Genomic DNA, 144,179 nt, shown 5'->3' with positions numbered 1-144,179 from the left:
AGAGACCTCCCAGGAAAGAGACTTGGGAGTACTGGTCGACAAGTCAATGAAGCCATCTGCGCAATGCGTGGCGGTGGCGAAAAGGGCAAACAGAATGCTAGGAATGATTAAGAAGGGGATCACGAACAGATCGAAGGTTATCATGCCGCTGTACCGGGCCATGGTATGTCCTCACCTGGAATACTGCGTCTAGCATTGGTCGCCATACATGAAGAAGGCCACAGTACTATTCAAAAGAGTCCAGAGTAGAGCAACTAAAATGGTTAAGGGGCTAGAGGAGTTGCTGTACAGTGAGAGATTAGAGAAACTGGGCTTCGTCTCCCTTGAAAAGAGGAGACTGAGAGGGGACATGATCAAAACATTCACGATAATGAAGGGAATAGACTTAGTAGATAAAGACAGGTTGTTCACCCTCTCCAAGGTAGAGAGAACGAGAGGACACTCTAAAGTTAAAAGGGGATAGACTCCGTACAAACGTAAGGAATGCAACTCAAATAAAGCAAGTTTCAAGGATTGTAGCATATATCAGAAAAGATCTTCCCAAGTTGGTGAAGAATGGGCCTGTTGGGTTCATAAAACTGTTAGGAAGCAGATTAATTATTCCTCTATTCACTGAGAAGATTACACAGAGAATCTGTCACCAGATTTCTTTTTACCAGCATGTCAAGTGCTGGTAGAACCTATTTCTACCATTTCTTCACCAGAGGGATTAGTAGCTAGAGTATTGGCAAGAGCTGAAGGGAAAAGAGTCCCCATATGAGTGTTAAATCTGAGCAGCAAAATGGTGCAACTCCATCCCAGAGCTAGAATAGAAGAAATAGCATCACTGGAAAATGTGGAACACTTGTCAGAAGTAAAGATAAATTTGCAAGAAAGAGATTCTGGAATAGTGCTGACTTCAGTGAAAGAGGAAGGAGCAGAGAGAGGTAATCCCATACCTAAACTAAGAGTGCTGTGGGAGAATCTCTCTGTCCTCCAATCAGAGGAGCTGAAAGAGAAAGGAAGAGAGAGATAACCCCATCCCTAGACTAACAGTGCTGTGGGAGAATCTCTCTGTACTCCAATCAGAGGAACTGAAAGAGGAAGTGTTGCAGGGGTGGCTGCAGGAGGGATGCCCTATCCCTCCTCCCGCAATCCCACCCCACCCAAACTCCAGCTAACATCCCCAGTAGGAGGGATGCCCAATTCATCCAGCCGCCACCCCCCACAACACATCTACCAAGCAAATTACCTTATCCATCTAATATTAATTAGCAAAATGCTGAAACCAACTACCACTTACACAACGATTTTGTGACCACTATCACTATTTTTCTACCAAGACAAGGAGCCAACCCTGAAGTAACTGAATGACAATTGTAAAAATCAACTTCTAAACGGTCTAATACAACTCCTGGGACAAAACAAAGAGCCAACAATGACCTACTTCTATTTGTAACTACAACCTAAGGGGCTCATAATTACTTCATTTAATATCAATTTAATTACTTCATTTAATTTCAGGTGGACAGCTCAGAAACTCAATTCTGATATCTTCCTACCTCTCCTGACCCAGCCACCTCCTCTCATCGGCTGACCAAAATGGGACTCGGGCGTGGGAGAGCACTCTGCCCTTCCCCCCACCACTATTAGTCACTGAGCCAGTTGGAAGGCCCAGCAACTCAAGTTTGAACACTTCCTGCCTTCTCCTGACCCTGCAACCCTATTCCATCGACGGACCGAGAAGGGACTCGAGAGTGGGAATGTACTCCGCCCTTCCCCACCGCTGCTAATTGCCAAGCCTTCTCCAAACCCTGCAACCCTCTTCCATCGACAGACCAAGATGGGACTCGGGTGCAGGAGGGCACTCCACCTCTACCCACCAATACAATGGTCGCCACACTTAACACCACCATGAAAACCACACCACCAAAATATCCACAAGCAATCCTACTAATAACACTGCTCCTAACCAACTGGAAAGCAACTGCAAACAACATCTCTCCAATACCAACTATAGCAAATTCCAAGGAAATTACCCAACCAACCTGGCATCTCACAATAGACAGAAACTCTTTTTTTTTTAATATTCTTTATTCATTTTTAAAATTACATTAAGTGTTACATAGATTCAATCACATTAACAATACATATATCACTTACAGACTATCATTTGCACATTACTTAAAATCTTATCACTCCCCCTTCCCTCCCTCCCTACCATAAAATCCAGTAATATATAATATGTATAGACAGAAACTCAAACCATCAGACTCACACACACCAACCCGCCCCACAATCAACAAGAAGAAAACCAACAAACCCATACAAGATCACTCATATACCCAAAAACAACTCACCAACAGACTACACCACTCTCAAATGTTCATATGTGAACTTCAGAGCCATAGGCCCCAAAACAGAACGCATAAAAAACTGGACAGAAGAAGACAACCTAGACTGCCTTTTTCTCACAAAAACCTGGCTTACCTCTGACTCGGACCCCAGAATAACTGAAGTTTGCCCAAAGAGCCACAAGTTAACAATAATCTGCAGTGAAAATAAAAGAGGAGGAGGAATTGCCATCACAGCCAGAAACACCATAAACCTAAAAATACAAGACAAAACAACCAACCCATACATGGATTTACTAGCCTGTCAACTTTCAAGCACATCACTCAAAGGAACTCTAACATGCATACTCTGCTACATAACCCCAAATAACTGGAACACAGCAAAAACAATATTTGAAGAATTCATATATCGAAACTCACTAACGACAACTTACAACCTAATCCTAGGAGACCTCAACCTTCACGTCGAGAACCAATCCTGCAAACATGTAGAAACCTCACTATCATACCTCGAGGCCTTAACATATAAAATCCTAGATCCTCAAACCACACACGAAAAAGGACACCAACTCGACATTGCAGCGTACATGTCCCAACAACCCACACAACCAGAGATCCAAACATCAAATGGAAAATGGAACCGTTCCCTATGGTCTGATCACTATTCATACTCCTTCGAAATCAATTAGACCAATAACAAAAGCATTCCAATTAATCAAAAAATAACTTACAACTCACGCAAACATATCAATCCCATATTCTGGACAAAAGCAGACACCATAATCCAATACTACACACCCAAAAACTTCATCTCATAATGGAACCATCTAAGTACTGCAACCCTGGATGAACTAACCCCAGAAAAACCCAAAACCAAAATCCACAGAAAATCATACAAGTGGTTTGACAACGAACTACTCCAATTCAAAAGGCAATGCAAACAACTAGAAAGAAAATGGAGAAAAAGCAGCCAAGAATCATAAAAACAGCATGGAAAATAATGAACCAAAAATACAAGCAAAAACTGAAAGAAAAAAGAAAACAGCAAAACCCCAACCTTAACAAACCTAGTAATAAACTTGATATCATACCCCATTCAACCCACACTAAAACTTCTTGGAGTTCTGATCGATAGAGGCTGTACCATGCAACCACAAATCAACAAAGTAATAAAAAAATCATTCGTGACTATGAGAAACCTAAGACAAATCCAAAAATTCTTCAACAGGAAACAATTCCAACTTTTGGTACAATCTATTATCCTTGGACTAATAGACTACTGCAACATACTATACCTCCCCTGCCCAGCAACCATGATAAAGCAATTACAAACAATATAAAATACAGCCCTAAGACTCATCTACTCATTGAAAAAATATGATCACATTAAAGACTCACACTGGCTCCCAATACAAGCAAGAATACACTTCAAATTCTACTGCCCACTATACAAAGCTATTAATGGAGAAAGCCCAACCTACTGGAAGAACCGACTAACCCAATCCACCTCAACCAGGCACAGGAGAACCCACTCACTATTCACACACCCACCAACAAAAAATGTCAAAAGAGGAAAACTTTATGACAACCTAATGGCCACCAAAGCAGCTAAACTAGACAAACAAATCACCAATCTGCTATCTACGACCACAAACTACAAAATCTTCAAAAAAGAAATTAAAACCCTACTCTTCAAAAAACACATAAAACCTGTTTAACACGATTAGTTCCTTCCCTAACTCCACCTACCACACACTCCACCCATATCTAATCTAAAATGTTTCTAATTATCCAACATGTTACTCCTTAAGTTCTCGACAATTCTTATGTAATTCTTAAGTTCTCAACAATTCTTATGTAATTCTTATGTAATGCTTACGACAATTCTCATGTAATGTTACAACTCTTGTAACCTTCTGACAACTCATGTGTAATCTGCCTTGAACCGCAAGGTAATGGCGGAATAGAAATCACTAATGTAATGTAATGTAATTACAATTTGGAATAATCTACCTGTTTACATTAGGACTCCTATCAATTACTTAAGGTTTTGTAAAAATTTGAAAACTTTTTTATATGACTTGTAATATTCATGTTATGATAATATTTAATTATTGATTGGTTTTGCATTTTCCCATAGACTTTACAGCTTCTTTGAATGTAAATTGCCTTGAACCTTTTTGGTATAGTGCAATTAATAAGTTGTAACTTTCTGTGTGTCGAATTAGGTATAACTTGTACTGGAAACTTTGCATCGTAAGGACAACCATAGCAAATTGTAACCAGTAAACTGCATATTATCATTAGCCCCCAAGCATGTATCAACGTAGGATAAAAATTTGAATCATAAAGTTGTACAGAAATTATGTATGTTAAACCTGTAATCCATTCTGAGCTCTTTGGGGACAATGGGGTATAAAACAAATTACATAAATAAATATATATATATACATATATATATGTGTACTGTAAATGAAGAAGAAGCCACTATTCTGGATGAATTTGTTAGGAAGCATCATTCAAGAATGACATTAGCCTGGGAAGTGGCTAATCGGACCACTGAGAATAAAGGTCAAGTCTAGAAGAGGTGTTATGATCAGCGTGCAAAAAGGTCCTTACTGAAGAAGGGAGATCGGGTGTTACTAAGGGTTCAGAGATTTGCTGGTCATCATGAAATCCAAGATTTCCGGGAGAATAGGGTATACGTGGTTGATCAAGTAAATGGCCCAGGTGGAAGTAGTCTTTAAAGCTATACCCAAAGAAGGTGGTCTTGTAAAAACAGTACACCAAGACCATGTAAAGTTACTACCCAGTTCTATGTAAGGGTTTCACTCTTTATAAGATTTATCAGATGACCCTGATACAGAGATTGATGTAGGAACTGATGTTGATGAAGACAGTGTGTTATATTTATTGTTAGGTGAGCCTGGTCCTATATTGATCAAGATATTGCTATTCAAATAGTTGAGACAGTAGAAACTGATATGGACACTGAAATATGGCAACTGTTTGCCTTCCTAGGAGTAATTACACACTAAAACTTTTCTCTAGGGCAAACAGAGGGTGTCTCCAAAAATACCTGACAGAAAACTATTATTTGTATTAGTACAGGAAGCGGTGTGTTTGGTCTGTGAGGAAATATTGAATGTGAGCGCTCAATTGAAGATAGTACCATTTAAGTGTGGATAGTAGATGACAGTTGCGGTGGTACACTTAGGAAAGTCAGGATGACATTTGTGTCAGCTGGGAGAAGTGTAAAGAGGTCAACATTATGAGCTCTTTGGGGAGGATGGGATAAATAAATAAATAAATTTATTCAGTGAAGCCATGCACTTGCACTTTGTCTGCTGGTTGCCCTGGTAACCAGGGTAAACATTCCAGATGCTGCAGTTGCTGGTGAGAGTCAGTTGGGAGGGAGCTATGTTAGTGTGTGAAGTCTCTATTAAGTTGTTTTGCTCTCATAGCTGAAATTTGGTTGATTCTTTGAGTGTTCACCTTAAAACATTTTTCTCTAAAAGTTTTAGGGAGACTGTGTGAGGTTTAAGGGAAAGGAATCAGAAAACTGACTGTTGAAAGAGAGGAGTGGCTGAAAGAGCAAACGTGCGATGTTCGGCCTGCTCTTGGATGGCTGTTTATAGAAGAAACAGGGATTTCTAAAATAGAATAAAGTTTCTGAGAAGTGTACATTTGTTCAGAGAAGCTTTGATGGCTGATAGCCTGGTAAAGCTGTTCTAAGCAATGTAAAGCAGTTAGGGCTTACCAGGGAATGGTGCAAGAATCACCAGCTCTCTGATAGGGAAGTACTTTTTTTTTTTTTTTTAATTAATTTGATATAGATAGGCTAGTAGGTATTCTGCTGATATCGTTGCTGGAGGTTACTGACAGTGGTGACCAGAAAGGAGAGACAAAGGTGGCCAACACTCAAGAAAGCTCTGGGAAGAGGAGAAAGCTAAGTGACTGAGACTGGGTTTGAAGAAACTTTAGTTTAGAGAGAGAGAATAATTGCTGAATTGCTTCTTTGGAAATCTGTTAGTATTCTCCGCTAAGATGTAAAATGAGTTCATGTTAGAGAAATGCATGCTTATTTTAATTGGAATTGTTTTGTATGATAATTATTTTTTGTGTATGTTATTTTTGAAATTTTAACAACTCATAAAAATTGTGTGGTAAATATTGCTAAAAAACCAATATGATCTTCTTGTACAACATGCTGGTTGGTGAAATTTGAACTGGGAAATCCTAAAACTCATAACAAAAATTAACACCCCCTCCCCTCCTTTTATCATGCTGCATTAGGGGTTTTATCATTGGCCGCTGCGGTAAAAGTTCCGATGTTCCGATTTGATAAAAGAGAGAAGTCAATTTTTAATACAATGACCGTAGTACCATCTTTCACCACCAGGGTGTTGCCATTAGTTTTATTCATTGACGCTTTCTGGAAGGGTGCACACTATGGGGTTCATAATAATAATAAAAAAATGTCTAAAAAGTGTCCTAAATGGCTACTTGAACGATCAAAAAGCCTGATCGTCCAAGTACCCAAAACCAAAGCTGGTTTTTAGACATATCTAAAAACAGCTTAGGCCTTTCCCCTGCCTCTAAATACACAGAGAGAAAAGAGGCATGTTTAGAGGAGGGGAAAGGACGGGCGGTGGGCAGGAGGTGGGCCGACCTACACCTAGGCGTACAACAGGTATAACCAAAACATTTGACAGGTTGCCTAGTCGGCACTTAGACCTTTTTGACTTAGATGAAGTCAAACCAGGTCTAAGTGCCGAAAAAGGGGCCGCTGGCGCGATCAGTTCAGCAGCCCGGCAACCTACCCACCGCAACCATCATGGCAGGAGAGATGCCTCATCTCCCCTACCGCGATGCGATCACCCCTCTACCCGAACTGCCGCGGCCTGCGGCAGGAGAGATGCCCAATCTCGCCTGCCGCGGGTTATGGCAGTTCGGGTATAGGAGTGATCGCATCGCGGCAGGGGAGATGGCCAATCTCTCCTGCCGTGATGCATCACCCCCCCCCCTGACGATATCGGGGCAAGATGGAGCCCAAGCCCTCTTGCCCCGGCGATCGTGCCCCCCCCGACTCGATATGGCCAGGAGAAAGCCCAAGTTCTCCGGGCCCCAGCACCCCCTCCCTCCGATACAATGAGCCAGGAGAGAGCCCAAGCTCTCCTGGCCCCGGCGACCCCCCCCCCCCCCGACTAACACAATGGGCCAGGAGAGAGCCCAAGCTCTCCTGGCCCCGGCGCCCCCCCCCTCCAATACAACCCCCCTCCCCCCAATGACCGCTCCCCCAGAACCACCGATCGGACCCCCCCCGCCGACCCATGACCCCCCACCCCCACCCCTTCCCCGTACCTGTAAGTTGGCCAGATGAACGGGTGTCAAGCCCGCCCGTCCGGCAGGCCAGCCGGGTCCAGAATGGGGCTGGATTGGCCCAGGTGGCAGAAACCCCGCCCACAGGTGGGGCCTGAGGCACCTGGGCCAATCAAAATAGGCCTGGGAGCCTTAGGCCCCTCCTGTGGGCGGGGCCTTAGGCACATGGGCCCAACCCGGGAGCTTGAGCTCCCTCTTGCCCCGATGTTGTCAGGGGGGTCGCTGTTCAACGGGGCAAGAGGGCTTGGGCTCCCTTTTGTCTGGATCATTGTAAGGGGGGGGGATTCTGTAACTGGTGTTGTTTTTGACAGACACCGGTTACAGAATCCAGCTTTTAGGCGAAGATTGGCTCCTCCTTCGCCTAAAAGCCCTTCTGTTGGACGTTTGGGGCTTAGGCGTTTTTTTGGTTCATTATGGCCAAAAAGTGTAGACGTCATGGGGGTGTACTTGTAGACATAGTGGTGATCTGGGCGTTTAGTAGAGGCAGGCCATAATCAAAACAAGGACGTTTGTTTTGGTTATGGACAATTTCCCTGCTTCTGCTTTGAACGTTTAAGGACTTAGGCAAAAAGGGGACTTAGACGTTTTTTTTTTTATTATGCTCCTCCACGCATGCATATGTGGGTGCCCTCTTTGCAAAAAAAAGTACACATTCTTTTGAAAGAGGGCACATTATTATCAGCAAACAATGAAACATTTTTTCCTGTTCATTTTCATTTGATAATGACATGCCATAATGTTGTTGACATTTCCCATATTGCTGCAAATGAATGCCCATCCCTATCAACAGCAGCACGGTCATCCGAAAGCACTAATGACAGAGCAAAGAAGGAACCACAGCTGTCACTTAGAGATTGACATAGGGACAATTTGTTCCCTGTCCCCGCAGGAACTCAATTTCCCCATCCCATCCCTGAGAGTTTTGTCACTGTCCCTGTCCTTGTCCCATTCCTATAAGCTCTGCCTTAACTGCACAAGCCTTGAACACTGTTGATTTTAAAGTGTTTCAGGCTTGTGCAAATGAGGACAGAGCTTGCAGGAATGGGGCAGGGACTGGGAAAAAAATGTTCTGGATGGGACGAGAAAATGAGTTCCCATGGGGACAGGGAAAAATTTGTCTCCGTCTCATTCTCTACTGTCACTTTGCTGTCCAGCCCTCCATCATTGCACTTATTTCTGCTGAGATATGGGTTTATAGCTTTGGTCCCTTTATACTCTACTACTGGTGCATCTACAACTATGTTAGATCTACTGCCTGCCCCTTCCTTATCCATCTGCAATAAGGGAGATGCAGGCATGTGTTGTATTCTGACTGGTCATATGTCATTGGTCTATTGCATGCTTTTACCCTCTACCTCGGTCAGCCATATTTACAACCAGACATAGCACTGATTGTTCAGGTTGGCAACCAATGAAGCTAGGCAAGGTGCAAGATAAATGACAAGGGGCACCACATAAAAGTAACAGAAATGTGTGAACAATGAATTCATGTGAAGCTTTGAAACATCTAATACTTCTTTTGAAATGATTCCCCTCCTAATGTTTGTGCCACTCCCCATTTATCATCCTTTTTTTATTAATTTTACTTCGATATATTTTAAACAACCTTTCCCTCCCCTACTTTCCTTCCGTTTCATGTACGTTAATCCGAATTCGTCTAGTTTTTTAATATTTGATAAAATATTGCTTTTATTTGCCTATTTTAATTGTCCCTTACAATCTTTTTATATTGTACACTGTCTAGACACTTGTTTTGATAGACGGTATATAAAAAATAAAGAAACTTGAAACTTTTCCTCCCACCTCCCCCATCCCTTTATCTTCCATGCTCGCTATTTCTCATGCCTCTCCTTCCCTCCTAACTCTCTCTTCCTTTCCTCTCTCTCTCTCTCTCACTGCCTATATTATAAATTCTATGTCCTTTTCTGTTTTTATAGATTTAATTCTAAACCAACCAGAAACATCTAGTGCAAATGGCAGTATATCAAACCTCTTTGATAAATAAATGAAATGTAGCAGGTATAGACGCTGTTGTCTCTGGCCACATCTCCTTACCTGGCTAATTGATGCTTGTAGACATGTGACTGATGCTATTTCAGGCAAGTAGCAAGTAGGATAAAGCAATGGCTTTATAAACCCACTAACTAAAGAGTGACGTGGGAACAAAGATTCATCCCCATCCTTTCACTGCCCCAGAAGTGAAATGCATTTTTCATCCCCGTCCCCTCACCATCCCCACATTTTTCATCCCTGTCCCTTCACCGTCCCAGCAGTCTTAATTTTCTTCCCTGCATCATAGGAGTGGCCTAAAGGATCTGACCAATTGGAGTCCTAGGCCACTTAAAGTGCATCCCAGAATGCACTGGGAAATAAGCCTGAGATTCCAGTTGGCCTAGGTGCCTAAAGCCCCTCTTATGGGGGGGTAACATTTATGGGGGCCCTCCCAGTGGGGCCCCTCCTATGGGGTCTTAAGCTCATGGGCCAATCAGGGTCTTAGGTCCCTTCTTGGTGCATCCCACAAACCACTGGGAAGGGTAAGGCCCACCAGTCAGTGGAGGCAGGCCTGCCGCCTGGAGGAAGTAAGCATCCCTCCAGCCGGCCAACTAAAAAAGGTACTGGTGGGGTCCAGGTGGACTTGGGGGGGGGAGAGTCAGGGTGCCGGGAGATGTCTCAGAGGGTGGGGGTTCTGGCAGGAGGGACTGGGCATCCTTCCTGTTGATGATCTTAGTGGGATTTCCAGCAGAAGGGACTGGGCATCCCCCTGCTGATGATCTTTGGGGGGGGGATTCTGGCAGGAGGAACTGGGCATCCCTCCTGCTGATGATCTTGAGGGGGGGGGGAGGGTCCAGCAAGAGGGACTGGGCATCCTTCCTGTCTTGGAGAATTCCGGCAGGAGGGGCTGGGCATCCCTCCTGCTTGGGGATGTATAGGGGTGGTGGCATTCCTCCTGCCGTTGACATTTTGGGGGGGGGGGGCTTTGGAGGTTTCAGCAGGAGGGAGTGGGTATCCCTCCTGCTGGTTATCTTTGCGGGGCGGCAGATGGATTCCCTGCCACGGCCACTAAACTGATCGTGGCAGGGAGATTCCCTTGCCGTGATCAGCTCAGCGACAACCCAATTCCCTAACTGATGCCTGTGACATGGACGTCAGTTAGAGAATCATATTATTAGGCAGGCTTAGGCTTCTGTCTGTGATGATAGATGCAATTCTATATAGGACACTGTGTGCGATTCTCAAAAGTCGCTTAGGTGGCTTATGAGACTGGGTGTCTTATACAGAATCTGGCCCTTTAAGCCTATAGGTGGGAAGGAGTTCTAACTTCTATTTTGATTGAAAAGACATCAATAAAAGTACAGCTTGTGAGGCATGCTGGCCTGGGTTCTATATTGCGCACAGAAAACCAAACACCAAGACCAAGTTGATACGAGCAAAAATTTTCTATCTTACTTTGTGAGCATTTCTTCAGCTACACCATAGACATGCACACATATAAGCACTCACAGGGAAGCTGGAAAGAATTCCATCAGCCATTCTCTGCATACTTTTCCTACTTATTTTCCTATAGTTTATGGTTACTCTAAGTATAATTCAGATACTGGATGTTTAGTGCAGCTTAAAAAGAACACTGCTCCACCCTATTTAAGCACCACTCTTAAAAAAAGGGACAGTATTTCTATAACTGATGGTATTATGCACACTGTATGCAATATAATGTACAGAAAAACAACATATTGAACAGAATAATACAGTATTTGTAGTATTCTGGAAATATATTAAAGTACTTTAATACTTAGCTTGTCAATCCGGTATCTTCCTGTTGGCCATGCAAACATATTCAGCAGCATTAACAAAATTCCTGAGATTACTGTCATAATGGCAAGCTTATATATTGATCTTGTTATATTCATATTTATGTATTTGTATTTCATATTGAATCCATTATGTTCCTATCCTATTTATGTTTTCATATTTTCATGTTGAAAGTTTTAGATTATTTTAATGTTGTGTTATTTGATTTTTAGTCCTTTATTGTCTCTTTTTTTTTTTTTTTTTTTAATTCTTTATTCATTTTAAAACTTTCATCAAGTGTACAAATATTCATAATAAACACAATTAGTCTGAGCACTTGAACATCTTATCATTATAACTTATAAGTAGAAATGTAACCCTCACCCCCACCCTCCCTCAAATCCCTTTATTGTCTCTTGAGGAAGACAATGCTGTCGCCAAAACTTGGATCCTAGTCGGGACCATTTTTATATCACATATCAAGGACTTGCTTTTGGACTTTTGAAAAAACTACTAATAAAAATATATGTAACTGGAAGTTGGTTCAGACATCTTCTGTGCCTCTTATTTTTGTTGTTCTGGTTTTACCCCAAGGCTTGGTACGTTCTTTTTTTTTCTTTTTAGAGGTTACTAGCAACCATAAACCTATCAGTGTTTTTTGTAGGTTGCCAAATATCCACCAAGCTTCAGCTCTGCTAGCCTTTAGTAAGGGGTTAAATTTTACCAAAGATTAGCTATAGCTAATATACAGTAGATAATATGTGTTATCTATATTAGCTGTACCTAATAGAGCTGCAAGCTGAAAACCAGAGATGTCATTGCTGCTCTTTGGAATTTATTTTTTATTTGCTCAGTTATTTAGCCCATCCTCCCAGAGGAGCCCAGAACAGGTTACAAGGTACATTCACAATATGGTCATGACAGAACAGAGATAACATAATTTACAATAAGACATGACAAAATAAAACATATTACACTAGGCAGCTTCTGGTGAAAGTAGGTGGCACAGTTGGCTCTGAATGGCGTTACTGGGTACATGACATTAAGGCGTTGGGTTTGTAAAGAGGAAGGTTTTCAGGGCCTTTCTGAAGCTCCATAGTCCATTTAGTGTTCTAATAGACTAGAGGATGGTGTGCCATAGTCTGGGTATGAAATGCGAGTAGAGTATTTGCGGGCTGTTTAGGTCTTGAGGGAGTGACCAGGAGGCATGGTCAGTTGTTTTTCTCCTTGGGACCTCAGTGGTCACTTTGGGAAATAGATTTGTAGGTTAGTTGTCATATAGTGCGGAATCATTTTGTGGAAGGTTTTGAAAGCGAGGACCAGGACTTTGAAGGCACAACGTTTTTGAATGGGCAGCCAGTGCATGGCTGTTAGTGCAAGGGTAATGTGGTCATGGATGTCTAGGTTTTTCAGGAGGCGGATTGCAACATTTTGCACACTTTAGAGGTGGGAGAGAGTTTTTGCAGTCAGGCCAATTAGTAATGTGTTGCAATAATCAAAGCAGGATAGTACAAAAGTATACAGTAGTTGGGCGAATTTGAGTTCTGAGAAATATGCACGTATGCATTATAGCTGGTGAAGGTAGTAGAAGGAGAATAATACTAGTCTGGATACATGATCCATCAGTGATAACTTTGCGTCGAGAGTTACTCCTAGGCTGCGGACATTATCCTTGGCCATAAGGATGTTTGTGCCCCAGGAAAAGGACAGACGGGCGTATACACAAGGATCTTTGTGGATCCAGAGAAGTTCTGTCTTGTTTAACTGTAACTTGTTCCCGGTCATCTAGGTCTTTATTTCAGTTAAGCATGACTGGAGATTCTTGATTTGTGTGTCTTGGTGTCAGCCAAGGGGGAGGTAGAGTTGTAAGTTGTCTGCAAAAGAATGGATTCTGATTTAATGTTTTTCTGCTATGTCCAGTACTGGTCTGACATAGAGGTTGAAGAGGAGTGGTGATAGTAAGGCTCCCTGAGGCACTCCATGGTGGAGTGGTTTGGGTTTGAATAAGGATTTTCCTAGTAGAACTCTCTGCGATTTGTCATTCAGGAATGAGGAGAACCATCCCTTGCAGTGTCACGGATGCCAATGATTTTTAGCCTAGACAGGAGGAGAGAGTGGTCGATGATGTTGAAGGCGGCACTGAGGTCTAATAGTACCAGCAATGCATTATTTCCCTTATCTAGCATTTTCCAGCAGTCATCTATGATGTCCAGTAACACTGTTTCTGTGCTATGGTGTTTCCTGAAGCATGATTGGAAGTTGGAGAGGGTGACATTTGTCTCCATGAAGTCTTGTAGCTGCGTGAGAACTGTCTTTTCCAATATTTTTGAGATGAATGGGAGATTTGAAACAGGTCTGAAGTTGCTTGGTTTGCCTGGGTCCATGGTTGGTTTTTTCAGGAGTGGTTTTACTACAGTAGATTTCCAGTTCTGTGGAACTACTCCTGTTGTTAGGGACTCATTTATAAAAGATAGGATGGATTCCAGGAATACCTCATTTATATCCAGGAGTGTAGAGGAGGGGCATGGGTCCAGGATCAAGGTTGTGGGGCATATGGAGTTGATTATGGTTTTAAGGTCATCATGGGAGATTGGTTTGAAACTGATCAAGGTTTCTGTCTTGTGTGGCTTGTCATCTTAAGTGATCTCGGGAAAGTTTGGCAGTGCTTTGGCCTCTGAGTCCAGATTTGCACGTAACCGTCCATTGAATCGGGTACAAAACTTAAATTGTAAGCCCTCCAGTATGATGAAAATGCCTACTGTACCAGAATGAAACTTGGCTTAAGCTACTACTGAGAAAGGTGGGATCTAAATCCAAATCAAAAAACCAGTAAGAGGCATACTGTGAAGTGATACAGAGCACTACAAATGTCACCCAGAATCTGAAGAGCAATTCTACCATACCATAATGGCAGTAATATCCGAAAAAGAAAAATGGGGAGACCCAATAATCCACAGTGAAAACAATCCACCGATGAAAACAAAAACAAAAAACTGTGGAAAAATATCCAAAAATCATGTAACAAGGACACACTTATGAAAACACAGCATCAAACACTGCAATGGATACTAAAACATCAATAAATCTACTGGAAAACTAAAGAAGTCAGATTAATAGAGATCCATCCTGCACAGATAATGCTAACAGAAAACCATGTCTCTTTCATATACGCAGAACTCAGACAGAACCTCACACATTATAGAATAACTAACCACAAATTAAAAATAGAAATATATGGAAAATTAAATTGAACCTCCAAGAAGCCATCGTGCAATACCAGAGAAAGAGAAAAAGTGGTGCCTTCCCCCCCCCCCCCCCACGTACTGTGCAAAATATAAAGATAGCAGTCATAAATTTCAAAAATTGTCATATTCCAATCACTACATTAAAAGCTAGCAAATATAAATAAAACAAAACGTGGAAAATATGATGATGCTATTTTATTGGATTAAATATGTAATTCAATTAGCTTTCAGAGGCCAAAATCACTTGTATCTTGTTCTGACAGGAGGAAGGAGGGTTTTCTTTCCAACAGCTAGCCCATTAAAATTATTTCACCTTACTTCCATTTTCTGTATTTAGAAATGTTAACTAGCACACTACTAGCATATTACTTTATCTTATATTAAAATAAAATCCATTGTTTTTACCTTTGTTGTCTGGCCATTTATTTTGTCTAATTGTGTTGGTCCCAGTCTCTGCTTTCTGCTTTCCTCGTTCTCCTTAACTCTGTTTGTCCATTTGTCATTATTTTCTCCTTTTTTCTCCTTTTCTATTCAGCCTTTCCTACTATACAGTACAGTTTTCAATTTCCCCCTAACAGATTAGCAAACAAAGGGATTAAAGCTATTAGTAGTTTGAAACTTCACTAAGGGCTCCTTTTACTAAGGTGCACTAGCGTTTTTAGCACACGCAGGATATTATCGCGCGCTACACCGTGCACTATGCAGCTAGAACTAACGCCAGCTCAATGCTGGCGTTAAGGTCTAGCACGCGCTATTCCACACGTTAATGCCCTAACGCAGATTAGTAAAAGGAGCCCTAACAGATTCTTTGGGATCTTTAATAGGAGTGACAATTATTTGACTTAATTTCATTGGAAAGATACCTTGATTTAGGAGCAGTACAATCCATTCATAGAGCTCTACTAAAAACTTTGAAGAAGCTTTGCTCATGATAGCTGGACTGCAGCTATCTAAAGGGCAATAAAACTGTGAGTACTTCTTATACAATCTTATTAAAGAAGACCAATTTGGTTTGTCGAATGTGATCAATAAGTTTGCTAAACATGAATCATCTTGTTTATTAACTAAATTGCAAGAAAAAGTAACACTTGTCAAATCAGTAACTACTTTAAACAATAACTTTGTGTCTCTCACAGTTGATCCAGTTTGGGCAGAATAATATGTTCTGCGGTTTTTCTTTAGTCATTTTTTATAATCACGGACTAAATCCATTGTTTTTCAACAGCACTTTGTTGATCTTTACACCATGCTCGCTCCATGAGAAACTCTGTTCCCTCAGAATTATATTTATCCCCCCTCCCCCCCCCATCTAAAAGAACAAAACCTAGATGAGTCCATTCCCCATGATTAGGGTCAAAATGACCCTTGTTTTGATCCATCAATTGTTCCATAATCTTGCACCACTTTCAATCATTGCAACTAGGCTGAAATAATGGGTCCCATAGTCTATTTCCCCTATACTTAGCCATATAAATAGCAGTGTTTTATATATTTAAGTGCATAAATGATGTTTAAATCTAGGCAACCTGTAATAAAAAAAAGGGTGGGTAAGTGGGTGAGACCAAAATTATACATGGAACAATTTGTATGTAATGTAAAAGTGCACATATTGGCCTACTGGGTACAGGAGGGATTAAAAGAGGTATCCTCTATAATCATCTATTGTTTATTGCCCCTCCAATTCAATTTTGAAGCACTATTGTGGCCTCTGTGTGATTAGCGCACCGCAGGTCAAACTGCAGATGTGTTACTTCTCAGGATTTCTTCAGGTTTAAAATATATAAAAATAAAATTTGCAAAACCATTTTCATATTTAAATACTCATACAATTCTCATCCATCCAATCACACACACATATGGGATCCCATACACTCACTCACAGCCACATGTCATATTTCAGTCCCATTCAATACTTCTTTAGAGCATATTTTTAAACTTTAGGCTTTCTTATTTACCCAGCAATGGAATGTCAGGCACATCTGTTTTCACTCAGGCCATGAGGTTTCTCCTATCCACACAAAGGACACCAGAAAACCAGGCCTTTTTTAAGCGGGAAACTTTCAGTATGTTTTACTCCAAGAAGAGACACAAAGAATGACAGAAAACAAAATGGAGTCAGATTAATACAAAATGGAGTCATTAATACCTCTATACCTCTACCTGGTTTCCTCTATGATCTGGCTTAATCTAGCAAAATACATAAAAATAATATTATTATGTTTTTCCTTAATATTAATCTGTAGTGTTTTTCTGGCCTTGGCTGCAATCCATATTCAGATTTTTTTATTTTTGTATTTATGCACCAACTTTTTGTAAGTTTCTATTGGGCATGGCCTTAACTTTCACATGTACTTCTAACTAGATTTGCCTAGAACCATATGAAAAGCAGATGTCCAATGTAGAAAAGTCTATATTATACTCCACAAACATGTCTTGTACACTATCCATTCCATTACAGCATTATAGCGCCCCCTACCAGCCAGCCAGTGCCACTACTCATGTGTCATATGACCAGCATTTAAACACATATTTTTACAAAATGGATGACATATATATGTATGTGCTGATATTCACATGTATATGTTGGTACTGTAACAGGAGATGAAGCGGGTTAACTTACGCTCAATTTCCTGATGAAGCTTGGTTGCGAAATAGGGAGTCCTGTTGGATGTTGTGGAGATACAGTGCAAGCAGTGAAGAGTGTTTAGCCGCTGTGCCTAGTGCTCATGCTCCACTGTGCGGGTTGTTCCTGCTTTCACATCTCAGCACTACTACAACGATCATTTTGAACACTACATTTTCAGATAAGGGATGATATTTTGATTTACTATTAAGGACTGTAAAGAATTAATTGTATATTTCCACTTATCTTGGAGTTTTTGACCAAGGATGTATCTGCTGGTCTCCAAGTTGGGATTTTGAGAATGGCTTGTCTATGTGGGAAGTTTTTTGTTACCCCTATTAGACACTGAGGTCTTTTCTCCATTTTTGATGTATTGATGTATGAATGTGTGTAGTGCTGGACATTATTGGATGTTATTTAGGGATATACTGTATATATTTTTTTAACATCCTTTCTTGTTTGAGAGGTACTGTACAACTTACATGTACAAGCACCCATTTCTTCCCCATTGTTACTTTCTACATTTAGAGTTGTAAAATTGATGCTCTCACTATATGTACCACTACATAATTGTGCACGACTGCTGGTATTCCAGATCAGGATCCACTACAGCAGATGCTGTTGTAAAATACTTCTGTAATTGTAAATGCCATGATCTAGACCTGTAAATTCCATTTTCTGTGTTCTATTTAAAATGAGGTTTCACATGTATGAAACGTAGAGCAAAAAGGGTGTGGCTGGGTCATTCCAATGCACTCACTGAATATATAAATTATTCATGTGAGTGGTGAGATCCAGTAGCTACATGCCTGACTAGTCCTGTTTGTCTGTTTGATTACAATGTAAGCCCTACTGAGCAGGGACAGTATCTTGAATATTTGAATATTTCAATAAATGTTTTTTTTTCAGGATTATGAATTTTTCTGCATTGATACGCTGCTGCGTGCTGTAAAATATGGCTGATATGAAGGACCTGTTATCTTATAATATGTGTTGTATGTTTTTTTTATTTTATATGATTGTCTTTTGTAAAACTGCCTAGTTATAGGTGGTTAAGAAATCTTTTAAATAAATAAATAATGTACAGCTCTGCGTACGTCTAGCAGTGCTGTAGAATTGATAAGTAGTAGTAGCAATAAGTGTAGAAAACCAGTTATAAAATATGTTTGAGTATATGTCTAAGCATTTATGTGGAAAGCGCTTTCCCACTTGTTTGCTGTACCTTTCACAAAGAAATGCCAATACATGTATATTTTACATAGATGTTCAAGTTCTCTTTATTTGGTATAGCGCCATAGTCAAGGCAGTTTACAATTCATAAAATAAAATAAAAAAGGAATTACAGTATTGTAAGTATAGAAAAGGCAAAGCAAAAGGGAGTAACCCCCCCCCCCTATATATCCTCTAATTCTATAAACTTACCAGTCGATACTAGTCATTGTTTTTTTTGACTGCCCTGGCTTTATCCCCAGTTGTTCAATGCCAGGCCACGTCTGGGAACTGGCATTGAATATCCAGCATACACAACTCATAACACATGGCACAGTGTATTGATGCACCTTCCTATCTTGTCCAGTTTGTCCAGTTGTATATGTCTAGTAGCACTATAGAAATGATTAGTAGTAGTAGACATGTCCAGGGTACAAAAAGGTGCCATTATTGAGCAGCTGACTACTGGCTCTTCCCTTTTGCATCGCAGAAACTGTGTTTGCAAGGAAGGTGCATTAAACTGAGATCCAATAGTCTATAACATATAGGGCTCCTTTTACTAAGCTGCGTTAGGGCATGGACTTGCGGAATAGCGTGCGCTAAATTGCCGCGCACGCTAGACGCTAATGCCAGCATTGAGCTGGTGTTAGTTCTAGCCGCGTAGCGTGGGTTTAGCGCGTGCTAAAATGCTGCATGCGCTAAAAACGCTAACACAGCTTAGTAAAAGGAGCCCATAGTGTTAGCTGGTGAGTTTGATGAGATAGATTTGCAAACACATATTGTGAATATCTTGAAAACCAGATTGCCTAGGTGGATCTGTGCTAGATTTTGGATTTTGGCATCTGAAGGCAGAACTGAAGGGTTAGGGAAGGATTCTCCTTAAAGCTTGGACAGCCAAGGGGGTCCCCTGGAGACTGGAAAGCATGGGTAGGGATGGTAGGTCAGAGCACTGGCGTAGTAAGGTGGGGGGAGGTGGACCGCCCCAGATGCCATCTTGGTGGGGCATCAGTACTTCTCCACCCCCCCACACTCCACACTCATGCCCACCCTTCCCCCTGTACCTCTTTAAATCTTTACCAGCACAAGCAACTTCTCTGGCCTGCTGCTTGCGATGGCCTGGCTCCCCTTTGAAATCACCTCTTGGTTGTGGGACCAGGACGTGAAATCACAGGGAAGGCCAATGCGGGTGCGAGCAGCAGGCCAGAGAAGCCGCTCGTGTTGGTGAAGATTTTTAAGAAGTTTGGGGAGAAGGGTGGGCACCAGTGTGGCGTGGGGGGCAGGCAAGAAGCGGGGCAGGGGGTGGAGAGGAGTGCGCCACTGCCCCAGGTGCCTTCTACCCTTGCTACACCACTGGGTCAGAGTCAAGATAGTGCCTTTTTTAAGTGGCACCAGTGGTCGGCCCTAAAGTAAGTGGAAGAAGGCTCCTTTTATGCCTAGATGCAAGTCATACTAGGCAGTCTGGAGGTAATCTATGCATGCATAAATTCCAGTATTCTAGCTAAGTGATGTTCTAGAAAATGGCACTTAACAGTAATTTGTCAACAATATATAATGAACCACTACTATTACAATAGCAATATCCATACAATATAGTAGAAAGAAACAACTATGATCAAAAGACAACTGTATCAATAAATATCATTCAGAAAATTAGATATCTTTCAAAAATAGTGGAGAAAAAAAGAGACCTCAGATAACCAATTTGCTCCCTGTTTCAGTACATACAAGTTCTGTAATGGAGCATAGCACAGTTATTGGTCTCTCAAAAATACTCTACTTTCCATTTATATTTCCAATGACTGTGCTGTGCTCCATTACAGAACTTGTATGCACTGAACAGGGAGCGAATTAGTTATCTGAGCTCTCGTTTTTTCTCCACTATTTTTAAAAGATATCTAATTTTCTGAATGACATTTGTTGATACAATGGTCTTTGATCATAGTTATCTCTTTCTACTATATAGGGTTGACCTAACAGTAATGACATGTATTTTGAAGGTGGGTATGCACTTGAGTTATGCAAGTAAAAATACTATTACGGTATAGGAAAAACGGTATAGAAGAAGACCAATTCAATTCCAACTTGAAAATTTAATGCAATATACAGTCATCGACAACAATAAATTAGTAGATTAATAGGTTCAAACTTGTGCAGTATACCATAAAAATAATTATGTGTGCCATAAACCTAAGTCTGTAGACCCAGACTCACACAGATCTGTTTTTCAGCTATTAAAGCCTTCATCAGGAGTCTAAAGATCTAGTCAAGTATGTGTCATGTTTGTGTTTAGGCAACAGAATTTTATTCAGAGTCTGCTTTTGTGAGAGACAATACTGTCAGCACTGCAAAGGACCATCGGTAACAAAGCAATATGCTATAACATACAGGAGTTTTCATCAATATAGGTATAAACATGACTCGTGACTCGTGTAGGTTGTTGTGCTGAAATTATATGTTCATATATACATTGCTATGCTATGATTCTATAAAGAAAAATAAGGCCTGAATCAGTGTTTTTCAACCTTTTTACACCCGTGGACCAGCAGAAATAAAAGAATTATTTTGTGGACCGGCAAACTACTAAGACTGAAATTTAAAAAACACATTTCCGCCCCATCTCCGCAAGCTCGGTCCCCACAAACCATCTGATCCCATCTGCACAAGCCTCAGTTATGATTTTATATTGAACGTATTTTATTAAAGTATAAAAAGAAACAATATTCTGTACAATTGTTATTTTATAAATATACAGAGCAAGGACCAACAAAACCCCTATCTCCCCTCCCCTTCACATATATCCCCTCTACTATCAAGAAAACTGCAGTCACACATGATAGGAATAGTGTTAGGGGAGTGCCCCCTGGTCAGAGAGAGCCCTAAGCCAGCTGGAAGCTAAAGAAGCACTGCCTGGGCTTTGCAGTCCCCAGTTATGTCTCTAGCAGGATATATATTTCAAATATGATATATTCTAATGACAAAATAGAAATAAAATTATATTTTTCTACCTTTTGTGGTCTCTGCTTTCATATTCTTTTCACTCTTTTCTTTCCAGCATCTGCCCTGTCTCTTCAATCCAGCATCTGCCCATTCCATCCACTGTCTTCCCTCTACCCCTTCCATATGTATCTGACTTCCTTCTATGCCCCTCTCTCCTTTCCATCCAGCCTGTGCCTCCTCTCTTCTTTTTACATCATTCATTCCAGCTTCACTGCTTTCTTCATTTTTATCTCTCCTACACCAGATCTAACATCTTTATCCCTCACTCATTTCTCTGCTGATCCCCTTTCCAGCATCAATCTCTTTCTACTTTCTCATTCCTCTGTCTCTCCCCTTTCCCTCATCTGATCTCTCCATTCCACCTTGATCCCTTCCCCCCTTCCCCTCCTGTAATCTCCCTGCCAGTAGTTTCCTTCCTTTTTTCCTTATCCCTTCCCTCCTCCCCCTATCCAACATTAACTCTCTTCCCATTCCTTTTCCTCCTCCCCTCCCAGTAGCATCTCTCCTCTACCTCCCTCCAGGTCTAGTAGCAGCTCTCCCTTTATCCAGCAGCTTCCCAGCCTCCAACAGTGGCTTCCTCTCCTTCCAGCAGCTCTTAGTACTTGCCTGCAGCAGTGATTTCCTTAGGCAGCCTTGGGTCCATTGCCACCTCTGAGGAAAGGGGAAGTTGCCCTGGGAAGTACGAGAGCTGCTGGGAGGGGAAACAGCCACTGTCGAAGGCTCCCCATGATCTTGTTCCTGCACGCCCTGCACATTTGCGGCCCTACCCCCCTAAGCCGGCACAAATAGTGTTCCACCACAGGCCCTGCTGCCCAAGACGAGCCAGAGGCCCTTACCCGCCACAACCCGCACGTGGGCAGATTCTCAGCACAGACGCTGCCGATGGCGCCAATCCACCTGCTGACCCCCCCCATGCACGCTGACCATCTCACTTCTATCTGAACCTGCAGCTCTCTCCCTTCCATTTGCACCTTCCCTGCGGCCCTCTTCGGCGACTTAGCAGGGGCAGTGATCAAGACAGGCTGCCGATGTCGGGACCTTCCCTCTCTGAGTCTCACCTATTTTGTTTCAACTCCCTGTTTCCGCATAGGCAAGACTCACAGAGGGAATGCCCAACATCGGCAGCCTGTCTTGATCGCCCGAGGCTGGGAGCAACAGCAAATTTCCGCAGGAAATTTAACCGCATCGATCTCGCCGGCCTTGCGCGGACCAGCAGGAATTTTTTATGGACTGGCACCAGTCCGCAGACCGGCGGTTGAAGAACAGTGCTCTATATGGTGCCAAAATCGGCAGCTGCCCAAAAGCAATCGCCGATCATGTGTCAATCAAGCAATGCCGCTGTACAAAAAATCGTGCCGTTAGGAAATGTAGGCCAGGGTTTTCCAGGCCTATATTTCTGGTGCCTATCTTTGTTGGAATCATGCCTATTTGGGTACTTTAGGCCACCTAATGCCTCTTCTGGCATTATCCACAGCCACAGTGGCATTAGGCAGTCTAAACCACCTTCGGAGGTGCGATTCTAGTGTGGATATTTTAGGCACCAGTAGGCACTTTAACTTTAATGTTTTTCACTGTTTTAAATGGCGTTTCTTAATTAACTTAGGTGCCATTTGTAGAATTCTCCCCTTAAGTATTTCTCTACCAAGACAGGGAGTCAACCCTGAATTAACTGAATGTCAATTTTAAAAGTTCATTGCTAAACTGTTTAATGCAACTCCTGAGACAAAACAAAGAACCAGCAATGACCTACTTGCACTTGTAACTATATAGTTGAAGCAATGACCTAACTGTAGTAATAATTGTACTGATCTACCTGTACTAGCAACCCTATTGAATGTCCGCGTCAATCTATCCATTGTAACTTCCTGGGTAACTGACCCAACCTCTTGTAATGTAATCCAGTGGTGTACCTAGCATATGTGACACCCGGGCCCCATCATTTTTTGGCACCCTCCCCCCCCCCCATCTGTATGAAAAACATGATTTTTAGTAACAAGCCACACATCACACATGAGTGCCTAGGAAAAGGCAGCATCTTACATATTGCAGTGAGCAGTACATCAATACACCCATTGTAAAACTAAACAAGCCAGACTGGTACAAATCAATCCTACACATTCAATCCTAACAGAAAACCATGTCTTTCGAACACACAGAACACAGAAAACACCTTCGCCTAGTATGGAATATGTCATCACAAATTAACCCCTCCCCCTTTTACAAAACTGTAGTGTGGATTTTAGCCACTGTGGTAACAGCTCTGACGCTCATAGAATTCTGAGCATCAGAGCTGCTACCACCATGGCTGGCACTAAAAAACGCTCCACAGTTTTGTAAAAGGGGGGATAAAATAGAAATACATAGATAAAGGTTAAATTGAACCAGCAAGAAGCTGGACTCTGCATAAAATGCAACACCACAGAAACAGTGACACATTCTCCTAAAGCAATAAATAAATAGAAATTTATTTCTATTTGTCTTCTCTGGTTTCTGCTTTCCTCATCTTCTTGTTACTGACTTCCTTCCATCCACTGTCTGCCATCTCTCTGCCCCTCCCTATATGGCATCTTCTCTCCTTCTATGCCCCTTCCAGAAACTTTATGCCTCCCCCTTCCATCACTCCTTTCACCCCCATTGGTCTGGCATCTCTCTCCTCTCCTTCCCTCTCCCACACCTCTCTTCTGCATTCCCTTTCTTCCCTCATTTTCCTTTTCAATTTATTTTCTGCATCCATCTAGATTACGTTCTTACTATCCTCTCATCAATTTCCTTTTTTACTGTCTACCTACAGCTCGCCACTTCTTTCCCTCACTCCCTCCAGTATTTCCCTAACTCAATCCTTTTCCTCCATCATCTGCCCTTTTCTCTCTCCCCACTTCCATCATCTGCCCCTTCTCCCTACTTCCATCATCTGCCCTCTTCTCTCTCCCCTTTCTCCTCACTTCCATCATCTGCCCCCTTCTCTCAGTCTCTCCATCCACCACAGGCCCATCTTTCTCCCTTCCTCACCTTTCCGATTTTGGCAACAAGATCTGCAAACCCCCCCCCCCCAAGATGACACTTAAAATCGGCAACGGGCCTCCTTCTACCCCTGGCATCAACAGAACTTCAAATCGGCAACGTGGTGCTCAGTCAAAAGCAGAAACAGGAAGCTGAATCAGAGGGAAGCTTTTGACGTGAGAACTAGAGAATGACACGGGGAAAAAATCTGTCCCCGTCACTGCACAGTCCCCTTCACCGCCCCGTCACTGCCATCCCATTCACTGCCCTGTCACCATCCCCGCAGCATCCATACAAGCCTCAGTACTGCAATATTTAGCTTATTCCTTCCTTATAAATCAAAGTTCTGGCTGCTGAACTAGAGAAAGAGATGTTCAGCTGGCATGGCTTTGTTTATAAATTTTTATCAACACAACTAATATACTACTTTATCCTGAAGAAAAAAAAAAAAAAAAAGAAATAGAATTTTTTTTCTACCTTTGTTGCCTGGTTTCTGCTTTCCTCATGTTCTCATTCAATTCCTTCCATCCACTGTCTCTCTTCTCTCTGCGTCTTCCATTTGCTCTGTTACTGTGCCTCTCCCTTTCTCCCCCTTTCCAAATTGGTCTTGCACCCATCTTCCTCCCTCCACTCCCCCCATAGTCTGACATCTCTGTCTTCTTCCCTGCCAGCGTCTTCTCCCCACTCTCTCTTCCCCATTTCCCTTCAGCGTCTTCTCCCCACTCTCTCTTCCCCATTTCCTTTCAGCATCCTTCTCCCCCCCCCCGTCTTCCCCATGTCCTGTAAGCGTCCTTCTCCCTCCTCTGTATTCCCCATGTGCTTTCAGTGTCCTTCTCCCCCCCCTCTGTCTTCCTCATGTCCTTTCAGCGTCCTTCTCCCCCTCTGTCTTCCCCATGTGCTTTCAGCTTCCTTCCCCTCTCTGTCTTCCCCATGTCCTTTCAGCATCCTTCTCCCCCCTCATCTTCCCCATGTGCTTTCAGCGTCCTTCTCCCCCCTCTGTTTTACCCATTTCCCTTAAGTGTCTTTTCCTCCCTTTCTCCCTCCCTGCCCCTTACCTTTGTGGCGCTTCCCCCACCCGCCCACCCGACCAACCGACAACAGGCCCAGTCTGACAAACCTCCCTGCCCTGTGGCCACAAGTCTAAATTACCTTCTTACAGCAGTCGGAGTATTGTAGTTGCATATGGTTGCCGTAAAGGTCGTCTCTGATGCAACTTCCGGTTGCGTCAGTGATGACCTTTACGGCAGCCACACGCAGCTTCAATGCTCCAGCTGCTGTAAGAAGGTAATTTAGACTCGTGGCCACAGGGCAAGGAGGTTTGTCAGACCGAGCCTGTGGTACGCCACTGATGTAATCTAACCTTCAACTGAATAGGTAAAGGCAGGATAGAAAACTTGATTAACATAACATAAGTGTCTACTTTTCTAGTGGAATCAGCTCCTGATGAGTGCTTTCTTGGTGTTTAAAAAAAGGCACCCTTTTATAGAATTGCCATCCACATGCATTAGTCAGGACAAGTTTGAAAACCAATGCTCTAGATTAAAGAATGGCACGGGGAAAAAATTTATCACCATTCCCACCCCATCCCCGTCCCCACGAGCTCAGTCCCCATCCCTTCCCCGTCCCATCGAGCTCAGTCCCTGTCCCATCCCCTCGAGCTCATTCCTCATCCCTGCCCTGCAAACTGTCAGATCCCATCCACACAAGCCTCAAATAGTTATGATTTTATACTGAACTTATTTTGTTAAAGTATAAAAAGAGACAATATTCTGTACAATTGTCATTTTATAAACACAAATAATACAGAGCAAGAATCGACAAAACCCCTATCTCCCCTCCCTTTCACAAATATTCCATCCACTATTGTGAAAACTGAACAAGCCAAATTACTACAGAATGCTACATAGAAAAATCAAGCTAACAGAATACTTGTCACACATGGCAGGAATAGTGTTAGGGGAGTGCAACTAGGGCAACTGCCCACTGGTCAGAGAGAGAGCCCTAAGCCAGCTGGAAGCTAAAGAAGCACAGCCTGGGTTTTGTGGTCCCCAGTTATGTCTAATATCAGCTCTAGCAGGATACACATTTCAAATCTGAAATATTCTAATCACAAAATATAAGATAAATTTATTTTTTTCTACCTTTTGTTGTCTGGTAATTTTATTCTTCAAATCACATTGGTCTCAGGCTTTGGTTTTGAGTCCTTCTGTCTTCATCGTGGTGTGGCTGGCTTCTGAAAGTACAATAGGCACAAGAGAAGCTGGGGAGGAGTTGCCAAGTCTGACACTGGCGCAATTTTTATTCCACAGGAGCAAGACTTTTCACCGCTCCCACAGGGCGATAAAAGGTCTTAGCCCCGAGGGGCGTGGCTTACCGCGCACACGAATGGACGTGTGATTGCGACGCTCCTCTCAGCTAGGCAATAAATGATTAAAAATTCCTCCCCTTCGAGTTGATTTTTGACAGAAAATTTAATACGGATTAATAAAACTTATAAATATTTACCAACAGATAAAATTTGATAATACTCTCTCCACCGGCACTGAGAAAAGACCTGAGAAGAAGGAGACAAGTAAGACTGTTGATTTTTTTTACCGGCTTTTCTCTGGGCTAGTGCGGGCTGCTTACTATTTGAACTGCTCAACGACAAAAGAAAAAATAGAAAGAAGACTGATTTTGGTGGGAGGTTGATGTCGGTTAATTCTGAAGTTGTGGCGGTTGGTAGTAGTGCTGAGACGGAGCCCTGAGGGCGGAGAGTTAAAGAAAACAGTTACTCTTTCGCCGGTTTCTTTTTCTAATATAAACAGTGATATTGAAAGTAAAATACGGAAAGAGCATTTGTAATAAGAAGACTTTTGAACATTGAATTGCTAGCGACAGAAAAGCAAAAAATTATTCTTCAGGTTTCGGTTGAGGGCTAATGCCTGTCAAAGATAAAAACATGACAGTTTGAAGCAGCCCTCCCCCGCCGGTAGTAAAATAATAGCCTTGAGGATAAAAAGCCGGTTGAGCTGAAAGATATCAGAAACAAATGGGGAGAAATAAGCTGGAAAGATAAAATAAAACCTAAAGGAAGAAAGCTTTGTCTTTTGCCGGTTTTTATTGACAAAATGCTGACAGTTGGAGCGACGAGATATAAATGAACAAGAAACTCACAGAGTGAATGAAACTTATAAATAAGGTACTGAGAGATGAGGAGCTAAAAAAAAAATTAAGAGTGCGGATGAGGGCTGAGATTTCTGAAGAGCTAAATGAATAAAAATTAAAAAGAAGCTTGAAATCCATGGTGAACTAACATTGTACTAGCTGACAGCAGAAAGAAAAAGATAAAGGCTTCTTTCATTTAAACTAATTTTGGTGAAAGGCTGGTGCCTGTCAGTTGGAAGTTGGGGCAGTTTGAAGTAGCCCTCTCCTGACGGTTTTGAAGAGGGTAAAAAACCAATTTTGTACTGTGTGACATCAAAGGGATCCAAAAAAAAGAAGTTTGCTATTCCCTTAACAACATAGCATTGAAGACAGGAAAAATTACTGAGCGTAAAGTCTGTGGAGATAAAATCTGTAAAATATAAAAATAGGTTCAGAAATATGGCAAGTACCAGACAAAATAAAAATGAGGCTGGTATGTCAGCAAAAAGACAGAAGCAAGATCAAGTTACACCAAGCAAGATCCCACTTCCTGCTGAAGAACCTGATATATTGAGCAAAGCAGAAGTCATGGAAGAACTAAGACAAATTAAACAAATGCTTAAGGAAACTGTAACCAATATGTCTGAAATGAAGGAAGAAATACTGAACATCCACAGACAAATGGAAGTAAATAATAAAAGAACAACTGAATTAGAATCTAAAATAGAGGTCATAGAAGGTGAAGCAAACAGATGCAAAAATGACAGTCTGGAATTGAATAAATTGAAAGATCAACTTGAAGACTACGAAAACCGAGGAAGAAGGAAAAATATTAAACTTTTTGGAATACAAGAAAATTTAGAAGGGAAAAATGCTATACATTTTCTAGAAAACTTAATTCCAAAAATATTACAACTGGATTTAAAACAACCACTGGAAATAGAAAGGGCTCATAGGATCCCAGCAAAAAATGTAGAAAATCAAGGCAGGCCAAGACCACTAATATTCAAAATGCTTAGGTACCAACAAGCATTGGAAATATTAAATGCTGCCAAGAAAGACAAAAATCTAAACTACAAAGGATCCAGAATATGGTTCTTACCGGACTTTGCTAAAAACACAGCAATTAAAAGAAAGAAACTATTAGACATGAGACCTCAACTAAAAGAAAAAGGTTTTAAATACGGATTATATTATCCGGCAAAAATGAGAGTATCATCTGGTGATAAATCTTTGTATTTTGAAGATCCAGAAAAACTAAAAGCCTTTCTTTCAAAAACAGAACCTATGTCATTTTAACATAAAACATCAAGATTGGTTTTGATGACATTGTGAAAAATTATAAAAATATGAGACATTGAAATATTGAAGAAAGGAAAACATGAACTAAAGAAAAGACAATAGAAATATAAAGAAAGAAAATATAAGATATAGGAAAAATATCAATACCGTATTAAATATATGTTTAAATTATAAATTTATGATGTAAATTATAATACAAGGAAAATATAAATTAAAAATTAATGAATGAATAAAGATACATTAATGAAATGTTAAGAATAAAAATGACTAAAGACAGTAAGATAAATATAGATAGATAGAAGGAGATATTGATTGAATATTGGTTGCCTAGAAGGGAGGGGAATGTTCGGTTGCTGTTCCAATGTGTGTCCTTAAGCAGTCATTATATTGGGTGGGAAAGGGAGGGAAAAAGATGGGATTTATTAGAATGATTAAAGAGAAAGTTAATAAAGAATTGGATACTTCAGGGGTAAATATGTGTGTCATAGAGAATATTTTTTGGATTTTAAATATGAAAGAAGAAAGGAAAAAGATTATAATAAGTTTTAAAATATATAATGTCTTTTAAGATATACTCTATTAATGTCAATGGCCTGAATCATGTAATCAAAAGGAAAAAAGTATTAGCATTTTTAAAAAAGCAAAATGCGGATATTTATTGTCTGCAGGAGACCCATCTTAATATAAAGGAATCACAGAAACTAATGGGTGGGTGGGTAAAAGAATGTTTTTTTGCTCCAGCAGAGGGTAAAAAAGCAGGGGTAGCAATTCTTATAAATAAAAAATGTATGGCCAAGATTAAGGTAATAAATTCAGACCCACATGGAAGATGGATACATGTCAATATAGGTATGGGAAATAATGCCCTGACGTTGTTTAATATATATGCCCCTAATTCAAATCAATCAGAATTTTTTAAAAAGTTACAGAATATGTTATTACCACTGGCTGCTTCTAATTTAGTGGTAGCTGGAGATTTTAATGCTGTAATGGATCCATTATTGGATAAAAAACCAGGTAAAAGTATAAAATCTTTAGGTTTAGATAATTTGGCTCAATCATGTGATTTGAAGGATATATGGCGTATTCTTCATTTTAATGATCAGGAATTTTCATTTTATTCACAGGTTCATAAATCATTTTCAAGAATAGATTATATTTTTGTTTCAACAAATAAAGTGCAACAGGTGATTAAAGCTTCCATAGATCCTATTATTATTTCGGATCATGCTGGAGTATGGATAGAATTACAATTAGATCAATTGGAGAATGGTAGACCTCTTTGGAGATTTGATAATGCATTGCTTGTTGATGACAAATTTTTAGAAAATTTTAAAACACAAATTAACGATTTCTTTCAAATAAATTTAGTGGAGGATACATCTATTGAGAATGTATGGGATGCATTTAAAGCAACTATGAGGGGTAATATTATATCATATTCAGCTTTTGTTAGGAAACAGATTAAAATACAATATATAAAATTAGAAAAAGAAATAAAAATATTAGAAGCTAAATTGATAAGTAAATGGGAACATGAAATATTACAAGCTCTTTTGAAAGCAAAAGGTAAATATAATGAATTAACTTCAAAAATGATAAGAAGAGATTTGTTTTCCAAGCAAACAGTGTATTATGGAAATTCTAATAAGGCGGGAAAATTATTGGCAAATTATCTTAAAGCAAAAAAAAAAGAAGAACTAATATAAATGGAATAAAAGATGATAATGGTATAATAACAAATCAAACAAATATAATATTAAAACAATTTCTAAAATTTTATAAGGACCTGTATTCTTCCGAGCCTTATTTGGAGAGACAAAAAGATGGAAAAAATTTTTTAGATTCTATTAATGGACCTAAGATCCCTGATCATATAAAACGAAGTTTAGATGAACCTATATCTTTAAAAGAATTAGAAACAGCATTGAGATCTCTTAGAGTTGGATCCGCTCCAGGTGGTGATGGTTATACAGTAGAATTTTATAAAACATTTCAAAATATCCTTTCCCCATATTTACTAAATTTATATCAGACACAACTTATAAAAGGTAATATTAAAGGTACTATGGCTGAATCAATAATAGTTGTTTTGCCTAAGCCAAACAAAGATCCTACTTTGGTTTCAAACTACAGGCCTATATCTTTGATAAATGTGGATAATAAACTTTTGGCGAAAATTTTGGCTTTGAGATTAGCCAAAGCTCTCCCACATATTATAGATATGCATCAAACGGGTTTCGTTGCTAAAAGACATTCCTCTAATAACTCTAGATTACTGTTTCATATGTTAAATTTATTAAAAAAAATGGATGAACCGACTTTTACAGTTTCATTGGATGCAGAAAAAGCGTTTGATAGGGTAGAATGGAATTTTATATATCAGGCTTTAGAATGGTTTGGTATAGGTTCTGGATTTATACAAATGGTAAAAACTTTGTATAGCTTCCCGATTGCAAGACTAAATATTAATAATAAGATATCTGATGGTTTTCAATTGCAGAGGGGAGTTAGACAGGGTTGTCCTTTATCTCCTTTGTTATTTGATGTTGTATTAGAACCCTTATTGTTAGCAATACAGCAAACGAGGGAGATACAAGGTATTCCATATTCAGATATGGAATATAAAATTTCGGCTTATGCTGACGATATTTTACTTTATTTGAGGAATCCAGAGTCTACCTTATCTTCTCTATTAGAATTAATTAATATGTTTGGCAAATTTTCAGGTTATAAAATTAATTGGAATAAATCTGAAATTATACCTTTAAATATTCATTGTGTAAAAGGATTATTTGACACTTTTCCATTCATATGGAAAGAAGAAGGATTTAAATATCTTGGCATTCAAGTTAAAAATACAATTGAAGATACTGTAAAAGAGAATGAAAAATATGTATTAAAAAAAGTTACGGAGTTATGTGAGCAATGGAACCCATTACATATTTCCTGGTGGGGAAGAGTTCAAACTATTAAAATGATGATGTTACCTGTAGTTTGCTACCAAATGAGTATGATACCTATTTACTTTCAGGGGTCCTTTTATAAAAAGCTTAATAGCATTTTAACAAAATTTCTTTGGCTTGGTAAAACACCTAGAATAGCTTTAGTAACTTTACAAAAATCAATTAAGGAGGGAGGGGTAAATTTTCCAAATTTCTATAGGTACCATCAAGCCTATATTCTACGTCAGGGTATGTATTGGATCCTCCCAGAACTTATGGATAATGCACCGGATTGGTTATATTTAGAATGGCGCCTTATGTTTCCCCTTATGTTTCCCTTATGTTAAATTTAGTTCATCTGCCAAGTATTAACATACCTAGAAGATACAGAGAAAATAAAATATTAATGGATACTTGGAAAACGTTGAGGTTTATTGATAAATTAACACCTATCCCAATAAACAAATCAACTAATCAATCTATATGGATAAACTCCAAGATCAAAATTGGCGGAGCTCAAATCCTTTGGAAGAACTGGATTATTGCAGGCATTAGATCTCTAGATGATGTTATTTCAGAAGGTAAACTGCTGGATTTTTCACAATTGCAACATAGATTTGGTCTTAATAAAACACAAAGTTTTAAATGGTTGCAATTGAAGCAGGCCATTTAGGTTGGGTTCCCTGAATGGAAAACATTAAATAATCAATATAGTTTAAAGTTCTTATGTTTTCAAGCAGACTTCCTAGGACATCAAGCCGCATTGTGGTATAAATTAATATCTGGATATTTGAATAAAAAACCAAAAAATGGTCTAAGAGATATTTGGAGTATTGAGATTAAGCATCAAATTAATGCATCTCAATGGCCACTAATTTGGTCTTGGAGAATGGGATGTACAGTGTCAGCATCTATGAGACAAACTTGGTTCTTTTTATTACATAGAGCTTTTTGGACCCCTACACGTTTGCAAAAATTAGACAGTTCTAAGTCCAATAAATGCTGGCACTGTAATCTGGAACCAGGGACATTAGATCATTTATTATATCATTGTCCCCACATTAAAATTTTTTGGAATTCAATTTGGCCACAAATTAATAAATTGATGGAAAATCATATTGCAATATCATATGATACAGTATTATTTGGAATGATGATGAGGAAAAAAAGTCAAATTTCACCAGAAAATAACAATCTTTTATTAATTATGACAGGGGTTGCCATTCAGCATATAACCAATAATTGGAAGAATTATAATAACCTAAATTATACATTTTGGTGGAATACAATATGTCATATATTTAAAATGGAAAGAACAATAGCAATACAAAGAGAGACATATACTAAATTTATAAAAATATGGGGGCCATTGACAAAATACTGCAATGAATAAATAATAGGATTTTTCTTCTTCTTTTCTTCTTTTAAATATCTTTTTTGTGACACACATAGAGGGGGGTAATAAAAATAATTTATACATAATATGTTATAATATATTATACAATATGTAGTGTATGAATGAAAAGTAATAGAAGGGTGGGGGGAGGGAGAGGGGATAAAAAATATATTTAGAATAAGATGTATTAGATATAAAAGTGATATTGTGTATTCATCAATTGTATTTTAATATTTTGTACACTTTAGGTAAAATTGAAAATTAATAAAAAATGATAAATAAAAAATAATAGAAGGGTAGAGGGAGGGAGAGGGGGAAAAATATATTTAGAATTTGATGTATTAGATATAAAAGTGATATTGTGTATTCATCAATTATATTTTATTATGTTGTACACTTTCTGTAAAATTTGAAAATAAAAAATAATACAAAAAAAAAAAAAAAAAAAGGTCTTAGCCCCATTCCTGCGGTAAACCTGTTGCAAATGTCTACATTCTTGCGGATTTACTGCAGTGACCACGGTTTACCATGGTAAACGGTCCCCGCGTCATTCTCTACTCTAGAGTAGACCAACCATTCCCAACTCAGTCCTTGGGGCACACCTAGCCCCATCGGTTTTCAGTATATTCACAATGAATATGTATGAGAGAGATTTGCATGCGCTGCCTCAATTGCATGCAAATCTTTTTTTTTTTTTAATTAACCTTTATTCGTTTTATCTCTTACAACAAGTGTATAAATAATTGACATATTGAACTGTATACATTACTTGAATTTCTTATCATTTTAATAAAATACATAAGATTTAAGCCCTTCCCTCTCATCCCTCCCATACTATATGCAATCAAATATATCATATAAGTATTCTTATCTAAGGAACTAAATATTTAATTGAATTCAGAAACACTCCCCCCCATCCTTCTTCTAACTCATGAATATTCATGGTGGATATCCTGAAATTCCAATGGGGCTAGGTGTGCCCCAAGGACTGGGTTGGCTGCTCTAGACTGAGCCATCGAGGCTAGCCTCAAGGCAGATGTATGTGCATTCTTTCCTGGTCTTTCTATATAATACCTCCTAAGGAAGCATCAATGAAAAGTGTCAGGCCTTCATAAAATTTTATAGTTTATTATTTATAATCCACTTTTAACAAGGCGGATTACAAAATTACACTATAAATATACAAACAACATATGAAATATTAATCTAATACAAAAAAAGTCAATAACCATATGTCATCTTACAAAATAAATGACATTTCTATCCACGTTCATCCTTGAGGAACAATTCGTACTTTAATGCTATCTCTGAACCAGTTCTTTGTAATTACAATTTTTTATTTTGCATAAGGACCATGTTGTTACACTGGAAATTCAATTAGAAATGAAGCAGAGACTGTTGGAACACTGTGAGACAGTGGACATGTTTTTGGAAACCCTTCCTTTTGCATCCCTGTTTACAATATAATTAGAAAGGTTTCTAAAGGCTTGAAAATGTTACAAACATATTTAATGTCTGGTTTGAACAAGTCAGAATTTCTCAAGGAAAAATATCATTATTACTGATACTGGCTATAATAAGGATGATTCTACAGAATTACCTGGTGATTTATGAAGAACCAAAACACACCTGAAATGGAGGAAGCAATCAGTAATGGCATGCTTATTCATTGTGTGCCACAGAAACCTCATTGCAGAGGTTTCATTTAGCTGAAAGGAGCCCATTAATTTCAAGATCAGGGAGGCAAGTAAACACACCTCACAGGTAGCACTGTGGGAAATTAGTGGGTTTAACATAAGACCTTCTGAAATCATGGTAAGGTTGGTGCGATATGATTGGTTCCTGAAGAACTGAAACAGAGTTTAAATTGTTTGCAGAACACCATTAGGAATTGAAACAATATAGAATTTTTCATCACAATGGTTTTTTTCTTTGCTCTAGAATAACTTGCCTGAGAGAACATCCATAATTCTACTGTTAAAGACCATATATCCACAACCTGCTACACTGCAACGAGGTAAGTCAACATACTTTGACATTATTTTACTAACCAGAGATCATAGCACAGTAAAATACTTTTCTTTGAGCTTACTGTAGAACAAGTTCCATTAAATGATCTTTCCTCAAATAAAGCCTGAATTCTGTTGCTTTTCCTATTCTCCATAATGCTCATAAACCTGTATGTAGCAATGTCATTATGAAAGTAACGTCTTGATAAATGACTCATTGGATATGTGTTGAAACATAAACTAAATGAACCGCCCTGCTATATTGCTATGTGTCCAGTGTGTGAATCCTTCTCTGTAATTACTCCAAAGTAAAATAGCACTAAAGAGAGAAGCCATGAGCTTCTTTCGGCATTGATCAAGTGATGTTTACATTTTGTGGCAGTCAGCTGCAATGGTCTACTGTGCAACTTTGCTTTGAGATGGTGCTTTCTCACTTTTAAGTATACAGTGGTGCCTCACACAACGAACTTAATTGGTTCCAGGAGCAAGTTTGTTATGCGAAACGTTCGTTATGTGAAACGCGTTTTCCCATAAGAATACATGTAAAAAAAAAATAATTCGTTCTGCAGCATAAAATATGCTAAGATGACATAAAAAAAGATAAATTTTTGGTTATTATTTTTATTTAGATACATCTAAAAACATAATTGTTTTTTAAAACAACACACATTTTTTAAATTTAAAGACAGACTAAGTAGAGTCTAATTTTACAGTGAGAGAGGGCAGAGTCTCAGCGGCAAAAACTGGGACTTAACTGTTCATTTTTTTTTTTTTTCTACCGTGTTTCCCCGATGATAAGGCAGGGCCATCAAATAAGACAGCCCCCCCTTTTTAGAAAAAAATGTAAAATAAGGCACCCCCCCGCAAATAAGCCACCCACCGATACCTGCGCTTACCCGAATCGGGTGGTACGGTGGGTGACTCCGTGTGGTCCCTGGCACCCCCGACACGATCGGGGCAAGAGGGAGCTCAAGCCCTCTTGCCCCCCCGACTCCCCGACACGATCGGGGCAAGAGGGAGCCCAAGCCCTCTTGCCCCCCGACTCCCCGACACGATCGGGGCAAGAGGGAGCCCAAGCCCTCTTGCCCCCCCGACTCCCCGACACGATCGGGGCAAGAGGGAGCCCAAGCCCTCTTGCCCCCCCCCCGACTCCCCGACACGATCGGGGCAAGAGGGAGCCCAAGCCCTCTTGCCCCCCGACTCCCCGACACAATCGGGGCAAGAGGGAGCCCAAGCCCTCTTGCCCCCCCGCCTCCCCGACACGATCGGGGCAAGAGGGAGCCCAAGCCCTCTTGCCCCCCCGACTCCCCGACACGATCGGGGCAAGAGGGAGCCCAAGCCCTCTTGCCCCGCCGATTCCCCAACTCCCCGACAATATCGGGCCAGGAGGGAGCCCAAGTCCTCCTGGCCACGGCGACCCCCTAACCCCACCCTGCACTACATTACGGGCAGGAGGGATCCCAGGCCCTCCTGCCCTCGACGCAAACCCCCCCTCCCCCCAACGACCGCCCCCCCCAAGAACCTCCGACCGCCCCCCCAGCCGACCCGCGACCCCCCTGGCCGACCCCCACGACACCCCCAACCCCCTTCCCCGTACCTTTCTGTAGTTGGCCGGACAGACGGGAGCCAAACCCGCCTGTCCGGCAGGCAGCCAACGACGGAATGAGGCCGGATTGGCCCATCCGTCCCAAAGCTCCGCCTACTGATGGGGCCTAAGGCGCCTGGGCCAATCAGAATAGGCCCGGGAGCCTTAGGTCCCTCCTGGGGGCAGGGCCTGAGGCACATGGTCGGGTTGGGCCCATGTGCCTCAGGCCCCGCCCCCAGGAGGGACCTAAGGCTCCCGGGCCTATTCTGATTGGCCCAGGCGCCTTAGGCCCCACCAGTAGGCGGAGCTTTGGGACGGATGGGCCAATCCGGCCTCATTCCGTCGTTGGCTGCCTGCCGGACAGGTGGGTTTGGCTCCCGTCTGTCCGGCCAACTACAGAAAGGTACGGGGAAGGGGGTTGGGGGTGTCGTGGGGGTCGGCCAGGGGTTCGCGGGTCGGCTGGGGGGCGGTCGGAGGTTCTTGGGGGGGGCGGTCGTTGGGGGGAGGGGGGGTTTGCGTCGAGGGCAGGAGGGCCTGGGATCCCTCCTGCCCGTAATGTAGTGCAGGGTGGGGTTAGGGGGTCGCCGTGGCCAGGAGGACTTGGGCTCCCTCCTGGCCCGATCGTGTCGGGGAGTCGGGGGGGCAAGAGGGCTTGGGCTCCCTCTTGCCCCGATCGTGTCGGGGAGTCGGGGGGGGCAAGAGGGCTTGAGCTCCCTCTTGCCCCGATCGTGTCGGGGAGTCGGGGGGGCAAGAAGGCTTGGGCTCCCTCTTGCCCCGATCGTGTCGGGGAGTCGGGGGGGCAAGAGGGCTTGAGCTCCCTCTTGCCCCGATCGTGTCGGGGAGTCGGGGGGGCAAGAGGGCTTGGGCTCCCTCTTGCCCCGATCGTGTCGGGGAGTCGGGGGGCAAGAGGGCTTGGGCTCCCTCTTGCCCCGATCGTGTCGGGGAGTCGGGGGGGGCAAGAGGGAGCCAGGCGGAGAGAGGGCAGTTAAGCGCAGTGCCTGCGCGGAAGGATGCAGCTCGGGCGACTTCGTTGTGTGAAACGAAGTTCGTTGTACGAATCAAGACATAAAGTTCGTTGTGCGCAGCGTTCGCTGTGCGAGGCGTCCGTTATGCGAGGCACCACTGTAATCTGTTGACACAGCTGCCTCACAGACACTTTAGCTGCAGTTACACTGAAAATACTGGCAGCACGATTGTGGAGAGGGGAAAAGAGGCTTCTAAAACTGGAGACATAATAAAGCCCTACCAAAGAAGAAGATCTAGACAGAGCATGGAGAGTCACAAGTATACAGTGAGGTTTTAAATTATAGAGCATACACTGGAACTATAAACCAGATAAATCCAGCTGTGCAATTTTGTACACATTTCTTCTCAAAAGTATTATAAAAATAAAAGATGGGAAGGCTAAAGATACTTTTTAAGTATGTTTTAAAACTCTATCTTGGTTTTTAAAGATGTTGAGAGGGCAGAACTAAGCTATTTAAAGAATCTTTTGTTCACAGGCCACCTCTAAAATGGTAAGAATCTTCCAGCAATTTTGTGCTATCCCTCCCAGCCACCCCTCTCACATCAGAAGAAACACAGGTTCCCTTTTACAAAGCTTTGGTAGCAATTCCGTGCGGCAAATGCAGCACAGCTCATTTAGGGGGGTCCTTTTATTAAGGTGTGCTAACCGATTTAGCGCACGCCAAACGCTAAGATGCCCCTAGGAATATAATGGATGTCTTAGCATTTAGCGCACACTAATCTTTAGGGCGCCCTAAATCGGTTAGCGCACCTTAATAAAAGGACCCCTCAATTCCTATAGGCTGCATCGCATTTGCCACACCGGGACTTTCGACCATGACTTTGCAAAAGGGGCCCATAATGAGAATAGAGAACAAGCTTGTTCATTCCCCAGTCCCCAGGCTCTAAAAGTGTATTCCTCATAAAGCTCATCCAGCTAGAAGGCATCTGGCTTTCAAAGGTTCAATTAAAACATGATTATGTCAGCCTCTTAGTTAAAATATGTTTTTGTTGTGTTTTAAACAGAATTCCTTTTACTTCATTGAATTATTAATTGTAAGAACATAAGAATTGCCGCTGCTTGGTCAGACCAGTGGTCCATCATGACCAGCAGTCCGCTCACGTGGCGGCCCTCTGGTCAAAGACCAGCGCCCCAACTGAGACTAGCCCTACCTGAGTATGTTCCGGTTCAGCAGGAACTTATCTAACTGTCTTGAATCCCTGGAGGGTGTTTTCCCCTATGACAAACTCCGGAAAAGTGTTTATTTTATACCCTTAAACTGGAATTTTCAGATATATTGAGTATGATTTGGGGTGTTTCTGTGTAGTATTTATTATTATTTTCTGCTATTCATTGTAATATTTTAATTTGCTTTATGTCTATTTTTATGCGTTATTGTCATGGTACAGTATCTGTTGTACCATGCCTTGAACATTACAGAGGAAAAGCAGGTCTTAAATCAAAATCAATAAAAATATTCCAACTGGAGATGTTAGGAACCAGTACTTCAATCTTTCCAGGTGTATGAACAGGTCAAGCTTGGGTGTATCTGGAGGCCGCACCTTCAAAAAAAATATTAAAAGAATGGAGTCGGTCCAGAGGAAGGCTATTAAAATGGTGTGTGGCCTTCTTGTTAAGGTGTATGGGGACAGTCTTAAAGATCTCAATATATATACTTTGGAGGAAAGGCAGGAGAGGGGAAATATGATAAAGACGTTTAAATACCTACGTGGCGTAAATGCACTTGAGTCGAGTCTTTCATTTGAAAGGAAGCTCTGGAATGAGAGGGCATAGGATGAAGTTAAGAGGTGATAGGCTCATGAGTAATCTAAGGAAATATTTTTTTACAGAAAGGGTGGCAGATGCGTGGAACAGTTTCCCGGTAGAAATGGTGGAGACAGCGACTGTCTGATTTCAAGAAAGCCTGGGATAGGCACATGGGATCTCTTAGAGAGATAAAGAGATAACGGTTACTATGGATGGGCAGACTGAATGTTTCTAGGCTTTCTGGTTAACCAAAATACACATTAATGTGATTCACAGCATAAATGCAGACTTGCTGAAAAATCAGACCCATATAGTAGCTCTTGTTGTTGTTAGGTGACATCGACTCATGCTCAAGTCCTAGCGACTTGATGAATTGTGGATCAAAAAGAAATCAGTTTTGTGCTAGTCCAGAAAGGTCCTCCAGCATCATCCCCATCCATATCCTCTATAATAAAACCGTAAGCATGCATATGCACGTAGAACGGCATGTTCCCTGCAACCATGGTGTCTGGGTCCGTGCTGAATTCCATTTTCAAACACGGATGAAGGGAACACCCCGGTGACTCCCCCCTCCTGCCCTCACTCACCGCCAGAGAAACCGCTGCCGCCACTGATTCCATAGGCTTCGGAACGGGGGGGGCATAGGCGTCCCTGCTGGCATCTACTTCTCACCCTCCTCCCTCTTGCCTGCTCACCCACCTGCCGCGTTTAGCTTCTTAAAAAAGCACTGCACTGCGCCGTGCTGCCACTGGCCTCTCCGTCTTCTCTCCACTGAGGCCTGCCCTCTGACAACTTTCTGTTTCCGCTAGGGCTGGCCACAGTGGACAGAAGACGCCGAGGCCAGCAACAGCACGGCGCAGCACTTTTCTTTGAAGTTAAACACTGCGGGCGGATAAGCAGGTAGGAAGGAGGAGAGGGGAGGAGTAGATGCTGGCAGGGGTGCATTACAGAGTGAGGGAAGCAGGGGGAAGGAAGCAATGGATGTGGAGGAGGCAAGATGGGGAGAGGGAGAGAGATTCAGGGAGGAGACAGAAGGGGGAGGGAGAGATATGGACAGAGGAAGTAAGAGAGGGAGAGATGAACATGAGGTTCATGCCGATGGGCTAGAAGGGGTGCTGCTGGATAGGGGGAGTAGGGAAGAGGTGCTGCTAGACAGGGGGGGAGGTAAAAGGAAGGGAGAAGGCCTACTGCTGGACAGGGGGAGCAGGGAAGAGGTACTACTGAATAGGGGGGAGGTAAAAGGAAGGGAGAAGGGCTACTGCTAGACAGGGGGAGCAAGCAAGGGGACAGCCGAGGAAAGAGAGAGACAGAAAGAAAGACAAACAGATAGAAAGTGGCCAAGGAGAGAGAGAGAAAGAAAGACAGATATACACATCTATTCTAGCACCCGTTATGTAACAGGCTTAAAGACTAGTGGATCATAATTATCTACTAAAGTGTGAATTTATACAACTGTGAAACTACATTAATGAAATGAAAATGGCATAGGAGAGGAGGAAGTGATACTTCCATAATACTGCTAGATTAGTGACAAAGGAGGCTAGATCTATACTGCCACAGGGAAATTAGCTGAAATTGTAAAAAAAGAAAATGTACCATTAGTATTGTATACTATCCTCTCAGAGGTAACAGCTCCTCAGCACATAGGAATTTTATGAGCATCAGAGCTGTTACCGCCGCAGCCCGCACTAAAAACCATACTACGGTTTGTAAAGGGGTGGGGGGAGTAGGTAAAATGTCTGAATAGTAAGAAAATTTGAATTTCAAACTGCAATATACTGAGTATCCTCTAGTACTAACCTCTCACATTTTGCAGGAATTACTCTCCAACATGAAGACACTCTTCTTGATTATAAACCTCTTGGGTGTATCCTTCACTTTCACAGTACGTATACCTATAGCTATCCCCAACAGGACAAGAATAAGTTTTCTATGCACTGTTGTTGATTTTACTGAATATCAGCACAAGAGGTTTCTAGCAACAGGTAATCAACTTCAACCATGAGGCTTATCTCATACAGCAATCATAGGCAACTATACAAGTATTTGTAAATCATGTCTGTTGCAGGTATTTATAGAGAAGTGGGCTGGCCCAATGGCCCAGAGGCAGTGCTCCAACATGCCGTGCTAGAGATTGAGGTTGTTTTCCGCTCCTCAAGCTTGCTGAGGATGATCCAAAGCCAATATTCACAATCCTGGGGAATTGTGTCATCTATCGCACAACAGTGAAACATAGGGATTAAATTCAGGGTGCATACGTATTGCATTTTAGAGAGAGCTGGGGTCTACATGAGCTGTGGTAGATTGTAAAGCAGCTTTTTGGACCTTTACACAAAGGTCTATTTGTGGGGATTTATTGACCACTTTTATGAAGAGATTCACCCAAGATGATGTACATCAGGTGCAAGATACATTGAGGCTATCAAAGTAGAGTGGACTCAGCCATTCTGCTATGATACTCCCCTCCAGGAGTGACCATAGTGATATAGACCAGCATGTTGAGATCCCTAGAAGACTCAAGAGAGAAGAGGGTTGGTCATTGTCCTTCCTCCACTTTGCCTCAGAAAAGGTTTACAGTTGAGAGAAGGAGAAGGCCAGTCTCGTGATACTTACTCCAAGAAGGTAACTGGAGAAAGAGAAACCTACCAGCTATATCTGGTGTCTTGCAATGAGTAGACAAAGAGAGACAGTAGAGTTCCCCTGATGATGCTTCTCATAGTTTACTATAATTAGTTGATCCTGAAGGTTCCAGCAGTAGAATGGAGCAGAAGCAATGGAGTGCTTTTGGGGTTGAAGGAGCCAAACAAGCCAATCTCTAGCACTGCCCCTATGCTCTCTTGCTATTGAAGCAATGTTGGGCAAAATATTGGAGGGACCATGGTCTCTGCAGCCCCATCCCATTCCACTGCCTTTGAAATGAAAAGTATCTCTGCACTAAGGAAAAATACTGTCTCACTCTGGATTTATCATACCAGTTGGTGTTACTTTCCTAAACTTTGGTTAGCCACTTAGTGAACCACTTAGCCATGCACTGTCAATTTTAGCAGTATAGTAAGTCTCAAATAAATATCTGTTTGTTGCAGGGCTTTGGTAATGCTGATCACTTTTGTCTTTCCTTCTTGTTGGTATCCTGATTTTTTTCTGCTATGGGTTCCTTTTGCACACACTGAGGCAAATGACTTCCATCCAGATGCTCTCTCATATTTTGGCCTTCTGCACTGAGGGTGTCTTTTTTCTATATAGCTGGTGGGACTTTTCACAGATACAGAGTATTAGCAGGTCCTTCTTTGCTGTAGTGAAACAAATGTTCAAGAATTATTATTTCTCTGATGGCTGTCACTGCTTGGTCCTGATTGCATCCCATTGTTATAGGTATCTCTCTACATGACCAGTCCTCACATTCCAGCTCGCTACACCTTCTCCTTCTCCCTCTGTCCTTTCATTTCCATCCTAAGAACATAAGAATTGCCATACTGGAACAGACCCAGTAAGGCTATTCTTATGTTCTTAAGACCCGACACAGCTGTGTTTTGGCATGCAAGTGGCTGAGTTCTTTTGCTAATTTGTGTTTTCAATAAAAATGTTCAGCTATAAAGGTTCCAAAACAAACTTTCTTCCCATATATAACTCAGAATGCAAAGAACTAGACAATGATATTTAAACATTGGGGATATCGCAGAACGCTACTCTGAAGAATGTCAGCGTAGCAGCACTCCTCACTGAATTCACCCTGTGTATATCAAGGCTGTTTTTTTTTTTTGCTCCTCTTGTTGTGATTCAGCCCTTGGCTTTTAATGAAAACTTTATTTCAACTTTTTTATCTTTCTTTTCATATTCTTCACCTTGTCCTATTATAAAGACTTCATCTTATTATTTAAGCTTGTTCATTGAAGCATTCCATTCTCTAACAATCATAAATGGTTAAAGCACTTAGCTTTTTATTAAAACTGTGTGGCCCCATTGTATGAGAGTTACACTTGTTGTAACATGCAAAAATGAATAAAGAATTAAAAAAAAAAAAAAAAAAGCTAAGTGCCTTATCCATTTATGAATGTTAGAGAATGGAATGCTTAAATGAACAAGCTTAAATAATAAAATGAAGTCTTTATAATAGGACAAGGTGAAGAACATGAAAAGAAAGATAAAAGTTGAAATAAAGTTTTCATTAAAAGCCAAGGGCTGAATCACAACAAGAGGAGCAAAAAAATCCAAGCCTTGATATACACAGGGTGAATTCAGTGAGGAGTGCTGCTACGCTGACATTCTTCAGAGTAGCGTTCTGCGATATCCCCAGTGTTTAAATATCATTGTCTAGTTCTTTGCTTTCTGAGTTATAAAAGGCAAGAAAGTTTGTTTTGGAGTGTAATTGATTACTTGCCATTTCACCTTTTCTTTACTTTAACTATAAAGATAACACAATGATAAAAATTTACCCACACCCTTTTACAAAAGCGCAGAAAAGTGTTTTAGCATTGGCTGGTGCGCTGAATTCTCCATGCTGCTCTGATGCTCATAGGAACTTTATGACTATCGGAGCAGCACAAAGCATTCAACGCGCTGGCTGGTGCTAAAAAAACCCTATTCTGCGCTTTTGTAAAAGTTGGGGGGGGGAGTTAATTATGGAACTTCAAACACCATCTTACTACATGTTTGTTAAATGATAAAATATATATCCTTAAAATACTGATGGTATGCCTTGACAATTTTTGAGCTTTGTCAGTGTGCCGCAAGATAAAAAAGGCTGAAAATTACTGCTGTAGATATTTAAGAGGAACCTGTTCTTATTGGAGGGGATTTTAGAGAGTACCACAACTGTGGAATTGACTTGGTGAAACAATTTCATTTCTGTTCATAAATATGTTGAGATCATCTATCTTTTCCATTAATGTGAACTAGCAAACTTATAATCGGATGTTTTTGTTGCATTCTGTTCATCTAAATAGGACATCTTGGTAATTTGATATGTTATTATCTTGGCACAGATTAAAAGGAATGAAGAGGATGTACCAAGAGAACTGGAAGAAAGGATTGTTGATGATCATCACGGAAGTAGTGCTAAAGAACTTCCAGACATGCGTTCAGAGAGCAGCAACGGACTTAACGAAAGGAACCGAGGAAATGGAAAAGACTACAAAGATGGAGAAGAAAATGTCAGCTTTTATAATGCCTCTGTCCATAGGAAAGGTGTGGTTATCGATATTACTAAAACCGAAGGAGAAAATATGACCAGTGCTCACATCAGAATAACCAAGAATGCCACTAACCATGAGCAGAGTGAAAGCAGCAGAAAGACAAAGATGAAGGAAAACAGTGTTCAGAAAATGAACATAAAGGCCCATGGCCACAGAGCTAAGCAACATAAAAAACATGAAGCCAGGCACAATAAAACTAACACACAAATTACTACCTCGATCAGTTTAATGATCAATCAAAAAGGCTTGCCAGATGATAAATCCACATATCCTCTTCAAAAAAAGAGCTATCACATAGTTGCAAGGGAAAAAACTAGGGATAGATTTAGAGAAAATGGAAATATATTTAATATTATTCAGATCCAACCAACATCTACTTCTGGCCAAAATACTGAGATTCCAACCAAGAATGATGCTACTAGATATTCTAGAGTTATGATAAATAAAGCTCGCAGTATTCCTGAACAGAATCAGCTTGAGTATTTGGAAGAGATGGGTGATGAGTTTGGTTCCACTGGAGAGTTCACAGAAAAAGGAATTGGCATTCCAGACACAGAGGCTTACAAAGATATTATCGATTACAGACCTGTTAATATAGATAATATGTATGACGGTCACATACATTTTGATAACTATCATTTTAATAATAAGAACATGCAAGGTGATGCTCCAAACACTGCAAGTGATAGCAGTGACTCCAGTAATTCTAAGAGCTCCAGTGAGTCAAAAGATTCCAGCAAATCTAGTAGCTCTAGAGAGTCAAAAGATTCAAGTGATTCCAGTAGTTCTAGTGAGTCAAAAGATTCAAGTGATTCCAGTAGTTCTAGTGAGTCAAAAGATTCAAGTGATTCCAGTAGTTCCAGTGAGTCAAAAGATTCAAGTGAGTCCAATAGCTCCAGTGACTCAAAAGATTCCAGTGACTCCAACAGCTCCAGTCAATCAAAAGATTCCAGTGACTCCAATAGCTCTAGTCAATCAAAAGATTCCAATGATTCCAACAGTTCCAGTGACTCCAATAGTTCCAGTGACTCAAAAGATTCCAGTGACTCCAATAGTTCCAGTGTCTCAAAAGATTCCAGTGATTCCAACAGTTCCAGTGACTCGAAAGATTCCAGTGACTCCAACAGCTCCAGTCAATCAAAAGATTCCAGTGACTCCAATAGCTCTAGTCAATCAAAAGATTCCAAAGATTCCAACAGTTCCAGTGACTCGAAAGATTCCAGTGACTCAAATGATTCCAGTGACTTTAATAGTTCCAGTGATTGGGATTTATATATGTTTGTGCTTTGATAAATATTTATTATATTTTATGTGAATTTTTTAAAATGTGTGTTTATTGTAATCTGTGTAGTGTAAAGGTGGACTAGAAATGTGCAGTAAGCAAGGCCCTCTTTTACTAAGTATTTTATCGCAGCCCGGGACGCTAAATGTTCCAATGCTTATGGGAATTCTATGCATGGAGTACTAGCACTTATGCACAGAAATGCACATTTACCTATGAATGTGCCAGTAGAGCACCTATGCACTATTCTGTATTGGCCTGAGTAATTGACATAGAGGGGCATTTTCGATATGTCTAAATCCGAGTTTGGATGTTTTGTGGAAAATGTTCACAAATCTAGTAGCAGACATGACCATTTTCAAAACAGGATAATGTCTTTTTGTTTCAAAAACAGCCATTTCTTGAATGTGTTTATGCTCAGTGCATCTATCTTTTTGAACCATTAAAAAAAAAAAAAAGTCCAAAAGAAAAATGCGCACAAACAATCCAGCAGAGCACTGGGCAACATAGGGGGCACTTCAGTGAACATCACATAAAAGATTCCAGGTACACATCTCACCATAACCCCCCTTATACTGTATGGTGACCCCTCCAAAACCTACCTAAAACCTACTGGACCCAACTGTATACTGCAACAATAGCCCTTATGCATGTAGGTACAGTAGGTTCTGAGTGGGTTTTGGAGGGCTCACATGTTCCACCATAGTTATAATAGATATGGGCTTGGATCCCCTTCTCTGGAGTCCACTGCATTGACTACCGGGTTGCTCCAGAGACCTGCTTGTTGCTCTAATACAGTGTCTCGCACACCAAACCCAGTGCCCCGGCTGGAAGGAACCCGGACGTGCACGGTCATCAACATGATGATGTCACACGCATCTGTGATGTCATTGCATCGATATCCATGCATGTGCAGAGGCCCACCTGGCTGCGACCCGCTTTGGTGGAGGGATCCCGGAGGAGGGGAGGTTCGGGGAGAGGAGGAGAGATGCTGGCAAGCAGGAGAGTCATCCGCACTGGCTGACTGCCTACAGGATGTGCCTCTTGAGAGGCACATTCTGTAGGCAATCAGCTGGCACGGATATCTGTCCTCGCCAGTGTGTCGCAGCACACCTAAAATCTCAGGAGGCACACAGTTTGCAATATCTTCTCTAATGGGACTGACTGTAACATTTGAAGCTGTCATACAGGGTGGCATATACTGTTTCATTCACAACTTTGCAGGATGGGAAGAGTTCAGTGACCACTGGGGGAGTAAAGGGGAGTCATGCCTTCATGTCTTCAGTGGTCATCTGGTCACTGGTCACCTTTTTGCTTTTTATTTGTTGTCGAAACAGGTCTAGCCTCAAACGTCCAATTTTTGCCGTAGACGTTGTCTGCAGACAACGTCCAAATCATAAGCCTACCCTAACTCTGCCCAAAACACAAGTCCAACGTGCCCCCTTGAGATTTAGATGCACTGCAGACAAACAACATAGAAAACCCATCCATAAAATGTGTTTTGAAGGGCAATTTGGATGTTTTAGCAAATAAAACATCCAAATGCCACTTTATGCCATTTTGGGGGGATGTTTTTCTGTTTTGAAAATGAATCCTATAGTGTGGAAATGCAAGGGAGTGTATGCATGAGGAGACTATGGGTGGGGCAAGGGTAAAGTTCCCACACATGTAACTTGCAGAATATTTTAACTTAAATGCATCTCTGCTGCATTTATGTGCCTATATTTACATCAGGTCTCTGGCTGGCTAAACTGCGGGCACTTACGTGTAAGATGCAGAAATCCTGGGTAACACTAGTATTGTGTAATGGAATCTGGGCATCCTGATGCATCTATTGAATAGGTTCCCACTGTAAGATTTCAGGGTGCTTAAATGCAGATGTCTAGTTGCAGAATTGCCATCTCAGTGAATTATGTGGGACCTTTGCAGAGATAGGAGCTACAGAGAGGCAGAGAGAGGCGCAGGGCCACGTGGGAGAGACTTCGGGGTAGCGGCAAGAAAAGCTCCGCCCACCTCCATCGCGTCAGCGACTCGCGACTGGGCTCCTCCATTAAAGGAGGAGAGCCAATGGGCGTAGCGCTGAGGAGAAGGAAGGCAGCGATCAGGCTGCTGCAGGAGATAGGAGCGCAGAGTAATAGCCTTAGCGAGAGCACCTTTGCAAAGAGCCTTGAGGAGAGCCAAACTACACTCAACTAGGATATCTTAGAGCAGTAACCTATCCCTTTACCCTATACCCTCCCCCTAATCTCACAAACCCTCGTACTTAACTTGCTACTCTCACACTAACTCACAGACAGCCACCCCTTCATACACCCTCAGCTCTTAACTTCTTAATCTCTCAGGCAACCAAAACCTTCACAATCTCGCATTAATCTCTCAGACATCCTAATCTCTCAGACATCAATATCTTTCGCAATCTCACACTAACACTCAGTCGGCTTTTTCTAACTTTCTCTCTTTTTTCTAATTTACTGACAGGCAGACCTAAATCACAACTTGGAAATGGCAGGGAGGACTAGAAGCGCCAAGGCTACAATCAAATCCAGCATTCCAGCCACCATGGGAATCCAGGAGGAGATCACGGACGGCGTGCGGAGAGAGGAGGATCCAGGACGATGGACAGAGGTCTCCATGCAGACCGAGTCCATCCCTCGGCATTACACTTCAGTCTCCACGCAGACAGAGGAGGCCGCTCAGCTGGATGGGACCCTCATGCAGGAACTGTGGAGCCTCAGGGAGGAGGTGGAACGCCTGAGGAGCATCCGTGAGGATGAAGCCTACATCGACGGAGTCGTTCAGGAGTTGTCTTAAGTCACGGAACATGCCCACGACAAGTCCATTCTCGAAACGCCCAAATCATCAGCTTTGAAACCAACATTTGGGATACAGGCAATGGCTAGCGACCATGACACCTGGCAGCTGGTGACCTCTTCCACAGGCAAAGGCAAACAAAGGAGATCCCCCCCTTTTTTCAATCTCTTCATCCTCTTCTTTCTCTTCCCAACAGGCCAACCCTACGTCAACCCCTCACCTAGTCCTGAGGAACAGATTCCAGATTCTTCAAGAAGAAGCTGCCGACGACGAACAAGAACAGACCCAACACGAAGAACAGGAGCAGACCCAACAAGCAACTCCATCTGATGACCGACTCCCCCCCCCCACAATGAAAGAAGCGCAGAGTAATAGTCATTGGGGACTCCATGCTGAGGGGCACCGAGGGACCAATCTGTAGACCAGATACACTCTCGAGAGAGGTTTGCTGTCTACCTGGAGCCAGGATACGGGACGTCACCACCAACCTGGGTAAACTACTCACACCTCATGACCATTTTCCTATGCTTCTTATCCACATAGGTATGAACGACACTGCAAGGAACACCCAGGAGACCATCACCAGAGACTTCGGAGCCTTGGGTGTGAGGCTGAAGCAGACGGGTGCGCAGGTGGTCTTCTCTTCAATCCTCCCAGTTAGAGGCAAGGGAAGAGCCAGAGATGAATGTATCCTAAGAACCAACGAATGGCTACAAGGATGGTGTCGGGATATGAACTTTGGATTCCTGAATCATGGAGAGGCGTTACAAGGACTTCTGGGACCAGACGGACTCCACTTGACCAGCAGAGGTAAGAACATCTTCGGACACCGACTAGCCCGCCTGCTTCATAGGGCTTTAAACTAGGTAAGTTGGGGGAGGGTACCTACTCATGTACTGGTGCGGAAAGGAACTATCCTGATGGGATGAGTCGACACTCTGCTTCCAAGGTAAGGGCACACATAGCAAACAGTTCTCTAGGAGCCACACAGACTCAGATGGAAAACGCCTTACAGCGACCTAGCAAACACAATGTGTGGAGGGCCATGTACATTAATGCTCACAGTTTAGGCAATAAAACCCTGCTATAACCTCCTGTGTATCACCCCAATAGCACTTATGGCTGCAAGTGGCCCTTATATGGCAGTATCGTAGGGTTTGGGTGGGATCACACATTCTACCATAAATGCAGTGGTTAGAATGATTTATGGGCCTGGGTCCTCCTCTCTATGGTTCACCCACCAGGCTACTTAAAACACCTATATGCAGCTCTACTAAGCTTCCCCATACCAGATGCTGCTGCTCTAGAGCCAGATATGTACCTTTTTGTTCTCATTTTTGTGTGATGGAAGGGAGTCAGTGAGCACTGGGGAAGTATGATGGTGTGTTACCATGATGCATGCAGTGGTCATCTTGTCAGTTTGGGCACCTTTGAGGCACTTAGTCCCTTCTAAAACAGGTTTAGTTCCAAACGAATAAGTTCCGCCTAGAATGTCTTGCAGAATGTTTGATTATCGCTGCAAACGTTCATATCTAACCCAGCCTTGAGACCGCCCAAAGCCCACCCTTAACACGCCTCCACCATGTCCGTCTCATGCTCTGGACATGCAGAGGCTGGAACACCTCACTAGACATCCAGAAAGATGGTTTTGATTATCAGCACTTGGACGTCCTGGCAATTTGGACATCCAAGTGCCGATTTAGGATGCTTTCTGGACGTCTATGTTTTTTGATTATGAGCCTGACTATGTCTACATTCATATCATTACTATTTGAGATTCAGAAAATTGCTCAAATTGTATTTGTGCCACGAAAATCGAGACTATTATGGACTGATCAGTCACATCAGAACTTGCCTACCCTACAGTTCTAACTTTATAAATGTAAATTTTGTCTCATAATTCCTAGATTAATTGTTCGAGTCTTTTTGGAACTTGTCCTTCTTGTACTGTAGAGAGAAAGACAAAATAGAAAAACCTGTATAACATAACCTAACAATTGGCATTAATTGGCAATTATTTGGCTATGTTTGTGTTTCTGCCTACTTGCTATTCTATAAAATTGCACTCTTAATAATAATAATAATAATAATAATAATTTTATTCTTTTTTTTTTCTATTATTTTTTATTTTCAAATTTTTCATAAAGTGTACAAAATATTAAAATACAATTGATGAATACACAATATCACTTTTATATCTAATACATCATATTCTAAATATATTTTTCCCCCTCTCCCTCCCCCCACCCTTCTATTACTTTTCAATCATACATTACATATTATATATCATATTATAGCATACTATGTAAATATTATTTTCACTACCTCCCCTCTATGTGTGTCATAAAGAAGATATTGAAAAGAAGAAAAGAAGAAGAAAAATCCTACTATTTATTCATTGCAATATTTTGTCAATGGCCCCCATATTTTTATAAATTTAGTATATGTCCCTCTTTGTATTGCTATTGCTCTTTCCAATTTGAATATATGACATATTGTATTCCACCAAAATGTATAATTTAGGTTATTATAATTCTTCCAATTGTTGGTTATATGCTGAATGGCAACCCCTGTCATAATTAATAAAAGCTTATTATTTTCTGGTGAAATTTGACTTTTTTTCTCATCATCATTCCAAATAACACTGTATCATATGATATTGCTATATGATTTTCCATCAATTTATTAATTTGTGGCCAAATTGCATTCCAAAAACTTTTAATGTAGGGACAATGATACAGTAAGTGATCTAACGTCCCTGGTTCCAGATTAAAGTGCCAGCATTTATTGGACTTAGAACTATCTAATTTTTGCAAACGTGTAGGGGTCCAAAAAGCTCTATGTAATAAAAAGAACCAAGTTTGTCTCATAGATGCTGACACTGTACATCTCATTCTCCAAGACCAAATTAGTGGCCTTTGAGATGCATTAATTTGATGCTTAATCTCAATGCTCCAAATGTCTCTTAGACCATTTTTTGGTTTTTTATTCAAATATCCAGATATTAATTTATACCACAATGCGGCTTGATGCCCTAGGAAGTCTGCTTGAAAACATAAGAACTTTAAACTATATTGATTATTCAATGTTTTCCATTCAGGGAACCCAACCTGAATGGCCTGCTTCAATTGCAACCATTTAAAACTTTGTGTTTTACTTAGACCAAATCTATGTTGCAATTGTGAAAAATCCAGCAGTTTACCTTCTGAAATAACATCATCTAGAGATCTAATGCCTGCAATAATCCAGTTCTTCCAAAGGATTTGAGCTCCGCCAATTTTGATCTTGGAGTTTATCCATAGAGATTGATTAGTTGATTTGTTTATTGGGATAGGTGTTAATTTACTTATAAACCTCAACGTTTTCCAAGTATCCATTAATATTTTATTTTCTCTGTATCTTCTAGGTATGTTAATACTTGGAAGATGAACTAAATTTAGGGGAAACATAAGGCGCCATTCCAAATACAACCAATCTGGTGCATTATCTATAAGTTCTGGGAGGATCCAATACATACCTTGACGTAGAATATAGGCTTGATGGTACCTATAAAAATTTGGAAAATTTACTCCCTCCCTCCTTAATTGATTTTTGCAAAGTTACTAAAGCTATTCTAGGTGTTTTACCAAGCCAAAGAAATTTTGTTAAAATGCTATTAAGTTTTTTATAAAAGGACCCCTGAAAATAAATAGGTATCATACTCATTTGGTAGCAAACTACAGGCAACATCATCATTTTAATAGTTTGAACTCTCCCCCACCAAGAAATATGTAATGGGTTCCATTGTTCGCATAACTCCGTAACTTTTTTTAATACAAATTTTTCATTTTCTTTTACAGTATCTTCAATTGTATTTTTAACTTGAATGCCAAGATATTTCCTTCTTCTTTCCATATGAACGGAAAAGCGTCAAATAATCCTTTTACACAATGAACATTTAATGGTAGAATTTCAGATTTATTCCAATTAATTTTATAACCTGAAAATTTACCAAACTTATCAATTAATTCCAATAAAGAAGATAAGGTAGATTCTGGATTTCTCAAATAAAGTAAAATATCATCAGCATAAGCCAAAATTTTATATTCCATATCTGAATATGGAATACCCTGTATCCCCCCTGTTTGCTGTATTGCTAACAATAAGGGTTCTAATACAACATCAAATAACAAAGGAGATAAAGGACAACCCTGTCTAACTCCCCTCCGCAATTGAAAACCATCAGATATCATATTATTAATATTTAATCTTGCAATCGGGAAGCTATACAAAGTTTTTACCATTTGTATAAATCCAGAACCTATACCAAACCATTCTAAAGCCTGATACATAAAATTCCATTCTACCCTATCAAACGCTTTTTCTGCATCCAAGGAAACTGTAAAAGCCGGTTCATCCATTTTTTTTGATAAATTTAACATATGAAACAATAATCTAGAGTTATTAGAGGAATGTCTTTTAGCAACGAAACCCGTCTGATGCATATCTATAATATGTGGGAGAGCTTTGGCTAATCTCAAAGCCAAAATTTTCGCCAAAAGTTTATTATCCACATTTATTAAAGATATAGGCCTGTAGTTCGAAACCAAAGTAGGATCTTTATTTGGCTTAGGTAAAACAATTATTATTGATTCAGCCATAGTACCTTTAATATCACCTTTTATAAGTTGTGTCTGATATAAATTTAGTAAATGTGGGGAAATGACATTTTGAAATGTTTTATAAAATTCTACTGTATATCCATCACCACCTGGAGCGGATCCAACTCTAAGAGATCTCAATGCTGTTTCTAATTCTTTTAATGATATAGGTTCATCTAAACTCCGTTTTATATGATCAGGAATCTTAGGTCCATTAATTGAATCTAAAAAATTTTTACCATCTTTTTGTCTCCCCAAATAAGGCTCGGAAGAATACAGGTCTTTATAAAATTTTAGAAATTGTTTTAAAATTATATTTGTTTGATTTGTTATTATACCATTATCATCTTTTATCCCATTTATATTAGTTCTTCTTTTTTTTGCTTTAAGATAATTTGCCAATAATCTTCCCGCCTTATTAGAATTTCCATAATACATTGCTTGTTTGGAAAACAAATCTCTTCTTATCATTTTTGAAGTTAATTCATTATATTTACCTTTTGCTTTCAAAAGAGCTTGCAATACTTCATGTTCCCATTTACTTACCAATTTAGCTTCTAATATTTTAATTTCTTTTTCTAATTCTATATATTGCATTTTAATCTGTTTCCTAACAAAAGCTGAATATGATATAATATTACCCCTCATAGTTGCTTTAAATGCATCCCATACGTTCTCAATAGATGTATCCTCCACTAAATTTATTTGAAAAAAATCATTAATTTGTGTTTTAAAATTTTCCAAAAATTTATCATCCACAAGCAATGCATTATCAAATCTCCAAAGAGGTCTACCCTTTTCCAATTTATCCAATTGTAATTCTATCCATACTCCCGCATGATCCGAAATGATAATAGGATCTATGGAAGCTTTAATCACCTGTTGCACCTTATTTGTTGAAACAAAAATATAATCTATTCTTGAAAATGATTTATGAACCTGTGAACAAAATGAAAACTCCTGATCATTAAAATGAAGAATATGCCATATATCCTTCAAATCACATGATTGCGCCAAATTATCTAAACCTAAAGATTTTATACTTTTACCTGGTTTTTTATCCAATAATGGATCCATTACAGCATTAAAGTCTCCAGCCACCACTAAATTAGAAGCAGCCAGTGGTAACAACATATTCTGTAACTTTTTAAAAAATTCTGATTGATTCAAATTAGGGGCATATATATTAAACAACGTCAGGGTATTATTTCCCATACTTATATCAACATGTATCCATCTTCCATGTGGGTCTGAATTTATTATCTTAATCTTGGCCATACATTTTTTATTTATAAGAATTGCTACCCCTGCTTTTTTACCCTCTGCTGGAGCAAAAAAACATTCTTTTACCCACCTACCAGTTAGTTTCTGTGATTCCTTTGGGATAAAGGGAACGTGGGATACTGAGGGAGGAGCTGGGAAGTAACACAAGTATAGGAAATACATCAGGTAATGAGTATAAACTAACCTGGTCGTGCATGTGCAAGACCGGAGGGCTAGGACTTCGATAGGAAGGCAGGACTTAAATGGGAAACCAAGGTGGCAAGGGAGCCCCTTCTGATGATTCAGACAGGTCTTGACCTGTTTTGGGCCGCCGCGGGAGCGGACTGCTGGGTGGGATGGACCTGTGGTCTGACCCGGCGGAGGCACTGCTTATGTTCTTATGTTCTTATGTTCTTAAGATGGGTCTCCTGCAGACAGTAAATATCTGCGTTTTGCTTTTTTAAAAATGCTAATACCTTTTTTTCTTTTAATTACATGATTCAGGCCATTAACATTAATAGAATATATCTTAAAAGACATTATATATTTTAAAACTTATCATCATAATCTTTTTCCTTTCTTCCTTCATATTTAAAATCCAAAAAATTTTCTTAATGACACACATTTTTACCCCTAAAGTATCCAATCCCTTATTAACCTGTTCCTTAATCATTCTAGTATATCCCATCTTTTTCCCTCCCTTTCCCACCCAATATAATGACTGCTTAAGGACACACATTGGAACTGCAACCCGAACATTCCCCTCCCCTCTAGGCAACCAATATTCAATTAATATCCCCTTCTATCTATCTATATTAACCTTTGATATATTTAGTCATATTTTACTCCTAACATTTCATTAATGTATCTTTATCCATTCATCAATTTTTAATTTATATTTCCCCAGTATTGTAGTTTATATCATAAAATTTTATCTTAAACATATATTTAATATGGTATTGATATTTTTCCTATATCTTATACTTTCTATTCCATCAGTTCTTATCATCCTTTAAAATCTAAAAAGAAATATCCATATCTTTATATATTATTTTAATATTCTTTTTCTTTTTTTTTTTTTTCCATTCTTCTTTTATCCAATTTTTATTGTTATCTGATGCATTCTTTTTTTTTTTTCTTCTGTTTTTGTTTTTTATTCAAGTTTTTATTTCTTTCTGATCACTCTTTACTCCATCCATCCATATTTTACTCTTTTAAGTTTAGTCTCTTGAGTTTTCATTTTGTCTTTTTTTTTGTCTATTTCTTCTTTATATTTTTATTGTCTTTTCTTTAGTTCATATTTTTCTTTCTTCAGTATTTCAATGTCTCACATTTTTTTTTTTTTTTTTTTTACAATGTCATCAAAATCAATCTTGATATTTTATGTTAAAATGACATAGGTTCTGATTTTGAAAGAAAGGTTTTTAGTTTTTCTGGATCTTCAAAATACAAAGATTTATCTCCAGATGATACTCTCACACACATCCAAACAGGCCATGGTTATGGGAGGGGTATAAATGGGTCAGGGGCATTTTCATATTCAGGATATTCCTGAATATGTATGAGAAAGATCTGCATATAATGGGTATAATGTGCATGCAATCTCTTTCATACTTATTCATTAGGGATATCTTGTAGCTCTCGATTTTCTGAACTTGGACAAACCTAATTTAGAGGCATTTAAATGGAACCTAGTGAGTGAAAAGGTACCAAAAGTGAAATTACAAATGCAGTAATAGAGATAAAGGCTACAACATTTGTAGGATCAACTCTGTTTTTGAAAGTTTTGTGTACTATACGGTCAGTAGAAAGGGTCCAGTAGCAGAGCCACAGGGGGGGGGGGCCTTGGGAGTCTAGGTCTCCCCATTTCAGGTTTGGGCCCCCTCCAGAACTGCAGCACCCCTTTTAAATGACTGGCAGAGCTGCCAAAGCTCTGCCTGTCAATTCCTGAGCTGCTTCCCTTCTCTTTATGAACTGGACATGCACCAGTGGAGTCATGCTGGTGAATTTTGTGTTTAAAAAGTAGCTAACATATTCATGTAGACCTAGAATATTTTTATGTAATATAAAACTGGTGTAAAGAGAATATGAACATTTACTCCCTCCCTCCCCCTCTCCTCCTCTCCCCATTTTGCAAAAGCGTAGCACAGTTTTTACCACCAGCCAGGGCCGTAACAGCTCCGATACCACTGCACAACAAAGTTTTTGCTTCCTGAACACTGCTGGGTGTTTCTTATAGAATTTTGGGTGCTGATCATGAATATTACATCAAAAATTACCCATCACGTACCATTTCAGAGAAATCTTCAATTTTGTCGTGATTTTTTCTTATATTTGGATGCAAACAATTTTTTCTCCCATAAGTGTCTTATCAACAACGGTTTGTGCCGCCTGGGTATGTCCATGCATAAAATCTAGCCAGGTTGGAAGCTGTTTTATGGAAGATGACATCCTGGGCATGTCTGGGCAGGTCTGAACGAGCTTGCGCTGTCTCACCATGCTATAATGGTGGCTTCCATACACCGATCCTGCTCATTTGGTTAATATAGATAGTCCGTGTGTGTATATAGTATCAGTATAGTAAAGTATAGTAGTATAGTAGCTGTAGCAATATAACAGTAAGTAAGCTTGATGCTATAGACGTTTTGGTGTCGGGCAATATGTCTCGTCGGTGTCGTAACAGCCGCGACACATTCTGCTATATCTGTGGGGAATATACACTTACGCCTCAGAGACGTTCGATGACTGCCCTTGTAAAGAAAGCCTATCATCTGTATTTTGGCTGCAAAATAGGTGATCAAGACAAGCAATGGGCGCCTCACATTTGCTGTGCGACATGTGCTGTTAGTCTGAGAGCCTGGCTCAGAGGTACTCGAAAGACGATGCCATTTGCTGTTCCGATGATATGGCGAGAACAGAAAGACCATGTGACGGACTGTTATTTCTGTTTGACTAATGTGTCTGGTTTCTCTGCCAAAAACAAGAAGTCAATTGAATATCCTAATCTGCCTTCAGCAATGAGACCCATGCCACATGATGACAGTCTTCCAGTTCCGAAACCACCAGAGGATTGGACCTTAGACGAACCAGATGAAGAAACTGCAGTGCAGGGTTCTAACAGTGACATTGACCCGGATTTTGAACCATCCTCATCAGGCGATCCACATCTGATAACACAGTCCGAATTGAACGATTTGGTCAGAGATTTGGGTCTGTCAAAAGCAAAAGCTGAGCTGCTAGGTTCGAGACTGCAGGAATGGTGTTTGCTATCACCAGGTACGAAAATTTCTGTGTTTCGAGACCGGCATCATGATATAACCAAATTTTTTGCACAAGTCGACAGTCTCTGTTTCTGTTGTGACATTGAAGGATTGTTCTCGGTCTTTGGTTGTGATCACAACCCGGAAGAGTGGCGTCTTTTCATTGATTCGTCAATGTTAAGCCTGAAAGCTGTTCTGTTGCACAATGGCAACGTTTATCCTTCAGTACCTGTTGGCTATGCAGCACATATGAAAGAAACATATGAGAATATGGAAATGTTACTAAAGTATGTCCAGTATACCAGGTATAACTGGAATATCTGTGGAGACCTCAAAGTCGTTGCTCTGTTACTAGGACTGCAGCTTGGCTATACAAAGTACTGCTGTTTCATCTGCGAATGGGACAGCCGAGACAGAGAGTCGCACTATTCTAGAAAGAACTGGCCACTCCGTAAAAAGTTAGTTCCAGGACAGAAAAATGTAGCACATGAATCGCTTGTTGACCCGACAAAGATATTTTTGCCTCCTCTTCACATTAAACTGGGACTCATGAAGAATTTTGTGAAAGCAATGAACAAGGAAGGGGAAGGTTTTCGTTATTTAAGACAGATGTTCCCAAGAATAACTGATGCCAAGATCAAAGAGGGTATTTTTGTTGGCCCCCAGATCAGACATGTTATGAGGGACAAGCGATTTGAAGATCTGTTAGTTGGGCCGGAAAAAATTGGCTGGAAAGCCTTGAAAGACGTTGTTGACAATTTTCTGGGCAATTACAGAGCCCCAAACTACATTCAGCTGGTAGACAAACTTCTCAAAGCATACAAGAGAATGAAGTGCAATATGTCACTCAAGATTCATTTCCTCCATTCACACTTGGACTTCTTCCCCGCAAATCTCGGTGCTGTGAGTGACGAGCACGGTGAAAGGTTTCATCAAGACATAGCTACGATGGAGAAACGATACCAGGGCAATTGGAATCCGTCAATGCTTGCCGACTATTGTTGGATGCTACAACGTGATGCACCAGACACTGAATATAAAAGAAACTCGGGAGCAAAACACTTTTAATTCTGTTTCATTTAGTCGCTTGTGCGAAACGTAAACTTGACTATATATTTTATTGTCAGTAAACATAAAAATCATAGAATTCCTATGAGCGTAGGAGCTGTTATCGCCGTGCAGGGCAGGATTAATCTTTCAGTAGGCCCCAGGAACACAAGTACACTGGGCCCCCTGGTCCTACCCCTCTTGATTGCTTGCTTATTTACTTCTTTGTTTATTTTCACTTGATTTTTTTTTTTTCCTCTTTATTTTAAAATTCTAAACAAACAACAAAGATCACCTCTTCGCGGACAACGTCCAAAGCATTGCTGCAAGAGTGAGACCTGGATGCGACATCATTAGATCAGCACACCAGGCCCCCCTGATCCCCTTGGGCCCAAGGCATCTACCTACTTTGCCTATTCATTAATCCAGCCCTGTCACTGTGGCCAGCACTAGAAACCATGCTACACTTTTGTTAAAGGGAGGAGAAACATAGAAACATGATGGCAGATAAAGGCCAAATGGCCTTTATCCCAGGACAAGCAGGCAGCATATTCTTGACTGATGGGTGACGGCACCGACGGAGCCCCGGTACGGACAATTTTAGAGTGATTGCACTCTAAGAACTTGGAAAGTTCTGGTAGGCCGCACCGCGCACGCGCGAGTGCCTTCCCGCCCGACAGAGGCGCGCGGTCCCCAGTTTCTTAGTTTCCGCGGAGCTAAGAAGACACGTTTCCTCAACGGCTGTTGAAGAAATATTTTTTCGATCTTCCCGCTCGCGTAAACCTTTGCTTTTAATAAAGGTTTCTTTATTTCTTTATTCTTTTTCTTTTAAAAAAAAAAGAACTTAGTTGTTTTTCCTTCTTTTTCGTTTCGCCCCGGCGGGGCCTGTTGCCACAATCGAAGCCTCGGCTTTCGATTTGGCAGAGGCTGTCTTTACTTTCATGCCCCCTCAGCCCGGGTTTAAAAAGTGCCAGCGGTGCGCTAGGCCAATCTCACTGACAGACCCGCATAACTGGTGTCTGCAGTGTCTTGGTCCCGACCATCAAGCGTCCACTTGCACCCGCTGTGCAACTTTGAAAAAACGAACACTTAAAAACCGCCAAATCCAGCAGCGGTTGCTATTCGGTGCCGAGATGTCCGATTCCAATGTACCGGCACCGACATCGATTACTTCTCAATCGGCACCGACTTCATCGACACCGCGCGATACCGCGCCGGCGTCGCAACCAGCAGGTAAGCCGGCTAAGAAGCCTTCCCCGCTGGAGCGTCCTCCGGTCTCTACTGCAGTGAGTCCAATCCTGCCGACCTCGAGGCGCCCACGGAAGCGCTCCGCTCCGAATTGAAGTTAGCCCCTCGACATCGGGTTCTTCATCGGAGTGTCGAGCGGCACCCAAGGTACCGCAGAAGAAAAAGGCGGTACCGGTGCCTTCACTGGACGAGCGCATTGCCGCCGTTCTGCAGGTACAGCTGAGAGAGCAACTCCAACAGCTACTACCTGCCTTTTTGCCCCAGAACCTTCCAGTTCCGGTACGGTCGGAGCCACCGGTGCCGATAGTGGAACGCCCTCTTTTATCGGCATTCACTTTATCGGTACCGGGTCTTACCACCTCATCGACCTCGATGCCGGTTTTAGCTCCAGAGCCTAAATCTCACCACCAGGCAGTACAAACCTCGGTACCAGTACAACAGGTTACATCGCCTGGTACCGTATCCATGAGGTCGGGTAAGTCCACACATAAAACCCGACACCAGGAACCCTCCACACCAGAGTCTCGACACCATGGCTCTCAGGTTAGGGATCCTGATTTGTGGGGTGATTCTGAAGAGCCCTTTCTATCCGAAGGTGAATGCTCTTCTGATGAGGAGGAACGCCTTGTTACCAATCCCTCTTCTCATCCAGATTCCGCATCTTTTCCTTCTTTTCTAAAGGAAATGTGTGAATCCTTGTCTATTCCCTTGGAGGCTGAGTCAAAGAAATCTAAGGCATTTCTTGATGCATTGGACTTTGACCAGCCTCCAAGGGAATTCCTTAAACTTCCTCTCCATGATATCTTGAGAGAAACATTTTATAAAAACCTTGAAACTCCCCTGACTGTCCCTGGAGCCCCTCGAAAACTGGACTCTTTATACAGGGTGATACCTATTCCTGGGTTTGATAAACCCCAACTCCCGCATGAGTCTCTTTTAGTGGAGTCCACTTTAAAGAAATCAGCGGGAGCTAATGTGTATGCCTCAGTCCCTCCTGGCAGAGAAGGGAAATCAATGGACAAATTTGGCAAGCGGCTATATCAAAATGCCATGCTTGCCAACAGATCAGGAAATTATGCTTTTCATTTCTCATTTTATTTGAAGCATTTAATCCAAACTATTTCTACCTTTGAGAAATATCTGCCTGATCGCAAAAAATCTGCTTTTAACACTTGTACCTCCTCTCTTCTCCAGTTGAGGAAGTTTCTAGTAAGATCAATTTATGACACCTTTGAATTGACTTCTAGAGCCACGGCTATGTCAGTGGCTATGCGCAGGTTGGCATGGCTCAGGGTCTCAGAGCTGGAGGTAAACCACCAAGACCGTCTAGCAAATGCACCTTGCTTAGGGGATGAGCTGTTTGGTGATTCCATGGATTCCACCACACAGAAGCTATCGGCGCATGAGACACGTTGGGATACTCTCCTAAAGAATAAAAAGAAGACTCCCCCTACTAGGCCTTTCCGACAACAATCGGCCTACCAACGCCGCTATGCTGCTCGTCCCTTGCCTCAGGCTACTCAACAGCCTAGACGACAACGACAGCAACAACAACGTCAACCTCAGAGACAGGCGCAGCAGCAACAGAAACCTCCGCCGCCTCAAAAGTCTACTCAACCCTTTTGACGTGTTTCTCTTGAGCATAGCCAATATCATACCATCTGCCCATCTTCCCCAACCGATAGAAGGGCGCCTGACCCATTATCTCAGTCGGTGGGAGATCATTACATCCGACCAATGGGTCCTAAACATCATCCGCCACGGCTACTCTCTCAACTTCCACACTTATCCCGATCAAAGTCTACCAAAAGAGTCTGCTTTGAACACTCATCAATCCTCTCTCCTGATACAAGAGGTTCAATCCCTCCTTCTTCTAAACGCCATAGAAGAAGTTCCTCTAGACCAGAAAGGTCAGGGATTTTACTCCCGTTACTTTCTAGTTCCAAAGAAAACAGGAGATCTCAGGCCCATCTTAGATCTTCGAGATCTCAACAAATGCTTGGTCAAGGAGAAATTCAAGATGCTTTCTTTAGCAACTCTTTATCCTCTTCTCATTCAGGGCGAATGGCTATGCTCCCTCGACCTCAAGGAGGCTTACACTCATATTCCCATCCATCTAGCCTCCAGACAGTATCTCCGCTTCATGATCAATCACTGTCATTACCAATACAAAGTTCTCCCCTTCGGACTGGCTTCATCTCCAAAAGTATTCACCAAATGTCTGATTGTGGTGGCTGCTTTCCTTCGTTCACATCATCTGCAAGTTTTCCCTTACCTGGACGATTGGTTGATAAAGGCCAATTCTCCTCAAACAGTGCTACTGGCCACCAATCAAACCATCTTGTTCTTACAGATTCTGGGGTTCGAGGTCAATTTTCCCAAATCTCATCTCATCCCCACTCAGAGACTTCAATTCATTGGAGCGGTGCTGGACACGATCCTCATGAGGGCATTCCTGCCGTCCAACCGGCTCCACACTCTTCAAGTTTTGTGTCAAGAGGTTCTTCCTCAAAGTTCCATCTCTGCCAAACAAATGATGATACTATTGGGTCACATGGCTTCAACAGTGCATGTCACCCCTCTGGCACGTCTTCACCTGCGCACACCTCAATGGACCCTTGCTACCCAGTGGTCCCAAGCGACGGATCCTTGCTCACGTCACATATCTGTGACATCATCTCTTCGTCAGTCTCTACAATGGTGGTTGGTATCCTCAAATCTATCCAGAGGTCTTCTATTCCATCTACCTCCTCATCAACTAGTCATCACAACCGATGCCTCCCCGTATGCTTGGGGAGCTCATTTGAACGAGTTCCAAACTCAAGGCCTATGGACAGCCCAGGAAAAGAAACATCACATAAATTTCCTGGAACTCAGAGCGATGTTTTATGCCCTCAAGGCTTTCCAACATCTTCTCTTCCCTCAAGTTCTGCTCCTCTGCACAGACAATCAGGTGGCGATGTACTACATCAACAAGCAAGGTGGAACGGGTTCTCGCCTCTTGTGCCAGGAAGCCCAGAAAATCTGGACTTGGGCCATAAATCATCATCTATTCCTGAAAGCGATTTACATTCAGGGAGAAAAGAATTCATTAGCAGACAAACTCAGCAGAATTCTCCAACCTCACGAGTGGACACTCGATCCTGTAACTCTTCAGTCCATCTTCGTTCAATGGGGCACTCCTCAGATAGACCTTTTTGCAGCTCCTCACAATCACCAGCTGCCCCTTTTCTGCTCCAGACTCTACTCGCCTCACCGTCTGGCAGCGGATGCGTTTCTCCTAGATTGGTCAAATCTGTTCCTGTATGCTTTCCCTCCTCTCCCTCTCATGTTGAGGACCTTATTCAAGCTCAAGAGGGAACGAGCCACCATGATTCTGATAGCTCCGAGGTGGCCCAGGCAACATTGGTTCTCCCTTCTGCTTCAACTCAGTTCCAGAGAACCTTTTCTTCTGCCACTGTTTCCTTCTCTGCTTACACAGCATCAGGAAACCCTTCTACATCCCAACCTTCAGTCTCTGCACCTGACAGCTTGGTATCTCTCGGGCTGACTTCGAGTGATTCCCTTTTGTCTCAGCCTGTTCGTTCAATTCTGAATGCCTCCAGGAAGCCGGCCACTCTGCAATGTTACCATCAGAAGTGGACACGTTTTTCTTCCTGGTGTCTTCTTCATCATCATGATCCCACTTCCCTTGCAGTGGAGACCTTGTTGGACTATCTTCTTTCATTGTCAGACTCTGGTCTCAAATCCACTTCAATCAGAGTCCACCTCAGTGCTATTGCGGCTTTTCATGAGCCAGTCCATGGAAAAATCCTCTCAGCTCATCCCTTGGTGTCCAGGTTTATGCGGGGTCTTTTTAATGTAAAACCACCTCTTAAAGCCCCTCCTGTTGTCTGGGATCTCAATGTAGTTCTATCCGCTTTAATGAAGCCTCCATTTGAACCCTTGGCTACTGCTTCTTTCAAGTTCCTCACTTGGAAGGTGCTTTTCCTTATTGCTCTTACCTCTGCCAGGAGGGTCAGTGAGCTACACGCACTAGTTGCGGATCCACCTTTTACAATCTTTCATCATGACAAGGTGGTTCTGCGTACACATCCAAAGTTTCTCCCTAAGGTTGTCTCTGATTTTCATCTCAATCAATCCATTGTTCTGCCTGTCTTCTTTCCGAAACCTCACTCTCATTCTGGAGAACAGGCTCTACATACTTTGGACTGTAAGAGGGCTCTAGCTTACTATTTAGAGCGTACTAAGCCCCACAGATCAGCTCCCCAGCTCTTTCTGTCATTTGATCCAAATAAATTGGGTCGTCCTGTTTCTAAACGTACGTTGTCTAATTGGCTAGCAGCGTGCATTTCATTCTGTTATGCTCAGACCGGACTGACACTGGAAGGTTCTGTCACTGCCCATAGAGTCCGAGCTATGGCAGCATCTGTAGCTTTCCTCCATTCTACTCCTATTGAGGAAATCTGCAAGGCTGCTACTTGGTCCTCAGTTCATACTTTTACATATCATTATTGTCTGGATACTTTTTCCAGACGGGATGGACACTTCGGCCAATCTGTTTTGCAAAATTTGTTTTCCTAATGGCCAACCTTCCCTCCATCCCTCTTTTTGTTAGCTTGGAGGTCACCCATCAGTCAAGAATATGCTGCCTGCTTGTCCTGGGATAAAGCACAGTTACTTACCGTAACAGGTGTTATCCAGGGACAGCAGGCAGATATTCTTGCGTCCCTCCCACCTCCCCGGGTTGGCTTCTTAGCTGGCTTATCATAACTGGGGACCGCGCGCCTCTGTCGGGCGGGAAGGCACTCGCGCGTGCGCGGTGCGGCCTACCAGAACTTTCCAAGTTCTTAGAGTGCAATCACTCTAAAATTGTCCGTACCGGGGCTCCGTCGGTGCCGTCACCCATCAGTCAAGAATATCTGCCTGCTGTCCCTGGATAACACCTGTTACGGTAAGTAACTGTGCTATCTAGTCTGCCCATCCGCAGTAACCATTATCTCTTTCTCTCTCCGAGAGATCCCATGTGTCTATCCCAAACCCTTTTGAATTCAGACACAGTCTCTGTCTCCACCACCTCTTCTAGGAGATTGTTCCATGCATCTACCACCCTTTCTGTAAAAAAGTTTTTCCTTAGATTACTCTGAAGCCTATCACCTCTTAACTTCATCCTATGCCCTCTCATTGCAGAGTTTCCTTTCAAATGAAAGAGACTTGACTCATGTACATATATATTGCGTAGGTATTTAAATATCTCTATCAAATCTCCCCTCTCCCACCTTTCCTCCAAAGTATACAGATTGAGATTTTTAAGTCTGTCCCCATATGCCTTATGACGAAGACCACACACCATTTTGGTAGCCTTCCTCTGGACCGACTCCATCCTTTTTATATCTTTTTGGAGGTGCGGCCTCTAGAACTGTACACAATATTCTAAATGAGGTCTCACCAAAGTCTTATACAGGGGCATCAATACCTCCTTTTTCCTACTGGCCATACCTCTCCCTATGCAACCTAGCATCTTTCTAGCTTTCACCGTCACCTTTTCAACCTGTTTCGCCACCTAAAGATCATCACATACAATCACACCCAAATCCCGCTCTTCCATCGTGCACATAAGTTCTGCACATAAGTTCTAAACCCTTGGGTTTTTGCAGCCCAAATGCATGAACTTGTATTTCTTAGCATTAAATTTTTAGCTGCCAAATTTCAGACCATTCTTCAAGCTTCGCCAGGTCTTTATTCATGTTATTCATATCATCCGGAAGGGGGGTTAAAGACTAATATTGGACCACCCTGAATAGTCATCACAAATAACTTGTCAACTGAGGACTGGATTTGATTGAAGGTTTCTTGAGAAGATAAGCATTTTTAGCCAGTTCTTTGTAAACTGAATTTGAAATTTTTAGGTGCATGTCTTTTGTGTGATCTATTTCTTAGAAAACAAGAGTGTGATGATCGAAAAGGGGGGTCTTTCACAATTGTTGGGAAAATGGGCACGGGCTACCGAGGAGGTAGCCGTTTTCTGAGCACTAAATACAAAAAATGGTTTTCAATTTTATGGTTTGATTTTCTGAATATATTTTTGATCTGTATACAGATGTAATAAGATGTAGTGGAGGTTATGTTGTTCTAAGTCTATATGAATATATCAACATTCACCCTGGGGCTAGACACCATTTTGACTCCCTTTTTTGCAGTGTGAGTTTAAAAAGTAACGCCAGGAGGAGGGGAGTGATTCAAGAATTGGCTGACATCCCCTCCAGCAAAAGTATCTTTATAGCATGCGCAAGGGGTGAGAATGTGTTAACCCCCTCCAAGTCTACTCCTGGGCACCCCCAAAATCAGAGGGCTGACTACACCCCTGAATGGGACTATGCCATTTTTCTTCACAACTTTTGATGTTTTTCATGTTCTAAAAATAAATTATGATTATTATTATTATAGCCTAAAAACTGTAAGTACCTAAAGTGAGGTATGTGATTTCTGGGGTTAAGTATTGTTTTTATTGATAAAAGTTTCTCATATTTTAAAGATGCAACTGGTCCATACCTGAGGTCAATATTTTGCAAGATTAGGCAGTTGACATCCCTCTATCTTGTGATTTAAATCAGTCACATGCCCCACTTAGGCTACCTTTTCGCTCAGCGGGTCACAAATGTCTCAATCATATCCTTTTCCCATCTTTCTTTTGTTTATGTTTATATTTACTTTCTGATGAAGACTGCTGACTATGCTAGTAGTCACCCTGTGAACTGACTCCGAGGGGCCATTATTCAGCCAACAACATTCTGTTAAAGATACACTTTAGCCAGATATGTACAAAGTTATCTGAATAGAACTGATTAAAGGTATAAAGATATTTCAGACCTGCTACAGCTATGGCCATTGGCCAATTTATCCTACTAACTTTAACCAGATAGTGGCTAGATAACACCGATATCCAACTAAAGTTTAATCCTGCCTCCCACTTCTTCAACATTACCTCATTTTAAATGTTTGAATATTCTTTGGCCATATATTGAGATGTGCAGCTGAAAGTTATGAGTTTAGCTTCCAAGGAAATTTTAATTAACCAGTCAGCTCCTAATTAACCAGATAAGGAGGAGAGTTATCAACATAGACAGGGGCATTGCTTCCATCGACCGAGCCCAATAAAATACCCAGGGCTGTCCAATGGTAAGGGCCACATTTAGCTTAACCCTCCCTTCTTCTCTTTGCCCTCCTCCCTCACCCACACACACCCAGCTCTGACACCTCTCACCCATATTCCGTTCTCCAAAGGCCACTGCTGAGAATGATGAAAGCTGCCCCTCTCTGACAAGCAGGGCTTTTCCTTTGCTGGGCACCACCTTTCTGATTCAACTTCCTGTGAATAACAAAAACATAGAAATATTAAGGCAGATAAAGACCATATAGCCTATCTAGTCTTCCCAAATATGCCATGCACTATCCCCTCCGCTCCATTAGAGATTCAACTTACTTGTCCCAAGCTGTCTTGAACCCAGATGCACTCTTCATTTCTTTTTTTTTAAATAGATATTGTTAAGGTATATGTCTTTATGTACTTAGGTTTTAATGTTCTATATTTTGATATTTCACTCTTCATCTCCACCACCTCCACCAGGAGACCATTCCAAGCATGTTACTTCTCAATCTAGCCCCTTTCATCTTTATCCTATGCCCCTTCATTCCAGAGCTTCCTCTGAATTGAAAGAGAATCACCTCATATGCATTTATGTCCCGTAGCTATTTAATCATCCCTATCATATCTCCTCTCTCCCATCTTTCTTCCAAAGTATACATATTGAAATCTTTAAGTCTGTCCCCATACATCTTATGATGAGGACCACCGACCATTTTAGTAGCCTTCTTCTGGACCAACACCATCCTGTTTATATCTTTTTGTAAGGTACAGTCTCTATAATTGTACAAAATATTCTAAATGAGGTCTCAGCAGAGTTGCCCTGGAATTGGACCATTACAATATGTTAAGTTTGTATTATGCACTATTAATCAGCAGTTTACGGGTTCAAATATACTCATTTTGCCTGATCTTTCTTGAGATATGCAGAAGAGGTGCTAGGCATTCTTGGCCTATTAGTCGAGTGGTAGCTTTGGGAGCCAATTTTATGTTGAAATTTCTTTGAGTTTACATGATAGTCTTTGGAGGTACAACGTATAATTTCTTCGATCCTAAACAGTTTTGGGAATTTATTTCTGCAAAAGAGGAACTTAAGGTTATGGAATTGATTTCACAGAGTTATGTGATCCACTGTTAATAAGGTGGGCTCAGATGGACATGTGGTGTTAACTTTGTCTCAATCTCCCTTTTTTTCTCTTTCATTTACTTTTTAATCTTGGATTCATATATCCTTATTTTGTGGTCTCTTATATTATATTGGTTTTCAATTTGATTGTATTTCCTTATGCTGTATTTTCTTCCTTTTCCTGAATCATGGATTTTACGAAGTGATTGTAAATTTTTAAAATTGTAGTAAAATAAAAGAGTAGCAAGCCTGCTGACACTAAACATGGGGCAGTTTTACCCTGCTAAAAATATTTTAAATAACCAGAAAGAGGGATACACATACTCAAGCAGACACTTAGGGCTCCTTTTACTAAGCTGTGCTAGCGGTATTAGCGTGCGTTTAGTGCATGCTAAATTGCCCCGCGTGCTAAATACTAATGCCACCATTGAGCTGGCGTTAGTTTTTGGCGCGAATCTGCAGCGTGCGCTAAAAACGCTACCGCAGCTTAGTAAAAGGAGCCCTTAAAAGGAAGTTTTCTTCATTGTATGTTGTTCACCACAAAGATAAAGAATCAGCAATATTTCCACTTAGGTTGTGATGATGGGATTTCCACACTAGCATTATATCGTGATGCTCTTCAGCCGACAAAGTGTCTAGTGGAAGATTCTTTGAAGATAGAAAAATTAATCTGATCTTCAGTTCCTAGCTGTTCTTTGGGCTAACTGATTATGGGATTGAGAATGCATTTGTTTTTTCTGGCACTACCCAATGTTTTTAAGTTTCTGTGTTTGTTTGGCTGCATTTAGATCTATAAACTGAGTGAGGGTTACTTCTAAAAACTGTGGCACTGAGGCGTAGCTACATGTGGTTAGGGGTGCAAGAATCTCACTGGGCAATACAATTCTAAATTAAATGTCCTCAGCAGAATTCTTTTTAGTATCTTGGGAAAATGTCCATGGGAGAGAAAAAAAAGCCACCCTGAAGGGATTCCAGTGGGGAGGGAATGTGTGTGTGGGAAACACTGCCACACCAATTGGCTGTGTTTGTTATTTATTTATTTTAGTTAAGGCTACATCAGGGGTGCCCACACTTTTTGGGCTTACGAGCTACTTTTAAAATGACCAAGTCAAAATGATCTACCAGCAACAAAATTTTAAAAAACACAAAGCACACTGTACGCAGAGATACTTGGAGAGGAACTAGAAGGCCTTGAGCATGCGCAGATGCTCAAGGCCCAGTGCAAGCAAGAGGGAGCATTTTTGGGCACCGGCATGTCCTGTGTGTTGGTGCTGGTGTCGGTGCCAGATAAGGGTAAGAGATTGTGTTTGGGTGAGTGGGGGATGCCGGATCGCGGTGGGGGGGGCGACATGAGCGGGGGGATGCCGGATCATGGGGTGGGATGCCGAATAGCGGGGGAGTGGAGCAGTGCCGGTAGCCTCGGGGGTGGGGGGTAAGGTGGAGCAGCACCATTGGCTTCGGAGGGGGGGGGGGGAACGAATCAAGCGAGTTTCCCTTACTTCCTATGGGGAAACTTTGATATACGAGTAAATTGGTTTACGAGCATGCTTCTGGAACTAATTATGCTCGTAAACCAACGTTTCACTGTATTTATTTCTGCCTTTCTTTCTCTCTACCCCTGCCTGCTTCTCATTCTTTCTCTCTACCCCCTGCCCCCTCTTTATTTCTGCCTTTCTTTCTCTCTACCTCTGCCCCCCAAGCTGCTAACTTCTCCACTTCCCTGATTCTTTCCCTACCCCCACCCCAAGCCACCAACGCAATTTCTCCCTGCTGCTTCCCCGAGCCAGGCCTGGCGTGTACAAGCGCCAGGCCCACAAGACTTCACCTCCGACGTCAATTCTAACGTCAGGGAGGAAGTTCCAGGCCAGCCAGGCAGCGATTGGCTGGCCCAGAACTTCCTCTCCAACATCAGAATTGACATCGGAGGTGAAGTTTTGTAAGTCCGGTGCTTGTACGCGCCAGGTCTGGCTTGGGGAAGCAGCAGGGAGAAAAAGATCGCAAAGGCAATGTGATTGACTTGCGTTGCCTTTGCGATCTACTGGTTAATTGCAATCGACCATTTGGGCACCCCTGGGCTACACCATGTAATCTGCATGTACTGACTGCCATGCACTATGGCTTTGCCCTGTGCAGTAAACACAAGCCAGATGCTGGGCACACCCTCTGTGTTTATCACTAAGGATTTGCACTTATCAAATGTTAATTGTTACCTTTAAAATGTAGTGCAAGATCTTACTACTCTTTGGTAAAGTGTATAGCACTATAGTAGCTCAAGATGAGTTACATTCAGTTATACTAAATATTTCCTTTTCCCGGGGGGAGGGGGGCTTGTAATCTAATTTTGTACTTGAGGCAGTTGCAGGTTAAGTGACTTGCCCAAGTTCACAAGAAGCCACAGTGGGATTTGAACTGGGTACCCCTGGATATCAAGCCTAGTGATTAGCACTGCTCCGAAGAGCTAAATGTTTTGCACCCCAAAATATTTTGCACTACCCTGGGGTAAAATATGGTTAGCACTGCTTCAAGATACAAAATGTTTTGCACCTAGAAATGGAGTGGAGGAGTAGTTTAGTGGTTAAGGCAGCAGGCTAGACAATCAGGGCTGCTTAGTCTAAGATTCAAATCCCTCTCAGAGTAGTGCAAAATATTTTGCAGCCAGTTTTTTTTAAACCTTTACTTAATCAGCAGTGCACAGAACCAGAACAAGGTACATAAACCATTAATAAATACATATAAATGGCACCAAATCACAAAAAGCAGTTGACATAAAAAGAATGTTGCACCAGCCATGTCTTCAGAAAACAACTCTAGCCCACATTTTAACATGTTAGACTCCCCAGTGGTGCACACAGATACTGAGCCAGAAAAGCTACTGGTTTTGTAAGATGGTAGGCATAGACATTTTAAAGCCCTGAATATTTAGAGATATCGGCAATTTCTGAAATTTGGATGTATTAAAGTCTACAACCCTCCCAAGTAGACATTTTTGTAAGACATATCTAAACATTATGCATACCATTTTACAATCTCTGGCAGAAGCTACATGGGGAGATTTGCATTGGCTGCAAAATAGCAGTTCTTGGAAATCTCACCTCAGAAAAGATAGACATATGTATATGTTGTGTGAAGGGGAGACACTGAAAATATATTTTTATTGTGGCAGGGCACACAAAAGGCATAGGTTGAGATCTGCCATGGTGATGGCACAAGTAGCTGTGGGCAAAATGATGAACATGCGGAGAGCTAAACATGGTCATAGAAGGGACCTGCTGCATCCCAGAGGGGGAGAAGGAAGGAAAGGGGACAAATGATGGGAAAGAGGTATTTGGCATGGTATTGGAAGGTGGGGGGAGATAGCAGGTATGGAGACAGAGGGATTTCAGATGACTGACCTAGCAAATGGACTCATCGATTCTCTCTTGTAGTTCTCTTGCAATCAATACCAACAGAATCAGAGGGACATGTTGTGGCAGCACTTATTCATGATTTAAAGATGGTCTAAGTCAGTGTTTTTCAACCTTTTTACACCTATGGACCGGCAAAAATAAAAGAATTATTCTGTGGACCGGCGGTTGAAGAACACGGGGCTAAGTCGTGGGCCAGACCTCGCCCATCTCTACCCAATCTCCACCCCAGACCCCGCCCATATAATAGTACTTATTGCACCTTGCACATCCCGTGCCTCATCTGGAAGCCTTCCCTCTGACGTTGCAACGTCAGAGCGAAGGCTCCGGTTCAGGCACAGGATGCCCGTAGGAGCCACTGCCCGTGGCTTTGTGCACTGAATCAGTTAGGAAGAGGGAGCTGGCTCGAAGATAACGCCGCATCGATCACACCGTGGACCGGCGGTTGAAGAACACTGTTTTGGGCCTGATGCATGTGCTAGCCCTGTGGACCGGCAGAAAATTTCTGTGGACCGGCACTGGTCCATGGACCGGTGGTTGAAGAACACTGGTCTAAGTCCCAACATTCATCTGGATGTGCATCAGCATGCTATCTAGAATCAGGGATAGATGTTGCTGGCTCAGGGCCACTGTTGACACTCCCCTGTTCTGCCATGCCTCCCCCAGACCTATATGGTTTTGTGGCTTAAACGTTTAGTCTGCCCTTATATAAAATACCAGCTTATATATTTTGGCTGCTTATAGGGCTAAATTCAGTAACTAGCAGCCAAATTGAGTACTAAGTGATATTCTATAAATGATTCTCCAAACTGGGTACTGTTTATAGAACAGCACTTAGGGCTGTTTATAGAATCAGGCCTAGTGGTGCCTAAGTGGTGCCAATTGAAGCAAAGGTCATCTTCAAATTCGCCTGTCTCTGCTTTAAAACCTTGACTGGATCATCCCCGATATACCTGTCACGTCACTTTGTGTTCCCAGGCTCTAACTGAACACGCAATGCCCACCTGTTTGCCTTCCCCTCGCTAAAGGGATGTATTTACAAAAGATTCCTGGACAAAACCCTCTCTTTTCAAGCTGGCAAATGGAATGATTGGCTTACCACCCTCATCTCTCTTGCCCCATCCTACCTATCTTTCAGAAAATCTCTCAAAGCTTACCTCTTTGATAAATTTTTCTAACCCCATCCTTCCTTCCTTTCCTCTCCTTCCTCACCTATATACCTCTTCTTCCCCGGATCTTACTATCCTCATCCTGCACTCCCTAGTAACTGTATATATTCCTTTCTCTCCTCTCTTCATCCTTCCAAAGTATTTTAGATCAATGTAGTCTTGTTAGAATGTTTATTTCTTATTTTTCCTCTATCTCTATTTTTCACTTCTTTGTTATTCTCCAGATACTTTAGTTAGATTGTGAGCCTTCGGGACAGTAAGGGAATTTATAAGTACCTATCTTACTTTTTAATTTTAATTGTTATTGTTTCTGGTTACTTTACCCTTGTTAATCTGACTCTGCATCTTCGCTGTAAATGTACAGTCTCTTCTCCTGTAAACCGCTCTGAACTGTTTTGTGGTATTGCGGTATACAAAAATAAATTTATTATTATTTATTATTAAGTGGATTTAGGCCTCAATAAGCATCTTAGACTTAGGCACCACTCCACTGGCCAGTTCTGAATGAATGGACTGCGGAGCATAGAGTAAAAACAGCGAGCCTAACTGTACAACAGGAGCCTCTACGCTGAAGAAAATTCTGTAAAACATGGTCATGTCGGTGGAGGCGCTCCCTAAATATATGTTCAACTCATAAAGATAAGTTAAATTTTAAGGATTCACAATCATTATAAAATGGATCCTATGAAGAGAATGGCTTATGTGATTAAGAACATAAGAAGTTGCCTCCGCTGGGTCAGACCAGGGGTCCATCGCGCCCAGCAGTCCGCTCCCGCGGCGGCCCATCAGGGCCATGACCTGTAAGTGATCCTTTGTCTAAAACCCTTTAATCCCCATTTTTCTTCTATCTATACCCTTTCATGGTCCTATCTCTTCCTCTATCTATATCCCTCAATCCCCGTATCCTTCAGGAACTTGTCCAATCCCTCTTTGAATCCCCTTAATATACTCTGTCCTATCACATCCTCTGGAAGCGCATTCCAGGTGTCCACCACCCTCTGAGTGAAGAAAAATTTCCTAGCATTGGTTCTAAACCTGTCCCCTTTCAGTTTCTCTGAGTGCCCCCTTGTTCTTGTAGTTCCCAATAGGCTGAACAATCTGTCCCTTTCCACCTTCTCTAAGCCCTTCATGATCTTGTAAGTCTCTATCATGTCTCTTCTGAGTCTTCGCTTCTCCAGGGTGAAGAGCCCCAGCCTTTCTAGCCTCTCTGTGTATGAAAGGTTTTCCATACCTTTTATCATTCTTGTCGTTCTTCTCTGAACCCTCTCAAGTATCTCCATGTCCTTCTTTAGGTACGGCAACCAATATTGGACACAGTACTCCAGATGTGGTCGTACCATCGCGCGGTACAGCGGCATGATGACTTCCTTCGTTCTGGTTGTAATACCCTTCTTAATAATACCAAACATTCTGTTTGCCTTCTTCGAGGCTGCTGCTCATTGTGCCGTTGACTTCATTGTTGTATCCACCAGCACACCCAAGTCTCATTCAAGGTTACTTCCCTCTAGTACTAATCCCCCCATTTGGTAGCTGAACATCGGATTCTTTTTCCCTATATGCATGACCTTGCATTTCCCTACATTGAAGTTCATCTGTCATTTATTCGCCCACTCCTCCAGATTACAAGCCTATAGAGGATCTACAAAAAAGCACAGTTACTTACCGTAACAGGTGTTATCCAGGGACAGCAGGCAGATATTCTCTACATGTGGGTGACATCACCGACGGAGCCCCCTAGAGGGCGTTTTCGCAAGCAAACTTGCTTGAAGACCTTCAAGCTTGCAATTGGCCTGCGCATGCGCGCGTGCCCCTCCTGCCCAACCTAGGGCGTGCGTCTCCTCAGCGTGGCCTCAGTTCAGATAGCAAGCAAAGAAGCCAACCACAGGGAGGTGGGTAGGTTGCAAGAATATCTGTCTGCTGTCCCTGGATAACACCTGTTACGGTAAGTAATTGTGCTTTATCCCAGGACAAGCAGGCAGCATATTCTCTATATGTGTGTGACCTCCAAGCTAACTAGAATGGGATGGAGGGAGAGTTGGCAAATTAGGAGAACAGGTTTTGCAAAACAAACTGGCCAAAATGGCCATCACGCCTGCAGAAAGCATCCAGACAGTAGTGAGAAGTGAATGTATGAACCAATGGGAGTTGAGCGGAGGAAAGCAACAGACGCCACCATCGCTCGGACCTTGTGGCCTGTGACTCGACCCGGCAGGGAGAGGCCAGCCTGAGCGTAACAGAAAGAGATGCAAGGGGCCAACCAGTTAGAAATAGTTCACTTAGAAACAGAGTGACCCAAGCGATTAGGATTGAAAGAGAGGAACAGCTGGGGAGCAGAACGATGAGGAGCGGTGCACTTCAAGTAGAAGGCCAGTGCACACTTACAATCAAAAGAATGCAGAGCCGCTTCTCCAGGGTGAGAATGGGGCTTCAGAAAAAGCACAGGAAGAACAATGGATTGGTTGATGTGAAACTCAGAAACAACCTTAGGCAAGAACTTAGGATGGGTACAGAGAACCACCTTATCATAATGGAAGACAGTGAAAGGTGGGTCCGCTACCAAGGCCTGAAGCTCACTGACCCGACGGGCAGAAATGAGAGCAATAAGAAACACAACCTTCCAAGTAAGATACTTCAAGTGAGCCCATGCTAGTGGCTCGAACGGGGGTTTCATCAAACGAGCAAGGACCATGTTAATATTCCAAACCACCAGAGAGGTTTAAGGGGCGGGTGAACGTGGAAAAGGCCTTTCATGAAGTGGGAAACCACAGGATGAACAGAGAGAGGCTTCCCGTCAATCGGCTGATGAAAAGCAGTAATGACTTGAGACCAGTGCCAGACAAGTGCAACAGATAATCCAGGACAGCAGATAGGGAGGGAGGTAGAGATGGGCTCCAGCTGCCGAGTAGCACATCAGGAAGAAAATCGGGTCCACTTCTGATGGTAACATTGGTGAGTGAACTCCTTCCGAGACACCTCTAGAACGTCCAGCACAGGCTGGTAGAACTGGAACGAGGACATTAAGTCTCGAGGAACCAAGCCGTCAAGTGCAGAGACTGCAGGTTGGAATGAAGAAGAGAACCCCGACTCTGCATAAGCAGAGAAGGAAAAACAGGCAGAAGAAGAGGCTCCCTGGAACTGAGTTGTAACAGAAGGGAGAACCAGGGCTGCCGGGGCCAACGAAGAGCTATCAGAATCATGGTGGCACGCGAGGACTTGAACCTGACGAGAGTCTTCATAATCAGAGTGAATGGAGGTAACGCATACAGAAAAAGGTTTGTCCAATCCAGCAGAAAGGCATCCGCCTTGAGCCTGAGAGGGGTGTAAACCCTGGAGCAGAAACGGGGCAACTTGTGATTGAGGGGGGACACGAATAGATCGACATCCGGAGTCCCCCAACGAGCAAAGACCTGAAGCAGAGTCAAGGAATGGATGGACCACTCGTGAGGCTGTAGAAGATGATTCAACCAGTCCGCCAGAAAATTGTGCTTGCCCTGAATGAAGACCGCTTGAAGGAACATGTTGCGGTGAATGGCCCAATCCCAGAGCCGCAATGCCTCATGGCAAAGGGACCAGGACCCCGTGCCCCCCTGTTTGTTGAAATAATACATGGCGACCTGGATGTCCGTGCGGATCAACACCACTCGGTCGCGAAGCAGGTGGCAAAAAGCTTTCAGAGCGAGGAAAATCGCTCGAAGCTCCAGCAGATTGATGTGACAAAGGCGGTCAGCATTGGACCAAAGACCCTGAGTGTGAAGACCGTCCAGATGAGCCCCTCAAGCATAGGCCGACGAGTCCGTCATGAGGACCTTTTGCGGATGAGGGGCATGAAACAGAAAACCTCTGGAAAGATTGGAAGAGAGCATCCACCAACGGAGAGACTTCCTCAACAAAGGAGTCACAACTGCATCGAAAGAGAGAATCCCGATCCTGGTTCCATTGGGACACAAGAGTCCACTGAGGAATACGGAGGTGATGTCTGGCAAAAGGAGTCACATGAACCATAGAGGCCATGTGATCGAGGACCATCAGGAGCCGAGCCGGGGACAAAGACAGATGGGTCACCGTCTGACATAAACGGACAAGGGCCTCCTGCTGAGGCCGAGGCATGAAGGAGCGTAGACAAACTGTGTCCAGGACCGCTCCGATGAACTCTAGAGACTTGGGGAAGTTCACCTCGAAGCCGAGACTCTGAAGGAGCAAGATGGATTGATTCATCGCTCGCAGGACTTCCTGGCGAGAGGACAACTTGATCAACCAGTCGTTGAGTTAGGGAAACACCTGCAGGCCGTGGAGACACAGAGCCACAGCTACCACTACAAGGCATTTCGTGAAAACCCTTGTAGAGGCTGCCAGGCCGAAGGGAAGAACACGATACTGGAGGTGGAGATCCCCCACCCTGAATCTCAGATACCAGTGAGAGGCCGGATGGATCAGAATGTGCGTGTACGCCTCCTTGAGGTCCAACGAGCACAGCCAGTCCCCCTCATCCAGGAGGGGGTACAACGTTGGAAGGGTGAGCATTCTGAACCTTTCCTTGACCAGAAACTTGTTCAGGGCCAGGAGGTCCAGGATCGGACACAGGTCCCCCGTCTTCTTGGGTACCAGAAAGTACCAGGAATAAAACCCTTGTTCCACTGGTCCGGAGGAACCACCTCAACCGCTCGAAGGCGAAGGAGGGCCTGAGCTTCCCGCAAAAGGAGAGGCAACTGAGACGGGGCAGAAGGAAACTCTCTTGGTGGTAAGTCCGGGGGCATGCAACTGAAGTGAAGGGAGTACCCCTCCCGGACAATGGAAAGTACCCAACTGTCGGTGGTAAGACTTTCCCACTGAGGATAGAAATGATGGAGGCAGCCCCCGATGGGAAGGGGGGAAGGCTCCAGGAGGAAGGGAGCCTGCAGGATCATACCGGAATTCTCAAAAAGCCGCTGGGGACGGCGGCTGGACTTTAGCTTGGCACTGCTGCTGCTGCTGCTGCGGCCACTTCGAAAGAGGCCGAGAGAACGCAGGAGTAGTTTTCTGTGGGTACCTCCGGAGAGGGATTTTGTACTGCCTGGCCGGAGGGGTCTTCGGCTTAAGACACACCAGAGAGGCGAAGGACCATTCGTGTTCCGATAGGCGCTTAGTAGCCGCCTCAATGGAATCATCAAATAGCTCATTATCCACGCAAGGGAGATTGGCTAGACGATCCTAGAGATTCGGGTCCATGTCAACAATTCTGAGCCAGGCGAGGCGACGCATGGCAATCGCATAAGCCGTGACCCTCAAGGACAATTCGAAGGTGTCATAAGCTGCCTGAAACATATAGAGTCGGAGTTGGGAGAGAGTCTCCTCGAGGAGACGAAACTCCTGACGATGAGAATCTGGCACGTCCGAGCAGAAGGAATGGAGGGCCTCCACACAGAACTGGAGATAGGACGTGAAGATAAAGTTATAGTTGAGGACACGGTTCGCTATCATCGAGTTTTGATAAAGACGGCAACCAAACTTGTCCATCGTACTGCCCTCTCAGCCCGGCAGACGGCAGCGTACACCTTCGAGGGGTTGGATTTCTTCACGGAAGACTCAACCATCAAGGATTGGTGAGAAAGCTGAGAACTTTCAAACCCTTTAACCGGGATCATCCGGTAGCGGGACTCCAACTTGGAGGGAATAGCCGTGACTGCATAGGGGGTCTCAAGGTTCCACAGGAAAGTTTTCCAAGAACCTGGTGCAGAGGCAAGCGTAGTGCCTCATGGGGCGGCTGAGTAACCCCCATCTCCACCAGGAATTCCTGGGTATAACGGGACTCCGACTGAAAGTCCAGGTTCAAAGCCTTGCCCATGTCAGCAATGAAACGAGTGAAGGAAGAGTTTTGAGAAGAAGACTCATCTTCAGGAGGGGATCCCGAACGAGATCTCGGGGCAGCAGAGAAGGAGGGAGAAATCTTCCTTGAGTAGCACACCGGAGCCTCAGAGTCCCGGGAATGGGAAATCGAGGAGGCTCGGCTAAAGCACCTCGGGGGCGTCGAGGAACGACCTCTCATAAGATGGAAGGGAGAGGACCCCGGAGTCCAAGGGTCCCTCATGCGGAGCCTCGGAGAAGATGGGGCAAAGGAAAATTATTTCAAAAAGTTTGAAGAAGACCCTCGGGAGGCAGACCGGTGCCTTGAGGGAGAATGCATGGTAGAGTCCAGTTCGAGGACAAGGGTATGCTTGGAAGGTTTCGTGGTCGGAGACCTGCCTCGAAGAGGCGGGGAGAACTGCAGCCATTTAGGAGGAGCAAACCTCGACAAATTAGCAGGAGAAAAACGGGTTCCCGTCACGGGACCCTGGAAAGTCACAGGCCCCGAATCCGGGGACGAAGAATCGCTCGAGGGAATCCTGCAAGTCTTGCGCGTGGGGCTCCGAGACACAAGCGAAGTACGCTCAGGCTGGTCAGAAGGGGGCTGGGTCAAGACCGAGGTCAGAGGCTTCGAGGCCGGGACAAACAGGCTCACCACCGAGTAGAGCTGCAAGGTAAGGATAGCCTTAAGCATGTCCTCGAACATCGGCACTGAGACCAAGGGAGGTTGGGTCTGGGGTGCAGCAGTGCGCTCCTTCGGGGGCAACCTCAAGGAAGAGTATTCCCTACGTGAGGAGGCACGCTTTGAATGATGTCTCGAAGAGGCTGACGAAGCGGCACTCACATGAGACTCCGAGGTAGGCTTCTTTGCCGGCACACCTGAGGAGGCAAGAGGAGACTTACCCGAGGCCGGGGTAGCAGGAGAAGCTGAGGCTGGGGTCTTCGAGGCCGAGGGGGACTTCGAGGCCGATGTCTTCGAGGCCAAGGTCCCCGATGCTGGGGCCGAGGCCGAGCGTGAGGCATGTCCCACAGGATACATAGAGCCAAACAGTTGAAGAATCTTGGCCACTCTCCGACGAAGAGCCCGCAGTTGCAAAGTCGCACAACGCGGACACGACTCAGCGCGGTGCTCCGCACCCAGGCACTCCACACACCAATGATGGGGATCGGTGATGGAGATAACCCGATTGCACTTAGTGCAGTTTTTGAACCCGGAACGAGGCCGGGACATAAGCAAAAGGACAGCCGCGGCCCCGCGAGGACAAGTGGCCAGAGCAAGACTGGAGGCCCAGTCAAAAAAGGCACGAAATAAAAGAAGAAAGGCACGAGCACAGCGACTCAAATGAAAAAATAAAAAGGGAAAGCCGCGGTGCAAGAGGGACAATGAGATCACGTGCAGCAAGGGAGCAGTGCTTCTGGCTCCGTGGAAAACATTGAACTGAGGCCACACTGAAGAGACGCATGCCCTAGGTCATGTGCGGGCCAATCGCAAGCTTGAAGAACAGACCCCTGAGGAACCCCACTATTTACCCTTCTCCATTGAGAATATTGACCATTTAAATCTATTCTGTTTTCTATCTTTCAACCAGTTCTTAATCCATAATAGGATATTGCCTCCTATCCCATGACTTTCTAATTTCCTCAGAAGTCTTTCATGAGGTACTTTGTCAAATGCTTTTTGAAAATCCAAATACACAGTATCAACTGGTTCACCTTTATCAACATTTATTTATTCATTGAACTTTCTATACCGTTCTCCCAAGAGAGCTCAGAATGGTTTGCATGAATTTATTCAGGTACCCTGTCTGTCCCAGCGGGCTCACAATCTAATGTACCTGGGGGCAATAGGGGGATTAAGTGACTTGCCCAGGGTCACAAGGAGCAGCGTGGGTTTGAACCCACAACTCTAGGGTGCTGAGGCTGTAGCTTTAACCACTGCACCACACTCACACATGTTCATTTCCTCCTTCAAAGAAATACAGTAGATTGGTGAGGCAAGAATTCCCTGGACTAAAACCATGTTGGCTTTCTCTCATTAATCCACGTAATAGCAGTCAGTGAGAAGAGGTAGTGCCATAAACAGGCTGCTTCCGGCCAGCCCTTACAGAGTCTTTCCTCTGCTGCGTTGGAAGTGACGTGGCAGAGGAAAGACTTTGCTGGGGTTGCCTCAGCTGCTTCGGGTGAGGGGAGGGAGGAGGGTGAGATGCCAGGACCGAAGCCGAAAGGAGGTGTTGTCAGGACCAGCTGCCGCGTGGTGGCTGGAGGGTGATTTGTACCTGCCACTGCTTCTTTGCTAGACATCCTAAAAGTCTGGTAAATTACCACGCTGATTAAGCCAATTAAAAAATTACGTTTGGCGCAGATCCTGAACTTAGGCATTGCTAGGTGGCCACAATTAGGATGCAGTTTATAGGATTTCCCAGTTAGTGCCGAGATCTATGTCCAGTTTGGGGCACAAGGATTCACCCCAATTGAACCTGGTGTAAATTTTCACACGCTGCACTCAAATTTTAGGAATGCCATGGCCTTACCCCCTTTTCAGATCTGCAGTTAAAACTTAACATGTGCCTCTTTATAGAATACCAATTAGGGAGATGCACATGTAAATTCAAATTCTTGCCAGTTATTGCCCAGTTGTGTATGCTAATTGGCTTTGTTATTCAATTTTGAGTGCCATATATAAAATGGGGGGATAAAGTGCCAGGATTGCGATGTTTAAAGCATGAATAACAGCTCTAAACGACCACCTTTGGCTCTTTACAATCAGGTTTTAAATGGGTATGTATGAATAGGGTTGAAAATAAGGACCGTAAATTAATACACTGCCTTTTATCTTACGAATTCAAAAAAAGACCATGCTGGCGGGGGGTATAGATGAGCAATAACACCGGGGCCTTCAACTTTCTATCTCCTTTTGGTTTTCACTAACTCTTTTGGTTTTCATTTATAAAAAAATTATATAACAATTAATTATGACTAGAAAAGTTATGCACAATATCTGATGAGCGAGAAGATATAGAAATACTTTAGTAAATACACCAAGCTTAAAATAAGAATGAAAGCCAACATCCAGGACTCCTTTTACTAAGGTGCGCTAGCGTTTTGAGTGCACGCAGCATTTTAGCGCGCGTTATTCTGCGCGTTAAGGCCCTAATGCACTTTTGTAAATGGAGCCCTTAGTGAAATCCATCGCATCTTGGAAGGCACTAACTGTGTGCAGTGATTTTTTTTGTATTCTGAGGTTTTATTTGATTGAAACAAAATCCAGGACATTATTATAACATGGAGTAGCCAAACCATTCATCTAAGCCTAGGCCTTTAATTAAATTGAATGACACAAACTTGTTGGCAATAGAGCAATGTTTCATCTTAAAAAAAAATAGACACAAACCCATAGTGTGTGACCAGAGAAAGTGTTGATACTTTGGGTTTTGTGGTGAGAGTCCACGTGGTGACATCACACCCTGAGAATGCGCATTGATTGGCTGCATGAGGTGCAGCTGAAACAGTGAGTTATTGAAAAAGCAGTGGCCAGCAGAAACCGGTCTCTTCTTCTTTAGCCAGGCGGCCTAAACCAAACCTGAATACAACAGCACAGGTAATCTATTCATTTCTCTCTCTCTCTATAGATAGATACAAATATAGACATCTTTTAGCTGATTTTGATTTTTATTCTAGCATGGGATTGAGAGGTTTTTATGCACATTTAGCATGATGAAAAGAAGCAGAGGGTTAACCCACTTAAAACATTTGTTAATGAAAATCAACCAAATAGTTGCATGGGTCTGAATATCACTTTTATTGAGCTAATGAATATTTTTTTTTTTAATGCAAGTGTTCAGGATGACTCAATTCCCTTTCTCAGGCAATATCAAATTTAGAATGAATTGTCCCAGTAGCTCAAAGGTTTAAACTGTTTAACAATTTATTGATTTTTGGTTTGTTTCTTTTTTAGAAATTATGGATAGTCTTGCTTATTGAATACAAAATTTAGCCTTTTGATTCTTTGCTTGAAGCCTATTGCTATGTAATTTTTTTATTTATTGAATTCAGAATTATACATCACGATCAAATGAACCCCAAATATGTACCCGTTGTAAGTCTGAGAGTCTGATACATGTGTGTTGATAAGTAGTCAGCTCAAGTCACAGCAGTTTGCGCTGTTTGTCTAGCTTGCTGAAATTGAAGAATTCAGATGAATGTTTTTAATTATAGCTTTTAGTTACACAGCACTGTGTGTATCATCAGTCAGAAGATATTTTTTTCCTAGGTACAATTCTGGGCCTTTTCCCAAAATTCCCATAATCCACTTCATGATAACTGTAAAAATTACTATACAATATTTTACAAACATTGAGGAAATACTCAACATTTAATTTCAGTAAATTATTCTAATTTCAGATAATTATTCTTTGAGTTTCAGTATTTAGAATATGGCATAGATAACATGAAATATACAGAGATATATATGTCATAGACCTACATGTTTGACAGTTATAGTCATCTGATTCAATAATCAGGAGAGGAAGGGAAAACTACGCCTATGCTTAGCTTTTTTATATTGTTTCATAAATGAAAAGGTTGCTCTAACTTTGGGCTCCTTTTACAAAGGAATTCTATGAGTGTTAGAATATTTACCTCATCAGCCCGTGGTCGAAACCTCTACCTCAGCTTTGTAAAAGCCAGCATTTAACCAGATATCTATCCGCTCTTCAGTCTGAATATCACTAACTGGATAGCACAATGAATCAGCACCATACTGTCACTGAATATCAGATTTATTTTACCCCACAATGATCAGCATTTTAAAAAATGCTGATGGCTGCAGCACCAATATTGGGAGGAAATTGCCCTCCCTCCCCCCCCCCTCCCCTGAAGTTGGAGCTAACTGCAGATATTCAATACCGGGCTATTTCTGGTGTCCAGCATTTAATATCTGGTCTATTTCTGGCCATCTTAAACTTAGCTGGCCAAGTCAATATTCAGCGTAAGCCAGTTAAGTTTATAGCCGCCAAAGATAGAACTGCTATGAGTATTTGGCCAGCCTGATTTTTCCGCTAAACTTGGCTGGTCAGTGTCCAATGTCGGCAGCTATTGCGCAATATGGCCAGCTAAGTTTTAGCCTCCAGCCATGAATATTCAGAAGAGATGGTCAAATGCTATTTAACCAACCAAGAGTCTTTCCTGGCTTGTTAAATAACACGAATGCCGGGTTGCCTTTATATAAAATAGGCCCAAATAGAAGCCTACTTGCTTTCCCAGCCTACACAACTCATTATAAAATTACTCCATTAAAGAGCAATTCTATAACTGGACACCTATATTTACCTGCTTCTTATATATTTCACCAAGTCTATGGCTGATATAACTACAGGCATGTAAATGTAAGGAGTGTCAATACTGGGTCACCAATATAGTGGAATCTGGGCTTCCAGATGTGATCATAGAATAGGTTCACCCCTGCAACTCTGGGGCATCTAAATGGAGGCACCCAATTATAGAATTGACCCTTGTGACTGGATTCAGGGCCCATGATTTCAGGCTTCTTGAAGCATTCCTAGTGCCCTCAATCTAGGAATCCCACTAAAATGACCAAACTAGATGTGTTGGGAGGGGGGCATATAAATAGGGAAAAATCCCCATGTAGTTGCAAATGAAGGCTCATGGTGTCAGAATCCCAGGAACACATATATGTTTCATAGCATTATTCAATCAAGATATTTTTCCTCTCTCTAGGACTATGATGCTAACACGTTGCATTTCAGAGGTTCTCAGTATCCCAGGTAGGGTGATCCAGACAAGGGTCACATTTCCCCTTCAGTAACATGAAAGGGTAGAGTGTCTTGGAGATGATGGAGCTCTAGACAGTCCTGGGGTCTCACAGAAGTGACCGCACAAAAGTTAAGTTCTATTGTGAGCAAACAGTGATATCAAAGACAGTGTGACCCAAGGCTGGAGGAGGTGTTCATTTCACCCACTTCTTCAGCTGGCCCTGGCACTTTCTCTTTTCATGATTTGTTATGAAAAGCACAATAAAATAGGCATCCAGCTTTTTTTTTTTTTACCCAACTTATTTGGCACATACTTTCAAACCATTTTTTTGTTGTTGTTGTTTTGCAATTGTTTATTTATGACAGCAAAACAGCACAGCAAAACATCAGGAAAATACAAAAACAGTACAGACAATCTGCAGAACAGCAAGACCCCTGATGTCATCCCCTCCCCCACCTCCCTCCCAGCCCCCCCACCCTCCTCCCCCTAGTAACAGCATATAGCACCCTTCACCCCCCATGAACCATAGTGCACCACAATTGGCACCTTAGCACCCCAAGGAGAGGAAAGAGAAGAAAGAACAGAAAAAAGAAAAAGAAGCACAGAACCAGAATAATATTAACTCCCAAAGTTCCAATCCATTCCATGTCCATTACTTCAACTTACAACAGAATTCTCCACATCCAATCCCTCCACTGCCAGGTATCTCCCCCAAATATCGTAATATTGCTGCCATTTTCTAGTCAACAGGGCCGAGAGCCGGTATCTCTCACATACCCACCCCAATTTCTCTCGCACTAGAGTCAAAGTAGGTGTAGCGGTACTGTACCATTGGTGAGCTACAGTCAGCCTAGCCGCTGTGAAAGCCAACCGTACCAGTCTATCCTGGGTGTCATCTGCCCCTCCCGTGGGGAACCCCAATAAGGCCACATCCGCCCTTTCCGTGAGGGGCACTTGAAGGAGAGCCCCCACATACTGAAACACCTGTCTCCAGAAGTCTTGAATTGAAGGGCAGCTCCACCACATGTGAAAAAAGGTTCCCCGCTGTCCACATCCCCTCCAGCATAAGTCCGTGCCCTTAGTAGACATCTTACTCAGGATAACCGGGGTTATGTACCATCGTAACAGCATTTTAAGCGCATTCTCTACCAACAGAGGAGCCACCGCTAAATGGTGTATCCTAAACGAGATATTTTCCCACAAAGCTGCCTCAAACACCGGAAACATGCTTGTAATACAAAGCACTCGTATATCAAAACAAATTTCCCCATAAGATATAATGGAAACTCAAATCAATTTTTAATGGACAAACTAAACTCCATTCAGTCATCACGGAGGTGCCTTAAAGTGCATTTAATCCCAGCTTCTGGCCATTGTGAGAAAATTAAAGGAAGATAATCTGTCTTTAATAAATAAGACAAAATGTATTTGTGCTACATAGCTATTTACAATTATTCACAAAATAAACAGCATGTACTGTTAAAGTGATATCTGTTTTGTAAAATGAAATATGAGTGTTGTTGATATGTGTTGCTGTTAGATATCCTCAACATCTCAAAACGTCAGAAACCTCAACATGTAACCTCCATTTGTAACCAAAAACCTGCTTCCTTCAACGTTATATAACTCTCTTTTGTAACCTGAATGTTATGTTATTCTCTATTGTAACCTGAAATCAGCTTTCTTCATTGTTATGTAATTCTCCTGGATATGTCCAGATATCTTCTAATGTAATCCGCTTAGATCCGCAAGGCACAGGCGGAATAGAAATCACTAATTACATTACATTACATTACATTAGTGATTTCTATTCCGCCTGTAATGTAATGTAATATTTTTTAGTTTGACACTGGATGAGGTGGGTTTTAGTTTGTTACTTTATGGATGTTTGTGACTAAAATTATGTGTGTACTTTTGTGACCCACTTTGATAAAAGTGGTCTATAAGTAAATAAATTATACTACTTATCCAAGTATTATTTGTATTTGATATATTACTTAAGTGAGTAGTTCACAATCAATTCCCAATCTAATGAGGTACTCTTAAGTATTTTCTCCATATGTCCCAGCAGGCCCACAATCTAGCTATGGTACCTCAGGGTGCTGAGGCAGCAGCTCTAACCCCTAGGCCGCTCCTTTACTCCACTTAGCTATATACTTAGGGTTGCCAGATATGCCAATCGGAAAATCTGGACCCCCCTAGACCCGCCCCCTAGACCCGCCCAGTTCCACCCATCCCTACCCTGTAATGCCCTAATCCCACCCCCAGTCCCGCCCTAGCCTCGTCCCCTGCTGCCTCCTCTTGTCGAGCATGGAGGAAGTCCAAGCACGCGTGGATGCCACGCGGTGATGTCACTTGCGGCATCTGCGCATGCGCGGACTTCCTCCCTGTCCGACACGATTTGAGGAGGCTTTTCAAAACCTGGACAAAGATCCGGGTTTTGAAAAGCCGTCCAGACCTCTAAAGGAGGACAAGTCTGGGGAAATCTGGACGTCTGGTAACCCTATATATACTTATTGAGCTAGGAGTTCAAATTCTACCCTCCTCATTTACCTTCAACAATCCATGTGTACTCCCTGTGGCTGAGATTTGCCAAAGGTGGCTGTTACAACCCACTAAACTCAGCTGACTGGTGGAGTAAATAGTGATTTGCTGGCCAACCCAAGTGAAAATCAGGACGCTGCAACTTGCCAGTAATATATAACAGCCAGAACTGCATTCAGTGTTGAACCTGGCAAAATACTGAAGATTCGTCTTTTTTTTTTTTATGTACAGTAGAAAAACAAATTTGATGACAGCTCAGAGGACCATTAGCTCCATCTCTATCCGAAGGAGATTTTTTTTTCATTGCAAACATTTTTCAGAACTTCAAAATCTGCAACACGTAGGCCTAAGCGGGTTAAAAGTTTTAAATTTAAATAAATGAAAGATTGACAGTCTAATATACATATGATTGTTTCAAGATTATTTCTGCACCAGCTTTGATAGGCTAAGGCTTGCCCTGTTAAGAAGTCAGTTCCTTGTCCTTAAAATAATTTTGAAAGATCAGCAAGAGTTCAGTGTAAACCATAGCTGAGCAAATAAAAAAAGGAAAATAATGGTTTGTCCTTTGCAATTTATCAAGAGCCAATAAAGTTTTTCAGCTGTCAGTATTATACACAACAAAAATTGTGGGCTGAAATGTTAGCAAATGCTTTGAACTGGATATTTAAAAACCCCTTATCATAGTAACATAATAAATGACAGCAGATAAAGACCCGAATGGTCCATCCAGTCTGCCCGACTATACACTCTCAATATTTATTTTTATTTATTTATTTCAAAAAAAAAAATTATACCATTTAAAACTAAACGGTTTACATAATTTATACACATAATTTAAAACAAAAAGCATAATAAAAAGAACATACAATCAGTCCTCAGAAATCATGTCTACAAAATAATACAATAGCTTTGCATAATAAAGATCATGAATAGTTCACCAACTCTGGCAGAGAGGAAAATGATTGGCTAGAGAAAGGCATCTACAAATAACTGTAATTTTCTAAACATGCCTTTTTCACGGCAATTTCGTATCTGACCCACCAAGGAGTTCCATATCTTAATTCCTGCACAACGAAAAGTCATTTTCCCAGTCTCAACAAGTCTAGGATTCACAGTCGTCCTTCAGTAAAGCTACATTCTCAGAGCGCAAGGATCTTTTTGGTGCATAGCCAAGTATATTATTTTTAAACAATTCTGGAATATTTCCATACAAGAACTGATGACAAATCATTGCCACTTTATACTGTACTCTGAAGGCGATTGGTAGCCAATGCAATTTTTGGAGATGTGGCGAAATATTATCATATATATATTAATGATATATTAAATATATTAATGATTTAATTTAAATTGTCCTATTTTTCATAGATATTTCTGGGCCAGAAACCCAGAGCTCTGCCCGGTACTGTGCTTAGGTTCCATCTACTGGAGTCTCCGTCAAAGCTCACTCCATCCCGTCTAAACCATCCCAGCCGTTGAAGCCCTCCCTAGCCCATCCTCAACCAAACAGCCATATACGGGACACAGACTGTGCAATTCTGTCCAGTACTGACCTTAGTTCTTCAATATATACCATTATTTTCTGATTAGAGATTCTCTGTGTTCATCCTATGTTAACAAGCAGCATTTTCATTAGATAGCATGGTAGTGCGGTACTGAGCTATCACAGATTGATAACTCCTATGGTAAATTAATATGTGGTAGAATTCTGATTCTTTTTCCACACCTCAATAATTACCCCACTTAATCTTTAATTCATTTGATAATTATTATTGCAGTTTTGGAAACAGGGGCCAACAACCAAGTGTGGTATAAAAATAAATGTACTGGCAGTCTGAACGATCAAACACCTGAACGTATGGAGAGAATTTTTTTTTTTTTAACAAATCTTTTGGATGTACGTTTCGAGAATGGACTTTTTGAGGCTGCCAACTTTGGGCGACTAGGACCTTACATCCAAATTGGACTTGGACGTTTCTTTCGATATGCCCCTCCAAGAGTATAGCCCTTGATGGAGACTGCCCCAGCTTTGTTGGTTGGGCTGAGAACTTTTCAGCGACCCCTCTTATTCTGTTCCTTGCTTTTCTATACCACCTTTTCTCTCAGAATGAGGACTCAAAGTGGTTTACAAAGTATAAAACAGACTGCAAGCAAAAACAATAACAAAAAATAATATTCAGCTAAATAAATGGGCTAGCTCACAGATTTACCAAAATTAAACATCTTAAGGCCACAACAAAACAGATAATAGGATTTTAAACATTGAATCTCGCCCAGAATACTATTCCATATTGAGGCTGCTTTAAAGGAGAAAGATTGCTAGAATCTTTTTTTAATTAACAGGTTTGAATGAGGGGAATATCAAAGTGAGATGATGGTACTGTCTCCAATCAAAAGTACTCGAAGAAAAGTTAAGTCAAAAAAATAAGCTCCTCAGGTATCACCCCATAAAAAGTCTTAAAGGCTAAACAAGACATCTTAAAATGAAGCTCTTTAAAAAAGAGGAGATACATGTTCAAACTTAGGGCCCCTTTTATCAAACCACAGTAGAGCTTTTAACCACAGGCTCTGATGCTCATTCAATTTCTATGAGCGTCGGAGCATTTACCTCACGGCCCACGGTAAAAGGCTTTACTAGTGCTTGATAAAAGGAGCCCTTAGTTCATCTATATATAAGTGAGCAGCTATATTTTGTATTAACTGAAGTCTACTACTTAAGTGAAAAGAGAAGCCAGCAAACAATTAGTTGCAATCACCAAGGTAAGATAATATAATATACTGAGGTCAAAACTGCAAGTTAATTCATGCACAAAAATTATTTTCAATTTTTTTAAGGGGCAAGGAGTGGGTATACCTGTGCTAATCAGTGCATCTACATTACCATGCCCTAACTCAGGGTAGGCAATTCCGGTCCTCGAGAGCCACAGGCAGGTCAGGTTTTCAGGATATCCACAATGAATATGTACAAGATGGATTTGCAGGCACTGCCTCCTTGAGATGCAGATCTAGCTCATGCATATTTATTGTAGATATCCTGAAAACCTGACCTGCCCGTAGCTCTCGAGGAACGGGATTGCCTACCCCTGCCCTAACTGGTTAGCACAGAATTACCACATGAGACCTTATTGTCTACAGCAGTGGTTCTTAAACCTGTCCTGGGAGACCCCCAGCCAGTTGGGTTTGCAAGGTATCCCTAATGAATATGCATGAAGCAGATTTGCATGCTTGTCACCTCTATTATATGCAAATCTGCCTCATGCATATTCATTAGAGATACCTTGAAAACCCAACTGGCTGGGGGTCTCCCAGGATGTTTAAGAAGCACTGGTCTACAAAATGGGTGTCAGTAAGTTATCATGCAGTCATTTCTTTTAATGGCTGCATGCTAAGGGCAGCATTAACACATGGTAATTCAAAAAAATGGAATATCGGCCAGGGCAAAAATAACCTTAGTGCACAAAAAAGCATGCAAGGATACAGTAAGGCTATTTTTGGCCACAGCTAAGTGAAGAGGCCTCTTAGTTATTATACTTGCTAAAAAAATTATCTTAGAAATTCATTGAATGCATATGCAAATAGTGCTCCAAATCGCAGATCACAGGGTGTGACTGCAAATAAACAGAATAACTAGCATTCTGATTTATACCCTCCCATTTCTAAATGTTAGTTTATTCTCTTGATTCTTGCACTAGTGTGAATATTCCATAAATGGGAATAAATGCATGTCCTATTCCTTGCTTTTCAGGAATCCTTTTCAGAATGAAGATTGAATTTGTCTTGGTCATTCTTGTGGGCATTGCCAGTGCTTTCCCAGTAAGTTATTAGAATGAATCATTTTTTTATGGATGAATTTAGAAAAAAAAAGTTAGCCAAAATGGGTGACCACAGCTAAAGGACTTTGAATGGCCATTATTCCCTTTCTAGCCAAATTAGAGGTGCATTTTTGTGTTTCATTTTCTTATAGCAGCCTATTTCATGTTGCACGTACTAATAGTGTGCATTATTCCTGAAAAACACACACATGAAAACCAAAACAAAATAAAATAAAAAGAACCACAATCAAAATGTTTCTGCAGGCAAATCCCTCATTTCATACAGTGTGTGTGGTGGTGGGGGACTCAATAAATGGCACTCAAAATTAGACATCGGGATTATCCGTGCTATACTAGTATTCTGTATCCCACAGCCGCGGATTTTAAGCAGCAGTAAATACACATTAGTGCCTACTGCTGCTTGGCAAAATGGTCCCACCGAAAGTAGTAATAAAAGGTATATGTTCTTCTATTGATATATATTTTAAGGTTAGAAATAAAATATATTAGCTAAAAATATGATAAGATCTATGAGGAATACATTTAAAAAGCATAGATCAATGTTTTGAGTTTGTTCTGTTTTATAGTATATCAGAATAACTGAATTATTTCATAACTAGTCTTATAGCCCGTTACATTAACGGGTGCTAGAATATATGTGTGTGTGTCTGTCTTTATTTTTTTTCTCTCTCCTTAGCCGCTTTCTGTATTTCTGTCTGTCATTTTTTTTTTCCTTGGCTGTCCACTACCACCCCTTGCCTGCTCCCACTGTCCATTCTCCCTTCATTTTACCTCCCCTGTTATTAACGGGTGCTAGAATATATGTGTGTGTATCTGTCTTTATTTTTTTTCTCTCTCAGCCGCTTTCTGTATTTCTGTCTGTCTTTTTTTTTTTCCTTGGCTGACCACTACCACCCCTTGCCTGCTCCCCCTGTCCATCCTCCACCACCCCATCACTGCTCACCTTATCCAGCAGAAGCCCTTCTCCCTTTGTTTTACCTCCCCCTGTCCACCATCATCTCCTTCCTGCTCCCCCTGTCCAGCAGTAGGCCTGTCTTCATTTTTCTGCCCCCCTCCCTGTTCATCAGCACCTCTTCCCCTGTCCATCAACCCCTTTTCTGCCCCTCCATTTCCCTCCCACCCCACTTCCCTGTGCAGTATTTTCCTCCCCCCCATACCGATTTTGAAAGGTAAGCAGCACTAATTCATAAGTAAAGTAAGGCAATGTGTTCCAAAGCTTTAGCCTGTGACAAAAAGAGAACTCTGTATTCCAGTATGTTTAAATGATGCAAGCACTTGTCTATGACTCGGGCCGCCGCGGTCGGCATCCGCCTTGGGGTGGTGGGGGAAGAGAGAGAAAGTTTCAGGGCGGCCAGCAGCCGCCGCGGCCGACATCCGCTTCGGGCCGCCGACAGCCGCCGCGGCCGACATCCACCTCGGGGGGAGGGACAACGCGAGACCTGCCTGCGGCCGGATCCAATGAAGCAGCCATTTGTTGGAGGCTGGAGTCGGGAGTCAGCGGCAGGAGTTTTAGCCGCGTCTCTTTGAAAACTGTCACGCTGCTGGAGCCAGGAGGCGAACGGAGAGGGCAGGGGGTGCTAGCGGCAGACAGCTGCCGCTCCGAGGCCAGACCGTAAGCCGCGCATGCGCACTTCCTAGCTACAGCTCACGGAAAACGGACGCATGCATAGGAAGTGCGCATGCACGGCTTACTGTTTTATTATATTAGATTAATTCTTACAAATTAGAAATCACTTTTTTTCTTATTAGTGTACTGATTTCAGCAATGATAGAAAATCAAATTTAGCAGATATTTAGTACCTGTCAGACTTCTTTCATCTGAAGTGCTAGCAGGACAAAAACATATGTGAGAATAAACAATAATAAAATATTTGCACCAGGGAGCCTGCATAATAAGCACGCACCTTTAAAATTTTTCTAAAACATTTATCTTAGATCTCTGTTTAAATTAAGCACAAAGGTTCACAGATCAAGTTGCCTGAACAAATTTGAAAGAGAATGTGCTTTTTCCTAAAATATACACTTCCTCCTCAAGACACTGAGGGCTCCTTTTATCAAGCTGCGCTAGCGGGGTTAACGCGCGCGACGTTTCATCACGCGCTAACCCCCGCGCTGGACAAAAACTACCGCCTGCTCAAGAGGAGGCGGTAGCGGCTAGCGTGGCCGGCGGTTTAAAGTGCGCTATTACACGCGTGGCTTGATAAAAGTGGCCTCATGGTTAGAGCAGCAACACAAGTCGAGATATCTGTATTTCAATTCCAGTGAGTGTCAGGTCCGTGGTAAAAGACTCTACCACTGCTTGATAAAAGGAGACCTAAGTAAATGTAACGAATTACAGGAAAGAGGAGATATGATAGAGACGTTTAAATACCTACGTGACGCAAATGCGCATGAGTCGAGTCTCTTTCATTTGAAAGGACGCTCTGGAATGAGAAGGCATAGGATGAAGTTGAGAGGTGATAGGCTCAGGAGGAATCTAAGGAAATACTTTTTTGCAGAAAGCGTGGAACAGTCTCCCAGTAGAGGTGGTGGAGACAGAGACTGATTTCACGAAAGCCTGGGATAGTCGCGTGAGATCTCTTAGAGCAGTGTTTTTCAACCTTTTTGGGGCAAAGGCACACTTGTTTCATGAAAAAAATCACGAGGCACACCACCATTAGAAAATGTTAAAAAATTTAACTCTGTGCCTATATTGACTATATATAAAGTAATTCTCTTGAATAGGAATCAAATGAACACAAAGAAAGTATTTTATAATTACTTTATTATGAAATATTAAGTAAACAGAATAGTGAAAAATTATAAAATACTTTATTCAGTGCGAAACCTGGGCCTGTTTGGCTGAACACAAAGCTTATATTCTGGCTGGAATCGAAGAAAGACACACACGTAGCTCTTCGTCAACAGCTCTCAGTCTCTCTCTGTATTTGGTTTTTATAGCATACAAAAATAGACAAATATACCCTCCATCCTTTTTATTAAACCACAATAGCAGTTTTTAGCGCAGGGAGCTGCGCTGAATGCCCAGCGCTGCTCTTGACGCTCATAGGCTCCCTGCGCTAAAAACCACTATTGCGGTTTAGTAAAAGGGGACCATATTGTAAAATATAGACAGCAGATATAAATTCAGAACTGTGCATAGTAAGTGAAGGGAAGTTTTCATCTCTGGGAATTTACCCCGTTAACTATTAAGTTATTTGGGCAAATTCCTTTGAAAACTGTGGTAATACTGCCTCCACTTTGCTAAATTTAAAATAAAATCATTTTTCCTACCTTGTCTGGTGATTTCTGGTTGCACTTTCTTCTTCTGACTGTGCATCCAATCTTTCTTCCCTTCTATCAGCCTGTATGCTTTCTCTCCCCCACACCTCATTCCCTCCCCCAACTTTTTCTTCCTCTCTCCCTGACCTTTCTTTCTTTTTTTCTGTTTCTCTTCTTTCCTTCTGTTTCCCTGCCTGCCCCCTTTCTTTCTTTCTCCCTGCCGTTCCCCAAGCCACTGCCACTGCCGCTGCCATCGGGGAACAGGACCCACCAATGGATAACAGGCCCCAAAGCCGACGCCGACGCATGCTCTCCCTGACGTCAATTCTGCAATCGGAGAGGAAGTTCCGCCCAGCCAGGCAGCGATTGGCTGGCCCGAACTTCCTCTCCGACTGCAGAATTGACGTCGGGGAGAAGGGCTCAATAGATTAGATCGCCAAGACAAAGTGAGTCCTGGGTGATCGACTCACTTTGCCTTGGCGAGCTACTGGCGCCCCTGCCTCGGGCCCCCTGTCAGCTCCGGGCCCCTGAATGCAGGACTGGTAGTACTGCCCTGATGGCGGCCCTGTGGCACACCAGGCAACATCTCGTGGCACACGAACAGCGGTTGAAAAACACTGTCTTAGAGAGAGGAAGAGATAATGGTTACTGCGGATGGGCAGACTAGATGGGCCATTTTGACCTTAATCTGCCAACATGTTTCTATGTTACTGTACTAAAGTAAAAGTTTTGATACTTTTAATTGAAAAGAAGTACAGGATAACATTTGTTACTTTTTATTTTTATAATTTTGTCAATTTTGATGCTTATAGTTAAAAGTAAAAGCTAATACATTTAATTCATGAACCTTATTTTAAAGAAAATATATCTGAAGTTATACGTTAATATTTTAAATATAATGATCAAAAAATACATCAATATCTATCTGGTGAGATGCCTTCAAGGCAACTATTCGGGGGCTCTATAATTAGTCTTTCTATTAAATGGCAAAAACAACAAAAAGCCTTATTAAACAATCTAGAATCTGAAATTAAAGACATGGAAAAATATGCCTTTATTTCAATCCCTTAGTAACCTTAGAAAACAATATAATTCTATTCTAACTAAACAAACCAGTGCACAAATGACCTTTTTTAGGTGCTTGTTACTATTCTGAATTTAATAAATCAGGTAGGCTTTTAGCTTTATATTTAAGATGAAAATGTAAAAATAATGAGGTTGCTTCTATTGTTGACGCAAATAATAAAACCCTTTACACTGATTCAGAAATTGCTGATCCCTTTCAACAATTAAGAACATAAGAACATAAGCAATGCCTCTGCTGGGTCAGACCTGAGGTCCATCGTGCCCAGCAGTCCGCTCACGCAGACTTCATATCTGTCATCCTCAATTTCAGATATTGATTCCTTTCTTTCTAAAGTTTCAAGTTCCAAGTTTATTAATTTTTAATAAATATACAACTGGTATATATTATGATGATCAATTATAGGATTTCAAGTGTATTTGAATGCTTAATTGATAAATGTCAATATTGTACTTGATTTAAGATTTGAAATGAATAAAGATTTTTTAAAAAACAACAATTTTTAATATACCGACCATCTACGGGAATCTAGCCGGTTTACAATAAAAACTCCCTCGCCCTGCATTGAATAACAGATAAATAGAAATATTAGATTCTCCAATTTAACTTTCTGAAATACAATCAGCAATCAAAATGTTTCCATTAAACAAAGCACCAGGTTTAGACGTACTTACTGCAAAACTTGATAAAACATTTAATAATGAAATACCATTGCTATTATCCATATTTTATATTTCTATAATAAAAGATGGAGAAATAAATGTCTCTTTTGTTGAGGCCAAAATAGTTGTAATGCTTAAACCTGGTAAAGACAGTTCCAATGTTGCCAGTTACAGACCTATTTCTCTTATCAGCCTAGACAGCAAGATATATGCAAAAAATTATTGCCATTAGATTAGCTAATACACAAAGATCAAAATGGATTTATGTCAAAAAAAAGATCAACTACAGATAATTCGAGATTATTCTGTAATAAGCTCTCAATTGTTCAAACTTCTAATTTCCCTTATATTGCACTTTCTCAGGCATTCGATCGAGTTTGAATGATCTTATCTTTTTGAAGTCTTAAAATGGTTTGGTTTCAGCCCTCATTTTATCAAGATAATAAATATACTTCATTTGAATCCAAAAGCAAAGAAAGTTGTAAATAATGTGCTCTCTGACACCTTCTCTGTGTCCAGGGGAACAAAACAGGATTGTCCCCTCTCCCCCCGCTTTTCAATTTGGCAATAGAACCACTAGCAATAGCTTTACGTTTAAATCCTAATATTACTGGTGTCAAGTTGGCTCAATCTGAAATTAAATTATCCCTTTAGACAGATGATTTAATACAAATCCTGATTCAATTCCACATAATCTTAATTTAATTGATTCTTTCTCAGTTATCTCAGGATACAAAATCAACTGGGATAGAACTATATGTTTATCTCTAAATAGCCTTGTCCCTCTTACTGGTTTCACTAATTTCCCATTCAAAGATTCAATCCTCCTTTATTAAATGTTTAGAAATTCTCTTTGAACGTACTTTAGAAGAAATAATTCAAAAGAACTGTAATACTCTTTTAAAATCCTTTTAAAAAAAAACTCACGCAACATTGGCCTCCTCTATCTCTCTGTTGGTGGGGAAGGTTAGACCCTATTAAAATGTCTCTTGCCCCTAAAGTAAATTTCTTGTTAAGTATGTTCCTGATCATATTTCCTAACTCATTTTACAAATGGGTAGACAAAATTTTATCTGGTTATCTATGGAATAAACGAACAGCATCCAAAATATTAAAACTTCCCAAAAGAATTAGAAGTAAACTTTCCTAATCCCTCCCCCCCCCCTTTACAAAACCATAGTGCATTTTTTAGTGCTGGTTATGGTGGTAACAGCTCCAAAAATCATAGAAATTCTATGAGCGTCGGAGGTGTTACCACCGTAGCCGGTGCTAAAAACCACGCAATGGTTATGTAAAAGGTTTTTGTTTTTTTAAATTATCATTATTCATTGGTTTTGAGTCAAGAATCTCAATGGCTCACATCCATTTATGAGACAAATTACTCCTGGCGGAATTCTGCAAGTGCAGTATTTGTGCAGAATTCCTCACCCCCTCAGGACAGATAGAATTCTTCACATGCTGTGAAGAATTTACCCCCTCCCCCTCTTTTTTTGTTACTAAACTGCGATAGCATATTTGGAAAGAGTGAACGAGTGATTCTCATCTACCCTTTCCACTCCACTCATTATTTTATTGACCTCTATCATATCACCCCTGAGCCGTCTCTTCTCCAAGCTGAAAAGCCCGAGCCGCTTTAGCCTTTCCTCATAGAGAAGTTGTCCCATCCCTTTTATCGTTTTTGTCACCCTTTTCTATACCTTTTCTAATCTATCTTTTTTGAGATACGGCTACCAGAATTGCACACAGTATTTGAGCTGCAGCCGTACCATAGAGTGATAGAAGGACATAATAACATTTTCATCTTTCTTTTATTGAGCTGAAGTTCCATGAAGTGTAGTATGTGTGTGCTTGCCTGCACTTAGGTAAAGGCATCTTTTCAGTAACATTTGTGAGACTTTTGCCTGTCTTCTGGCACATATTAGACTATTCTCTTTCTGCTTATCTCTCCCCTCTCATCCCTCTGTGATATACCGCTCTCTTTTCTAGCCTATTTTAACTGTTACTACTATCTGTTTTGAGTCCAGAGTTTCTGTCTGCACTTAGAGCTTCAGATTATTCAGATCACTCTCCCTCTGGGCAGCATACTGTGAATTAGGGACAGCCATTATAAAGCTTTTGGATTGTTAGAGAAAAGTCTTGATTTTATTTTACTTGTGCAAGTATCTTTCACCTTTTTTCTGTAATGTGTGGTTCTAGTTTTAATATATAAACTGGATTATGCTTGGCTTACTTGTGTATTCTTTCTCTTTGTATGTCTGTGAGATATGTTTATGCTGCTGGAAACAAAATATTTTCGGAGAGAGGTATTGGGTAATTCCTAAGCTCAGATGTGTGTGAATAATTTCTTGGGATTCTTGACTCAAAACCAATGAATAATGATAATTTTAAAAAACCGAAAACCTTTTACATAATCATAGCGTGGTTTTTAGCACCGGCTACGGCGGTAACTCCTCCGACGCTCATAGCATTTCTATGATTGTTGGAGCTGTTACCACCATAACCAGCACTAAAAAATGCACTATGGTTTTGTAAAGGTAGGGGTTGGGGGGGAATTAGGAAAGTTTACTTCTAATTCTTTTGGGAAGTTTTAATATTTTGGATGCTGTTCGTGGAGGTTTTTTATTCCATAGATAACCAGATAAAATTTTGTCTACCCATTTGTAAAATGAGTTAGGAAATATGATTGGGAACATACTTAACAAGAAATTTACTTTAGGGGCAAGAGACATTTTAATAGTGGCAAGGGGTATTGGGTGTGGCTTCTGTAGCTCTTTACAAGTACTTTTATCTTAAGTTTAACTATGGCTTATAAATTTCTCCCAATAGGGAAGTCGCTTCTATAGAAGAGGAAAAGCAGGCAGCTCTGAAGAAAATGCGGTAAGCTCTCATAAGTCAAATAACTGAGTTTTGCTTGTATATTTACTTGAGAAGAATTTGTATTTCTCAAAAGCATATTGAAAACCAAAGCAGAACCTATTTTCTTACGTTTTTTCACAGGTCTTCAGGCCGAGATATCCATATTTCTTTTACAAATATGCCTTTATGCATCCACCACAGAAGCAAATGCTAACAGTAGCACGGGTAAATATGTCTTTTACTTGAATTCATTAAGTGTCTTTATAAAGAATTCCATGGCTTCCACTGGAAAATGTTACTGAAGAAAGTTTCAAGTTTATTAATGATTTGATTGATCGCCTATCATGATTTCTAGGCGATGTACATTCAAATATAGGAATAAAGAAAAGATAAAAAATTGAAACAAGTAATAATAATAAGAATTTATTTTTGTATACTGCTATACCAGAAAAGGTTCACAAAAGGAAAGGGGGTCGAACTACAAAATAATTTAAAAGTAAACATAAATCAGTGAAAACAAAAGGGAGTGAGGAAGAAGAAGCTTGTTCTTACTCATGAGTCTAGGACTTATGATGAATCAAAAGTGTCTTTGAAGAGGAAACATTTTAATGCCCCTTTAAATTTATCTAAGTTTTTTCCTCCCTGAGGTGAGAGGGTAAAGAATTCCAAATGAGAGGTGCTGTTACAGAGAATATTGTCATCCGGCGAGTATTAATAATCTTTAGAGATGGAACGAACAGTAAGGGCTCCTTTTACAAAGTTGCGCTAGCGTTTATAGCGCGCGCATTGGATTAGCGCACGCTACCCAAAAAACTACCGCCTGCTCAAGAGGAGGTGGTAGTGGCTAGCGTGCGGCATTTTAGCGTGTGCTATTCTGCGCGTTAAGGCCCTAACACGCCTTTGTAATAGGAGCCCTAATTGTTGGGTGGTAGATCTGAATGATCTGGAGGGAGCATGAAGGATGAATGCAGCAATAATTGTTATGGCTAATTTCTAGTTACAGAAGCAACAAGTTTTATAAGACATTCCTTAAGCATGGGAAATTCAAGATCTTTTTTTTTTTTGCTCTGATTTGATTGGTACTCTATACGATTATAAAATTGCACTGTTAATGTGCACTTCTCCTATACGTCCTGTTCCTGTGTTGATATGTGAAAGCTAGTTGTGAGGCAATGACAGCCATAGAAAGATATGGATTGCATGATATTACTAAGAAAAGGCATGAGTGTCCACTGGCCAGAGGTCCATGAATAATGTTTCCTTATAGACAGGACAGCTGTTAGTGAAGGATAGAGAAAAAGAATGTGTGGATGGTAACAGGAGTTTGTTGACATTTTGACATATGCTGACTCCAGTTGTAATAAATGGTTTTATGTATGTGCATAAGTGCTGAAATTCCCCCCACTGAATCTTATGGAACCAGGGTGAATATGTGCTGTCCAGAGTATGCAAATGAGACAAGTTTGTGATTGAAACATTGACAAGCTTGTGATTGAAGCCATTTTTGTTTTCTTACCTTTAGATCTTGCTTATGTCATTCCATGAGCATCTATTTTACAGGGCACCAACAGCACAGGAATAACATTCTAGGCTTGCGGAGCTTAGCGTTTTGCTAACCGCCACTGCTGTTATGCCTGGAAATTCATTACCCAGCCTGTGCCTGGGATTCAAACAAATACAATAGCAATCGAAAAAAGCTTTAATAAAGTGAGATTTCGTGTTCTCAGAAAAACTATAGAGACAAACACTGATCTTAGATCCATGAAATAGCCTCTCATTGTTTAATCATTGCACGCAAGCCCCCAAATTCTGTATATGGCGCCATAGGTCGTGCATATAAATTGGTGCACAAAGCCAATTTGCATGCACAGCTTAATTGATTAATCGGCCTAATTGGCACAGATAATTGGCAAACACCTCATAAATGACGCTAATTGGCACCAAATAAAAGTTACATGCACAACTTAGAAAGTGTGATTCTATGTACCAGTTCAAGTGCATGAATTTGAAAAGGGGGTGTGGTCAGGGGAGGGGCATGGGCAAGATCATGGACATTTCTAAAAGTTATGTGCATTACTATAAAATAGGGTTGCCAGATTTTCTAATCGGAAAATACGGACCCCCTAGACCCCTAAACCCCAGACCCACCCAGGCCCATCCAGTTCCACCCCCAGGCCCACCCAGTTCCTCCCAGCCCCACCCTGCAATGCCCTAATCCTCCCTGACCGATGCGATTTGAGGATGCTTTTCAAACCCCGGACAATGTGCTGGGTTTTGAAAAGCCATCCGAGGAGTTGGAAATATCCAGGGAAAACCTACTATAGAACATGCCCAATCCATGCACAACTTAGGCAAATGCATTTAGGCCTGGTTTTAGCTGACCTAAATCTGTATGCCTAAAAGTTATGCAATGCACAACTGTTTAGCACAATTCTGTAAAAGGTATGCATACCCAATAGAATCATGCTTAGTATTGTCCTAGTCAGTGCTAATTTTTTAGGTGCTGTATATAGAACCAGGCTCAAAGGCCTGGATTCTATATAGGATGCCTGGTCTCAGAAGCTGATGGGCATCCTATATAGAATTGGGCCTAAGGCCGCCTAAAGTGAACCCAATTTGCTAACCTACATCCATGTTACAGACGCCGGTTAGAGAATCGGGTTGTAAGTAGACGCAGCCACTAAGCTTATTGCGGCAAGGGATTCCTTGTCGTGATAAGCTTAGCGGCCATGCCTACTTACAATGTAGGCCAGCAAAATGCTGGCCTATTTTGTACACATCTCCTGCTGGCCTAAGGAGATGGGTACGGCCGCCTAAGGCTAGTTACAGGGCAAACCACGCCCGTGCCCAGCCTTAGGCAAGCTTAGGTGGGCTTGCGGGCCACCCTAGGCTCCAGGAGGCACTGCCAATGTAGGCAGCTTGCCTCAGGAGCTTTTTTTAAAAAAAAAAAAACAGCGTCCCGATTGGCTAGTTAGATAGCGGTAGGATGCCTACCGCTGGCTACAATTGGGACGCCGTTTACATAATCCAGCCCAAAGTGTCTAAAAAAGTGTCTAGTGATTATATGATTCAAACACAAAAGGTTTTTGATTATTTAAACTCATCAAATCACAAATCAATTATGTATTTATCCAGCAGATTTAAAGTGCACTTATCTTGGTACAGGTCCTGGGTCCCAACAAGAACCAAGTTTTGTATGCTGCTACTTAATGGAACCTGAACAAACAATGCAGTTAAATAAAAAAAAAAAATCCATTTAACAGAACTGTGGTCTCTGCCAGCTTTTCCTAGCTTTATGCAGATAACATCTGCTTCCTGGGGCTGACTTCTCCTTCAAGTCTCCCCCTTTAACATGCAGGCTGCTTTACATCTCCAGAGGGTCCCTTGAAGGTGGAGACTTGAAGAAGAAGCCGGCCCCAAGAAGCAGGTGTTAGATACATAACGCCAGGAAAAGTTAAAAGGGTTTTCAAACTGCAGTTAGTTCCATTTCCCTGAAGCAGCAGCAGCAGCAAACAAAACATGGGACCCAGGACCTCAACCAAGATAAGTGCACTTTAAATCTGCTGGATAAATAAATAAATAAATAAATAATGTATTTGTTGTCGATGAGTTTAAATTACCCCAAAACTTTTGTGTTTCAATCATATAATCATTGGACACTTTTTTTGGACACAAGTCAGCTACAGGTATTATAACCATTCTGAAAAAAACAACAAACAGGTCAGAAGAGTAGTCTAGTGGTTAATGCGGTGGCCTGTGAACTGAGGGACCCAGGTTCAAGACCCTGCTTAAGCTTTTTTTTTTTTGTTTATAGTTCTGAGCCTTCCAGAAACAGACAAATATATACTATACCTGAATATATAGAAACATAGAAACATAATGGCAGATAAAGGCCAAATGGCCCATCCAGTCTGCCCATCCACAGTAACCATTATCTCTTCCTCTCGCTAAGAGATCCCATTTGCCTATCCCAGTCTCTGTCTCCACCACTTCTTCCAGGAGACTATTCCACGCATATGCCACCCTTTCTGTAAAAAAGTATTTCCTTAGATTACTCCTGAAGGCTATTGAACTAATGTACATTCAGGGACAGTAGGTATTTTTCAAGTCCTGTAATAATAATAATAATTATTATTTATTTTCTTGTATACCACCCCACCAACAGTTCTAGGCAGTTCACAACAGAAAAACTGAAACATTTCAGCAGAAAATACAATTTCAAACACTACTACATAAATCAATCAAATACAGCAATAGTTAAAATACAATCAACTCGATTGCTAACAGTTAAAACATAAGTTAAAAATAAAACACCATCGAAATATAAAAAACATCAACATTCTTGTTTATCAAATAGGTAGGTTTTTAATAATTTCTTAAATGTAAAGTAAAAATAGGCTCGAGCAATCAACGGGCTCATCCAGGAGTTCATCTTCCCTGCCTGAAACTCCAATGTCCTGTCCAAAAAAGTCTTATAACGACAGGCCCTTGGGGTAGGGAAGATGAATCTACCTGAGTTTCTGGTACATTTTATTGAATAAGACAATTTCAAGTAAGATACCAAATAAGAGGGTAATAATCCAAAAGTGCCTTATAACAAATACACCCAAACTTAAAAAACACTCTGGCCCCAAATAGCAGCCAATGCAATCTAGCATAAAAAGGACTAACATGATCATATTTTTTAAGACCGAAAATCAAGCAGACTGTAGCATTCTGAACTAATCGGGGTCTTAATAAAGTCTTTTTTGGTAACCCTAAATAAACAACGTTACAATAATCCAAGGTAGACAATACAGTAAACTGGACCAGCAACCGAAAGGACTGTAGGGGTCACATTTACAAAAAATAAAAAGTTATAGTGTGGTGTGACCTTTGTTTAGGTTCTACTGCCCTGATCTTAAGGCAATTCCTCTACTCATATGCTGCAGGGACAGCTGTGTGGCCATATTTTTAAAAATGATGTCAGATGGATGTTCGTATTCCTGACTTTTTGTCTTTCAAAAGTTGGACATTTCACTTGGGAAAAATGGCTTTTCCATTTTGGACGTTTTCAGTGTAAGAATATCCATCTCACAGCCATATAATCAGACAGGAAGTCGACATTTTTCCTGTTTGATTATGGCTGTTAGATGGACTTTTTTTTTTTTGTGGGGGGGGGTCATTATGAGCCGGACTTAGATGTTTTCTTTTTAAATGCTCTCCACATCTAACATATACTGAACATTTTGGTGTTGTTCTTCATTTTAGGGTAGTAGCGACTCATCTGAAGAAAATGGAAATGGAAATAGCTCAGAAGAAGTAAGTAGTTTGTCAGAAATTAAGAACTGCTTCAGAACAGCAAGCATTAGGCGATAGATAGATAGATTTAGTCTTTGTAAAATTATGTGGCCCTTTTACTAAGTTGAGAGAAAATTTGCAGTTACTGTGAATTAATGCAGGACTTAACTCGTACACATAGTAGTTGCAAATTTGCCACACCTTGTACAAAACCGCAGGTCGGTGCGCTGAATGCTATACGCTGCTCCCGACACTCATAAAGTTCCTACGAGCCTTCAGCATGCCAGTCTGCACTGAAAAACACTTCCGTGGTTTTGTAAAGAGGGGGGAGTGTTAATGCAACAGCTATTGGAGGTGTTCCCAGCATTTGCCTTTTCAGGTGTCATGTTAAATTTGCAGATACTGTGTAGTACTTTGCTTGGAATTAGCCCAACAGCACATTGCTCCTTCATTTAAGGAGGCGGTAAGGGCATTTAAAAAAAAAAAAAAAAGAATGTACTGTGCAAAGTCTTAACGTAAACCACGTCGAGCTCTCGTTTGCAGGGAAGATGCAGTATATAAAACAGGATTAGATTGAGGGCCTGATTCTAAAACAGCACTCGAAGATAGGCGACGGTAGTGTCCTACTGCCGCCTAACTTGGTTTTAATTGGTTTAATCAGCACACTAATTGGTTGTGCCAATTAAAAACTATAACTCATTTTTTAAAAAACACAGAGGTGCCTCCAAAAAGACCGCCATTTTCATGCCTTTGGAGACACCTTACAACAACTACACATAGCCATGATTCTGCAAACGGCGCTGTTGTGTGACTGACACACAATCGGCGGCCGATCTTTAGGCAGACGCTGATAATGGCACCGTTTACAGAATCCGGGCCTAAGTAGTCCTGCGCTGACTGCGCAAGTGCCGATTAGCGCAGTGGACTTGCAGTGCATGAATCACAAAACGCCTTCCGTGCTCATTCTCCCTTAACACATAAAGCACTTAGGGTTTCCTTTACTGACACTTAGGGCTCCTTATACGAAGCCGCGTTAGCGGTTTAAAGCACGTAATAGCACGTAGAGAATGACACGGTGACAAAATTCATCACCGTTCCCGTCCCTGCGGATAACTGCGGGAAATCATCTTCATGTCATTCTTTAAGGAGAGAGGGAAGAATCAGAGTATAATTGGGCACAACCACTGACCCACAAGCTTTGCTTTGAAGAATGCTGGTGTAGAAGGATTGAAGTTGAGATAGACACTAGAAAATGACGTCTCTGGTATCCAGAGCAGATATTGTGATGTCATAATGCCTCATTCCACCAGTGCCTAAGAGCCAATCACATCAGTGATGTCACAATGGCTTCATTATCCTTGGCTCCCATAAGAACCAGAGTATGAATGGCCACAACCACTGACCCGCAAGCTTTGCTTTGAAGAATCACTTTTTACAGATTACGTCAAATTCGTTCCATTTCAAAATTTCTCTGTTCTAAATCACTTAATATACTTGTTCACTCTTTGGTGATGTCTAAGCTCGATTACTGCAATTCTTTATTCAAAGGGATTGCACTTCATGAAATAAAACGATTACAAATCATACAGAATACAGCAATAAAATTAATCAATAATTCAAAAAAATATGATCATGTAACACCACTTCTTAAAGAGGCGCATTGGCTTCCTGTTAATTATAGAATCACTTATAAGTTATGTATAACTATTTTCAAAACTTTGACTAATAAGACTCCTGCTTTTTTATATAGATCACTGATTCCTTATTCTACTAAAAGAATTTTAAGATCTAGCGAACAAAATCTGCTAACAATTCCATCATTAAAAATTATCAATACTAGGAGACAATTTATTTTTTCCTGTATGGCACCACAAACTTGGAATGCCCTTCCTATTGTGCTGCGGGATGAGAAAGACTTGGGTAAATTTAAAACTGCGTTAAAAACTTTCCTTTTTAAAGACGCTTTTTTTACATAATTTATTTATTTTATAACTTCTGTTTAATGGTCAATTTATTGGGTATATTTAAATCTGTGTTAAAATTTTACCGTTTTAATGATCCCTTCTTCACATAATTCTTTTATATTTTAAGAATGATGATTATTTGATCAATCCTGTTCTAATTACATTATTTTGTGTTTTCTTTCATTGTCTTTTCTTTATTTAAAATTGTATTTCTTCCCTTCTTTCCCTTTGTTTAACTATGCTTGAATTTATTGTTTTTTAGTTATTACTTAAATATATTGTCTGCATTGTAATATAATATATTGTTACTGTATTTTAGATTTATATTGTAAATTTTAAATGTACATCGCTTAGAATATTTGATTAAGCGATTTATCAAGTCCCATAATAAACTTGAAACTTGAAACTTGAAACTTGTGTAGAAGGACTGAGGTTGAAATAGACACTAGAAAATGACATGGGATTATTTCCCGTGGTTATCCGCAGGGACGGGAACAGTGATGAATTTTGTCACCGTGTCAAATTAGCACGCGCTAATTTGCCAGCCATGCTAGCCGCTACTGCCTCCTCTTAAGCAGGAGGTAGTTTCTCAGCTAGTGCGGAGGTTAGCGCGCGCTATAAATGTGCGTGCACTAAAGCCGCTAACGCGGCTTCATAAAAGGAGCCCTTAGCGTGTGCTAACGGAATTAACATGTGCTAAATGTTAAGAAGCCCATTTTGTATCAGATAAATCTCTTTAACCTGGGGAAAAGTTTTTTGATTTGCCAACCAATATCAATTTTTAAACACCAATACCAGTCATAATTATGCATCTATATATCTTATATATTTAAAGCATCCAGGCTGTTCCTTTCAAACTTTAGCTTTAACTTATATATATAACTCTCTCACTTGCACATTAAGAAGCCCTCAGAAGTGACTTTCTCATGGGAAATAATTCACTCAATAAGATCTTTGCAAGGCCGCAAGCTTCCTCATCGGCTTCAACTTTAGTATGTCATACTTTATTCTTATTTTGCCGTATTATTTAGTTTAATTTAAATATGCACTTATCTTTGGCTGTCTCTTGTCAGCTATTGCCAAACCCTCATGTCGACAAACATGTTTTGCAATCTGCGGCAGGGCTGGGTTTAGCTAAAACAAAAAGAATGCAACCCAATGCTTCTGTTGTGTGAAACAATATTCATCTTCAAAATTTTTTTTTATCGATGTTTTTATTTAAACACATGCTTGGTTTTCACTATGCCTTCTTACAAATTTCCTATTCAACAATATGGCGCTCAAACTACCAGCTGTTTCTCATTACTCTGTGATGTCATCCCACATTTATGTAATGATCTAACATTATTACCATTATGTCAAAGACATCCAATCAAGCTCTCTGCATTTAACCCTATGGTGTCCCCTAACACAAAAAGCACTTAGGGTTTCATGTACTGACACGTGTTAGCGTGTGCTAATGGAATTAACATGCGCTACATGTTAAGAAGTCCATTTTATACTTATAGGCTTCTTAGCATTTACCATGCACTAATTCTGTTAGTGTGTGTTAAGCTTTACTAAAAAGGGCCCTGTAATACGTAGTTATGACTTAGTAGTCAGTGGCATAGTAAGGTGGCAGGAGTGGACCATCCTGGGCTGAGGGCACCAGCACCTCTCCTTCTCTTCACCCACCACCCCCGTCCTCTTTAACGTTTTGCTGGCGCAAGCAGCATTTCCGACCTGCTGCTCGCACCGGCCTCAGCCATCCCTGGTTATGGGACCAGGAAGGGATGTCAAAGGGAGATCCGAGGTGTCAAAGGGAGATCCGAGGCCAAGATTTGGATTGGTCCAAATCAGTGTCTCGCAAACTTTTTCGAGCCGGGGCACACTAAACCTAGTGATCCCCGGCTCGAGACACCCAGAAGTGTGCTGGCGTCAGCGTGATGACATCATGCGCGCACGTGATGTCAGCGCGCTGCCATCAGCGCATGGGCAAAGGCCCTTCAAACAGGCCTCACGCAGAAAGACCCGCGCTGGTGAGAAGACTGGCAGAAAGACCCGCGCTGGAGAGAAGGGCCGGCAGAGAAAAGAGGTGCCGGAGTCGGGAGATAGCTTACAGGACGTGCCTCTCTTTGCGAGAGGCATGTTCTATAGACAGGCAGCAATTTGGAGATACTGCTCATGCTGGCGAAGAGTTACGGGAGAGGGATAGCAGCAGGGAAAGAGCAGGGGGTGCCCCCCACCCGGGTGGCTCTTACTCTCACTACCCTACTGCTAGTAGTTACTGCTCAGTGTTAAGTGCTTAATGTGGTTTAGTTAAAGGTCCTGATGGTAAGAATTAATTGGCTGCAGTTTTCCAGGCAGCATCTCAAAAAAAAAAACAAAAAAAAAAAATCAGTCAGGAAGACAAATAGGATTGGACCAGAAAAAGCTTTAAGTTTGCAGGGGACTGTTATTAAATGTTAAAATTAGTTAACAGCCACCAACGTAGTTGAAGAGAAATGATACTTTTATAAGCCACTGAATAGAGCTTTTGGGGCTGCAAGTTTCCTTTCTCTGGTCACCAGTCTTAGCAAAGGATCATCTCTAGCCAAACACTTAGTTGCTTTTCTTGTAGCTAATTTGATTGTAGAGAGACCAACACATTGCTCCTATTCATTTCTGAACAGTTTTTATATCCCCCAGATTGCTGTAAATGTCTATGTCGTAGCTAGCCGAAAAAGCTTATAATAGCCCAGGCAGCATCAACATTTCATTTTCTAAACACCAGTGTTCTAGGGCCCGTTCCAGTGGGTAACTGTGTTATTTATAGTGCAAAAGTGTAACATGCAATCTTGTGCGCTGTGGCTGTATGAGTCATCGAGAACATTCGTGCCATCCACTGAAGTGGTTCTTCTTATTTAGATGCCATTCTGGGGCTATAACCTCAAAGCAGGATGGATGCAGCCAAAAATAAGGGTGGTCTGCTTTTTTTTTTTTCCTCAAAAATAAAATATTCCTACAGAATAAACATTGAAATTTCTATGCATAGTTTATTCATACAATTACACATTTCATTTTCTCTTGGACACAAACGGGTCTAAAGTCTTGCAGGTTTTTAAATGGACAGAGGTGGATTTTACAAAATAGTGGAGCATGCTTATATAAATATTTAATATTATTATGGGGTTTGTTTTTTTTTAATCATTATATAGTTGGCACCTCCCATTTCATTAGATTTTTATCTTGCCTTTTCTCAAAGCATTGCCCTGCATAGACAGAAAAATAGATCTTATATTAACATAGTAAATAACGGCCGACAAAGACCTAAATGGTCCATCCAGTCTGCCCAACCGTACCCTCTCTTTGAATTACTGTTTTAATTGAAATTGTCCTTTTTCCTAGATATTTCAGAGCTTTTCCTGGCAATGTGCTTAGGTTCTATCTACTGAAGTCTCCGTCAAAGCTCACTGCAGCCCATCTAAACCATCCCAGCCATCGAATCTCTCCCCAGCCCATCCTCAACCAAATGGCCATATACAGGACACAGACCGTGCAAGTCTGCCCATATATACCATTATTTTCTGATTAGACATCCTCTGTGTTCATCCCACACTTGTTTGAACTCTGTTTTCCTCTCCACCACTTCCCTCGGGAGCGCATTCCAGGCATCAACCACCCTCTCCGTAAAGAAGAATTTCCTAACATTACTCTTGAATCTACCATCCCTCAACCTCAAATTATGCCCTCTGTTTTACCATTTTCCTTTCTCTGGAAAAGATTTTGTTCATATACATGGAAGCTAATTCTGAAACAGGACACTTTAGATAAGAGGGTAAGAAGTGGTCTATGTAGGTGCTCTTTTTTTTTTTTTAAAGAAAAATAGGCATCTAGGAGCCGATATTCATTCATTCATACTCCACATTATCGCAACATTCTGTATAGAGAACAGCAAAGCAAAACCCTGGCAAACCAAAGCTGACAAAGTGGAGTTGATGAACTGGAAACTCCCAGATTTATTGATAACAATATATATATATATATATAGTTTCAAGTTTCAAGTTTATTTAGTATTTTGATTACCTCGCATAGTCCAAATCCAATGCGAATTACACAAGTTCCAAATTTATAAAAAAAAAACCAACATTATAAAACTAACAAACATAATATTCATTACCAATACAATATTATATGTAAGGGGGGGAAGGGGTAAAAACAATAAACGTAAATACAATTTTTTAAAAAAAATTAATGTACATAATGTACATAAACCAATAAAAGCAATACAATTTCAGCTGGCAATAATGACAAATAGTCCCAGGTTTATACAAGTCTGTTAAGAAAAAACATCATCTGTATGCACTATGCAGATGATGCCACCTTAAGAAATACAGTAGTAGCAGACAATAGATTCCACAGACACAGTATGGCAAGTCAGTAGGCAAATGGTGTAGCAAATTAGGAACCAAATAGAAGGATAAGACCCTACATCCCTGACCACAATTCTACACACCCCTGATCTCTCTCTCTCCCGTTTAGCTCCTTAGCAGACTTTCAACTGCCCACAGTTGATGAACTGAAAAAAGTAACACACAGTCTCAATCTGCCTAACCACTCTCTTGAAAGTTTACCTCCTACTATCCTCAAAAAATACTTCTAAGGCTTTGGACCATTTCTATTAGATATGATCAAGAAAAGCCTATCCTCAGGCCTCGTACCTTCTTCATGGAAATCCGCTCTTGTTTATCCGAAACTCAATCAATTAAATATCCCAAAAAATCAAATTACTAATTATCGCCCTATCGCTAACTTACCTCTCCTGGCAAAAATAACTGAGAAACTGGTATTTAACCAGCTATCCAACTTTGCAGAAAAAAATTCTTATCAAACAGGGTTTCAAAAAAACTATTCCACTGAACTATCTCTCGTCAGCTTGACTACCTCAATTCTCTATTTCAAAGATCACCATATATCCTCAATTCTGATCTCCCTTGATCTTACATCCACTTTCAATACCATTGATCATCCTCTTCTCCTCAATAGACTAGAAACCATTGGCACATCAGCACTGCCCTACTATGGTTCCACTCTTATCTGAATAATCGGTACTACAGAGTTAGTTTCAACAACTCTATCTCTTCCACAGTTGCCCAAACCTATGGCGTCCCCTAGGGCTCGATTCTATCCCCCTTACTCTTTAATATTTTCTTGACTCCTTACTCTAGCTCAATCTATAGGCTTTAAAGTTTTCACTTATGCCAATGACATCTAACTACTTCATCCACTAAACTCCGCATTCTCCGAAGAAATTTGTGAGATCAGCTTCAAACTTGACCAAATTAGTTATTGGCTCCAATAAAATTAACTCGCACTAAACATTTCTAAAACTATAGGCATTCTTTTTCCGACCTCCACAGATGAACATCTCTGCTCCCCCATTAGCATTGATTCTTCTCCCATGGACAGTAAAGTTAAACTTCTTGGCATTATCTTGGATAAAGATCTCACATTCCATCAACAAATCAGTGCTGTAACACAAAAATGCTATCACAAGTTACGACTCATTCGTTCTATTTCCTCCCTTCTTGACCCTCCTTCAATCAATATACTGATTTATTCCCTCGTCATCTTGACCCTGAACTACTGTAATAGTCTCTACCAAGGAATCACCCAGAAGGAAATTTGTCACCTCCAATTAATATATAACACTGCTGTTAAACTAATCTATCATGCAAAAAAAAAAAAAATACGATCATGTTACTCCTCTTCTCCGCAAAGCTCACTGGTTGCCCATCACACACCGCTTCACCTATAAAATACAACTTCTTGCTTTCAAAAGAAAAAATTCCCATCAACCAGCTTTTATTGACAAACTTTTAATATGCATCTTGTAGGACCCTTCGATCCAGCAATCAAAACCTGTTCACTATCCCTTCAATACGAGAACTCTTTTATGATACCACTCGCAAATCCGTCTTCTCTGTCACAGCTCCCACACTGTGGAATGCCCTTCCCACTGATCTTCGTTTAGAAAACTCTTAAGATAAATTTAAATCCAAACTTAAAACGTTCCTCTTTAAAGATGCCTTCATACTGTAAACTCTTTCATCTATGAAAATTGATCATCCTATGCAGAAATCTTAAAACAAACAAAACGCTTCTTTTGAAGCAACCTCCCCAACCTAATTGTACTTCCCTTTCCCATTTTTCCATTTTCCTCTTTTTATTTTTATTTTCATCTCAATTTATTTATTAATCTCACCTTCCCATTCTCTCCTAATGTATCATGTACATCAATGCATAAATGCTTCCCTTTTTCTTAGTTTAGATAAGTTTTTAATTTTTTAATATTTTTTATATATATTTCATTTTATTGTGAAACGTTTAGATATCTGTATGATAAATGGTATATCAAAAATAAAGAAACTTGAAACATGTTTTGGCGTGTAGAAATGCCTTCATCAGGGGGTCCCTCACTGAAATCACCAAGCTGATCCTTTCTCACCAGATTCTATCAAATACAGTGTTCCCCCAGTTGTTCGTGGTCGTTGGTTCGCAGTCCCGATCATTCGTGGTATTTTCGGACCGTGAACCGCCAACAAGGAGAGGGCAACGGGAGAGGCAGGAGAGAGCAGCCGAAGCGCTGTGAGTGCAGGAAATCACTCACGGTTGGCTCCGACTGCCTCTTCCTGCACGATGTTGAGCCTTATCCAATCAGGAGCTGCTTTGACACACAGCTCCTGATTGGATAAGGCCCGACTTCGTGCACGAAGAGGCGGTCGGAGCAAACCGCGAGTGATTTCCTGCACTCGCAGCATTCCGGCTGCTCTCCTGCTGCCCTCTTCAGTCTCCCCCATGAAAAACCGTATTCGTGGTTTTTCGAGATTCTCAGGAGTTCCATACTCACCACAAAGAACTGTACACTCGTCACAACAGCAGTTATTAGTCATTCATTCATTCTGACAACTTTTCCTCAATTTCCATAGGAATTCTTCATTCTCTGTTATGGCTCCTACTCTCTGGAATTCTTTGCCTTTTTATCTTCGTTCAGAAAAATCATTTGCGATCTTCAAGGTACAATTAAAGGCATACTACTTCTCCTTGGCCTTCAGCTCTTAATTTACTTCCTTTTGATAGCTACTTCTCTCACAAGTTGCATTCCTGGCTTTATGAAATTAGTGTGGGCAGAACTAAATTCTCTGTTTCCTCCCCTACCATATTGTTCATCCCTTTCCCCAACCTTTTTATTTTTATTGTAATCCGCTGATTCCTTCTTTCCTCATGTTCTCAATTGTATTTTACATTTTGTTTTACTTTTCTGTTTCCTACCCTATTTCATTTTTTTAATTCATTTATTTAAAATTTAAAATTTTTTATTGTAAACCACTTAGATTTACCTCCTGGTTTTATATTTGTGGTATATTAAATAAATTGAACTTGAACTAGAATAAACAAATTCATAAAACATTTTGGGTTCAATTTGGGCTGAGAGGCTTTGGAGAGGAAGGGCTGTGGCTCACTGGTTGAGCTACTGCCTCTGAACCCAGAGGTCATAAGATCAAATCCTGGTGCTGCTCCTTGTGACCCTGGGCAAATCACTTCATCTTCCAGTGTCCACTGCTTTGAATGTAAGCTTTGAAATGCCAAATCCACAAAAAGGTGCTATACAAGTCCCCATTCCCTTTCCTCTTGACAGTACTTCTTGCAGTACGGATCAAGTCAATTCAGAGAAAATTGTTCAAGAAGGTTACATGAACTGCATAGCAAATTACTGGAAAAGCCCAAATCCGTGCTTGCTTCAAATGACAGCCCTGATCCATATGCAGCTATCACCTGCAAAACAGTACAGAGCCACCATAACCATTTCTCCGAGGTTCCTTGCTTGATGTAGAGAACAAAATACATACACTGCCTGCCCCGGGAGCAAGGATCTGGCTTGGAAATCCAGGCCAAGCCCTCTATATCATAAGATAGTGCATTGTCACAGAGCTTTTCTCCTGTATGACCTTGTTCATTTTTCTTGCATCAAGCTTTTCATTTGTTGTCATTAGAATATCCCAGTTGACCTTGACCTCTTCATTCTTTACAGTTCTTGTAGAACTGTGATCCTGTTTTTCCGGTATAGTGCTGTTGTAGTGTTTAAACAATTTCAAGTGGAATTGAAGGCTATTTTTCTATATATAGCTCTTCTGACACCAGCACTTCATAGCCAAACAAGATGTGCAACCGTCTCCAGCTCTGTTTTCGCAGAATCAACATTTGTCCATTTTACCAGAATTTTTTTTTTTTTAATATGCTGGCCGTGAGCTATTTTGTTTATAGCCCACTGTCCTATTATATCTATCTCTCATCCTTAGGTTTAATTTCACCTTTCCTTAATTATTCCTGTGTCAAGTTCAACCAATATATGGTTCCTAAAATAATAACATAAGAATAGCCATACTAGATTAGGCCAATGGTCCATCTAGCCTAGTATCCTGCTTAAAACAGTGGTCAATCCAAGTCACAAGTACCTGATAGAAACCCAAATGGTAGCAATGTTGCATGCTACCAATCCCAGGGCAAGCAGTGGTTTCCCCCATGTCTATCTGAAAAGCAGACTATGGACTTTTCCTCTAGGAACTTGTTCAAACCTTTTTTAAATCCACCTACGCTAACTGCTGTTACCACATCCTCAACAACAAGTTTGAGAGCTTAACTATTAATGGAGTGAAAAAATATTTCATTCTATTTGTTTTAAACGAATTACTATGTAAATTCATTGAGTGTCCCCTACTCTTTCCATTTTTAGAAAGAGTTAAAAACTGATCCACCTCTACCTATTCTATACCACTCAGGAAATAAAGGGATTAGTATTCAGCAGAGTTAATAGAAACATAGAAACATGATGGCAGATAAAGGCCAAATGGTCCATCCAGTCTGCACATCCGCAATAACCATTATCTCTTCCTCTCTCTAAGAGATCCCACATGCCAATCCCATACTCTTGAATTCAGACACAGTCTCTGTCTCGATAACTCTTCTGGGAGACTATTCCATATATCTACAACCCTTTCTGTAAAAAAGTATTGCCTTAGATTACTCCTGAGCCTATCACCTCTTAATTCATCCTATGCCCTCTCATTCCAGAGATTCCTTTCAAATGAAAGAACCATGACTTATGTGCATTTATGCCTTATAGGTATTTAAACTTCTTTATCATATCTCCCCTCTCCCACCTTTCCTCCAAAGTATTGAGATCTTTAAGTCTGTTCCCATGCACCTTATGACAAAGACCACGCACTATTTTAGTACCCTTCCTCTGGACCCGATTCCATTCTTTTTATATCTTTTTGAAGGTGCGGCCTCCAGAATTGTACACAATATTCTAAATGAGGTCTCACCAGAGTCTTATACAGGTGCATCAATACCTCCTTTTTCCTACTGGCCATACCTCTCCCTATGCACCCTAGCATCCTTCTAGATTATGCCGTCACCTTTTCAACCTGTGTGGCCACTTTAAGATCATCACATACAATTACACCCAAGTCCTGCTCTTCTGTCATGCACATAAGTGCTTCACCCCCTAAACTGTACTGTTCCCTTGGATTTTAGCTGTCAAATTTCAGATCATTCTTCAAGCTCTGCCATGTCTTTCTTCATGGTATTCACACCATCAGGAATGTCCACTCTATTGCAGATATTGGTATCATCCGCAAAGAGGTAAATCTTACCCAACAACCCTTCAGCAATATCATTCACAAAAAATGTTAAAAAGAACAGACCCAAGAACAGAACCTTGAGACACACCACTGGTAACATCCCTTTCCTCAGAGCGATCACCATTGACCACTACCCTCTGTCGCTTGCAACTCAACCAGTTCCTCACCCAGCCTGTCACTTTGGGACCCATCCCAAGGGCACTCAGTTTATTTATTAGACATCTGTGTGGAACACTGTCAAAGGCTTTGCTAAAATCTAAATACACCACATCTAGCACACTCCTCTCTTCTACCTTCCAAAGTATTTAGATCAATGCTGTCTTGTTAAAATGTTTATTTTATTTTTATTTTTCCTCTAACTCTACTTTTCACTTCTCTATTACCCTCCAGGTACTTTAGTTAGATTGTGAGCCTTCGGGACAGTAAGGGAATTTTTCAAATACCTTTCTTATTTCTAATCTTAATGTATATTTTCTGTAAACCGCTTAGAACCTAACGGATGTAGCGGTATATAAGAAATAAATTACATTACATTACTCCATCTATCCATTTCTCTGGTCACCCATTCAAACAAATTGATCAGATTTGTCTGACAAGACCTCCCTCTAGTGAGTCCATGCTGCCTCTGATCCTGAAATCCACTAGATTCCAGAAACCTCACCATTTTCTATTTTAAAAGCGTTTCCATTAATTTGTTTACCACAGAATTCAGACTTACCATCCTGTAATTCCCTACTTCTTTCTTACTTCCACTTTTGTGGAGAGGGACCACATCCACCTTTCTCTAGTCCTCTGGTACCACTCCTGACTCTAGAGAAGCATTGAAGAGGTCAGTCCACAGAGCCACCAGATCTTCCCTAAGTTCCTTCAGCACCTTTGGATGTACACCATCTAGCCCCATTGCTTTGTCTACATTTAATTTAGCTAGCTTCTCACGACCAGAACCCTCTGAAAATCGATCAGGTTCTACCACTCCTCCATCCCTGTTCGCATTTGTCTTTTGCAGTCCTGCTCCCGGCGCTTCAACCGTGAACACAGAACAGAAATATTTGTTAAGCAATTCAACCTTTTCTTTATCAGCTTCTACATATTTCTCCTTTTCACCTTTGAGTCTCACAATGCCACTTTTGCACTTCTTCATATCACTGATATATCTAAAAAAAAGGTCTTGTCTCTCCATTTTGTCATGCCCAACTTAGTGCAGGAAGAAGCGGTCGGAGCATACCGCGAGTGATTTCCTGCACTCGCAGCGCTCCGACTGCTCTCCTGCTACCCTCTCTCGCTGCCCTCTTCAGGCTCCCCCATGAAAAACCGTATTTGCGTTTTTTTGAGGTTCACGGGGGTTCCTGGAACAGAACCCCCGCTAATCTCGGGGAGTACTGTACTACTTTTGAGAACCAAAGCAGCCTTCTTTTCTTCTTACTTTTACTTACTTGCCTCACAAAAAGGGTTGTCGCTCTTATAATAACTCCTTTCAGTTTTGTCCACTGCACTTCTAATCCCTCCAGACATTCCCCTTCAGACAATTCTTTGACATAATCCCCCATCTGAACAAAGTTACTTTTTTTAAAGTCTAGAACCTTTACTTTTGAATGAGCCCTCTCTATACCCCTCTCAATATTAAACAGGATGCCATATGATCACCCACTGTAACATCAGAAACACCTCCCCGTTTGTAAGCACTAAGTCCAGTATGACCCCCATCCTACATAGGTTCCATTACCAACTGCTGGAACAGTTCTCCTTATAGAGAATTCAGGATTTCCCTACTTCTAGAAGGCCCCAAATAGGGAAACCCCAATCAACATCCACAAGGGCCCTCCAGATGGGGCCCCGAGCCACCAGTGTGGCAAGAGGAGAGGCACCAGCATGGAGGAGAGATGCCGGTGCCATCTGACTGCCTCTCACCATGAGAAACAAGTCCTGTAGGCAAGTCAGCTAGTGCCAGCGCCTCTCCTCCTTGCTGTCGTCTCACGGCACACCCGGAATTTCGCCGCAGCACAGTTTTCAATGCATTGCTGTATAGTATGGCCAAAGTTGCATGTACATATCTGTGCACACAACTTAATTATTTAACATGCTAATCAGCTATATTTGGCAATTAACACTTAATAATTAATGCTACTTGGCACTAATTAGAAGTTATGCGCTCAACTTTCTATGCATATTCTAAAATATTTCTTCCTATCTGTTTTAAAAGTACAGTACTCCCCCAATGTTCACGGGGGTTCCGTTCCAGGAACCTCTGCGAATGTTGAAAAACCACAAATATGGTTTTCAGCGGGGGAGACAGGAGAGGCCAGCCAGAGAGACAGGAGAGGGCAGCCGGAGCACCAGCGAGTAAAGGAATTCATTCACAGTATGCTCCGACCACCTCTTCTTGTACTAAAGTCAGGCCTCACCAATCAGGAGCTGCATGTCAAAGCAGCTCCTGATTGGTGAGGCCCGACTTTAGTGCAGTGCGATCGATGCGGCGTTATCTTTGGACTGACTCCCTCTTCCTCAGTGCTGCAGTGCACAAATTTGCGGGCAGCGGCTCCTACACGCTTCCTGCGCCTGAACCGTCAATGAGGAAGAAGGAGCCGGCCCGAAGATAACACCAGGGATGGCATAAAATGGCCAGGCGGGAGCAGGCCAGAAGGTAAGGCACAGCATGGAGGGAGGGAGACAACAAAGGTAGGGGGAATGATTTTAAATTTAGTGATTGAATTGTGTCAATTTTGAGAATTTTCATCTGCTGTCTATATTTTGCACTGCTCAGGAAGAAATGCATTGCTTCTTTTTCTCTGGGGTTGTACTGCATGCAGAGTCTTGAATCTTAGGGTTTGGTTTGTATATATTAATACTTTTAGTTTTTGGTCCTATATTTGCATGGGGTTCTGTTTTCTGGTAGGAATGAATGTTGAGAAGCATACAGTATGCTTTGTGTAGTTTAATTTTGTGGTAAACCATTATGTGTTGTTAATAAGATTATATTGTGTGTGCGTATATATGAAAAATGAATGGAAAAAATAGTGTTACAATTAGTACTACTATGGAGGCAGGGTCTGGGGTGGAGATTGGGCAAAGATGGGCGGGTCTAGCCCATGACTTAGCCCAGAGTTTTTCAACCGCCGGTCCACAAAATAATTATTTTATTTCTGCCGATTCATAGGTGTCAAAAGGTTGAAGAGCACTGTTCTAAGTGACAATTACAGGAGCCATAAAGCTTTTAAATCATCTGCAGACAATAGATATAATGTTACCTCTTGGTTACTGGTTTCACTAGGGTTAAAACTGAATCCATGGTCCAAAGAGTAAATATCAATACTCACTGAGTCCAGTGCCAGACCACCATCGCAGAGATAGGCTTGGATAGGGGTGACTATGAGGAATGAGAAAAGGACTAGTTCTTTATGGGTCAGATAAGAACATAAGAATTGCCACTGCTGAGTCAGACCAGTGGTCCATCATGCCCAGCAGTCCGCTCACGCGGAGGCCCTCTGGTCCAAGACCAGCACCCTAACTGAGACTAGCCCCACCAGCGCACGTTCCTGTTCAGCAGAAACTTGTCTAACTTTGTCTTGAATCCTTGGAGGGTGTTTTCCCCTATAACAGCCTCTGGAAGAGCGTTCCAGCTTTCTACCACTCTCTGGGTGAAGAAGAACTTCCTTACGTTTGTACAGAATCTATCTCCTTTCAACTTTAGAGAGTGCCCTCTTGTTCTCCCTATCTTGGAGAGGGTGAACAACCTGTCCTTATTTACTAAGTCTATCCCCTTCAGTACCTTGAATGTTTCGATCATGTCCTCTTTCAATCTCCTCTGTTCGAGGGAGAAGAGGCCCAGTTTCTCATAAAGTGTGTTATCTCTATCACAAGTAGTGGCATAGTAAGGGGGAGGGGAGAGGGGGGCGATTACTTAGTCTATCCCCTTTCACCTTCATCCTATATCTCCTCATTCCAGAGCTTCCTTTCAATTGAAAGAGACTCTCCTCATGCACATTTATGCTTTGTAAGTATTTAAAAGTCTGTTTCTCCAGCTGCATCCCACTAGATCTAGCAGCAGGCAGAAAATCATTTAAGGATGCATCAGAGCATATATGTCTGTCCTGTGCTGGAGCATCCAATGACAGTAACACATCTATATACAATAGCAGGGGGCCACAACATGACTGATATCACCGACCTCCTAGGCAATACTCAAATTCCTGACAATTTACTCCTGTTCCTGATTCTAAAAAAAAGTTGAAAAGGTCAACGGCAAAGCCACCAGTAATTTCTCTAAGTTCCTTCAGCACTTTTCCATGCATCCTATTTGACCCAATGGCTTTGTCTACTTTTAATTTAGTCACCTTATCAGGAACAGTCTTCTGAATTTCTACAGTTCTACTCCCATTCCTTCATCAGTTAAGCAATTTTAACTCATCAATCTCTACATATTCCTCCCTTTCACCTTTGAATTTTCACTATGCCACCTTTCCACTGCCTCCCCTATCTCTCTCTCTCTCTCTCTCTCTCTCTCTCCACTTTGTACAATGACACAGGGATAGAATTTGTCCCCATGCCCACGGATATCCAGGGGAAACCATTCTGTGTCATTCTTTAGTGCCTTTCTCAACCTCAGTCCTTCTACACCAGCATTCTTCAATGCAAGGCTTGAGGGACTGTGGCTGTGCCCATTCATACTCCGATTCTTTATCTGAGCCAAGTATAGGATAATGAATCCATGGTGACATCACTGATGAGGTTGGCTTTTAGCATTGGTGGAATGAAGAATTATGACATCACAATACCTGCTCTGGATACCAGAGACTGTCATTCTTTAGTGTCTATCTCAACTTCTTCTACATCAGCATTCTTCAATGCCAGGCTTGAGGGTCAGTGGTTGTGCCCATTTATACTCTGATTCTTCCCTCTCTCCTTAAAGAATGACATGGGGATGGTTACCCGCAGTTAACCACAGGGAGAGGGACAAATTCTGTCTCCATGTTATTCTTTAGTGCACATGCACCAAGTTGTGAATGGCCTATGGGTGCTACTATGAGTGTGATTGTTCCCATGGCAGGCCCTAAGTGGGGTAAGGTTGCCAGTGCCACTCCTGACCATCCCAGTGCAATGGAGGGCTGGGTGGCTTGCCAAAGACTACAAGAAGCTACCATGGGATTTAAATCAAGGCCTTCAGGTTCCCATCCTACTGCTCTGTCCATTAGGCTTCTTCTCTGCTCATCTCCTATCATTAACATATATATTTTAAAAAAAAGTAATTGCTCTATTTTAATGGACTTACTATTTTTCTTCTATTTGAATTTTACAAGAAATCAATGTACTGGCTTCCTCTTTCTGTGAACCTTTTCCTCTAATTTATATTGACTTCCGTAATAAACCCTCCCCCTCCCCCTCATTTACTAAGCAATGGTAGAAGTTTCTACCGCAGCTCAGAGCGCTAAATGCTCTGACACTGCTCCAATGCTCATAGAATTCCTTATTAAAAGGGGGGGGGGGAGGTTAATTAATTGCCCCTAAAATATTTTATCTTCTTTCAGTTTTGCCCTCTGCTTTTGTCTATTACTCCAGATGTTCCCAACTGACTTTTGGCATGCTCTTATCCTGACAAAGTTTAAAGTCATTTAAAACGTAACTGCTTTTACGCTTCAGGAAGCATACAAAAAAAATATTGCAATCAGGTAAACATACAGGTATTATTTAAAATACAAAAATAAAAATATACACTAATCCAATTCCGAATATATCGCCACATCCGCACTCCCTCTCTGTCCACTGAAAAGCACATAAGCAATGTCTCCCACTCAGTCTATACCACCACTCCCTCCTATCCCCACTGTAAATTCTAAAACAGCTGTGGTTTTAAAGCTTTGCAAACGTGAATGTCCTTTAATTTCATCTTGTGGCAGACTGTTCCAGTAACTAGAGACTGCTCCTAAAAAAGATGCCACCTTGGCTATTTCCAACCTAGAAGTCTTCAGCCCTAGGATCACTAAATTGTACACTTGCTGTGATCTCACATTTCATGTTGGTACATCTTTGTGAAGCTAAGTTCTCATTAAGATAGGCTGGACCTATCTTGTGAGTGCTCTAAAAGTTAAATACAATCATTTTAACCTAACTGGTAACTTTACCATTGGCCCACGAAAAGCACACAGCAATGAGGTCACCCTATCCCACCGTGCTTTCCACATTGTCAATCTGCTGAAATCTATCCTTTAGCATCCCTACATAGAGGGTCATTTTATAACAGAAGGCCTAGTTCAAGGCAGCAAAAACACTCTTTTTTTAAAGCCTATTTTATAAAGAAAAGGAGGTGTCATTTTTCTTTATAAAATACTAGTATACGTAGACAAAAATGTGCCTTGATTTAAGGTGTGATCACATATCAGTCCTAAGGGTGGTGTAAGTGTTTGCATCTAGATGGTAGCAAAAACATGTGTAAATTATTGTATTTTATAATCTATGCATGTACAATTACATCAGGGCTATAGCAAGCCACAACTGCAATCACACACCATGGCACACCTGCCTCACCAGAGCATCGGTCTTCCTACCGAAGCTCCCCGAAACCTCCCACACAAACCTCCCCCAGTGCATCCATCTCTTTCCTGAAAGTCCCCCCTCCCCGCTACAGCATAGAGTGCCTCCCTGCCCCATCCCTCCTCCACAAACACATGACACAGCATCTCTGCTTCTCCCTATCCTACCCCCAACACATGATGCACCTCTCCCTTTTTTTCTTTTTTTTTTACCTCCTCTTCCCCCAAAATTCTCTTCAAACCTTTCAGCTACAGGTAGACGATCACATTCAATAAAGGCTAGGCTATAGCGATCTAAAACTGAAACCAATCACCTAAGACTCACTGCTGAGTGTGATATACTGTTCCATATGGGCACGTAAGACTCATTGTTGATTGCAACATACTGTATTATACATGCATCTTTCCAAGACCCCCAAGGTCCCAGTAGTACCATATATCCAGTTTTGCTGAGTAACACCACTTTCACCCTAATCCAATGCCTCAAATTCATTGTACATTTATCTCTATATGTCTCCAATACATTCAAAAGTACCCTAGGACCTGTACCTCTCTAACACCTATGATAATCTCGTCAAGTCCCACCTAGTTGTGAATATTCACTGTAACCCTTATTGAACTTTTCCAGTATATTGTGAAAGTACCCTTAAATTGTGAGTGTACCGATGTAACCCATTCTGGGCTCCTGGGGAGCAATAAAATAAAATAAATAAATAAGCTATAAAATAAAATAAATAAATAACCTCCTGCTCCAGCGTGTTGTGAGATACTGCTGGGTCCTTCCCATACAGCATTAGGAAGTGCCTCAGATCGTGTTGGAGTGAGAGGCTCCACGGAGCGTTGCTGTGGTTATTGAACGTGATACTCTACCTGCGACCGGAAGGTTTGAAGGGAGGAGGATTTCCCTAGGGTAGGAAAGGGACAGGTGGAGACGCTACATCAAGGATTGGGAGGACAGAGACACTCTAATGTAGCATCCGCCCGTAGATGGGGCACCGGTTTAGCAACCTCACCTTTGCGTTCTGTGCCATCACACTGGCTACAGCCCTCCATTATGTTCTACTCAAATTCTGTCCTTGTGAATGTTCACAGTGTAATTAAACTCTGGAATTTGTTGTCAGAGAATGTGATGAAATCATTAGTTTAGCAGGGTTTAAAAAAATATATCTGGATAATATAACAATATAACAAAAGTCCATAGACCATTATTGAGATGGCTTGAGGAAATCCACCACTTATTCCTAGGATAAGAAACATGAAATCTGTTTTACTGTTTGGGATCTTGCCAGGTACTTGTTGACCTGGGTTGGCCACTGTTGGGCCTGCGGTCTGTCTCAGTATGGCTACTCTTATATACAATAACGCTCTTATATTCTTGTGGAAGTAAGTGTCATGGAAACAAGGTGCATATTTTTACATTATCAGCATTTTATAAGAGATTATATACATGCATAAATGCCCATTTGTGCATGTACGAGGGGCTGTTGTAAAGTTCTCGGCCCAACCAACAAAGTTGGAGCAGTCTACATCGAGGGCTATATACTTACCCCCTCTATTAAACTGCGCTAGCAGTTTCTAGTGCAGAGAACCGCGCTGAATGGCCTGTGCAGCTCCCGACACTCATAGGAACTGTATGAGCGTCGGGAGCAGCGCGGGCCGTTCAGCGCAGCTCACCGTGCTATAAACTGCTAGCACAGTTTAATAGAAGAGGCCCTTAGTCCAAGGATTTTCCACTTTATTTGTTCTATCAGACAAATACGGAATGAAAAACATGGAAAATCCTTGGACTAAGTGTGTAGCCCTCGAAGGAGACTGCCCCAACTTTGTTGGTTTGCCTGAGAACTTTTCATCGGCCCCTTGTAAACAAACCAATGAACACCAATAATTGGGCACTAACCCTCAGATTCTTTAAATGGTGCCTAAATGGGCCATTTGGGGGGGGAGTTTGGGGGGGTTGCTGTTCTTGGTGGTGATAAGATTTCAGGTATAATATGTCCCATTCACTCGACTACTAGTTCAGTCTTCTATTCTTCATGATGGATAGCCATGCTTTAAAATCATCAATTGAGCTGCTCAGCAAACAATATAAAAAATAGACATTCTCCTAGAATACAGTTGTTATTCGTATTTCACACCAGAAACATAAGAAGCAGAATTGCCTGCGTTCCAGTCAAATGTTCTGGATACTTTACAACACACTAAATACAGGAAAACAGTTATATCAAAAAAGCAATCATTATGAAAAGAATATTACAGTTTTCCAAAATGAAGCATAAAAGGGAAAAATGCAAATTATAAAACCTGTTTGGTTCCAAGGAGGACATGTTAGAGCATTGATATATGTTTAGCAGCCTGTCTTCTAAAGTGTAGTAAAGATCTACACATACTGAATTAAATGCAAAAATTAACATGCCATAACAGCAAAGCCAATGCATTAATTTGTTGGCGGCATTCCAAGTATGTTTCCATACAATTACCAAGAAGCACAAGGGGCCTTCAAGTCCTGAGCAGTCAACCTTCCATTTATTGAAGGACGTGACGGTCCATGTTTTGGCAAGAATACAATTCAAATTTTACTGTCTACTATTTAAAGCAATCAATGGAGACAGCCCAGCCTACTTGAACAACTGCCTTACCCAAACTGACACAACCAGGCAAAGGAGAGCCCAAACACCATTCACGTACCCCCCGATCAGAGGCATCAAATGCAAAAAACTGTACGATGGCCTACTGGCCACGCAGGCAGCGAAACTTGACCACCAATTATCCAATCTACTGATGACGACACCAGACTACAAAACCTTCAGAAAAGAAATTAAAACCCTGTTATTCAAGAAATCCATCAAGACAAACTAACTCCACAGGAAGTATCTTAATCCACCAAAGTACACCGCTCAACTATGTAATCTCTTCTGGAATTGTCCAGATAACCTCTAATATAATCCGCAAAGTAATGGTAGAATAAAAGTCACTAATGTAATGTAATGTAATCTGTCTGCGTCAAGGGTCATTTAATGTAATCCATACAAAGAACAATGGAAAGATAGCCAAACAGATAACACCAAATATTGACTCACTCAACAATCAGTATCAAATAGTACAATATGCAGGTGTAACTTGCTATAACCTTGGATACTGATTGTTGAGCGAGTCAATTGGTGTTATCTGATATCTATTAACATCACTTTTTATTACAATTAATTGGCTCATTAGCCAATTAAATTGTGCGCACACCTTTGAGTGGTGTGCAAATTTCAGCACCCAAACATGGGTGCCATATATCCCGAGTTTGGCGCATGAATTCAAACTTGCTGTCACGCTATTACTGTGAACACAAGTTTCTAGAGATTCAGAAAGTTAATAAAAAGGTTTATTTCACAATATTCCATATAATAAAAGTGAAAGCATATCAGGTACAAATTGTCTGTGTCAAAAAGTTACAGTAATTAACCTCATATATTGAATGCTCAAGGAGTGAGACCTGGACCCTACATAGGCCATGTCTCACTTCTTAAACAGGATGGAAATAAACAAATGAACTGAAAGGTTATCTTAAATGATAAATGAGAATGAAAAGATGAAAAATGAAAATAAATGAGTGTGAGTGAATAATGTGCATGAATAAATGATGGCATACCAAAACTGTGTTTTATATACAAATGATTGTCTGAATGAAATATGGTGAAGAAATTGAAAAACCATGTTTTATGTGTTATGAATTGAATGAATGAACAAAACTTGAATGAATGGTTAAAAGGGTTGAAATGTTATTAATTAACCTGATGATTGGTCTTGACCAGGGGTGTCAAAGTCCTTCCGCGAGGGTCGCAATCCAGTCGGGTTTTCAGGATTTCCCCAATGAATATGCATGAGATCTATTAGCATACAATGAAAGCAGTGCATGCAAATGGATCTCATGCATATTCATTGGGGAAATCCTGAAAACCCGACTGCTTTGCGGCCCTCAAGGAGGGGCTTTGACACCCCTGGTCTTGACTAAGTTTGGATTAAAATATAATGCTATTATTGTACTCATGCCCTAACAATTAGCAAGTGCTAATTCACACGCTGTTAGTACACTGTAGCAAACATGTCCCTTAGCTTCTTAGGTTGTGTTCTTTGCCTTTAGTCATAATTCCTGCTTCACTTCAGCCAGTTCAGGCCTACTGATTCACTTTAAAGAATTCAGGCCCTAGTTTTAAAAATCGTCATCCTCACCTTTGTAAAAGCAGTACATCTAAGTGGTATATGGGCAAAATAACATTCTGACAAGTCAAACTGTGGTAACTTTAGTAGAAGGCATTATTTACAATTACGCAGGTGCTGCTCTTTCCAGAAGAAACTGTTGATAAAACAGTGATCCTAGGCTTATGTTTGTTTCTGTAATTACTATGGGGAAAAAATTGTGCTTTTTGAGGTCTCGGGTTCCTCTTGGTTAGTAGAATTTTTCGTTTACTATATGCTTTGGTGGTTTTGGTGTACATCAAGCTTAAAAAAACATGTGACATGTTGCTAGAATAATTCCATGGAAGAAGAAGAGACTGCTGGAGGCAATCAAGAATCTGCAGAAGCAGGAGGTGAAGGTTCCAAGGGAAATGATGGTAAAAACTCTCAGAATCTGGATGGAGGAAAAAATTCTACTAGCAGCGGAGGTTTACAGAAGGTAGGCAAAGCAGTGAGAAAGGTAGTGTCAATAAGTCTATATTTTGTTACTGCTATGCATTCATTTGAAACATGGGAAATCTCCAACATTTCACACATTGTTTCATGTCATTTTTATCCTAAAATTTAATCAGGCAGAAACAGCTCCTGAACCAAGAGGCATACTAGGTGGTTGCCTAGAACTGCAGCTTGAAGGGGGCCAGCAGGGAGCAGCTGCAATAAGAAGCAAAACAATGAGGTCCAATAATAATACAAATTCAAAGAATGATCATTGTGGGCAAGATTCTCAAAAGTTTAACGTCATCGCTAAACTGTTTTCCAGTGGTTTAGCCTATACGTAGTTTAGCGGCAGATTATCAAAAGGGATTATCTCCGTCTTTAGCGAGGTTTCTAGAAGTCTCCAACTCTGACATGCAAATGGGCTCTTCAACACTGAAATGAGCCCTCCGGTGGATTCTTTAAAAATGCTGAGCCATTTTCAAAAAGCGGCGTTGGCTTTTGGTGACAAAAAAAGCAACTGGTCCAGGAGTGCCGGTCAATATCAGATACTGCTAGAAAACCCTGTGTTGTGATGCAGCAAGAGAGATGCCCACTCTCTTCTGCTGCACTAAAATCCCTGATGCAACCGCCCTGACATAACCTAACTGCCCCCCCCCCCACACACACACACACACACACATAGCAGGAGAGATGCCCACTCTCTCTTACTAATCTAATCTAATCTAATCTAAACCTTAAGTTTATATACCGCATCATCTCCATGAGAATGGAGCTCGACACGGTTTACAAGAACTTAAAATAGTGGGTAGAGAAGAAGAAAAAAGATTACATGAACTTATGTGTAGAAGGGGGGAGAGAAAGGGGGGAAGGATAGAGCTACAATTTGCTGAAAAGCCAGGTTTTCAGTTGTTTGCGGAATAACTGAAGGGAGCTCAGGTTCCGCAGCGGGGTGGTGAGGTCGTTCCAAAGACCTGTGATTTTGAAGAGAAGGGATTTTCCCAGTTTGTCTGAATAGTGGATGCCGCGTGGAGAGGGGAAGGCTAGTTTAAGCCTTTGGGCAGTTCTGGAGGAGTCGGGACTGGAGGAGTTGAAAGACAGTGGGATAAGAGGAGGCAGGATTCCGTGAATGATCTTGAAAGCCAGGCAGGAACATTTGAAATGGATTCTGGAGATTATTGGGAGCCAATGAAGTTTGGCAAGGATTGGGGAGGCATGGTCAGACTTGCGTTTTGAGAAGATCAGTTTGGCTGCAGTATTCTGGATTAGCTGGAGTCTTAGAATACTTTTTTTTGATAGATTTAAGTAGATGGTGTTGCAGTAATCTAGTTTGGAGAGGATGATGGATTGGACAAGGATGGCAAAGTGTTGTTGGCTGAAGTAGGATCTAGCTTTCCTCAGCATGTGAAGGCTGAAAAAGCATGATTTTGCCAAGGAGTTGAGGTGGTCATTGAGGGAGAGAGAGGAATCGATAGTGATACCAAGGACCTTGCATGAGAACTTGAGCTGTAGTGTATCGCCTGTGGGTAGTGTGAAAAGTGTGGGCAGGTGTTCGAATTTTGGGCCGAGCCAGAGTAGTTTTGTTTTAGATTCATTTAGTTTCATCTGTACTGAGAGGGACCAGGCACGGAGTCTCATTATGCAAGCTGTAATGTTTTCGTGGAGGTTGGTGAGGTTCTGGTCAGTCTCAAGGAGGACAAGGATGTCATCTGCATAAGTGTAGATTGTTTCCAGGGGGGATAGTTTAAAGAGTTTCAGGGAGGACATGTAGATGTTAAAGAGAATAGGGGAAAGGGGTGATCCTTGAGGGACACCGCAAGATGGAGTCCAAGGAGTGGACATGGTGCCATTTGTGTTGACGGTGTAGGAACGGGAGCGTAAGAAGTTTGAGAACCACATTAGGACGGTGGAGTCGATTCCAATCTCGGAAAGTTGGTAAAGTAGTATGTCGTGATGGACGACATCAAAAGCAGCGGAAAGATCGAATTGTAGTAGGACAGCGAATTTGTTACGTGAGTGTAGTTGTTGTACCTTTGAAATTAGGGAAACTAGGAGGGATTCAGTGCTAAAGCAGGATCTGAAGCCATGTTGGTAGGGGTGAAGAATGGAGAATCTCTCGAGATAGGAGGAGAGCTGGGTAGCAACTATGGTTTCTAGAAGTTTGTTAAGTAGAGGGATATTTGCTATGGGACGGTAGTTTGATGGTAGGGAGGGGTCGAGATCGGCTTTTTTCAGAATAGGTGACAAGGCAATGCACTAAAATATTCGACGCGACCACCCCGCCACTGAACCAACAACCCCCCCCCCCGCAGTGGGAGAGATGCCCACTCTACCCTGCTTTCAAATGACCCCCTCCCCCATCTCCACCACCCCCTCCCCTTACCTCAACATAGATGAGCCGGAGGGACATGGACACCCTCCTCCCATCTGCTGCTGCTGTGTCATCTAAAATGGAAATTCCCCTCCCAAGTGCATCTTGGGATGCATCAGGGAGGGGCCTGAGGCTCTTATTGGTCCAGGTTGTTTAAAGCCCCTTTTATGGGACACCTTTTCGTGGACACCTAAGGCCCCTCCTATGGAGTGTCCGGGCTAATCAGAACCTTAGGACCCTTCCTGATACATCCGGGGAGGGGCCTTAGGCTCTGATTGGCCCAGGTAGTTTAAGGCCCCTCCAATCATAGCCTCAAGCCCCTCCCCGGTGTATCCCAAGATGCACCGGGAGAGGAGTTCCCATTTTAGATGATGCAGCAGCAGCTGGAAGGAGGGTGTCCACATCCCTCTGGCTCATCTATGTTGAGGTGAGGGGGCGGTGGAGATGGTGGAGGAGGATCACTTGAAAGCAGGAGAGAGTGGGCATCTCTCATGCTGCGGGGGCAGTCGGGTCAGTGGCGTGGTGGGTGTGCAAGTTATTTTAGTGCAGCAGGAGAGAGCAGATATCTCTCCTGCTGCGGGGGCGGTCAGGTAGCATCGGAGTGGTCGCGTTTGACATTTTAGTGCAGCAGGAGAGAGTGGGCATCTCTCCTGATGTAGAGGGGCAGTCGGGTCGTGTCAGGGTGGTCGCGTCAGGTATTTTAGTGCAGCAGGAGAAAGTTCACATCTCTCCTGCTGCAGGGGGGCAGTTGGGTTGCGGTGGTCATGTTGGGGATTTTATTAGTACAGCAGGAGAGTGTGGTCATCTCTCCTGCTGTTGTTGTATTTTGGGGGGGTGTTACGGTGTTGACACCATTTTATTGCACATGTGCCCATCGCTTTAACCAGCGATGGGCACATGCAAATTTAGCAAATCTTCACTGGTGTTCACCGACCTCATTTGCATGCACAACTTTTTAAGAATGTCTCGGGTTTTTAGATTCGGTATCAAAATGGCTGTGTTAGCAGACCGTTGCTTTTTAACGTGTGTTTTTGAGAATCCTGGCCTGTGTACTTTCATTCATTCAAAACGAATGCTAGGAAGTTCTTCTTTACCCAACGTGTGGTCGACACCTGGAACGCGCTTCCAGAGGACGTTATAGGGCAGAGAACAGTTTTGGGGTTTAAGAAAGGATTGGACAATTTCCTTCTGGAAAAGGGGATAGAAGGGTATAGATAGAGGTTTACTACACAGGTCCTGGACCTGTTGGGCCGCCGCGTGAGCGGACTGCTGGGCGCGATGGACCTCAGGTCTGACCCAGCAGAGGCATTGCTTATGTTCTTATGTTCTTATATGTATTCACAGTGAGGGTGAGCACATTTTCCCAGTGGTGTAGGGTATGTGACACCTTTGGTATACCACTACCTGAGGAAGGGTATTTTGGTCTCCAAAAGTTTGTTTAAAAATGTATTAGAATTAGTCCAATAAAAAGATTACCTTATTTCCATTTTCTATTTATAAATGTTTATCAATACAGCTACAATACTACTTTATTCTACAGCAACAACAAAAAAATCTTTTTTCTACCTTTTATCATCTCTGGTTTATGCTTTTATCTTCTCTTCGCTTTCCATTCCATCCAGCGTCTGCACACTTTATCTGTCCCTTCCATTTTTTTCTGTCTCTACAGCCTCAGCACCCTGAGGTTGTGGGTTCAAATCCTGCACTGCTCCCTGGCCAAGTCACTTAATCCTTCACTGCCCCATGTCCATTAGATGGATTGTGAGCCCACCAGGACAGATAGGGAAAATGCTTGAAGTACCTGTATATAATCTGCTTTGAGTGTGGTTGTAAAACTACAAAAAAGCAGTATACAAGTCCAATCCCTTTCCCTACTCCCTTTCCCATGAGCTGGCATCTCTCTTCTCCTTTCCTTTCCTCCTTCCCACCCCCAACTCACTTCATGGTCTGGTATCTGCTTCCCTTCCCCATACCCTGGGATCTCTCTCCTCCTTCCATATCTCCCTCTCCATCCATGCTCTAGCATCTCCTTTCCTTCCTTTCCCTCCCTCCCTTCCTTCCTGATGGTTTGGCATCTCAGTCTCTTTCCCTCTCCCCATGCCTCAGCATCTCTCTCCTCTCCTTGCCTTCCATCTCTCCCTCCTCCTCCATGCTCTAGTAGCTTCTATCTTTACTTTCACTCCCTCCCTCCCTCCTTTCTTTCTGGTCTGCATCTCTGTCTCCTTCTCTTCCTTTCCTCCTTTCCTTCCTGATGGTTTGGCATCTCAGTCTCCTTCCCTCTCCCCATGCCTCAGCATCTCTTACCTCTCCTTCCCTTCCATCTCTCCCTCCACCCCCCCCAGCCCCATGCTCTGGTAGCTTCTCTTTTTCCTTTCCCTCCCTCCCTCCTTTCTTTCTGGTCTGCTTCTCTGTCTCCTTCCCTTCCCTCCCCCATGCCCTGGCATCTCCTTTCATTTCCCTCCCTTCTTTCCTTCCCTGTGGTCTGGCATCTCTCTTTCTTTTCCTCTCCCTTCCCTGATCTTCCTTCTCCCTCTCTCTCCCCAATTGGCTGTAGCATTTCTCTCCCCCTTCCATCCCTCCCTCTCTTTGTCACCTCCAGTCAGCAGCACAATATTTACAATTCACTGCTCTTATCGGAGTTGGGTCTTCCTCTGCTGGGTCCCGCCTACTTCCTGTTTCTATGAAGGCAGGACCTGGCAAAGAGGAAGGCTCAATGCTAACAACAGCAGTGAATTGTGAACACTGCTGCTGCTGCCTGGAAGAAGTTTATGAAGCTGACGCTGGCCGTTGGAGGAGCCATCGGAGAACCCCCTTATGGGTTGCACCCGGGGCACACTGCCCCCCCCCCCCCCATACACACATACACACTTGGTATGCTACTGCATTTACCAAGGGAAACAGCTTAATGGTAATACAGTAATATATTAATACCTGCAAGTAAAACTAGCATGGTACATTCATTATGCCCAAAAAGGTGACCAGGGTTTAGAAGCGTAGCAACCTGGAAACACACCCTGTGTGGCATGCACCCACCCTGCCCACTACATCATGGCCAAGCAAAAAAGTCCAATGGATGGAGCATAATATTGACACCCCCCCACCCCCCATCTCCCTTGCTCCGTGTGTGGCCACAGTGACTGAACATAGCTAGCTATGACCCCGCCACAGTTGTTGTATCTGCCACTGTGTCTTTAGGGTACCTGCTTTTCTTTATAGAAGAGGCCCCACTTAAAGAATTATCCATCACTTGTTGAGTGTACTTTAATATAGGGGCCCTTAAGTATATACAGTATATCATCAATATGATGTTCAACAGGATTGTTATACAAGAGGTGCACCTAAAGTGATCATAATTGCTGAGTCTAGTTATCAAAAGTTTCATCTAGGACATCTAATAATAATAATATTTTATTTTTATATACTGCCATACCCAGGAGTTCTAGGCAGTTCACATCAATCAATCATTATATATACAGTACAAATAGATATTTAAAAAATTGAAATCATCTAAAATTTCAGCAAAGTTAAAAGCTTAAAGTGGGAAAATACAAACAATTTAAAATGAGATAAAAATTATAAGTAAGTAATAAGATGCATTAGGTTGCCAGTCTATTGAATAATTGAGTTTTTATCTGTTTTCTAAAATCAAGATAAGAGGAAGCTTCTAATGCAATTTTGGCAAGCCATGTATTCAGTGTGGCCGCCTGAAAAGAAAAGGTTCTGTCGAGGAACCTTTTGTAATGACAGGATTTTATTGAGGGATACCCCTGCCGCTGTATATCTTTGCAGCCAAATCAGTGAAGTCTCAGTTAGGGATGGGTGTTTGCAATTAAATGTCATTCACAAAGATTAGTGTGCACTCTTTTTTAAAGAATGCACCCTCTTTCCTGACATGTGTGGTGGGAAAAGATTACAAACTTTAAGAAGAGTGCACCCTCTTTCATGTTGTGCACACTCTCTAAGAAATGTGTGCTCTTGGCAACATTTGCTCCAGAATGGGGAAAAAAATGAAAAATAAATAACACAAAATTTTGGGGTTGACCATTCCTAGTCTGAGCTCTACTCTTCAGGTTTTCTAAAATGCCTCACATAACCAAAACACGCATGTTAACATACATTTAGATGGTAATTTTATAACTATACACAAGTTAAAAGCACACGGTTTAGGGTACTTTTTATAACAGGGGACCTTGGATTAGAGGGTAAGAAGGCATCTACATGGATGCATGGTGGGAAGGGCGGCACTAAGGCCATGCCAAAGTTCCAAAGTCATTTATTAGCACTAGAACTGAAGACCCTAGGCCTTCACAGACAGACCACTCGACTCCCTTTATGCTGGTTCAAACATTATGAGTTTAATAATCAAATGGTAGCTTACAGGAACAAATCACACAGCATACAGAGTGATAGAGCATACATCAGGCTGGCCAGACTGATGGAGAACTTCCAAAGAGTTCTGAAGCTCTGGTCCCGGGAGCCCTCTTTTATAGGACTCTGACAGCTCTGGCCCACCTTGATGCATGTTACATTTCACATTTTCATTGGTTAATCATATTTATTATTTCATTTATTAATCTAATGATTGGTTAACATGAGTGATACTGTGTTACCACACCCCTTATGATTTCTTAATTCTACCTCACAGCAATATAAGCTTAATTTTCCTTTTACTACACTCGTACTCTCGTCATAAACATATGTTTCAAGTTACATTTGCTTACTGAGGATCTAAAATATGGAATCCACATGTCCAAGTTTATTAAAAGTTTGATATACCGCCTTATCAATCTCAAAGGCGGTGTACAATAATAAAAAGGGATTACATAAGACATAAATAGTATTAATAAAATCAGACATTATATTGAAGCCTCCTTTACTAAGGTGCGCTAGCATTTTTAGCGCACGCAGGAAATTACCACGCGCTACGCTTCTAGAACTAACGCCAGCTCAATGCTGGCGCTAAGGTCTAGCGCGCACAGCAATGTGGCATGCGCTATTCCGCGCGTTAAAGCCCTAGCGCACCTTAGTAAAAGGAGCCCTAAGAGTATGTAAACTAACTAAATAAATAAATACAAACTTCACAAGTGTAATTAGATAACAAACACATTAATTAGGACAAACTGGAACAGAAGGAAAAAGGGGAGGAACTATAATCTTAAACGTAAAGTACAGAAAAGGAAAAAAAAAAAACCAATAGGCAGGAAGGAATGAGGACACAAGTTTAATTATTGGTTAGTCCTTAAGAGGACTGTTAGAGTCCAAAAGCGTCAACAAAAAGGAAAGCTTTAAGTTTGGACTTAAAATAGCTGTCCTGTTCAGTTGAGACAGTTGGGCCAGATTCGCAAAACGGCCTACCAATCCGATCCGGGTCCGATCCAGGTCCGGGAGGGGCTGATTCATGACGCGTCCTCATGCAAATGAGGACGATCGGAATCACTCCCTCAACCGACTGCATGGATCGCTCTCTAGCGATCCCGATGCATGCGCAGACCATCTGTAGATGGTCTGCGCATGCACTGGCCCTCCGTGCACGGCAAAGCTGGAAAAAAACTTTTTTTTTTACTTTACATTTCACGAGCCCTTTTTACTTTTAACTTTGCAAGCCCGTGGTTTTAACCCACTTTAAACCTGCAGATTAAAACCATGGGCTTGCACTGCAGGGACGGGCAGGAGAGTCGGGGCAGAGAGCAGGCGATTGGGGCTGAGAGCAGAGAAGCAGGAGATCGGGGCAAAGAGTAGGAGATCGGGGCTGAGAGCAGGATGGCCAGAGCAGGAGAATCGCAGCAGAGAACAGGGTTTTTACACAAGTGACGGGTCCTCAGCAGTCACTTGTTTTTGGATCGGCTAGCCAAGTCGGTGTGCCTGCATTTATTTAGTGAATCGCATCCCTCCTACTTTGCATGCCGTTTCCTCTCATCTGCATGCGCGGATCGGATCTGAACAGAGGATGATCAGCCAGGAGGTTAGTGAATCGAGTCGGAGGAAAATCGGGTCGCAAAGGGGTCGCTAAGTGGTCGGGACTTGATCGGTGGGCTTAGTGAATCTAGTCTTTATGTATCTTGCTATCAGTTTAGGAAAGCATTGAAGACCTTTCATTTCTCTGCTTAAAACAATTTTTCTATAATGTATTAGTATTTGTAGTCCCCTTGGCTGAGGGTAAGTTGATTTGTAAACCATACTGAATCCTTATCGAGGCTTGCACAGTATAAGAGAGAGAATGGTATGGTATGTCTTTCATTGTTTAATGATACATTTATGGATTCATGAACACAACCATTTTATTGATTTCACAACACAGGGTAAAGAGGAAGAAGGTCTAAACACCAAGAAGAATGAAGAAAGTGATGAAGAAGAACAAGAGAATGAGGAGGAAGAGAAGGAGGGTGAAAAAGTAGATGGTGCTGCCCATGGTAGCAATAGCACAGATTCCAGTGAAATAGAGGGATACAATGCAACAACTGTACAGGCAGCCTCTACCACTCCTTCCGTTGTTGCTACTACTTCAGTTGCTTATCCTTTCTATAGCTCCACTATATATGCACAGCAAGGAGAAGGTGAAAGTGGCAGCAATGGGAATCACCAGGATGAAAATGGAGGCCAGGAAAGCTACCCATATATGACCACTGAAAACAGCAATGGTGATCCCTATGGCAATCAGGGCGAAACTGAAAACAGCATTGTGTTTCTAGAAGGCAATGAAAATGAGAAGGGGAGGGGGATCACCCGAGGCGACAATTTTGTAGGATATGATGATGAATATAATTATTATAGCAGTAATGGGTATGGCAGATATGGCCATGAATACTATAGTGAACAGTGAGAAATCAGATCATGTGCTGTGTTTGTAACACCAATATTATGTCTTACAAAGCACTACACGTTACTAAAGTACGTTACTGTATTAATGCACGCCAATGCCATCAATATGCCTTGTTAGCAAATAGGCCTCATTGCATAAAATGGGACCTATGGTAAATAACGCATGTTATTGTATGTTAGCGCACAGTAACCTGGCCGTGTCTTTTAGGAGATCTAGCCTAAGAACATGAAAGAAGATAGGATGTAACAGGTAGGACTAATCTTTCAATTGTTGTTAATAATAGGAGGATGTCACAACCTACTTTTGCTTTAGCTAAAATTTAGTATTCACCCAAGGCTTTCTAGAAATATTGTAGTGCAGAACACCAGCATTTGCATCAGTCCTGCAGAAGTATTATAATAATCTTTGCAAACCTTCAATCTGTGCCAGAGGAAGATATTGCCGGTGAAACAGGATGTAATTTATGGAAACCTCATTGTACATTTTTTTTTGGACTGGAATTGTATTACCGGTACTGTTTATAGCAATGTCAAAAACCTCTACAAGTGATCAGAAAGTGTGTTAGCATGTTGGCGTCAGAGTTTTATCACAGTTGTTTATAGGCATAATAATACTGAAATGATAATAGTCCACCAGCTGTGTTACAGTGAACCAGATAAAAATTATTTATAACTTAATGGGTCAGTTCACCTTTTTTTTTTTGTATGCCTAATTGCAAATTCCTGTAAGCTTAGGTTTAGAAAGATGGATAATTCAATCCAAGTTCAAATCCTGATGGTTGTCCTCAAAAACCCAAAATATTGTTCTACATCCTACACAAATATAAGAATATATGAAATACCATGTTGAATCTATCCAACAGTCCATTTAGCCCAGCATTATAGTGACCTGTCTGGATCACATGGAAGAGCCTGGCAAATCTTCACAGGCAAAGGTACACCACATTGTTTGTCCCAGATGTAATAGATAAGGGGAAAGGGATTGGGACTTATATACCGCCTTTTTGTAGTTATATAGCCACATTCAAAGCAGTGTACCGTATTTTCACGCATATAACGCACGCGTTATACACGATTTTTACAAACCGTGCATAACCTTACACGTTATACGCGTGAGCGTGTTGTACAATTTTTTTTTTTCATTCCAATCCGGCATCCCCCCTCCGAGATTCGCGAGACCAGAAGGCTTTGAGCTTGCGCAAATGCTCAAAGCCCAGTCCAGCCCAGCACAAGGAAGAAGGAGGATCACCCTCGCACCGCCCAGCCCAGCCCAGCCCAGCAACAACGAGGGAGGATCTTCGGGCACTGGCACTGGCACGTCCTGTGCATTGGTGCTGGTGCTGGTGCCCAATTGGGTAAGAGATGTTTTGCGGTGCTGGGGGGGATGTAGGATCGCGGGGGAGGGGGGTGACGCGAGCGGGGGGGAGGATGCCGGTTCGCAGGCCAGAAGAGTAAGTGGGAGTGGGAGGAGGTTATAGCAGCATGCGCAATATACGCGTGTGCGTGCTATATAAAAATTTTTTTTTTACAGAAATGCTTTGGACCCACGCGCTATACACATATGCGTGTTATACACGTCTGCGCGTTATATGCGTGAAAATACGGTACATACAAGTACTTCAGGCATTTTCCTTATCCGACCTGGTGGACTCACAGTCTATCGAATGTACCTGGGGCAGTGGAGGATTAAAGGGCAAATTATATAAGAAGCGCCCAAAAGTTAGGCGCCCACTTAAGCACTGTTCAACGCGATTCAAGTAAAATTGGGTGCTGTTTAATGAATCACACTGAGCGGAACCTATTTTGGAGGCGCCCAAGAAATAGGCCAGCTCTAGGCACAACTAAAAGTTAGTCGCCAAGCTGAGCGCTTAAGCACGCTTAAGAGCAGTGATTCTGCAACAAGGCGCTTAACATGTAGCCACGCCCACGCCTAACGTGCCTAGCGCCTATTTTTTGGAAGGCCGCCTAAATTTTTAGAGGCGCCTTGTTGCTGAATCGCTCTATCTTGATTGGCGCCTAAGTTTCAATTATTGCTGATTAAAAAGCTTCATTGAGCTTGTTAGTCAATTTAGATAGGGGCCTATTTAGATGGGCGCCTCCAAAATAGGTGCCCAACATTAGGCGCTGGTCACAGAATTTGGGCCTAAGTGGCTTGGAACCCACAAACCTCAGGATGCTGAGGCTGTAGCTCTAACCACGACGCCACACTCTTTTCCGGTCTACGTGGATAATGATTAGGGATATGCATTCATTTGAAAGAACATAGGAAAGGTCCAACATTTCCCACATTGTTTCATGTCATTTTTAACCTGAAACAAAAGAAAAAAAAAAAAAAACCAACTTAGAGGTCGGTATTCAAAGCAATTTAATCAGGCAGAAATAGCTCCTGACCAGCTGAATTGCTCGATCAGAACTGTTTGCTGATATTCAACGATAGTTCACCAGTTACTGCCGCTGAACTTCACCACAAACTGCTAAACTCAAAGCCAGCTATTTTGTGGGCGAAGTTGGTACTTATGTGGTTAATTGCCGATATTCAGCCCTTCTCTTCATTAAGCCTCCCCCCCCCACCCTCCCTTTTATAAACTCGTAGTATGGTTTTTAGTGTCGGCTGCGGCAGTAACAGCTCCGACGCTCATAGGAACTGAATGAGCTGTGTCACATTTGCTGTGCAGGTATCGCCACCGCGACTTTGTAAAAGGGGTCTGTTATGTGGTGTTACTTACATGGTTATGTGCTGTGTACTGCACATAAAACATAAAAAGATAGCTGGCCACATAAACCCATATATTCATTGACGTGTTCGGACTTGGCCCACCCTTGAACACCTGGGAATAAAGCCAGTGGAAGCTAAAATAAAATAAAATCATTGCTGCAAGCTGAATGTCAATCCTTTAGAGTTTTTTTCTGTCTTAGTGTATGCTATTGTTCAATAATGCACACTGTTTACCAATACATGCACTATTGAAGAACAATGCACAACAGTTCACACTACCAGTGGCGTAGTAAGGCTAGGAGGCACCTGGGGTGGTGGTGCCCCTCTCACACCCCTCTGCTCTACCCCCCGCTTCTTCAATGCCACCCCGCGCACTCAGTTCCTCTCTTCCCACCCCTGCACCTCTTTAAATCTTCATCAGTGTGAGCAGCTTCCAAAGCCTACTGCTCACGTTGGAGTTGGCTTTCCCTCTGACGTCATTTCCCCCCACAATCCCACAACCCGGAAGTGATTTAAGAGGGGAGCCAAGCCAGCACGAGCAGTGGGCCTCAGTAGTTGCTTGCACTGGCACAGATTTAAAGGGGTACAGAGATGGGAAGAGAGGGCGCGAGTGTGACTTGGGGGGGGGGGCAGAGAGGTGCCAGCACCCATAGAAACATAGAAATAGACGGCAGATAAGGGCCCACGGCCCATCTAGTCTGCCCACCTTAATGTCCCTCCCCTTCCTTTGCCCTGTGAAGAGATCCCATGTGCCGATCCCATTTGGCCTTAAAATCAGGCACGCTGCTGGCCTCAATCACCTGTAGTGGAAGACTATTCCAGCGATCAACCACTCTTTCAGTGAAAAAGAATTTCCTGGTGTCACCTCGTAGTTTCCCGCCCCTGATTTTCAACGGATGCCCTCTTGTTGTCGTGGGACCCTTGAAAAAGAAGATATCTTCCTCCACCAAGAAGATCCCCAAGGCGGTCCGCCCCCGCTCCCCCTTTACTATGCCACTGCTCGTTACTGAGTAATAAGCACATTCATTGAATAGGGTGTACTATTTTAGCAAACCTGCATATTATTTCACAATACAGTTCTCCCTCTGTATTCGCGGTTTCAGCATTCGTAGTTTCAATTATTCATGGTTTTTAAGCTTACTAGCTCCTCCTCCCCCCCCCCTTATTTCAGCTTGCATAGAGAAATCGCTGATTCCAAGCGTTTACAGAGAAAATCGCTGATTCCCAGCACTTTCTTCACTGCTTCACTGTGTTTTGCCTCTCCTTCAGGAACAGGCAATTTCACCATATTCGCGATGGTTTTTAATAGAAAACAGCGAATAACATATAAAAAAGTTATTTGCAGTTTTTCTGTATTCGCGGGTCTATTAATCCCCTATCACAGCGAATACAGAGGGAGAAGTGTAATGTACATTAATGATATTGACCCTGTACAAAAAAAAGAAAGGGGGAAGTTCATCAAGGGGTACTAACTCTCTTAGTGCGCACTAATAGATTTAGTACATTAACGATTAGCACACACTAAAAACTAAGATGCCCATTATATTCCCATGCCTTCGCCGAAAATAGCTGTAATTTTTCAGCTATTGTAACAACCCTTGTAAGATCCTCAGCGGCACCACTCAGGACTCAGGGCTCCTTTTACGAAGGCGCATTAGCGGTTTAACGCGCACTAAACCGCCAGCCACGCTAGCTGCTACCACCTCCCCTTGACCAGGCGGTAGTTTTTCGGCTAGCGCGGGGGTTAGCGCGTAATTAAAAGTCGCAGGCGCTAAAGCCACTAACGCGGCTTCGTAAAAGGAGCCTTAGTTTTTGAATAAGCACATGCTTAGCTTCAACCAAGTGGTCTCTAGCTTATTCAAAAACTAAATGAATGTATTAATTAAAAGTAAAAGTTAAGCTCTTAAATAAGACTTAAAAGAGAGCAGACTAAAAACCAGATCCAATGAGGATTAGACACGTAAAGCTTGGGACGGTGAGATACCATTGAGGGCTCCTTTTACGAAGCCGCACGCTAACCCCCGCGCTAGGCGAAAAACTACCACCTAGTCAAGAGGAGGCGGTAGCAGCTAGCGTGGCCAGCGGTTTAACGCACGCTATTATGCGCGTTAAACCGCTAACGCGCCTTCTTAAAAGGAGCCCTGAGTCCTGAGTGGCGCCGCTGAGGATCTTACAAGGGTTGTTACAATAGCTGAAAAATTACAGCTATTTTCGGTGAAGGCATTTACAGTTATACTTCCGTTGAAATATTTATATGATCTGTGCATTATTGGTTTCATTATATTCCCATGGGCATCTTAGCATTTAACACATATTAATTGCTAGTGTGCGCTAACAGAGTTAGCGCCCCTTGATGAATTCTCCCCTAAATGAAAAAGTTCATACCCAAAGCAATTTAGGGGGAATGCATACCCCTAATTATTATTTAAGGACTCTCCTCCAGAAATGTGTCCAAACAATTTTCTTAAAACTCAGCAATACTATCAAGCATCATCATTATCTCTGCCGACAAATTCTGTAGCCCCGTGCACCTTGAGCATGCTGCGTGCTCAGGTCTCAGAGGAGCAATTCCTGATTCTGGTCTTGTGAAATCAGCATCTAGAGCAGGGCTGCTCAAGTCCGGTCCTCGAGATCTACTGGCAGGCCAGGTTTTCAGGATATCCACAATGAACATGCATGAGAGAGATTTGCACACCAAGAAGGCAGTGCAAGCCTCTCTCTCATGTATATTCATTGTGGATATCATGAAAACCTGACCTGCCAGTAGATCTTGAGGTCCGGACTTGGGCAGCCCTGATCTAATGGTATTAACTCACCAGTAGTCAACATGGTAGAGGTGTCGGCATCAGAGTGTTAGAGTGCTGCCACTGTCTGCCACACTTCATCCAGAATTCTTTCACTGGACTTCTTCAGCTGACAGGGGTTGTTGGATCACCACCAGCTACGGTATTTTTAATTTGAATTTACAGGAAGGAAGCGGGAAAGGTAAGAGAAAGCAAGAGAACACAGAGAAAATAGGGTGCTCAGTACCCACTTCTGTTAAATTTTAAAATAAATAAATAAATGGCACTCATTTGGATCTGCATGTGCGTATGCTTGCACGCTATTTCATAACCCCGAGTGGTTAAATCTCATTGCACGCAACTCCAAAGGGAGGGGTTAATCAAAGGAGGTGCAATGGTGGGTCACGGGCATTCTGAAAATTTGTGCACAGTTTTTTTAGAATAACGCCATTTATGCACTGAAATGCCATGACTTGAGTGCTGGCATTTACATCAGGTTTCAGCTGCCATAAATACTGGTACTCAACTGTAGGCATGAGAATTGACTCTAAGAGCTACTCTATAAAGAGCACTCATCTCGCAGTGACCTTTATAAAGTACTGCTTGGCACCAACACACAAAATATCTGCCTGATTTAAAAAAAATAAAATTACAAGCTCTGACAGCAGTGACAGGAGGCTGCAGGGTCTTATGCAGGTGCATCTGTGCTAGATACAATATTGATCCTTTATCAAGGGGATGACCCTACAGTTCACATGAGCTGGGATCGCACATTTGCGATCCCTGCTCACAAATGGGGGCATTCCTCCAATCGCTCCCATTTGAATATGATTGATTTGTGAATCAGTGGATCTGCCCGAATCGGAAACGGATTGTTCCAATTCGGGCAGGTTAGTGAATCTAGCTCTTTATTCTATAAACTAGTATATACAATACATTTCACCACCATTATAAAATTGCCCTTCACAAATATATATAGCTTTCTGCATATCCAAGAAAGCCTAACCCCTCTCAAAGCACTCTTAGATTGTGAATTTAAATTTGGGAATGAAAATGAAAACTGGCACAAAGACTTTTGATAGTAAAATCTCACCAAATATAAAACCCAAAATATTACTGGAACTTTTCACAAATGTGTCATCCAGTCTAAAACAATTTAAGGGTTCCAGAAGGTCTTTTGATTTCTATCTCACTCTATCAATCAAAAATACAAAGTCTATTGATAAGTAAAATCTCACCAAGTATAAAACCCCACAATATTACTGGAACTTTTCACCAGTGTGTCATCCAGTCTAAAGTACAATCAATCTAAGGGTTTTCTAAGGTCTTTTGATTTCTATCTCACTCTGTCTATACATAATCCTATTGCACAGTGCATACAAGGGAAAAAAATTGAATTCTACTTACCCAAATGAAATCATCAGGAAGGACCGAGACGAGCCCCCAAAATGTAAGGATTGTTAGTCAGGGTCCCACAAGGTTAGGTGGTAGGGGTTATGTGAGAGGCGCCCTTACACACGCCAGGTCCCAGGTTCAGTTCCCTCACTGAAGATTCACCAGGAAGTAGACTTAAATGAGAAGCACAGTCAGAGGTGATTGCATAAAGAATATATTATAGAAATAGTCTTACAGAAAAGCAATATTCATAGGCATTACAATTAAGCATTACAATTAATGAGAGAGCAAAGCAGTTTCCCTGCCTTACAGAGTTCAGAGGCAAAGAGACAGAGAGTCTGAAGTTCTAAGGAGAGCTAGAGAGAGAGAGAGAAAGGGGGATGGGGTGATGGTCTAAGTTTCAGGTTCCATAGATAAAGAGAAGGATAGACAGAGAGATAGACAGAGAAAGAGAGAGCTGAATGTATGTTGCAGAGAGGAGACTTTTATAGCTTGGAATCTTATTCTGAATATAGAAACTATTGTATGACCCAGTATCTTTCTGTTTAGAATTTGTAAACTGTTTGAAACAATGGTTAATTTAATTGATAAGGAAGGTGTGATACTTGCAGGCATGGTAGATGGGATTAGTCTCTGGCTTCTTTGTCCCATTCAAGCAGCCTATCTTCTTGATAAACAATCCAGTCTGGCTGGATGCTTAATGTATGTGAATTCTGTGCAGGAGCACAGAATTCTGCATCAACATTCCAGTCAGATAATTTCCCATAGGCCTTTGCTGACATTAGTTCTGCCAACTGAAAATGCTGAATGCTAGCAATAGCTATGCTGACATCGTGCTGCTCCCAATGCTCATAGGAACTCTTTGAGTGTCGGG

The 144,179-nt window shown here is 41.8% G+C and overlaps 1 protein-coding gene across 3 annotated transcripts; it reads left to right on the top strand.

The window, feature by feature from the left end:
- Positions 1-82,637: 82,637 nt before the first annotated feature.
- On the top strand, positions 82,638-137,089 carry IBSP (integrin binding sialoprotein). Of its 3 annotated transcripts, XM_033937935.1 has the most exons (8): positions 82,680-82,718; positions 89,780-89,846; positions 91,182-91,249; positions 99,103-99,153; positions 99,274-99,357; positions 104,383-104,433; positions 127,079-127,225; positions 135,891-137,089. In XM_033937935.1, the coding sequence occupies exons 3-8, from the start codon at positions 91,196-91,198 to the stop codon at positions 136,410-136,412; spliced, it is 909 nt and encodes a 302-aa protein (XP_033793826.1). In that variant the 5' UTR covers positions 82,680-82,718; positions 89,780-89,846; positions 91,182-91,195; the 3' UTR covers positions 136,413-137,089. The 3 variants fall into 3 exon arrangements, with proteins under 3 accessions (XP_033793736.1, XP_033793826.1, XP_033793921.1); XM_033937845.1 differs by lacking the exon at positions 89,780-89,846 and having other exon boundaries at positions 82,638-82,718; XM_033938030.1 differs by lacking the exon at positions 82,680-82,718 and having other exon boundaries at positions 89,815-89,873.
- Positions 137,090-144,179: the final 7,090 nt, after the last annotated feature.

The sequence above is a fragment of the Geotrypetes seraphini genome, chromosome 1 (genome assembly GCF_902459505.1).
Source record: "Geotrypetes seraphini chromosome 1, aGeoSer1.1, whole genome shotgun sequence".
Classification (NCBI taxonomy): domain Eukaryota; kingdom Metazoa; phylum Chordata; class Amphibia; order Gymnophiona; family Dermophiidae; genus Geotrypetes; species Geotrypetes seraphini.
This window is presented reverse-complemented; position numbering and strand designations above follow the sequence as displayed.

Coding starts and splice junctions, on each gene's coding strand:
- IBSP (XM_033937845.1), top strand. CDS start 91,196: ATGAAGATTGAATTTGTCTTGGTCATTCTTGTGGGCATTGCCAGTGCT. Junction 99,154..99,273: donor GCAGCTCTGAAGAAAATGCG/GTAAGCTCTCAT, acceptor GTTTTTTCACAG/GTCTTCAGGCCGAGATATCC. Junction 99,358..104,382: donor AAATGCTAACAGTAGCACGG/GTAAATATGTCT, acceptor TCTTCATTTTAG/GGTAGTAGCGACTCATCTGA.